This window comes from Plectropomus leopardus, chromosome 2 (genome assembly GCF_008729295.1).
Source record: "Plectropomus leopardus isolate mb chromosome 2, YSFRI_Pleo_2.0, whole genome shotgun sequence".
Lineage (NCBI taxonomy): Eukaryota > Metazoa > Chordata > Actinopteri > Perciformes > Serranidae > Plectropomus > Plectropomus leopardus.
The window spans coordinates 9,904,227-10,047,196 of record NC_056464.1 but is presented as its reverse complement, the minus strand read 5'-3'; the positions used below and the strand labels follow the sequence as shown (position 1 = coordinate 10,047,196).

The 142,970-nt window shown below is 39.6% G+C and overlaps 8 protein-coding genes across 33 annotated transcripts in view; 4 read left to right on the top strand and 4 right to left on the bottom strand.

Annotated features, from left to right (window-relative positions):
* LOC121953274 (phosphatidylinositol 5-phosphate 4-kinase type-2 gamma-like) overlaps window positions 1-4,919 on the bottom strand; it is a 9,658-nt gene extending 4,739 nt beyond the window's left edge. Inside the window, exons 1-5 of one of the 2 annotated variants that reach the window (XM_042500268.1) lie at window positions 4,651-4,919; window positions 4,462-4,559; window positions 2,660-2,756; window positions 1,932-2,081; window positions 7-153 (exon numbers count right to left, since the gene is read on the bottom strand). In XM_042500268.1, coding sequence (XP_042356202.1) covers window positions 7-153; window positions 1,932-2,081; window positions 2,660-2,756; window positions 4,462-4,559; window positions 4,651-4,800 — 642 coding nt within the window. In that variant the 5' untranslated portion in view covers window positions 4,801-4,919. Of the gene's footprint in view, window positions 1-6; window positions 154-1,931; window positions 2,082-2,659; window positions 2,757-4,461; window positions 4,560-4,646 lie in introns of both variants that reach the window. The other variant, XM_042500277.1, reaches the window with a different exon arrangement.
* Window positions 4,920-6,070: 1,151 nt separating this feature from the next.
* LOC121953284 (insulin-like growth factor-binding protein 5) lies at window positions 6,071-9,340 on the bottom strand. Its single transcript, XM_042500289.1, has 4 exons — window positions 8,834-9,340; window positions 7,803-7,831; window positions 7,593-7,712; window positions 6,071-7,512 (listed from the first exon to the last, which is right to left on the bottom strand). Exons 1-4 carry the CDS (start codon window positions 9,138-9,140, stop codon window positions 7,411-7,413), a joined length of 558 nt encoding a protein of 185 aa, XP_042356223.1. The 5' UTR covers window positions 9,141-9,340; the 3' UTR covers window positions 6,071-7,410.
* Window positions 9,341-11,216: 1,876 nt separating this feature from the next.
* LOC121953259 (SPRY domain-containing protein 3-like) lies at window positions 11,217-30,793 on the top strand. Of its 2 annotated transcripts, none has more exons than XM_042500249.1 (11): window positions 11,217-11,320; window positions 12,797-12,943; window positions 13,117-13,192; window positions 20,583-20,707; window positions 21,125-21,257; window positions 21,393-21,581; window positions 24,892-25,041; window positions 28,438-28,495; window positions 29,139-29,258; window positions 29,353-29,474; window positions 29,804-30,793. In XM_042500249.1, exons 2-11 carry the CDS (start codon window positions 12,816-12,818, stop codon window positions 29,936-29,938), a joined length of 1,236 nt encoding a protein of 411 aa, XP_042356183.1. In that variant the 5' UTR covers window positions 11,217-11,320; window positions 12,797-12,815; the 3' UTR covers window positions 29,939-30,793. The 2 variants fall into 2 exon arrangements, with proteins under 2 accessions (XP_042356183.1, XP_042356191.1); XM_042500257.1 differs by lacking the exon at window positions 11,217-11,320 and adding an exon at window positions 11,331-11,474.
* Window positions 30,794-35,205: 4,412 nt separating this feature from the next.
* Window positions 35,206-51,855, bottom strand: LOC121953246 (LIM domain and actin-binding protein 1-like). 2 transcript variants are annotated; one of them, XM_042500230.1, is made up of 10 exons: window positions 51,774-51,855; window positions 47,979-48,118; window positions 47,112-47,157; window positions 42,722-43,120; window positions 39,653-39,707; window positions 39,267-39,364; window positions 37,921-37,999; window positions 37,745-37,776; window positions 37,502-37,635; window positions 35,206-37,352 (listed from the first exon to the last, which is right to left on the bottom strand). In XM_042500230.1, exons 2-10 carry the CDS (start codon window positions 48,095-48,097, stop codon window positions 36,287-36,289), a joined length of 2,028 nt encoding a protein of 675 aa, XP_042356164.1. In that variant the 5' UTR covers window positions 48,098-48,118; window positions 51,774-51,855; the 3' UTR covers window positions 35,206-36,286. The 2 variants fall into 2 exon arrangements, with proteins under 2 accessions (XP_042356164.1, XP_042356172.1); XM_042500238.1 differs by lacking the exons at window positions 47,112-47,157; window positions 47,979-48,118; window positions 51,774-51,855 and adding an exon at window positions 43,973-44,165.
* Window positions 51,856-54,529: 2,674 nt separating this feature from the next.
* Window positions 54,530-79,417, top strand: znf740a (zinc finger protein 740a). Of its 20 annotated transcripts, none has more exons than XM_042500059.1 (21): window positions 54,531-54,936; window positions 57,657-57,819; window positions 58,024-58,206; window positions 58,758-58,904; window positions 59,547-59,667; window positions 59,919-60,002; window positions 62,304-62,387; window positions 64,204-64,287; window positions 64,792-64,875; window positions 65,306-65,389; window positions 65,782-65,865; window positions 66,591-66,674; window positions 68,398-68,481; window positions 68,860-68,943; window positions 69,325-69,408; window positions 69,851-69,934; window positions 70,721-70,804; window positions 71,264-71,347; window positions 73,538-73,621; window positions 74,048-74,166; window positions 75,910-79,417. In XM_042500059.1, exons 2-21 carry the CDS (start codon window positions 57,775-57,777, stop codon window positions 76,081-76,083), a joined length of 1,965 nt encoding a protein of 654 aa, XP_042355993.1. In that variant the 5' UTR covers window positions 54,531-54,936; window positions 57,657-57,774; the 3' UTR covers window positions 76,084-79,417. The 20 variants fall into 20 exon arrangements, with proteins under 20 accessions (XP_042356081.1, XP_042355993.1, XP_042356007.1 ...); XM_042500073.1 differs by having other exon boundaries at window positions 54,532-54,936; window positions 58,758-58,874; XM_042500065.1 differs by lacking the exon at window positions 54,531-54,936 and adding an exon at window positions 54,959-55,280.
* A 542-nt stretch (window positions 79,418-79,959) lies between these two features.
* smug1 (single-strand-selective monofunctional uracil-DNA glycosylase 1) lies at window positions 79,960-83,824 on the top strand. The gene is made up of 2 exons (XM_042497166.1): window positions 79,960-80,436; window positions 82,814-83,824. The coding sequence occupies exons 1-2, from the start codon at window positions 80,104-80,106 to the stop codon at window positions 83,342-83,344; spliced, it is 864 nt and encodes a 287-aa protein (XP_042353100.1). The 5' UTR covers window positions 79,960-80,103; the 3' UTR covers window positions 83,345-83,824.
* A 1,253-nt stretch (window positions 83,825-85,077) lies between these two features.
* On the top strand, window positions 85,078-96,547 carry LOC121953094 (calcium-binding and coiled-coil domain-containing protein 1-like). Of its 2 annotated transcripts, XM_042500040.1 has the most exons (14): window positions 85,078-85,165; window positions 85,761-85,909; window positions 86,048-86,150; window positions 87,709-87,911; window positions 88,016-88,228; window positions 88,383-88,531; window positions 88,618-88,687; window positions 89,449-89,703; window positions 89,779-89,904; window positions 90,217-90,312; window positions 94,113-94,200; window positions 94,292-94,461; window positions 95,420-95,490; window positions 95,894-96,547. In XM_042500040.1, the coding sequence occupies exons 2-14, from the start codon at window positions 85,778-85,780 to the stop codon at window positions 95,919-95,921; spliced, it is 1,704 nt and encodes a 567-aa protein (XP_042355974.1). In that variant the 5' UTR covers window positions 85,078-85,165; window positions 85,761-85,777; the 3' UTR covers window positions 95,922-96,547. The 2 variants fall into 2 exon arrangements, with proteins under 2 accessions (XP_042355974.1, XP_042355983.1); XM_042500049.1 differs by lacking the exon at window positions 90,217-90,312.
* Window positions 96,548-96,766: 219 nt separating this feature from the next.
* LOC121953106 (retinoic acid receptor gamma-A-like) lies at window positions 96,767-139,864 on the bottom strand. Of its 3 annotated transcripts, none has more exons than XM_042500055.1 (9): window positions 139,736-139,864; window positions 125,965-126,359; window positions 104,322-104,470; window positions 103,095-103,236; window positions 102,835-102,998; window positions 102,527-102,703; window positions 102,113-102,317; window positions 101,868-102,026; window positions 96,767-99,871 (listed from the first exon to the last, which is right to left on the bottom strand). In XM_042500055.1, exons 2-9 carry the CDS (start codon window positions 126,134-126,136, stop codon window positions 99,552-99,554), a joined length of 1,488 nt encoding a protein of 495 aa, XP_042355989.1. In that variant the 5' UTR covers window positions 126,137-126,359; window positions 139,736-139,864; the 3' UTR covers window positions 96,767-99,551. The 3 variants fall into 3 exon arrangements, with proteins under 3 accessions (XP_042355989.1, XP_042355991.1, XP_042355992.1); XM_042500057.1 differs by lacking the exon at window positions 139,736-139,864 and adding an exon at window positions 126,504-126,544; XM_042500058.1 differs by lacking the exons at window positions 125,965-126,359; window positions 139,736-139,864 and adding an exon at window positions 117,827-118,317.
* Window positions 139,865-142,970: the final 3,106 nt, after the last annotated feature.

Genomic DNA, 142,970 nt, shown 5'->3' with positions numbered 1-142,970 from the left:
ATTTACCTTGAGGTCATATTTCCTGTGTACGTGCAGTCTGTGGCTGAACATGTTCCTCATAACTAACAGGTAGGTGTCCTCGCTCTCCACAGTGACTCTGTACATGGCCAGGAACTGAGGGAGCAGCGTGCTGCCGTGGCAGGTGACGATGTGCTAGAAGAGAACAGCAGTGAATACACAATAAATGTTTGCAAAAATTAAGGACACAAAAACTCGGTGGTCTGTAGCAGTGCATACATTATGTAGCATAATGGAGGAGTGCTTGGGGGTAATGTGCCTGTGTTTGTTTGTTATTGTGGAAACACGAGAGCGATGTGAGACCAAGCAGCAACCTCCAGGGCTGAAAAACGAAGCCAATGAGAAAGTGCCAACAACTGCAGTTCCTCTACTGGCCACTTGAGGCTGGTTCCATAAGTGAGTTAGTTCCCATAGACCTCCATGTTAAAATGCCCAACTTTACAGCAGAAATAAGGATGTTTACAGCATGACAACAAAAAGTGTCAGTCTCTATACAGTTTATCTAATTTCCTCCTTTTGTGACTTTTTGCATAACTTATCCTTTTAAATTTGATTCATGCTTAAAGGCATAAATAGTCAATGCCAGTTTGCATTCAAACATTTTTATAGACATACACATTTTAACATGTGACATGCTTTCCGGTTAGTACTGTACTTCTACTACCAGGGTTGTGCAGGGGTGTCTTGCCTACTAGAGCTACAATAATTAACTGATTAGTTGTCAGCTATTAAATTAGTAAAGCCGAGCTAAAACGAAATGAAAAATGATTAATCATTCGAGTAGTTCTTCAAGAAAAAAAAAAGTAAAAATTCTATGATTCCTGCTACTTGAATGTGAATATTTTCTGGTTTCTTTGCTCGACTAAGACAGTCAAATGACTTTATTTGGATTGTAGACAAAACAAGAATTTTAAAGGATGTCATCGTGGGCTTTTGGAACATTTTTCACAAATGTCTGACATTTTACAGATGAAGCAACTAATCGATTAATCAAGAAAATAATCACAGACACAATAAAAATAAAAAAGGTTGCAGCCCTATTGCATACTGCCAATGATTAGAATGAGACAGGTATCTTTTACCTATCTGTCCATTGTTGAGTCATGTATGCTGGAGACCAACAGCTCAGAATAAAGTTTGTCGTTTCATAGATCTAAGTGTGTGGAAATATTTTCTATCAGCATGTCACAATAGGCAAAGCAGTGTAAATAATAAAATGAATGACGGCTGAATTCCATTTAGCCGCATCAGTTTCAGGTTCGTGGTATTGTGCATGTTAGCTCACTGTGTCACTGTAATCGCTTACTGAACAGAACTGAGCCATCACTAATATTTTTAAATGTACTTCCTTTTCACAAGTCAAAACATTTGCTGTGAAAAGGTCTGTTCGCAGAAATGTACATCAACCCGGTACAAAAGCAAAATTCCAGTACTGTGTTTAATCTGCCAAGCTGAATATATTTAGAGAGAGTGCATCTTCAATCTACTTTCCCATTGTCTGTTTTCATAAATGTCTGAAAGACTCATGATGCTGCCTCTTTTGCTTTACATTAAATATCTTTATAAAATCAAATTTAAATGTAAAAAGAAGTGCTCTGGCTGTGTATCATCACTTATAGAAGAAAGTCTCTCTCTGCTTCAAATTCACTCATCCTTTAGCTTTGATGTTGTGAAAACCTTTGCCATGGCAACCAGGGTTATCAGAGAAAGAGCACATTCTCTCCTGGTATACAAAAGACGTAGGATAAAATGCGTGGAAAATATATAACTGATGAAATGTGTCCTTAGATTTTACTGACTGGGGTTAATCGCAAACTAGAAAACCGATTAAATAAAATGAGGTTTTGCTCACTGTGAAGGGACATTTTAGCCCCATCCACACAAGTAAGCTCTCCACCCTGTGTCCGTCCTACCTGGTGATACTCAGAGAGGATGTTGTGCATCTCCTCCACCTCCTCACTGGAGATTTCTTTTACTACCAAAGTGCGGTCGTATGATGTCAGCAGCAGGCCCACGCTGTGCCCCTCCTCGTGTTTTAGTAGGGGACTGCGGGCCAGAGACACCTGTTGGTGAGAGAGAGGATGACATCTGTGAGGAGTGGCAACATGTGACATCAGCTGTCCAACACATCAGTGATACCTTTTATATACATACACCGGTGTACTGTTTTAGAAATGTTTTCATTCAATTCATCATGCAAAAAGATGTGAACTTCTGAAATATAAGATTTGTTTTATTATGCTAGAACACAAAAAAAGCATTTTTGCACTGATGCGCATGATGTTTGAAGACATTTTCTGCTTGTAGATGTGCAGAAATTAAACTTTCATCAGCACAGACTTTAAAGTGCACATACAGTTCACCTCACCTAGTAATTGTGTGCTAAGCAAATGTGCACTGAGCAGAGCAGCTGATGACTCTGTCTGCCACCTGCCACATGCAAATATCACACAAAGCAATGCAAATTCAGATGGGAGCAGCTCCATATATGCAGAGCAGTGTCTGGTTTTTAAGAAAAGAAAAAAACGCAATCTTGGAGGCTTTGCGTTTGTGAACGTCTGTGTCTCTGTTTTTCACCTTGTTAGGTATCTTGCTTTTGTCCATGTCTCATTTTGACAAAATTGTGTGTTATTGATCATACCTGGTAATCCTGGTCTTCGATTCCAAAACGCTCTCGCAGGTTTCTAAACACCTGCGGACAGTAGTCTTTGAACTTGAACTGTCCTGGAAGATTCTCTCTGAGGAACAAAGACATTTTAATTATTAATACATGAAGTAAGAACAATGCAGCTTGATGTGCCGCAGCATTCCTCCCACAGCATCTATTGCCAGCTGTGCTTATTTAGGAGCTACACAGGAGCTACTAATGCTTCATTAAATAAATCTGAAAATATATTTATTCCTATAGCTTTTTCTTACAGCACAAGTATATTATTTCTGTACTTAAAAGCAACAAGTTTAAATAATTTGATAAAGAAATTTTTTTTTACATAATTTAAATGGGTGCTGTTTTGTGCAGCTATTTCTACACTGATAAGCCCTTTCAAAATAAATTCAATCCAATCAGAGATAGCAAAATCACTACAAAAATGGGCAAAACAACCGCTAGACACATTAGGATCAAAAAGGAACAAAATCATCTAAAAGTGTCACTCCCCAACCCCAAAAAAACAACACAGATTTGAAAAAAGAAAAAAGACAGAGTACCCCAAAGAGGCACAAAATGATCACAAGAGACACAAAATTACCAAAAAGAGAACAAAACAACCAAAAAATGACATAAAATGACAAAAAAAAGCGACAAAAGACGCTTAATGACAACAAAGTGATGCAAAACAAGGAGACACAAAATGGCAAAAAAGCCACAAAATTACCTGAAAAAGGCACATAACCTCAAAAAGTTGCTTGATGACAACAGATATGCGAGAAGACAGTAAGGAGACACAAAATGGCCAAAAAAGACACCTAAAACAGGCCCAAAATGGCCAAAAAAAGACACAAAATTATCTCAAAGAAACACAAAACCCCAAAAATATGCTTAATGACAATAAAGAGACAACAATAACAGCAAAAAAGAGGCAAATCTACCACAAAGCATATCTGTACCCAGGGACCCATCGTCTGTCTGCTGTTTTTTTAATTGTCCAAATTGACAGATGTATCATTGGTTATGTTCAGACTATCTGACTGAATTTCTCTTCAGCATCCTTCTTTTTCAGCTGAGTATTTTTTCACCTCGGGCAGCATGAAAAGCACTTGAGTTAATCTCACCAAGGTAACAGCACTTTTTAGCTTGAAAAACATATTTTATTGTTCTTCCCACCTCTGTTTATAAGTCTTTACATGACCTGGATTCCTGGATGGATTAAAGGATTATTGAAAGCCACTCAAGTTTTCGAGACTCCATCGGTATAGAAAGTGAACTTCAGGTCAGACGGAGTGTATGGCACCATCTTTCATGAATAGTTATTTTAAAATAGGCTTTGTCTTCGTCTGACTGATGCTTACCCTCTGCGAGCGCCGAAACATCTTCTGATGAATTCATCAGTTTAAGCTTTTGTCTGTCTTGTTTGTAATAAACTAATCAGTGTCCTTGTGTTACACAACCACTCAAACAACTGCCTCTCTAACCCTGGTTTCTTTCTTTTACATCACCTTGACAATATTGCATTCTGCACACAATCACCCAGACAAGCTAAATTACTATTTCTTTCATCTTTCTTAGCCAGTTATTGTAAGTGGTGCTGGCTTTAGCCCTGGTAATGTTAAAGGTATTGTTAGTAAAGAAAAGCATTGTTATTCTCTAAAAGGGGGGCTGCAGCTCCTGATAAGCACAGGCAGGCAAATAAATCACAAGAGCCACAAAAATCTGTGCGAAAGGCAGGAAACAGCAGGCTGAAGGTTCCTACAATGAGGCGGACAGAGTTGAGTGGAGCACAGTACTTGTTGAAGAGGTGGTTGCTGACTTTGATCTTGGTGCTGGCTTTGAAGTCGTCTGGGAGCAGCATGACAGGTACAGGCACCTGGCTCAGGTCGTTAATCTGCGCACGATCAGTGGGTGAACAGTTAATAAACATGATCACACACAGATATAAACTTACAATTGTGCCAGTGTGCAGCCCACGCACCTACCGAGTGATTGACACCCCACATCAGCACGCTCAGCACGGGGTCACTGGCTCGGAAAACCTTCACCTTCTGCTGCACGAAGTGTTTCTTCTTGGTTTTCCTTTTGGGCGCCAGAGTGCTCAGAGGGTTGGAGGTGGCACCGGGAGAAGACATCGCTAGTCCCCGCGGATCTCAGTGTGTGTGAGTGTCAGCAGGGTTTCACTTGTCATCTGTGGCGCCCCGTCTATGTAAAGTAGTCTGGAGTCCGCCTGTTACAGTCCTCTGCAGCAGCAACCTGCTGGCTGCCGCTGTGAACCGACTTAACACCTCCTGGTCCAGAGAGACTTCAGTCAGAGCAACAACAATGAAATCACACACCGACGACCTCCTGACAAAATATCCAGTAGGGGAGACCGGGGGCAAATGTGACCATTTTTTAGTTTTGATGTTATTACTCAAAAACCCCTTGAACTAGGGATAATAGCAGTTAATCGGTGGTCTATTGATAAGTCGTCAAGAATTTAATCGAACGTGAAATTTAATTGATTAATTCCTATTCCTATGAAATGCTGTCAAAATGTGTTGCTGTGAGCTTTGACTGAGGATAAAACAAGTTTGGTTTAAGATAAGCAAAGTTTTTATGTTTTTTTTAAAATAATGAATCAATTAATTGATCGTGAATTTTACAGATTAACCGATAAAGGAAAGTGCTTACAGCTTGCAACCCTATTTTGAACTACTTTGTTTCTATTTTGCTGTAGTTGTTAACAGTCATCAAATGTCATTACAAGCAATGTAGGCTATTGACTGAAACACTAGAAGTCAAATGTCACATCTGCTCCCACATGCAATGACGATTGTCAGCACCAAATTAATACAGAGTGTTGGGAGGGTTACTTTGGAAATGTAATAGGTTACAGATTATGAGTTGCTGTGTTTAAAAAGTTATACAACTATTTTAATTACTTTATCAAAGTAATGTAACATAATGTATTACATTTAATTACTTTTTGATTACTTTTCTGACAAATGTTTTAATCATAATTCAACTTATTTAAAAGCTGAAAAGACCAAAAAAACAAGTGCATAAGTGTTCAAATTTGTCTCAACAGCTTTGCTGACATGCATTGTCCAAAAATACACCAAAAGAAGGCATCCCTACATGGCAAAAAAATGTAAAGCAAATGTTTTATTCAACATATAAGCTTTTTACTAAAAAGATTTTTTTTCTGATGTAACCCCATTTTATTCACCAACATTTTGATTAGTAACTGTAATGTAATTACATATATTTGTTCAGTAACTGTAACTGATTACGATTACATTTATTTTGAAATTTAACTACTGTAATGAGTTACTCCCCAGCACTGTTAGTTACCTTTATATAAATACCATGGGCAACAATCAACTTTAAGAATATAGATACAGTTAAAACAATTTCATATCAGTTTAACAATTAATTCCACTTTAATAAAAACGGTTTAATTAATTACATTTTTATACAAATACAAAAACATAACTTTGACAAGTATGAGACCTCAGTTAGTCTGTTGGCAGGCAGAGAGGGATCACCACAGAGCGTGTGCAGTGTTATAGTTGCTTGTTTATGATTGGTTCAATATGAGATATCAAAAATACCCCTTGTTTAAAATGTGTAAAAAATAAATGGCTGCTCCAACAAGGTTTTGAATCTTTCAACCCTACCGAGTTTCAGTAGGCGACTATTACAACAAAAGATATTTCTTTTAAATATGTTTATTTTCAGCCAATATGGCGATATTAAGACCTTTCCCAGTCCAGTCAAAAAGAAATGACACAAAGTTGAAGGTATCTTCAAATTTGTAAAGGAGCTTGGGGCTCTATTCGTGATGTTTTAAGCACTAGATGATTTACTTTAGATAGATTTATTTCTTGGGCAAAGTAATTTTTATTAAAAAAGAAAAAAATTAACAAAAGGTTCTTTAAAGACATGAAACCAACAAAGCATCCACAGCAAGTCTTTCATGGGCGTTTTTGAAATACTGCCCATCAGTGTCAGTTTTAACCTTTTCTTAAACGCACCTCCTCTCATTGTTCTTCATGAATGCTCAAACAGAAAATCATAATAATAATGCCCTCATGTTATTCTGCATTATAAATTCAGGTTTTTCCAAACAATACCATGGGTGTCTGCCCTTATAGGCAAGCGCTCATAAATCACTTATTCAAATGAATAGTAACATAAATAATAATATCATATTTAAAATAACATAAATAAGATTGCATCTAGAGATTATGTACAGAAATTACAATAATATAATTACAGTGGTTTCAAAGTGAAAACAGAAAATACATGTATAAATATGATACAATGATCCAATTATAATGTTCCTGAAAAGTGGTTAATGGCATGAAATATGAATTAATGATTAGAATGAATAATGGTTTCAACATGTAATTTAAATGTTGAAACACAAAGAGGAACAACTTGAGTATGTGGTCCAAACTGTAAGTTCACTCTCTGCAACTTACAATGTGACTCTTGTCGGGATAATTTAACATGTCGATATAAATTTGATATAGTCTAAATCCTCTATAAGTAGACGTGAAAGTCATGTCTAATCAATACAACATGTTCAGTAGAGGGCGCAAGGAGACAAAGTTGCACCTGATTTGGAAACAGCTTTTCATTGGTGGCTGGAGAATGAAATGTGAGACTGTGCTGAGCTCCTTTAGACTCTGTGTGGTGTTCCTTCATCTTCATCTCGTATCGGTAATGAAGCTTCAGTCCAGGCTTCACGCATTTTAACAATTCAGGCCGCCCGTTTGTTTAGTGTTTGAGACTGGCATGCCATTCCTATCCACACACCAGCATTTGCCACGCCGCTTTCCTCGAGAAGACCAACACTGAACAGCAAAAAACATGACATCTTTGCAGCTGGAAACACAACCACATGTATAAAGTCTTTCATAATTTGCAAACTCACCTGCTTCTTTCTAAAGAAACCACGTTTGTCACAGTTGGGCATGTAGATATCATGATGCGACTTAAATAAATGAGCATCAAGACCTTTGATAAGGGTGGTTAGCAGTTTACGACACGGCGCCTGTAGGGAGAGTTAGACAGATGCATGTGAGCGCCTGATTGAGTATACTTCATGAACTGTCTCTCAGATAAACAGGATTTTTTTTATTACCTCATCTGGATCCTCAGTGGTTGCAGGGTCTGGGATCACACACAGAAAAAGACATTAAGCATTGATCACTTGTAACTCTGTGAATACATGTTTAAATGAAACATTCATTTCATTTTAATGTGAGGTCGACTCCAATTATTCAGTTTTTATGAACTCCTTGAATACTGTAACACACTTTTAGGTAACTAACGGCACTTATGATACTAAAAGCTCTAATAGACATAGTAAAACCCATCCTGTAAAGAAAATCAATGGTTTTATGCTGCCGCCACTGAGTCATAAAAACTTTTTTTATGCAACCCACTGTAATATTGCACTTCATCTCCTGTTTTTATGTAACAGCTTTTCCGGGACTGAGCAACCGGGACATGGAGAGAGAAACTCATTTTGTACAAAAAAAAGTGTGTTTCCTCTTGACTATTACACACACGATCATATTACAGGAAGATCGATTGACTGCTTATTGGATGATTAAATGTGAGAAAGTCATTGTCAAAAACTAGCAAATAGATCAGCAAATGGTGAGTGCAGAAAAGCTATGTACCATTAACAGAGGCGTAGATGGGTTTTTTTGGGGGCGGGGGGAACATCCCCCTCAAAATCTACAAAAATGCATACGTGCCTCTAAATAAATAGAGTCATTTTTGACAAAGTTGGATACATTTTACTCCATAAAATGACGCAGAAAATACACAAATTACAAAAACTTAATTGCCCACAAATGTGCAAATTTGTCTTCAGTTTCATCATAAGACATACCTTCGGAAAATAAAAACATGAAATAGCAACAACAGCAATATATTCCATGTAAAAAGTACAAAAATAGGTCTCAGTGATACACATTCAAGCAGATATAATTGACAGTAAATAAATATTCATGTAGAACTATCATGCCGTGAGTAACAATTCATCAGAATGCAGGAAATTAAGCGTCTGACATTTAAAAAATGTCTTGCTGAGGACTCCGAAACCCTCCGTTTCATATGCGTCACCCTCACCTATTTCATCCTCCTCCACAGTGTGAACCTTACCTTCAGTGTGGACAGTTTCAGTGGGGCTGATGCTGTTGGTGTTATTGCAGACCCCCCTGCCTTCCAGCAGGGCTCGCAGGGGCCTGGGTTCATCCTCTGGAGGAGCACAACGCAGACCATTGGCGCAGCTCAGAGTGTACACCCCACATGGTTCTCCAACAGCCAGAGTGGTGGCATTGAAATCTACAGCCGGCTGACTCGGTGTGATTTTTGATATGGTGGTATATCCTCTTGAAGCTGTGGTCAGTGGGCTTGACAGAGCCGGCTGCAGGAGGAGCAGCACCAAGGTGTTTAAATATAGAAGCATCTCACACTTAAAGTCCACTAATAAATGATAACAGTCCAGTTTTCTTCTAACTGACTTGTTGATGGAGGACTTCTGATCCCTCTTTTGCACTATAATTTAATTCCACTGACTGCAGTTTGCCTGTGTGTCGAAGGTGGATGGTAATTCCCTCAAGCCAAGATGATGATAATGAGGCTGTCAGACACCACTGGCAGCAGCTTTTAAAGAGCCGAAACCAGAGGGGAAAGGTATGGGAGGGTACGTGATGGAGAATGTTACTTTTCCTTCTCATTTCCACACAGCTGAGCACACCCCGTTTTCCCTTGTCTGTGACACACACACACACACACGCACGCACGTATGCTCATACCATTTGTTGTCTGTCATCTTGCAGGAAAGTAATGTGTTTCTACAGCGGCATAAATCACAAGTGATTGCCGTGTATGCTACTCCATTGCTCTGTCTTTTCCCCAACCAGAGGGTCGTTTGTTTACAGAGGTGACGCTTTCACAGAACCCACCAATCACAGCACAGAAGATGAGAAATTCACTGTAAAAACCATGAAAAAGAAACATCAATTTGAATTTGTTATCTAGAATTTATGACCACAAGTAGGTGAAAGCTTACCTAACCAGCTTAAGGAAAACCGCAAAATAAAAGCATCAGCATTGATTGCAAGTGCATTTACTGTAGTTTTACAGTAGGGTAGTTGTAATTTACTTCAAATTGACTTCACTATACTAATCTACTTCTCTATACTAATCTTCTATCCTTACACACAAAACATATAGACTCCACCTTAACCAACAACATTAAAATGTTATTTTTACAGTAAATGCCTCCATAATCTGGCAATTTTGAAACTACTATATGCAGTTCATGGTGATTATTTTGAGAAGACAAAACAGTACTCTGAGGATTATTTAAAATCCACTCTAATTCCATGAAAAAACTTGAATTAAAAAGTATAAATAAACTCATTGGCCTTTTAAAGTACTCAGAATAATGCAAGTGCTGTGAAAGCAATATCCAATTACAATAAGAGGACAAGACGTACTTAGTTAATTCCCCCTTTTCATCATGTTCTTGACATTGTTATGACTTCTTTAAATAGCAACCAACACCAAACAAACACTTTGTTCACAGAGCGTGTGTAGTGTCTGTATAACTGCAGGGCTGAAGATTCAGAGGACATGACCGACACTGAGAGGCTGAAGGAGTGCCACTCAAGGTTGGATGACTAAGACATTAATAGCCACGAGCGAAAAGTCCCACCCTGCAAATTCCACTGTCTGTGAGTCACAAACACATTAAATTAAAAGACACGATCACAAAACATGTTTTCTAATACCCAGATCAGTTCATCTCAAATACAAATATAATATAGTTAAAAATCTAGGCCAATAAAAAGGGATACAAAAGGAGGAATAAAGAAATACCTAACTTCAATATCACTTCAGAAGATATTAGACATTGGATTTTTTTAATGTTTTAAAAATCAGTCCTGTCTGCGTATTGATGTTTAATATAACAGTTTCTTAAATCAGTTTCTATAGTCCCACAGTGATTTTTTTTTTTTTTTTTATCAGCGTAACAACAAAAGATTATGCTTTGATATAAGAAAATAAAGAAGAAATGAAAATGAAAGGGCCACATTTCATCACTGAAGATTTTTGGTAAAGTACCAAACAGTCCTGCCCTTCTTTTCTTTATACTTCTTACAGATTTTTACTCAAAGGCAAATATGTTCAAAAGGATATCCTCATTATTTGACTAAAAAGCAACACTTTGGCTACTTTGTGATTCTTGCCAATCTGGCAGCTGGCAAGTTATAAGGAGGCTTCTTCCAGATTGTTACAAAATATATAGAGAGAGCCTATATATATTCCTCTTGAGCAAATATTTTATCGACAAGCTTTCTTGCAAGGTCTTTTTTCAGGTTTTATGACATGTCGAAATGTGAACTCCTCAGGTAAAACTTATGTTAACCACCAACTGTAAAACCACAGTCACATCATGAAGACTACGACACAGACGCACGGCAGCGCACTGGTTAATGACCACACGCTGAATTTATCCTGTGATGTGATTGGTCGAGGGGCGGGACTTCCGACGGCGCAGGTTGGACATAAAGTGACAGACTTCACCTCCTTAAAATTGGAAGAAAAAGCGAAGGACGACGCGTTACAAGTTTTAAAACAGTAAGGAACCGACGTGAGACAAAAGGGCTTTGAGTCATTTGTGTATAAGCTGAGATATAGTGATGTTTATCAGACATTATTAGCCATAATGTCGTAACGCTGAAAGCAGCTAGCCGGCCAACCGAGTCCTGCCTGTAGTTTGGGAAATACGATGGTACGTTTAGGGGAGGCTCGTAAAAGGGATAATTAGAGAACTTAACACGCAATAAATAATAATATGAGGTGATAGCTCGCATATGTGTTTACTTATCAAATATAAATCCGATTTGATAGCCTATTAGCTATTTCATTCAGTCGTGATTGGGCAGATAACTATGTTTTCATCATCACTTTTAGCCTATCATTTCCTGGAACCGAAAACTTTTGAGCCAACGCAACTAACCCCTGCGTCAGTCTGTGTAATACTACTCTGGGTTTCCGCACTGTACTGTAATGATTCACCACTTAGTCAGCGAAATAAAAATCCCCTTACTAAAATACTTGAATATGAAAATTATGAATATGAAACGATCAACAAAACCTTACTGTGAAAAGATGCGTTCACTGTGATTTCATACTCTGACAGAGGAAAATAATTGATTAAATGCATCAGTGTTGAGCTGTTTGACTAATTAATAGTTGATGGACAGATAAAATAATCCGTTTTAATATTTAAGTATTTGTATAGAATATTTACTCTTTTTTTTTAATTAAATATACATGAGAAATTGAATTTTTTACAATATGGGACCTTTAAAAACGTCATTTTTTCCATGTTTTAATTTGTGATTGGGATTTTTTTATGACATTTCATAGACTAAACGATTGGCTGATTGATGTACAATGAAAATAATCATTACTTGCAGTCCGACACCAGTGAAACAGTTAAAATTTTGGCATTTGCAGTATTTCAGTAAGCAAAAGACCAGAGACACATCACTGAGTCAGTGTCTTTTATTCACATGCATTAACAAAAGAGCCAGTCTATACTTGAGTCATCCGGAGTTCACATGGAGTGTAAAAACACCCATTGGACACACCTGACCATCGAAGGGCAAACACAAATAGGGGACTCACGCTGATGCCTGTTGGCAGTGTACAATCACTGTCCAGGCCTTTGCATGTCTCTGGAATGTGGGACTGAACGTAAATGGAAAAACACAAACGCACCAACTCCTCACAGGAAGGGTTTGGCCTGAGGATCAAAGCCAGGTCCTGCTCGTTGTCAGGAAACAGTGTTAATCATGTTGTGGTCAAAGACGTGTGCTGTGGTTTTAAGGAGGACCTGCGCTGTTCTTTTTAAAGTGTCCCTTTTATCCAACAGCTTTTATAGCTATAACAGCATTTGTTTAAATACTTCAGTCGATGTTAAACACACACAAATTCAATAGAGAAAATTGTCCATAGATAACTATCCATTGTTAGTTTGCCTGTTTTTATGATAACATATGCTAAAGGAGAGATAAAAACTTTGTGATTTGTTTCCCTGTGTCCCAGATTGTAATGATTGTGAGACATGGACGACATAAACCTTCATTATCGCTTTCTGAACTGGAGGAGGCGAATTCGAGAAATTCGTGAGGTGCGAGCGGTGAGATACCGGGAGCGGCTGAAAAGGATGCTGAGAGATGGAGACATACTCAGGTAACTGTGATGAGCAGTGTCACCGTGAGTCTGGAGGCACAGAGTTGTCATGCAGCTTAGTCCCTCATTTTAGGCTACAGCTCTGCTGAATCAGTATCCCACTGTGCTTGCATTTGGCAGAAATGATGATTGTAGTAGTATTCATTTATTTTTCTTTCTGTGTCTTTTTGAAGGTATCATGGGAATTCAGATGAAGTTGGCTGTTTTGTGGCGGCGAGGCCATTGTCAAGGAGAAACCGCTATTTTGAAGTAAGAGTTGTTTACTTCCTTTCAAACTATGACTATGAATACAACAGAGGAGTGACAATTTTCGGGAAATGATATGTTCACACTCATCATTTAGTCAAGTCAAGTTTATTTATTTAGTACATTTCATACGTGTGTAAACTCAATGTGCTTCAAATAAAAAACAAATACAATAGTCATACATACATGACAAAAAATACGGAAGATAAAAACATGTAAGATAAAAAGGTTTTACAATGAAACACAAATAAGATAAGTGGTTACTAAAACTTGTATGATAACAGTCATGATTCAAAAATTAATGTTTTAGTGATTTGTTTTTATATGTAAATCTGACTTACTTTTATGACACCAATTCTTTACCATGTGTCCTCCTTACAAGTCTCAGTGTGCTGATGAACCCAACTTAACTCTAACCAGAACTGGGGTATTTATGTTCCACAGCTTCATTGTTGATAAACTGTCAGCGTGATATCATTTTGTACATCTATGGTTGGTTATCATTAGAAAAAATTACAATATCACTAGTAATACCAGTACCCCTAAACTGATTGCGATACCAATAGACTACTGATTTCAGTAACAATAATGTGAATGAAGTGGCGTGTATTGTAGCCATACTTTCAGATGTTTTGGTGGCATCTGGGCATGCTCATCTGCCAACTTTGTCACGTACACTGCTTGACTTCACCACTTCACACACTCTATGGGTTGTAGCTGCTGCGGGAGTGCGAGCTCTGTGCCGGGGACAGTTGTCCACCTGGCTGCATAAGTGACAAAGTGACAGGGATAACTGTTGGCATCTCACAGCTAACATTATCTAACTGTTATTAAGAGGTTTAACAACAGAGTTCAGCTGTTTTGGTGTTGGTGTGAGTTTGTTGAGGCTCTGTGTTGGATGTTAGCTGCTGCTGTGTCGTGTGCCATGAAGAGAGCGGCACAGGAGATGGCAGCAACAGAAAGTTTGCTGATCAGGTGGAGAATGCAGGTATCATTTGACTGGATACGTTTCAATAACACTTGGTATGTAGGTAAAAAAGGTATTCATTACTGATACCCAGCTCTTGTCTCAACTGTCTTTTGTTTTATCTCTTGATGGTAAATGGACTGCATGCTTCTCTAGTCATAGCAACCACTTGAAGCTCTTTACAACATAAGCGTTATTCACCCATTCACACATATTCATACACTAATGGCAGAGGCTACCATACAAGGTGCCACCTGCTCATTAGATGAAAATTTCCACACACTTGCCCAAGGACACTTCAACATGTAGACTGCAAGGGAGAGGGATTGAACCACTAATCTTTCCATTGGTAGACAACCGCTCTAACCTCTGAGCCAGAGCCCCAAAACAGCCCAGTCTCTCAGAATTGCTTCATCATGAGTCATATTATTCCAAATGAAGATAGTGTAAGCGGTACATAGTAAAAGTAAACATATATATATGTATTAAAGTGTTTCTACATACTCATTTGAAAAGGGGTTTTGAGTTTGTTCACATTGGAATTTGTTCAATATTTAATATAATCAAGGATACAGATCTGCATACAGATTAATTGTTTATTATAGTATTGATGGACACTTATTGTCCCACAATGCACTACACAGTAGAAATGCAGGAGCTCCTCTGGGCTGGAAATGACTAAAGCAATTTAAGACCACAAGACATTGTTTTTCCTGTACCTGTGGTTTCAGCTCAGATACATTTCAGACAACAACAAATAAAGTTTTAGTATTTGGCAAAACATTCTGCAGTCTATTTGAAACTGTCAGCAGGGATCCACATCTTGTTTCATTTCCTGTGAGTAGAAAGTAATAAAGTATGCTCATTTTTGTACACTAACTGTCAAAACACAGCACTGTTAAGATAAGTTTATAGTGTTAACTTTATAGCATTAGTATTTATTATGGATTTAGGACATAGCCTTGTTCTGTGTTGATGAGAGTAGCCTTGACAGGCCGGTATTTGATTTCTTGCCTTCATCTCGCTGAGTCATACCGAAGAAGAAATCATGACACTTCCTGGGAGCAGCACTTTTATGAGAAACAAAGCTCTTTTGGTGTGGAAATACATTTGTTGAATTATTTGGCAGCTCTTTCTACATTGTGTGCCGGGGCTGGGACTACAGTGAATACTGAGGCTAATGCTGATTCTTTAAGTCATAGGTGCCAAAATCATTTACACCAAAGTCAGAGGCAGTGTCAGCAATTAAATCCCGGCCCCAGCATAACGAAATAGCAACTATCATTTTTCAGATTAAAACAGATTGCATGCCGTACATCTCTTCTTGAACAAGTTCAATTAGGATTGAGAAAAAAATGTTTTTGTGTCTTTTGTTCCCATCATTTTTATTCTTATATTATTCTTATTCCTTTGTGACTGAGAGGAGACAACAATATATCTTTGGATCAGAGGAGAAACCAGGTAGAAAGAGCTTTAGTCTTACATAAACTCAGTAAATGTAGTCGCTGGGGTCACACACATTTCCTGCAGTTTTTTTAATGTAAAAAAATCATGCCGTTAACATTGATTCACTTCATGCATAAGGTTTTTTTTTTACCCCCCACCCCCTCATAGTTTTTCTGTGCCTTTTAAGCCTTTCATGCAAGCATGGAACATATGTTGTTTACTATGATAATAAAGGCTGATTTTAAACTTGAAAAACTAATAATGGAATTTTCAGAATGAGTCCTTGAATTCATGCAGAGGTAGACAAAAGCAGGTTTCACATCTCTAGCCAGCAATCGTTAATTTTGACGGCAGAAATTATAGCTGTTTTTATCAGCTGTTGCCAGCTAGCTTATTAAGACAATGTTACCTCCGTGAGTTGTTTGACATTTTTATGAATGTTTTTTAGCTGTCTTGTTTCAAAACAAAAAATATGCACTTGATGGCTACTTGCATGAACTTGAGCTACACCGATCAGCCAAAACATTCAACCACTGACAGGTGAAGTGAGTAACATCGATCATCTCCTTACAGTACAATGTTCTGCTAAGAAATCTCAGGTCCTGGCATTCATGTGGATGCCACCTGACGCTCTCCACAAAACCAAACACCATTTCAGACCAAGTACCCCTCCCTCATGGCTACATACTCCCCAATGGCAAAAGTTTTTATCACCCTGACGGCTGCTCAACTATTGTTTTTCTGATAAGTTTTATTTTATTGAGTTATTTGATGCTGTAAAAAGGGGATTTGATGACATGACTGACAGCTTTGTGTGCCAATCAGTGCACTTGCTTGCCCAGTGTATGGGAGGGATCTCAATACAGCAGGATGTCACCAGGATATTTTGGTTTTACTTTTGCACAGCGGGTAACAGATTCATTCAGTTGTTATTTAGTCACGATGGATGAGTGAGAGCAAGCCCTTATTTACACTGACGTCGAGAAAAATACATCACACAACAAGAAGAGTAATAAAATCATCTAACCAGTTAAAAGCAGTTAAAATAGTGCACTTTAATGGGGCTGTGTTGTGCATTTTTATGTACAGTATATGGCGCCACCATGAAAACTGCCAAGGAACGGCCGGAGGAATGTGACAAAGAGCTCAAGGTTTCAGCCTGACCTCCAAATCCCCAGATCCCAATACAATCTTGGGGCATTCCAGTACGCTAAAGGTTTCCCCAGTCCATGGTGGGACCCCCCTTGGATTAGACTTGGCTGGGGATTAGAGTTGCGAGTGTTTGGGTGGAGCATGTCAGTGGGATCCACATGCCACGACCAAAAGTTTACCAGCAGAGCGTTGCATTGTGACAAGATGATCAATGTTATTCACTCGGTGTAAATTGCCAGCAACAATTCTCAGGCTGACTGCAGGAAAATCTGTTTTTTTTTTTTGTTTTTTTTCTTTCAAATCAGATTTTTAAGACAGACTGTCCCCACTGTTATTTGCAAGTGATGTGGCAACGACAGCTGTTGGAAACTATGTAGCTACGCTGGCGATGTGGCTTTTTTTTTTTTTTTTTTTTTCATAAAGAAGCATGTGAAATGGAGGTCTATCATTTTGCTCAAACAAGCACATTTGAAAGCTGATTGTTTGGAGGTGCCTGCAAAGTACCTGCAGACAATTTATTTTGGTGTCTGTGGGCTGATAATCTGAACAAGGCTTTAGTTGCTGCTAGGGGGCTAAAATGTACAATAGCGTGCTGTTGACACCAAGTGAGTCACATTCTTCGTCTGTAAACAGCTTCAACTAGCAAACAGTAGGAAGGCTTTATACAGTGCGACATACTCTAACACTGAATTTAAAGCTGCTGCATACAGACAGTATATAAAAGTTTTAGTTGTGCTTTTCATTTGATGGGTTTACCAGCTGGATCTGATACAAGGGCTTTCCTTTTTTGCCCTGACACTCTGGTTTCATAAAACCAAAGTCTCAGCTCATTGCAGATCACGTGGTGGTTTGTTTATTTCACGGTTCTCGGTAGTCTAGACACTGTAGTGCACAAACATCCCAGGACAGTGACTGTTCCTCAGAAGCAACCTTGTTGAAACTTGCCTAACACACACACATCCTGCCTCGGTCTGACGTGTAGTGAAACAGTAACTAACCTTCTCAACCTTTATACATGCATGTGCTTTGTCCCTGTGACTCACTTTGTGGGAGTCACGTAGGAGGAGGGTGGAAAGCATTTGCGTAAATGGGCATATGAGCTGATAAATGCTAGTAAAGTGGATCCTGATTGTAGATCTGATGGCAGATTTTAGGGTTCATCTGCATGTTTAAAACTGACCCAGAGAAAAGGGACGTATTACTTCTCACTCTCGGGAGGCCAGTGAGGTCATGGGAAAGAAGTTAAAAGTTTCCTCTCCTCCTTGTCCTGGATTTGCCAGCAGTGCTCCGATTGCAGTGCGTCCATGTAGGGCTCCCTGGGGATGATGTCATAATGTCAGTATTCAGTTATGATAACAATGCTAAAGGCCAGCTCTTTACTTAAGGCTTTTCGCTTTGAACCAACACGCACTTTTGTACAAAGAGATGCTCTATAGTTTCAGGTTGGTTTGGAAATTTGATGAAGTGAAAAGAGAAGCAGAGCCAACCCAAAAGCAGAATGTAATGGCATGTAGAAAGCCAGAAGGAGCAGGAACAGAAAGCTTTTCTGGCAAATAAATCTACAGCATTCAAGTGGGCATTCTCAAACTTTCATGTCACCTTGTGTGATTTTCCAACCATACAATCTGTTAAAACTAGGAGGCAGACGAACATCCATTTTGACTGAAATGCTTCAACAGCTATTGGAAGGATTGCAGTGAAATTTAATAAAGACATCGATGATCTGCAGAGAATTAATCCCTCTGACTGTGGTGATCCCCGACAGCAGAAGCAGCACCGGCAACAAAAATGTTTATGACTAAATCGCTGCATCCATAATCCTATGCTATGCACTATACATACTCCGCTTGTGTACTACAACATTCTTTTTTTTGTAAATTAACAGTATTATGTATCTTTTTGGATGCACTGAGCTGTAATTACCATGTCACTTCCTGAGAGCTCCCTTGCTGGTTGGAGATTCGCAACCATAGTAACCAGTGCTAACTTTAGCTCTACTGGTCACTTAAAAATAGTTGTAAAACTATACTACAACTAGCAAAGTTAAATCTGACACTTCTGATATACGTACACTTAATTTGAAGTGGTATCGACGTTAAAGAGCCGTCTTGGTTGCTGTCAGTTATGAACGTTGTCTTCTACTGCACTGCATACAGTGCTCCAGGTATGGCGTTTTTCTGTTGACCAGTGCGGAAGTTAGCATCGCCCTGCTCCCTTCGTCAAAAAGCCAATGGGATTTTCCCATTGGGTTTGGGATTATTGCAGAGAATAAGCTCTGTGGCAACCACATGTTTATGATACTTACACATTTTGTTGAGCAAGATAATCTTCACAAATGAAAACCACTTTGAGGATTTTTGAGGCCCAAATCCAATCACCAGAAATAAAAAGGTAACGTTAATGGCTATAAAAGGAACAACACCACAGTCATTTAACATAACATCTCTACCACAAAAAGGCTGTTTTCTTTCATGTGTGCATGTATGTGCGTGCGTGTGTGTGTGTGTGTGTGTGTGTGTGTGTGTGTGTTTATGTGGTCATGCACTTGTATCTTATTAATTTTATCGTATTATTTTTTATCTGTTTTGTTGATTTTATTATTTTTTAAAGTTTTAAAGTCTCTATTGAGGGATATTTATGCTGGCATGGCATCCAGTGTTTGCATTTTGTAATATTTCATTGGAAATAGTATGCAGTTAACATATTTTTGGTCTCATGTTGTGTTTTTCTCTGTTTTAGCATACTAAACAGCCTGTTACTTTGGAATTTTGGACATAGCTAATATCTGCAGAACTAATGGCATTCCCTTCTGCCTCAGTTTAGTAGTAGTTTTAGTTGTATAAACAGGATTACCCTGCTTGCTATTTTAAGACTGTAAGTGTACATAAAGTGTACAAATTTATGTGACTTATCACCCATGAATAACAGCATCCACCAAAAGGAAAGAAAATCTGATATAAAAAAACACAAAAAAGACATCTGTGTTCTTCACCCCTTCACCCTCACTCCCCCGCTCTCATACTTGTCCTCTCTTCCTCTGCCTCAACAAAATTTGTTTGGCATCTGCACAATATAAAAGCCTCCCGCACACTATGCGTAATGAGTTGCTCATGACACGTTGCTCCGGATGTTGAAACAGCTTCTTTTGAATTCAAGGTTGACATCCCAAAAATATCAACCCTGTGTTTTAGAAAAAAGTAAATTACTCATCATATTATTTAGAAGAAGTTACGTCTTGGTGCTCTTATCTCTGAATATCAGGTTCTTGCCAAAAAGGAAGCCCTTTCATTGAAATAAAGTAAATTTGGTGGCATTGTACTGTTTCAAAGGCCCAGTGTGTAGGGTTTAGGGGGATATTTTGGCAGAAATGGAATACAATGATCATGACAATGTTTTCGAAAATGTATAGTTGTGTGAAACTAAGAATTGGTGTGATTTTGTTACCTTAGAAGGAGCCATTTATATCTAGATTCAGAGTCGGTCCTCTTGCACAAATTGAGCCATGTTGTTTCTACAGCAGCCCAGAATGGACAAACAAAACACTGACCCTCGACTGGGCTATTCGTTTGCATTCACATATAGTTATCCCACACACTTGGCACAGAAGATGCAGTTGGTTGCAATCTGCATCCTCACCAGTGGATGCCACTAAATCCAACCTACTAGACCTTTAACAGATCCCAAAGATAATCACTTTTCTTATTTGGGGTCGCTAAAAAAGAAGAAAAGAAGATATATGTTTATATTTATATATTTATATATATATATGTATGCACTGATGCTTCCTGTCTTGTTTCTCAGTGATAATTCAGCCTGTGGTGTTTGCAGGTGACCATTATCGATACAGGAGTGAGAGGAATGATTGCTGTTGGTTTGGTACCTCAGCTCTACAAGCTGGACCATCAGCCGGGCTGGCTCCCGAATTCTGTGGCTTTTCATGCCGATGATGGCAAGTATGTGTTAATGCTGTTTTTTGTTTCATATACTGTAGAATAAACATGCTCTTAATGATGCATGGAGATGCAGCAGAATAATGGATGATATAATGTTATATACACACAAGCTAAGAGAACTCTTAAACAGTGTTATTCAAGTGATTCAACCTGCTTTGCTTGTTTTCACCCCCCCCCCCCCCCCCCACCCCCGTCCATGCTGGCCATTAAGATTTTGATTTTTTATATTACTTCGACTTACCTAGAGGGAGATAACACAAATGAGCTGTTGATTATGTACCATTTTCCCTTCATTTTCTGTTACTGGAAGCATTTTCTGAGTGACTGTTTTTCCGTGAAACATCTGCAAAATCTGAGGATGATGAGCCCAAATGATTAGCCATCCAACCCCCCTCCCCCCTTCTTGTCTCCCCACAGGCTGTATAATGGAAACACTGTCGGACAGCAGTTTGGTCCAAAATGCTGCAGAGGTGACAGAATCGGCTGTGGAGTATCTCTGGACTCGGAGGATGGACAGCTAACTGTATTTTTTACCAAGAATGGCAAAGAAGTGAGCTCTCTGTCACAGTCATATTACTTCAACTGAGACAGAATTTTTCAACCGATACAACTTAAGTCATGAATGTATTCAGAACTCCCAGCTACCTTTCTCCATAAACAGTTCTGCTTCTGAATATGTGTCTAGGTCGGCAGTGTGGAAATCCCAGCGTCTCCTGAGGCTCTCTATCCCGCTGTGGGAATGCACTCCTTAGGGGAAGAAGTGCTGCTGGACCTGAACGCCGAATGGGGGATGGAGGAGGATGATGGACAGATGATTGTTGATAGTCATGAAGAGGACTGGGGCCGTCTCCATGACGTCAAGGTGACCGGCACGGTGAGTCCTGTTGGTGAGAGATAGCTGATCGAAAAAACGGACCAGTTCTTCTGTGTGAGCAGGTCTGCCAGTCAGGCACATTAAATGTAGCATTAAAAAGTGACAGCTTGTCTCCCTGGTAAAGGTTCATGCTGTGTAATGAATGGCTGGTATCAGTGGATGGATGAAGCAGAGGGAGAATAAGTGAACACCAGATTATTGGTCTGGAATACATCAGAAAGCTTTAATTATTTTAAGGTTGGCTGCTAACTGCTGTTTGAAGCTCAACTCTGTAACCACAGTTTAAAGGCCGTACATCATTTGTTTGTCACTCCATCATTGAAAGTACATTAAAATACTCTTTTTTATATATTATATACATTTATTCTTTAACATGTTTTTCCAACATAAAATTAAAAAGCTAATAAAAAAGGTAATAATAATAACCATCACTGTTAGTGCTAGGTTGAATGTTGAAAGAGAGGTGTGCACCAAAATAACTAGCAGTAGCGCAGATATTCAGCTATGCATGTTTGGGCCTCAGTCCCATCAAAACTGACGAATATTAGACATATCAGAATGGTAAGTTAGTAATAGTAAGCAAGTGTAGTTAGCAGCTTTCATTTGTTTATGCTGAGCATGTAGGCCTAATGGCAGTGGCTGAAACAGCATTAATGGTTGTGAAACATACAATAATATCTATTATGATGTGACAGTGAGTCCATATTGTCACATTATCATTACATATTTATATAGCGGAGGTCCATCCAAAGTTTGCAGAAAGATATGTGTACTCTGTCATGCTGAGATTTTTATATTACAACCAGTTTGAAAATCTGGAGGTTTGGATTAAGAAAAGTGATCTTACCAGATCTTTGTGGCCTCTTTCACATCTCTGCATATTAGCTGCTACTAGCACAACACACCTGAATTCCCAATTGTTGGTAGAGTTGCATTGTGGGTAATATAGGTTTTTGAGGAAGAAGAATAAATGGAATAAAAACAGCTGTTCTGATTCCATCTATTTTTTAATACGTCGAGTGACTAAATTTGATTAGTTTGTGAAGGTCCCCAACCCCAACAGTGTAAACTAGACAACAGTATCAGTGACCCAATACAGGACTGGTGGATCTTTGTCAAATCCAAAAGTTAAAAAATCCATGTTGAAGATCAATAAAGCAAAGTGCAAATGTTTAGATTGCAAGCTCAAATCCAAATCTGAGATAGTCAATATTAGCTTCTGCTAAATAGTACACCTGATAAGAAGAGAATGATATTTTCTCCAAAGCACCCATTGACCTCCTCTCTCCCTTTGTTTGGGACTCCACCCCTCCCTGTGATGGCAGGGCTGCAGTGTTTGTGTCTGACTCAGGCGTTGATACGCACAAATCCAAACAGAAAAAGAGTAGGAGGGAAGAGCAGCAAAATAGCCTTCGGGCAGTACCTTCATGCCACCCGCACATTTAATTACCCTTTATTTCTTTCTATTACAAATTTGGCCCCATCCTGTGTGATGGCAGGGCCCGCAAACCGCTGTCTGATCCCCCTGCAGCTTGTCGGTTACACATGTGCACGTCTTAACTGTACAAGAGAGCTGTCAGGACTCGGCAAACAAAACATGTTATTAACAAAGCAAGAGTGTTGCTTTTCTGCTGGGTTTCGAAGCCTGTGAGGGAAAGCGCTGTGTGCTTTGACATTTTTATTGTTGTTTTATTGTAAGTTTCTTGGATTACAGGTTTGTGCTTTCCAATTATTAGGTGTTCTGGTTTCTGGCTGTCTTCATTTATTTGCATAAACACGAGAGCGGCTGTTTACCTCTTAGAGGTTGTGCTTGCGTACTGCCAGAAATGGAAGAGAAGGAAGTGTATTAGACAACATAAGAGTGAACTGATCGTCTGACTGCTCTGATGACATTTGGGGAAATCACTGTGGCACTGTACTCCGCTTCAGTGGTGTTGACGTCCTCTGCTGCATGGAATAAACACTTATGTATCTCTGTTGTCGTAGCTTTGCTTTTAGTACGGCGTGGGGATGACAAATCCAAATCCTGCCCCGTTTTCCCAGCAAAGAAGGGACTGCATGACGTTGCGACCTAGTTTCTCACCTCATCATCTAACATCTCTAATAGGATAATGTGTGAATAAAACATGCTCTTCGTCTCATCTTATTCAACTCCTGTCTCCATCAACCTGAGAGGGAAGCAGCAGCCGTGCTGGTGCAACATCAGACATGCCATCACTAGCAGTGAAATGCAGTGTACAGTTTTGGGCTGATCCCAGAGTCTTTGAGTCATTTTTAATACTTTGAGTAAACCCCTCCAGTTTTTTTGGCATGCCTAAACATACAGCAGGTTTAACATTGTGCTTGAATAACACTAGGCACTTTTTTTATTTTCTGATCTAAATAATAAAAAGACTCGAACGATTGTGACATTTAAATCTAAAAGCATGTTTTTAAATTTGCATGGAATAGCAAATACAAAAAAGTAACTCTTGTCACATGGTTTGAACTGTTTCAGAAAAAAAACAAAATGACTACATAACACATTATGTAGGTTAGTGGAACAGATAAGAAGCCACCTTGGAACTGGGGCACAACTTTGACTTTCTATATGGGACAGAGACACTGCTTAAAGGGACAGTTCACTCCTGCCTCCTCTCCAATATAAGGAAACCAGAAAGCATTTGGCTTGTGGGTGCACCAAAAAAATGCATTTGAAAAACTCAGCAGCGATGTCTCTTTCCAGAAATCCTGATCCACTTACGCAAGATAATCCACAGACCTTGTTGTGACCAGTTTCATGTTTCTGTCTACCAAACTACACCTGTCAACCTTATTAGATGCATTAAATGACGCATTAAATAAGTGATAACTGGATTTTTCTTTTTGCCTTTTCACTCGTGTTTGGTTCAGCACCTGCTCCGAGTTTGGAATGGATGTGTGTGCATACTTTTGCTTCTGTTTTATTGCTAATTAATTAAACTTTTTGAGACTAAAATTGTGCTGAATGCTGATATTATCCTTTCACAAATTTGTTGTGGATAATGCTTGATATATGTAGTAACAATAGCTGTAGCCAGAAAGTTTCCATTTACACATCCAACGCTACCTGGAGCATGAGCATTTATTTGGAGTCATGTCTTTGGTCACCCCGTACATTTACACACAGTATTTACTCTGTTTTTAGCTCTGTTTGTCTCACTCAAGTCCTGAGAGAAATATCTGTCTCTTCACCTGCTAGCTAGATGCTCCACTGTGTTCACCACTTAGCTAGCTGTTAGCGCTGGTTATGCTGCGGGGCGGGTAACTATGTCTGTGTTTTTCTCCACAGCTGCTGGAGTACGTGGGTAAAGGGAAGAGCATCGTGGACGTGGGCTTGGCTCAGGCCCGTCGGCCTCTCAACACACGCTTCCACTACTATGAACTGGAGATCACAGATGCTGGAGAGAAGTGTTACATCGCCCTGGGGCTGGCACGCAGGGTAGGAGCCTCCTCCTTGTAGCCATCACCATAATGATCACTTGTCATTATCACTGACACCCCACGTTACTTACCGTACGCACACTGCGGTTATCTGTCGGTAAAGAAAACTTCTCCCCGCTCTCTCACCCCTCGTCATCACTCTCCCTCACTGCTCTCACTGTTTCCAGTCTGAGTGATGGATGACCGAAAGAGGAAAAGCTAACAACAGAATAAATATTGTCTCATTTTACCCCCACATCTGGTTTTCCATAGAAAGCAGGTTGTTCCGTTTATATGCTAATCCGCCATGTCAACTAAAGCACTGGAATGGAGTTTGTGAAAGGTTAGTTATGAGATAAGATGAGAGCGTCTGATTGTTTTGTCTCTGTTTCTTGTAGCTCCTGCTTCATTATACTCCACACATTCAGTCACCGTACACAAGATGAGATTTATAAAAAGAATTAAAAGCATTCGGGAGTCCCTCAGGCTGAACAATTTATGGTTGATATCCTAATTAGTTAGGCGGTGTTAAATCACAACGATGACAGCAAGGGATGATCCATATTTTGGAAATAAGACTTGTTGAGTGATTACACATCAGAGATGCAGCTGCTTCTGGCCTGACATGAAACTCTCATGATCTCATGCATATCCTGTTTAATACAAATAAAACCGCGCACTGATGGCTGAGGGTGCAGTCATGGTGACATTTTAACGACAGATATGAAGTGAAGTGTGGCTCGCACACTGCTGTTCTCCGCTGGGACTCTAACTTACTGGATGCTAATTGATTGAGCATCACTCTTGTTAATCACGCTGCTGTTTTGCCAGCTGTGATGGAGCCTGGGAGGTGGTTGCGCTCACCCTCGACACTGAGCTCCCCCTGACTCCTCTGCTGTTAGTTACCGTGTGTGGGCACAACGCACCCTCGGGTCAGGCGGCGTGGAGAATAGAGCTCTGTCATTTCGCTGATTGTTTTCCAGGAATTGTTTTTCTCGATGCGTCTGCGGTTTTGCTGGAGAATTATAAATCCATCAAACGGTCATTCCTGAGGTTTTGTTTCACACACGCCCCCACACCCCTCACCTTCAACGTCATCTCCTGCAAGATGCACCAGTCTGCTGATGGGAACCATTACTGCAAAACAGAGGTGGCTCAGAATAACACATGCTTAACAGTAACTAGTTGCTCAGTGGTTGTTTATATTGAATGAAGAAGCGATTGTTATGGTGCACTCTTTTTCTTCTTTGTTGCTTCAGGGGGAAAAGTTTTATTGTCTCTGTTTTCAGTGATTTTCCTTCAGGCTTATCTTTTCTTGCTTAATCTGCAAATCTCACCCGTTGCAGTGCCCATCATCACATCAGGGACCTGCTTACAGGGGGCTGAAAAGGTTACTTAGACTTAACACTTTTTTATGTCTTTTCTTTTTTATTTCAAGAAAACCCAATTCAAGAATCCGTCACTGCACAGAAAGTTGCCGTATTCTAGAGGTGTCACACTGCTTGACGAAAAATTATGTTAATGTTGCAGAAAGAACAATTACAATGCCCAAAGCTAGATACAAGATGTGTGAAGCTGTATGTGAAGAAACAAATACTTGTAAATTAGGAGAACATTATATTGTGGGTTTTACATAAGACTTGATCTAATTTTGAAAGAGACCTGGCCTTTAGCTACAAATTCACTTCACTAAACTTCTCAATTAACTGCATTATTTAAGTGATCAATAAGCTGTGTTCCGAATTGCATACTTTTTCTTTTTACTTTTACTGCTGCGCCACCGCACACAGTCGGTACATACTACTTCATCCTAATACTGCACCTTTAACTTTGACCATCTCGCTCAGGCATGTCTAAAGTCCAGCCCGGGGGTCAGTCGCGGACCGTGGACAAATTTTAATTTGGTTCACCCGGTTAATCAAGCAAGATCACTTTGCATTTTTGCACACATTATGATGGCAGGGCTGTCATACATTTTGTAGACATGCACCAAGTACGACTTACACAAGCGAAACTATGTGTTTTCATGAACAGTTTTTACCTGAAGCAGACGGTTCCTGCTGGTTAGCAGACAAGGCTAGAGCAAGAAAGCATTAAATTACGCGAGGACCGCCGCTTTCAGGAGGGGTGGAACGTCGAAGCATTTGCGTATTTCTCATATATATATTTATTTTCTTTTTCATTTGAACCCCTTTGATGCAGGAAACAGCTGCCACTAAGTATTTTCAGATTCTCTACTCTGGCCCCTATTCAAAAAAAGTTTTGACGCCTCTTCTTTTGCCTCTATATTCATTACCTCAGAGATAAAACAAAACGCCGATTGCCGAGCTTGCAGATGATGGAGGCCAATCGGGAGAGCTCTGCTGCTCTTTGCAATGTTTGAAGTGTTAACTCTTAAATCATAACTGCATACCTTGTAGATTCTAATATGAAGTAGTAAATCAACAATAAAATTACATATACTGTATGTCTGCTGTCATTTTTATTTTGGTAGTTATGCCCTTTTGCTGGTGGTTAGCTCTATGGTTGTTTTGTTCACTTAAACAATGAATATTCTTATTTTTACCATTTCACTGGTCACCAGTCATGTTAATGCGCTGTCATCCATCATTGCAGCGTCTGACTGCGGTCAATAAGCTGTCAAGCTCTCATCTGTTGGCGGCTCAGTTGAAACCACATATCTTCCTCTGTGCAGAGGATTTTGGGTTGGAATAGTCAGAAGCATGCTGGCTGGCCAACTGCAAAATCTGACTGGACGCAGCGGAACATCCTGGTATTTTTGGCATACTGTATTTGACATGCTATGTACTGGGACAAACTTTAAAGAAAAAATCTTCCATACTAAATAGTATGGTAGTATGGGTATCGGGACACAAAATAACCCATAGATGATTTTTGCCGCTTGTCAAATCTGTATGAATTGTAACCCGAAATTTAATTACATGGAACTTCTTAAGATAATGTGCAGGAATACTTACTTACCCGTCCTTATTGAAATATCCCTTTGAAAACATTTACTGACTGATTCCGTCACCTCACGTGTGTGAGATGGCAGCTGGTCTGGCGTTATCTCACACTAAAGTTTTCTTGTCTTTTCCGCACCTGTCTGAGATCATCCATCAACTTAGATTCCTAACCTCCTAACCTGTCAGTCTAAACACTGACATTTTTGGATGCCAAAGGCTGCAAACAGTGTTTTCAATGCTGAGCATGGGGCAAAACCTTTGCTTGTGTGTTTTGTTTTTTTTTTTTTTTTTTTTTTTAATTTCAGTCAGTTTGCTCCTTTCAAGACAGAAAAAAGCAAGAAAATTCTCCCAAACTTCTATCAATGAAAAAAGAAATAGACAGAGACACTGCTCAGACTTGTTGATGTGCCACTGAATCAGAAGATGTCATTTTCTCTTTTGTCCCACAGGACTATCCCAAAAACAGACATCCAGGCTGGAGCAGAGGGTCTATAGCCTACCATGCAGGTGAGTGTTGGCTGCATGCTGCATGATGATCTGTTTCCTCTGCAGTCAGATTAAAGCCATATTGCACCTCTGCATCCATTATGGGCAGTGTCAGTTTCTTCTACTCTGTTTTATATGTATTTTTACACATTTATTGTGTCGCCAGCAATCACATTTGTAATAGCACCACATGGTCACATGTTTCTGGCAATGACAGAAAGTATACATGTCTTTGTAATAAATTATTATTGATAGCCAGTTTTAATAAGAATGAAACATTTTCAAGGTTATTAATGATTTTTCCCCAGCTGTAAACAGCCAAAGCAGTACATTGCTGAAAATAGCTCACAATAAACTCAGGAGTATTATTGCATATGTTCATCCCTGTCTCTTGCGTGGGTTTCCTCTGGTTGCTCTGGTTTCCTCCCACAGTCCAAATTATGCAGGTCAGGCGAACTGGGAACTCTAAATTGCTGGTAGGAGTGAGTGGGAATTGTCTGTCTATACAGTCTGGGTGTTGATGAGCAGGAGCAGCGATGGAGGAGCAAACAAAAAGATTTGTATGAGTGTTGGCGAAGGCAGATGCTGTCTGGTGTCTTGATCGTATCACTCTCTCGTGCATGCCACGTGAAACACTCATTGGTGACCCGGCTGTTCTTTCTAGATGATGGAAAGTTGTTCCAGGGCAGCGGGGTCGGAGACGCGTTTGGACCCCGCTGTTTTGAAGGGGACATTATGGGCTGCGGGATCATGTTTCCACGCGACTACAGCCTGGATGGTGGAGGTGAATATCTTCACATTGTTTCCAAATTTCTGTGCGTCATCATGTAAAACCTCTAATCATCTTACTTTTTATTTCTGTGTCCGGTTTCTTTTAGATGACACAGACGACTGGGACTTCGATGTGCTTCCCAAACCCAGCGAGGTTCAGAATGACTTATATGCGAATAATGAAGAGGAGGAGGAAGAGGGAGAAGATTTGGAGGGGAGGAAGGTCACGGTGAGATGCTCGGGGTCGGGATTCTTAAAGGGGCACTATATGATTAGTAGAGCATATCTGTGTCAGACTCTCAACATGGAGGTGGCTGAGCCAGCAGCTAGTAGCTAAAAATGTTAACAGCATGAACTGTGCTAACAACAGCAACAGTGCTTACAGAGCTAACAGTACCCACGTTTAGATTGCCTGACTTGATTTCTCCAATATATCTTTAAATAGCTAGTGGTCGTTTCGTGGCTATAATAAGGTGCTGAATCTCCAATTGAGCTCCTTTAAAACTGTAAGAGGAAATATTCATATCATCTCTCTGCTGTCTCCTTGGGTTTGAACAGGTGTTCTTCACCAGAAATGGAAAGGTGGTGGGCCGGAGGGAGGTGGCCTTACCTGTGGGAGGCTTGTACCCCACGATTGGCATGATGAGCACTGGGGAGAAGGTCAGAGTGGACCTGCACCCCCTCAGCGGCTGAGCAGAGAGGAGGGAAAACTGAGGGGAGAAATCTGAGCACGGACAAGTCAATGAACCCTGGTACATCTGTGGAGATCGGGCAATGCACAATACCTCCACATCAACAGGCTCCAAGATGTTACCTGAAAGTCACTCCAGTGTGGAGGGTGACTGTGGCTCCCTCATGCTGTAAGAATCATAACAATGCATGTTAATAGGACATGCACGCTACAAAGAAGTGCTTTTATAATTAAATGGTTTTACAGAAGATTGTTAAACCAGATGTTTGTACAGGTTTCATCACACAAAGTAAAGTTTATAAAATAACATTTAAAAATGCCAAAAAAGCAAGGGTCTCACCAGAATAATGAATGTAAAAATCCAATCGGAGCAGACCCCAGCATACAACAGGACAGCAATCGTATCCAGTTTGTCAGCAGATATGCAGCTCCACTCTCACAGCCTGCAGCAACACCGTGCTCATTACCGGAGGTCGGCTGTGTTTCCTCCTGTCGATGGTGTGTTACTGACACTCAGTGGACAGAGTGAGTCTGCAAAATAATGCTCAGAAAGTCTTCCAAAAAAAAAAAAAAAAAGGTGTGCACTAACTGAATAGAAAGTTTACTCTGTGAAGCCAAGTTGGTAAAATTAGCTGTTTTACGAGCGTGGTTCTGCACAAGTACGAGTGCTTGTTCTGACATGGAGTCATTACAGCATGTTTTGTGGCAACTGTGCAAGCCACGTGTATGAGGAATTACTAGATAAATCAACTATGACAATTTGCTGAAATTAAAACCAAACCATTACACTTTTTGATGTTAGAATAAGCCGTTATTAACCCTTTAAAGCCTGGAGTGACGTCACTTTTCTTGTGCTGCTTTCAGATGCCTTTCACAAGTATTTAAAGCTTTGAACCCTGGTGCAATTTCTATAAAAAAACATGGGAAAAAGGCAATGAGCAACTTGGTGAGAGATGTTGCACAAACCTCAAGAAGCTAGTAGAATGATATTTTAGAAAAAGAAGAAGAAGCTAGACTAGAGAAACAAGAACAAAACTATATTTATAATTATCAAAATAACATTTTTAAAATTATGGTAAAAGTCATTCTATTTCTTGAAGCACCTTTTCCAAGTCTTTGTTGCCTTTTGCCCCTTTTCTTTTCTTTTTATTGCAAATTTTCAGGTAATTTTCTTGCTCTTTGTGCTGATTTTTTTCCTAATTTCTGGGTCATTTCTTCATAAGTTGTTTTTCTTCTTTCCATTTTTTTTGTTGACAAAAATCAAGCCAGTTTGCTCAGGTTTCAAAGGGTTAAAGCAAAATTCCATATTAAAGGGACAGTCCACCCAAAAATCAAAGATACACATTTGTCATCTTACCTGAAGTGCTATTTATCAAACTAGATTGTTTTGGTGTGAGTTGCCGAGTGTTTGAGATATCAGTCGTAGAGATGTCTGCCTTCTCTCCAATATAATTGAAGTAGATGGCACTCTGCTTGTGGTGCTCAAAGCACCAAAAAATACATTTGAAAAACTTAACAGCAATGTCTCTTTGAAGAAATCATGACTCAAGATGATCCACAGAACTTGTTTTGAGCATTTTCATGTGGGAACTGTTGAATCACAACCACCAACTGTATCACTGCGCAAAAGGAAGTATGCATCTTCTCATGAACAAGAGACTGGTGCTCGTGACAGCGCAGTATTCATGGCATCCTCCGCAGCTAAGCTGTGACGTTAGCTCTCTGGTTTGTGCAGGGTGCGGGGCAGATGTCAGCTTGAAGTCCTCTGTGATGTGGTTGCAGGTGTAGTTCTGTAGAAAGAAAAAGGTTTCTAGATGGAACTGATGATTTTTGATTTGGGGGTGAAGTGTCCCTTAATGTTAGGTTTTTCAGTCAACATTAGCTATTGTCCTTTTTTAATCATGTATGAATGTAACCTAATTGTAGACACATAATAGACAAGATGTACTGTCATTAAAAAATCATGCAGGTCATAATCACTCCAAAGTCTTTGAGAGAAACACTCGTGTCTGAAAGATGTTTGTTAAACCAAAATCATGTCAGAAGAAGAAAATGAAGCCATACTGTAACTAATACTTGCTGCTTTCAGGTATATTTGATAATCAAAATTAAATAGCATGTCTTTTCTATGGTTATTTTTGTGATTTTGCCGTATGTTAAGGTCAACCATCGATTGCCACAAACCTGTAATGCATTTTATGTGTTTTTTGGGGGGTTTGGTCACAAATGTAGTTGTTGTTTTGTAAATGAATCAATCTCTTTGACACTGAAGCCTGTTAAAGATGATTTTGACTGTTTCCGTCCTGACTCTTATGTCAGTGATTGAGGACTGTTTTCGCTTTGTGACGCCAAATTTCCAAACACACCTAATTTTTTACAAAAATTGTAGCAATAAAGGTGCTGCTTCTTGTATCAGTTCACACTTATAACAGGTATCTCTGTAGATTACTGTGCTACAAGTTGTGAATTATTCATAAAAATATAACAATAGGCTGTTAATTGTAAGTGCAACTTTTTTGAGGATTGGGGAACCTACTGTATATTATTTTCTTTCCTTTTTAAAAAAGCCTGACATTAACAGATATAAGAACTTCCTCAGGCTTCACAGCCAGAATGTTTTTAAATTTTTGACCTCATGAGCGAAGTGCCTGTGTGAAAAGGTCCTGTTTGGATGTTGGTCCCTAAAAAACCTCCTCCAGCACCTCTTCTTAAAGGTTCCACATGTGTATGAACTCTGCAGGTCGCTGAAAACATCTAGAAACACATAAGGATTAATTGCGTCCATGAAGTGTCCCCCTGGTCAGAAAAACATGTTAAAGACTGGTGTTCATGTGAACCCTCAACTGCTGCTAATTATGTGCCGAGGAAACACTGTGCACATCATAATATCAGCCTGTACTGTAGACAGAGTGTACTCATATTTCACTGTCATTGTCCACTTTAATGTTTATGATCATCTTAGTTCAGAGGAGCCAATAATGATCTTCTGCTGCTGTTGGCCGTCTTTTAATATTTAGCCCGTCTTTGTCTTTTCTGTAATGAATCATGAATGAAGTCTCTCTAACTCCAGCCCTTATCGTGTACATCTGGTCATGTATGTTTTTATTTCATCTTGTCTCTTTTCACTTAAAGCATCGGGTAAACATGCCAAAATTCATGCTAAAAATAAAGCATATTTACACCCTGTTTTTTTTTTTTTTTTGGTTGTGTCAAGTTTAATAGGAATAATGTTTAATAAAATACAGACAAAACTTTCAATTCCTAAATTATGTATGTAGAATGAATATTCTTCTCGCAGTTGTCTTGTAGTACTGAAGTCAAATGAAAAGAAATACAATCTAAAGGGTTAAACTGTTTATAATTCATATAATGTGTTAAAAGAATTCCAAAAGAGGTAATATATAAGAGGAAGAAAATATAATTTATGGCGTTATTTGGACTTTTTAATGTTACACACACTTTATGTCAACATTTTGAATGTCTTAAAACTATTAAAACTTCAGTACTTACAACGGTGGTACTTGAAGCTCAACAGTATATGCGGCATAATATTAACAGGGCTAGAAATTGTGACGCCTTCAAATTACATTGTGCATATTAGAAAACCTTCCAAAGCGATGTCTCAAGAAGACAATCGTGTTTAAATCGAGCTTTTTCTTTGGCTTAGTTGTCATCATGGTTGTCTCTTCTTAAATGGATTAAGAAAGGTGTTATTCTGACTGTAGCCTGCAAATTTAGAAATATGAGTTGATTAAAAACAGTTGTCTTCTGTGAAAAAGTGCACTCATAAGGAAGCTGATTGTTCTATGATTAAAGTTGTCAGAAGTCCAATTATTGGGGCAGATATTTGGCATTTTGCTCATTATCTTCTTTGGCATTTTACTTCAATAATCAGATAAAATTATTAATCAAAAATTGCAAAGACAGTGTCAGTGTGGGAGGAATTTTTACCTTCTAAAACCTCCGGCAGCTATTTTATTAATTCATTTTTATTTAAATTTTCCCTTGACTACAAAAAAAAGTTGGTGGGAACTTGTTGTATGTGATGTTGAACGTTTCAGTTTTGATTAAACGTTTGTTAAAGTTGTTTAAACAAAGTTTTGTGTCGGAGTTTGTTATATTCCAAATTTTAAATATTGACAGAAAGATTTTCATGTTTATTGTAAATGCATATTGATTCCTAATATTGGTTACTGGTCTCATTAACTACTAATATTCAACCCCTAATCACAAGCTTTCCCCTAAAAAGGTGCACAACAGATCGCCCTGCCTGGGAAGGACACGCCCCCCTCAGGTGGAATCACTTCAGCCTAATCAGAGGCATTAAATGCTGCCTTCCTCGCTTTGTTCTTCCTTTTTCACCTCGACCATGCTGTGTGCGTCATGTTCGTCAAATTCCTTATTTGACATGTGTTTTACTTAATTCAGGACATTCCATATGGCTCCTGCCCTTCAGGAGCAGCTGCAACAACGATTATCAATTTCAGCCCCACAGCTCTGCAGCTTTGGCAGCACCTGGGAGAGAGAAATAAAGCTTAAGATGCTCTGAGGGTCGTAGGCAGCCAGCCTGTACCTGCAGCCGTCCTGCATACTGGCCTGGAGGAGGCGGAGAGGATCCTAAATTCAAAACCTCTTACGTCTCCTCAAACGTTGCAGATCTGGACTCTATCATTCCAAATCTGCACTTGATGGGGTGGCGTGATCACTAACAAAACACTGGTGTGATTACTTCCTCAGGCTGTGTATGCAAACAGCCAGTTTTTGAGAAGAAGCCCTGGCGGCACGCTCAAATCCAGCCGGACCACTTCTGGGCAAGCTTTATCTGGCACAAGAAGTCCCCATCTGGGGATCAGAAGGCCCCTGCCTGGGAAGGACACGACCCCCTCAGGTGGAACCACTTCGGCCTAATCAGAAGCATTAAACTTTAATTAACATTAAATATTCCTCCTTCCTCTTTTTCACCTCGGCCATGCTGTGTTGCCTTCTGTAAGCTGAATTCCTCGTTTGATGTGTTTTACTTTGTTTACCTAACAATGCAAACTATTTTTATGATGTTATATTAATACTTTTTTTCTCTCTCTGCAGAGCAAAGACCACACACGAAAAAGCACAAAAAAAACCCAAATGAAAATAAAAATAAAATTGCTCTGCTTTTGAACTTGGATTCCTGTCTCCTCTATGGTTCTCCAACACACGTGAGACTCTGATGAGCATATACTAGATTCATTTGTTTACCCAAGATAAAGTCAAAATAAACTTTAAAAAAAAATGTGCTTATTCATAATCTTTAATTGTTCTTTAATAACAGTTCAGACTGTAATGTCCAATGTGTCATTATACAAATTATTAAAAAATATTCTGCAGTGCAAACATATATTCCACGGCACATTTTAAAATATAAAGTGTTTTGCATACCATATAAAGTGGATCATATTTTGAAAATGTTAAAAGACATCCAGAAGGCCCAGGGAGATGATATGTTAAATATAATTAAAGACTGGGATCAGGCAGATTTACCAAACCAGAGGGCCCCCTGCAGGACAATGTTAAGCTTTACCAGCCTGTCTGTCTGTATATTCACGTGCTGGGAGAAGGTAAAGCTCTATAAAGCAAAGCAATGGATTACATATATCTATCTATAGTATTTCAATATTTCCAGTCATTTTAAACCCTCTGATGGTCCAATGAGAGGAGATATTATAAAAAGTCAGCTGGACATGTTGGAGCAGCTGGAGGTTTCCTTAAACTTAATCGAGAACATTCTCATTTGGTTTGTTTTTCTTTTTCCAGCAATTAACAATTAAATTGTGGCAATATGTAAAAACACGAACAACATAATGCAAGACATTCACTCTCCAAAAAAATCTTAAAAATGCAGTACTGGTGTGTGCTTTTTTTGGTGGAAGATATTTTGGTATTTTCTGCATTCAAAAATGCACATAATGACTGCTTTGCTCAACGCGCTGCCTGTCATTAAAAAGCACTTCAAGTGCAGCGTAGAGTGTAATAGTTTTCGGACACGGTACCTGCAAATAATACGGTGCATATAATTATCGAGATGATGTAAATTAACAGAGGCCCACCTTCCAGTTTAATCAGGACTCATATAAAAGCTCGGTTTGATTCTTTTACAGTATATAATTAAAAAGTTAAAAAAAATTATTTGTACTTTAACAATTAAAGGCAGTTGTTGCAATATAAATGCACTCTCACACAACTATTCCACTGTTTTTTGCATCTCTGCTATACCACTATCAAATCTGGCAAAGCTACATTTGTGATCTACATATAAACTGAGAAAACAAGTGTTATATGGTGGATGGGTGTGATAGTAAGACTGAAACATGTTTCTATGAGTCAGAGTCCTCCTCGTCATAGTAGCGGTTCCTCTTGATTATATCCTCTGCGCTCAGCTCCTCGGCATCACTTCCCTCTTTGTCCTCCTCCCAGAAGCCCACATCCTGGGAGCCGCGGTTCTGTTTTGGCTGTAAAGGTGGAGAGGGGGACGGTGAAATATCCGGAGAGACGCTTCTATGAGAGCCTTCGTCTACAGCCATCTTCTCTGCTGCTGCTGCTTTTTCTTTCTGCTCTTGTTGGACTTTTTCTTCCTGTGGCTTGGTCTCCACCTCCTCTGAGACGGCCTCACCTTTCACGTCTTCGCTTGGTATTTGAAGCATTTCTTTCTTTTCCTGTTGTTTCACCGGCTGACGCTCTGGCTTATTTTCCTTGGGTGCTTCTTCAGATGAGTGTTTTTCCTCGAATGATGCTCTCCATTCCAGGAGGGATTTGAGCGGGCGACGAGGCTCCCGGGGTCCCAGAGCGGTTGTTGGGTTTGGTTTAGCTGCGATCGTAAAAGGCCGACTGCGCTCCTTTAAAGAAGAGCTCCTCCTCAGGCTCTTCAGTTCGGCCCGGTCTGAGCTCTGGAAGGATGCTGGCGCCTCGTCCTCTGGGGGCCACTTGGCTCTCCAGGGTCGGCCAGAGGAAACTCCCTCTGTGACTGGACTGAGTGCTTCTGTCCCAGAGTGGCGCTCGCCAGCCGGGGGAGGCCAGGCGACCCTCAGCCTGCGTTTCTCTGCTGGTTTCTCTGCAGACTTCTCATCAGACCTGGCTTTTGTCTGCACACGTGTCTCCAGTAAGGCGGTGAGGTCTGTAACTTTAACCTGCGAGGATGTTTCCACAGCTGGGCTCTCCTCTTTGTCTGAGATGCTCTCAGCTGGATGCGTCAGCACTGCTGGTCCCTCTTTTTCCTTTGGCGTCACCGGCTCCTCGCCTTCTTCTCCATCAGCTCGGGGCTCCCAGAGCTCTTTGTGAGGACGGTGGCCGAAGCCCTCGTCGTAGTTTCCTTTGGCTTTAAACAGCTGGCTGAAATGGGGCTTGCAGTAGACGTTACCATGCAGAGAGGCGTAGTTCCCAAGACTACAAATAAAAAGTAGCAAAAATAGTATTTTGTAAATGTCCCTTTTTTGTGATTCTTAAAGTCAGCCACTGAGGAGGCTTTTCAAAATATAATTCGGATCAAAAGACATGATGAAACTCCGGGAAATATGCGACAGTGCCAGACTAACCTGAGCTTTGTGCTGCAGTGAACACAGCGGAAGCAACTTTTGTGGTAGACATGCTGAAGAGCAACCAGCCTCTCCAGCGGGTACACCGTCTTCAGACAAGCGATGCACGTCTCCCTCACCGGTGGGCTGAACTTCTAAACACACAATGACAGTATTATAGATTCATAATCATCAAGGGGTGAAATGAGATCTTTCTTTTGAAGCTTCATGCGCGTCTCCTGCTTGTTACGATGAATGACTCACCTTTGATGCTTTGGGTTGCTCGCTGCTCTCCCCTGAAACAGACAAAACACACAAAAAAGACAGAAAGAGCAGTCAAACCGAGATGTATCTCATTCTGGGTGCAAAAGTTGTTTGGGTAATACTTAATTAAGCACATTAACGTGGACCATGTCCTTGGAGTGACCACTAAGACTCACCATTGCACTCAGGTGCAGGACTGTGTTTCTGATTTAATGGTGCAGATGTTTTTGCAGCAGACACCTCTGGAACTAGACCCTGCAAGTAACACAAACGGAAAGAAAAGAGGGGAAAAAACTCGTCAACTGGCTGTTACATAATGAACTAGAGCCCTATTTCTAGTATTTGTAGGAAGGAAGGAATAAAAACAAGCAACATAGCAAACAATGTACACACAGTAACTTTAGTGGCTAAATTGGTGGAGGAAGACGTAAATCACTGATACACAATGTTGCCTCCGTTGCTTCTACATGTATACTTTACTTTTGGTTCCTTGAAATCTGGTTCATGAGAATTGACTTATTTCAGACCATTTCTTTTAGTCTAAAGGTGTCCAGTGTATTAATTTTTTCAGTTCAAACTCCATTAAACTGTTAAATACTGTGATGACCATTGAGTCCATCAATCTACCTCTGTGTGATTTATTTTAAATCATTTGTTTATTTACTTTTTTGCAACTATCACGTGGTAATTATTAGGATTTTTTTTAACTTTCCATTAACTTAGAGAAGTCACATTTCCCAATAATACACAAGATATAGTTATCTAAAAATCAAACTTAACTGACGTGTGGAAAAACAATCAATCAAAACTGGCTATTTGTTTGAAACTTGCAATTAAAATTGTATTATTTATGACTATTGGTTTTCAAAAACGTCTGTAGCAATTGTTTTTAATATTTATACTATTCAACATATTATTTATAAAACCCACTGGGAACCAGTACTCCTTTACTCTACACACCTTGTGGCACTCATCAGTCAACACACCTGTCTGCAATCTAGCCTGCGACCTACAAGAGAGCCAGCTCGACAGTCATACCCTGCCAGATTGTGGCCGTACATTGCCTGACATGTCCAGCTTTATTCAGATCTTGTCCATTTTTTCCTTTCTTGCCAGTTTTTTTTTTTTGCTAAGCCATCCTGTCCTGTCCAGCTGAAAAAAGCCCTCAAGAACACAGATCAGCCCTCACCTCAGCCAGTCATGTTGTTAATCACTCACCTGCACACTTTACTTATTGTAATAAAAGAACTCTTTTTTTCCCTAACATCCGTTTTGTCTGTCTGCTTTTGGGTCCTTAGTCCCAAGTGTGACAGGTTTTGAATATTTTCACAAAAGTTAAATACATTTGAGAAAATATATATGTGTGTGTGTGTGTGTGTGTGTGTGTGTGTGTGCGTGTGCGCACGCGTGAGTAAGTGTGTGTGTGTGTGTGTGTGTGTGTGTGTGTGTGTGTATATATATATATGTATATATATGTCTATAGCTATATGTTTTGATTTCAGCTTCCGCTACATGAACTCACAGAGCGAGTGGTGCCTTGTTTCAAAACAGCTGCCTGGTACTTGGCCATCTTCTCCCTCATGGATGTGGACTCCAGCACTCTGTCAGGCACGGACGAACCTAAAGCAGCAGAGATAATCCAACTTGATGCTTTAACTGTACTCTGCATTCAACACATGATTACTGTGGCTGTTTTTTTTACTAAATGTTTGCTCTTTAGTGTGAAAGTATTATTCATGATCTACTTATGGCACACACTATTGTGTTCCCTGCTTGTAATTTATTAGTTATTTATTAGGTAAAGTTTTGGAGATGATAATTTAATTGTGTGTAATGCATCACTGAAATACACAGAACCTCAGTTAATTATTCAAAGGGCTGAGTGTATTTGTGTGTGTTTGTCTTTACCTCCATGTTGGTCCATGTCCTCTGATGAAGTACTGTGACGGGTTGTCCTGCCACCCTGCATGAGTAAAATGATTGGTGGAATCAGAGGTCCGGTTTACAAAACTGATGCTATTTAGTACTTGTAAATGCACCGACCACCTTAAAACACCAATCCACTGGCATTTATGTTTCTTTATCTAAGAGGAGTTTTTTTCAGACCACTATATTACTACTATGTGGTGGCCATAAAGTATTTTTTGTGATGCTAGAAAGTGGACCTACTTTTGTAAAACCTCAGCGAGCTATTTTTTCTTTTTTTTTCTTTTGACTTGACTTTATAAAAAAAAGCTGAATAAACATTTGCTTTAGGCATTTAAACAAAGTTTTAAGTTGGAGTTTGTTATATTCCAAATTCTAAATGTTGACAGGGAGATTTTCATTTTCACTGTGAATGCAGATCAGTTCCAAATATTGGTTATCGGGGTCATTAACTACTCGTAATAGGTATTGAAAAAAACAATATCATATATATATATTATATATAAGTCATCAGGACCAGTGTAAAAGCATCCCACACAGGTCAGCACTGTGTTGAGGAGCATGGGCAGAACCAAATACCTCTGTGTAAAACAGCACCAAACCCCCAGGTTTTCAAATTAACTTTAAACATCTTCCGTGTTTCAGGCATTTTCCAGAGTTTTCTTGACAGATGTGCTGCTTAAGAGACACTGTAACTCCATATTCTACCATTACTATTTCCCTGTATGAAGCACAATGACAGTAAGGGCTTTCTTCTTGTGATCCCATGAAGACCTCTGACAAGGTGTTATAAGAAGCCGTTTGGGAACATACTTTCAAAACTAAACCAAACTTTAGGGTCCATTTCAATGACACTTAATTTATTTAATTCAATTTATTTTAAATAAAATGACACTTTATTTCACTAAAGACAAAACAGGTCAAGTACCACAGTAACCAGTTATTACCATTGGCTAGTTTGACCTCTGTTTTCAGTGGAAAAAAATATCAGGTATCTGCATGAACAAACTCCAACATGCCTCTGACCTGCAGTCTAAAGGACCAAAACTATTCCACTACACTTTACTAAAAGAATGAGCTGTGTGTGTGTGTGTGTGTGTGTGTGTGTGTGTGTGTGTGTGTGTGTGTGTGTGAGTGCCCACGTGTCACCAACACAAATGAGTAAACCAGACAGTTTCTCTCTCAGCAGTTATCCTGTGGAAAAGCGTTTTGGCCAATTAAAACAGCTCATTCCTTCAGGCTGCTTCACTGTGGAGTCCTGTTGTGCCACATATCTTCCTCAGTCGCGTAAATACGAACACCAACTGCATTGTACAACAACACTCAAAAGCTTCAGCCAGAAGACGGCATTGGTGCACTTGAAGAACGTGTGTTCACTAAAAAAGAATTTCAACACTCTTGAGCCAGTATTGACAGAGTAAATGCTATAAAACGCTCCTATTCTAACTTGCAAATGTTCACCAGTAACTTTCACACTTCGTCTTTCCAAGCATTTTTAAAAGACTACAACCTCCCGAGCTGCCGGAGATGCAAAAGTGACAAGAATGCAAGTTAAGTAAAATGTGACAGACAAGAGTTTGAATTTTGTTCCTTTTCACTTGATTATCAACATGAATTCATCCAGTGGTGTATTGCCTACTGCACAAACAGCAACCCACACAATATGACATAAAAAACCAAAATCTGCAACTGAAGCCCGGGATTGTTGGTTATCCAGAATACACACTGAGGCAAATGGAAAGTGAGATAAAGGCAGTTGCCTCCTCAGAGGTGATCCTCTGAAGAAAGACACAGCCCTGGGTTAGGAATGTCCCTGCATTCCTCTGTTATGGAAGGTGAAGAGTGGAGTGCTTGTTGTTTTGGGCCGAGAGGGAGAAAGACGCGCGGGGGGCGGGCAGGAGCAAAATCCAGGTCGGACAAAACAACTTAGAAAATACAGGCAACAGCAGGAAGAATACAAGAAACAACACTAAATATAAAGAATATGACAAACTTACACAGTTACGCACAGCACCGGGTATTACGGTCAAAGAAAAAAGAGCCTGGCTTTAACTGATATTGCTGGATGAAAAAAACATTGTTCTATCAGTCTCTTTTACATATGTAAACTAATTACTCAGATGCACAATAGAAATAACGCAGCTAATTACCGTGTTCTGTTCAGTTTAATATCAGTTACTTTTGATTTGCTGTGAGGCGGGATAATTAGTGCATAAAAAGCCTTGTAAATTAGGATCTGAGTGGTTAAGAGTTCCTTCAAAGACGCTAATTAAATCAGCTTCAGGTTATGCAACATAAAGTTAACCACATGTGAGAAACAGTCGGCCCTTTTTTTCCGCTTAAGAGGGGATCAGAAAATTCGTTTTACAGGGCTGACCAACATCAGTAGAGCGAATCTCAGCCATCCACACTGTGGTTACAGTTAATGCCTGAAACATGGCCAGTAGATGCACAGCTGTCAAAACTGGCAAAAAGAAGAGACTTAGAACCTCATTCGCAAAGCATTCATGCAAACAAACATGGTATTTAACAAATATCTCAATTAATGGTGAATACATGCATGGACTGACAACCTTAGTGCCAGCTCTGTGGGGGCTGAAATTGTGTAATTATTCATGTATCAAGGGGTTGTCTTTCTATTTTTAATACAGTGACTACATTTACATGCAGACTAATATTCCGTTATTACTGCAAATATTCTGCATTTGACTCTTGTCATGTAAACGCCATATTGAGTTTGATTATTTCGAATTACGTCTTTTACCAAATTAAGTATTTTCTGATTAAGATGTGAGATCTTTCTTTATCATTATTCGGACTATAGGAGCATTTTTGGACATATAAAACACAAAGGTGCTAAAATCGGGGGTTATTTTGGATATGAATGCAATATTAATTGTCATTTGTCAAGTAAACAGCTTAGTGGGAACAAGTCTTTTCTGGGAATAAGGGCAAAAACTGGAATATTTAATGCATGTAAACTTATTCATTATCTCAAATGTATCAAAATAAGAAGCCTCAAGAAGCAGTAAATGATCTGTGTGAAGCTACCTTGCTCATGGTGTCCTCTCCCCTCTCAAACTTCATCTTCAGGTTGTTCAGGGGCACTCGGGGTTTTTCATAAGAGGCACAGGGGCTGGTTGGAACTTGCTCTTCAAGCATTTCAGGTCTCGCTCTCTGCTCCTCACCTTTGGATGCGTCTGGAGCTGTTGCTGGCTGCGTGACACAGTTGACTGTAAGTTGACTTCCCTGAGAGGTGGGCAGGCCGGGGCTCTTTAGTGGAGGACAGGGCTCGGTGATAGAAGTAGACCTGGACAGAGATGGAGGCCTGCAGCGAGAGCTGGACTGGCTGGCCGGTGGGACGGAGGAAGGCTTGTCCTGTTGCTCCCAGCGCTTCTTTAGAGCACTCAGGTTGCCAGAGCGCAGGGAGGCTGACACACTCTCAGAGGACTGTGAGGAAGACGAGATTAAAAGATGAAAATGACTTTCCAGACACTGCAAATCGAAAGCATTTTAGTCTTCTTCCTGTCATTTTCTGCAGGCTGAAAGTATTTCCATTTGGCAACAAACATACACAATACTTTACAGACAGCTTAAAGCCCGATTCAGCACGATGGAATAAAGGAAATGCCAGACTCTGAGCTGGGCTTCACTGACAGATTAGACGAACAGCTGTTCAAAGTTGGTCCAGGAAGTAGATGTTTTGCTGCAGCCGCTGAGGGCAGCGATTGGCTCAAGATAAAGTTAACAGGGCCGAGCGTGCAGGCAGAGGAGAGCTCTGTTCACCACTCAGTCATTCGTGACAATAAAACACGCTGAGCAGCAGGCAGCACAACAGCACAACAGGAGGAACACTACTGCTGTGTGACCTCCGGGAACTTCCTTAATTATAAAAGAGGAATGACACGTTGAAGAAAGAGGATGCGGACGTGTGGATAAATCACGCTCATATAAGTAAACCGATCAACTAATAAATCTGGTAAAACACTGTGAGCTTTTGTAGGCAAGCCTCCAAGCTAAGGTCAGCTCAGTAGGAAACATTAAAACACCATTATACTATGAAACCCACAATTCCTTAAAAAAAACAAGCTTAACTTAAAGATGATTGAAGATGACAAACAAAAAAAAAGTCCACAAAAGACTTAATTATCTTTGCTTACTACATCAAACTAAATGTGATACACATCAATAAATAAATTAAAATTACAAATAAGAAATAAAAGAAAGAAGAACATAGGAATAAAGAACTGAACAAATGGGAAAAGAAACAAGAGTGCAAAAAAAAAAAAAAAAAAGACGCACAATTACTGTCTTTGTGAGGCAAGTCCAGGGTGAGCGGAGAGAACTGGACAGTGACAAGATTGTTCCCGGGTTTTTTTTGTTTTTTTTAAGCAAAAAGACAAAAGAAGAAACCTCTGTGAATTCGATGAAGTACCCATAAAAATAAATTTGACAGAAAATAAAAACAGAGTCCTGTGGATGGTCCGTCTCTACAGGTCAGTGTGCTGAGAGACAGAGCTCTCCCAGATGTTAGCGGCTACACAAAATCTGCTCGTAAGAGTTAGTCCAGCCCCTTTAACACCAGCAGAGTGAATGAGAGAGAGAGAGAGAGAGAATACCCAGGAAACCAGAGCAGGAAATGATACATTCAGGGAAAAGTTAACTCTTTGTTCGCTGTGTCGGCTCGGACATTTTTCCGCTCAAACTATTTCTGATTAAATAGCACTCTAAAAAATGTGTCAACATAGCACTTATTTTCACAGACTGGAAAAAATGTTTAAGCAAAAGCAAAAGAATTCCAAAAAACCGTAAATATACACAAAGATGGAGCAGAAATGGGACAGAGAAAGAACAAAAGCCGTTCAAAAAAAGCATCACGTGAAAGCTGGAATGAGTCACAATAGAGTTTTCTAAAAAAAATTTAACACTGTGTCTCTTCTGGCAGCACCAGATGACACACAACAACAAGCAAAACACTTCATGTGCAATTTATCTGAGGAGGCCATAGAGTTCTCAGCTTTTAAAGTATTAGCTTCAAATGTTATATTAACTCTATGACTGACTAAATTTAGGAGTGTTTTAGCTTAACGCAATTTAAAATCCATGCAGCTGCATCCTGTATACACTGGAGATGACACTGACTTGATTACTGGAAGTGTTAAAACAGGTCTATTAGCAAAAATGAGACAATGCACACTGTAAAGGTGTGAATGCTCCTCTACAATATTACTCAAGAATACATATGCCTTCATTTTTCAAACATATTCCTTTGTGAACAAACCAGATCCTGGAAAGAAAGACCAATGTACCAAACCCATCTCTTCCTTTTTTAATGATTCATTGATAATTACTGATAATTACAGGGGTGTGAAACAAATTTTAGTTCATGGGCTGCATACCGCCCAATTTGATTTCAAGTGGGTAAGACCAGTAAAACTATTGCATAATAACCGAATTAATTGCAACACCGCCAAATGTTTCCCTTTTCTTTAATATTAGTACAAGTTCATTCTGAAAACATTCATCCTTTTACAAAACAGATGACTAACAGCCTGAGATGTCTTAAGAAAAATGAGATTTTGACATGTCTCGGTTTTTCCACATTTAGTCAGTGTGCTGTTGCATTTTTCCATACATTTCCCCTCCTGTGTAGTAATGCTGACATCACCACAATATATTTAAGTGGAAGCTATTGGGCAAGCAAGGTCAAATTATCCGCAACATTATGTATGTTTTGGCAGTGCTTCAGCAATGTCATTTCAAGATACAAGATTCTTCAGCACCAAAACAGCTGAATGACAACATTTTGCATCATATTTAATTACTTTAAATATGACCACAATAAGTATGTTTATAGAGAACTGTATTCTGGTCAGGGTGAAAGCATTTGAAGCAGCATTTTACATGAAACAGGCTGAGGTTTAACTTCCTGACCTTCACTAATTCATCAATATTTGGTGTGTTGAGTCATCTAGTGGGCCTTTTCGTGGTCCAGTTCTGACTCACACACTTGGAGTTGGAAGACAGTTATTAGTTCCACTGTCTGAGGTCCAGCAAGTTTTGAGACTCCATGTGGACCAATTTAAAGAGCGTCAAGCTTGTGTGCAGAGTGCAGGAGAAGCATCTCCCCAATGCACTCACAAAAAAAATATATGTGGTGGTAACTATCCCTAACACCAATTAGGGATATAAGAAGACAGGAGTGAATGATGCGGATGAAACAAAATTCTCAGATTCTTATCACAATTATTTTTTGTATTTTTCCGGGAATCTGTTGAATAATTTGGATCTGTAATTTACAGTATAACCACAGATGCCCCATACAAGTTTGAAGATGTTCAAAAACTCCACAATAATCAATAGTAACAGTGAAAAGCAGCAAATCTTCGCATTTGAGAAGCTGAGGCCAAAACAATGTTTCATATTTTTTAAAACATTTTTTTTGTATCAATGTAATTAATCTATTTGGACATCCTTGTTGTTTGAAACCCCCCTCCCCCCATCTCCCCCTCACACACACACACACACACACCCACAGACAGACAGATGGTCTTTTGCGCTGCTCATTCAAACCTGAGTTATCCTCAAATATTTAAGCTAGACTCCCAAATGCCTGTAACAGTGGCATCAGCTCATATCCAAACATACCAATGGTTCCTGAAAATGATTAGAATCTATGATGAATCCCACAAAAATGTTAATCAAAGATGAACCTGAACTTGGCAGAAATTTGCCTTCAGAGCATCTTTTAAGGTCTGTTCTTTGAGCGCTTCATGAAAATAAGTAACACAGGAAAGCTTCTCTCACATGTAGTGCATTCATATCACGTTTCTACTGAAATAAAAAAAACAAGGCAATCTTGTTTTTGTCACATCATTAAACAAATACTATAGAAGCTTAAAAGCTCTTAAAGAAGCTGGCTCACTCACACACACACACACACACACACACACACACACATACACACACACACACACACACACAAACTGGTACACAATGGTCACATTTCATACAGTAAATCCAAGGCGACATTACCTTATATTTCTGCATGGTATTAGCCGATCAGTTACTCATTTAAGCTCAGTCCTGCTTTGTTTATGAGTCTTTCACACTGACAAAGCAGCTAACCTACAGTTGGAGCCACAAAGAGCATTTCAAGGGGATTACATTGAAGTGGGATTATGGGTTTGATAGCCTGCCCATCGCAACAAGTGGCCAATGAGAGGTCGGGCAAGACAAGACATTTGGCCCAGACGGGGTGTTGGCATGGTGAGTGTGTGTGTGCGCTCAGTAATTAGTTTAGCACCACAAGCAGAGCAAATGAAGCAAAACATGCAGCACACACACACACTTCATTTACTCACGTGAGTTGCTAGGAGAGCCTTATCAAAATGCTGCAAACAAAACGTGTCATAGATTTAGATTTTTTATGTGCACTTACTCCTTTTTTCTTCTCTGAATTTGCCTCTTCAGCAGCTCTCTGGTACCTGAGAGAGACAGAGACAACACTGACCTCTGGTGATGCAAAACAAAAACACAGACTTTCTGGGGGTCGAGGTGCTTCTTCAGTCAAGAATCTTGTAAGATGTTAATAAAATGTACACTGTGAAAAGAACAAACTTTTAGAATTTTTTACATTTTAGTTTGTTGGATTATATTTTAGATATGGTTCCGATGTAATTTTTGTTATAATTCTTAAGAAGTATGTTTTATCTTTAAACATGCACTGTATAGTACAAAAAAATAACCTATTAAATACTGAGAGGTCATTTTTTTAATACAATATTATCTTAGTCAAAAATGGGTTATTGACTGTTTTCTGGCTGCAGAAATAAAATGAGGGAGAAATATATTTCTAGTAACATTATTATGTTGTATATAACATCGTCCACCCCAAAGTTCTTAAGTGTCCAGTGTGTCACATTGTTCTCGTCAGTCCTGTTCAACACTTTGTGGTGAGACAGACTCGAACACACAGCTCAGGTGGGAAAGTATTGGAGCGCGCAGTTTATTTTCAGATGATATAACATTAGAGATCGCATTTATTTTTCACAGGAGGCATTCCTGCCTGAACACAGAGTTCACTTTCCCTGAGGAAGTGTTAATATCAAGCTCTGTGTGTTGTTGGACACACAGCGCTACCAGGTAGAGTGTTCTCAGTGCACTGTGGCAATTTATTTAACCTAAAGATAACGTGCTGATTTTTTTTCCCCCTTTATTTGGTCGACTGGCTTAAGAGTAGGTAGGATTTCAGTCAACCAAGTTCTTCTTTGGTTGATTACAGCCCTGAAAACCAGGTGTTACTCACTTGGAGAAGCGTTCAGCAAGGGCATTGTTTCTGCCTCGTCCACTGAGTGACAGCTCCTTTGCAGTGACCCGTAAGGACTGCGCCGCCCAGGACCGACGATTGAATGGACCACTCTCCATCTCTGGCAGCTATCTCAATACCTGAAATACAAACACAACCACCATTAGCCATGTTCAGTGCTAAAATATTTCCCAAACCTTATTGCAGTAAACTAAACTTCAGGCATTCTGTTAACTATCACCTAATGCCAAATCTGATACTTGATTTGATTTAAAAACCAGCTTGAAAAATTCTAGCTTCTTGTAGCCAGATAATAAAATATTGTTCTCCATCCTCTTGTCTGCAGTTGTTCACTAGTCTACACTTCATCTGAGATCTACAAGCTGTGTTCTTCGGGCAAGTGAGACCACCATACTGACACTACTGCATGGCAAAAGTATTTCGACGTGTACAGACTCCTCAGAGGGTCGGTGCCAGAGTCTAGAGTCAGATCTATCTGCTGACTGAGATCACTCATCTGCAAGTTTGTAACATGCTCTCCATCACTTTACCTCTAAACATCCCCACTGCCTGACACACATACCAAAGGGTGCTTGTCCATAATATGTGAGCATATAGTTATGCATGCAAACAAACACGTCCACAAGTTCAAACTTGCACTCCAGCTCGTGCTGCATGACTGCAAGATGGAGACACAAGAGTGTGAGCATGTTATCATTACGAGGGGACAACTCGCCATGGGCAACGTTCATAAAAGACCATAACCACACTGCACGGCACACAGTCTTTTTCTGACTTCACTCCAACAAACCCACATTTAAATGCAGACGGATGATGAGCCTTTGATGCAGCGTCTGCGTCTGGAGAGACATTTTAATGTTAGATCATGAATCTCCCTTTCAGTGCTCAGACAGTGTATTATAACCATGTGTTTAAATCACCACTGTGCATAGCTGATAGACTCCATAACCATTTCTCTTACTATGTGGGCCTTTTCACTCAGGTGCACCTATTATATCACCACTCAGATGCAAAGCGATACGGGTGACAAGTAGTGTGAGGACTTTGGACTGAGCTCAATTGCAACATAGCCCTGATTAAAAAAACAAAGAAGAAGAAAGTCAAACACATCTACATTTCTGACTGTATTACCTGTATGATAGAGTTACTCATTTAGATAAATACAATACGTGATTGTATATATTACATATTAATAATCTGTAATTATATATAATCAAATGCAATTACATTAACTTACTGTCAGGCTAGTGTTTGCGTTTTCAGATGAGCAGAGGCAAAATTTAGTTAGACACAGCACAATCATATGAAGGCATGAATGAATTACTAAACAGGCCTAGGGGCCCAAAGTGTAAGGGGACCCCACTGACCTTCACCTGCCAAATGTCCCTCAAAGAGACATGTACTGACTACAAAGATACTCAAAATGACGACAAAGAGACACAAAAATGACCAAAGACACACAACAACCATAAAGAGACACCAAAATGACCACAGAGACACAAAGCAACTACAAAGAGACATAAAAACATACACAAAGAGACTCAAAATGACAACAAAGAGACACAAAAATGACCAGAGACAAAAAGGACCACAAAGAGACACCAAACAACTACAGAGATGCAAAGCAACTGCAAAGAAACTTAATGACTACAAAAAGACACAGCGCAGCTACAGAGAGACACAAAACCACAGGTGTGTAATGATAACAGAGATATGCAAAACAACAACAATAAGAGCCTAAACAACTTTAAAGTCTGTGTTTTGCTCCTATGAGGTGGTGGGGCCTTCTGCATGTCTGAGCCCAGGGGCTCATTACCTCATAATCCGCCCATGTATAAAGGCTGGGCCACTGCTCAAGTACTTCTATTAGGTTTCTCACATGTGAATAGCTTGGGGTTGTTTACTGTTGCTACAGGTTTTTGAGGCCTGATGGGCAAGTAAGTTTACCTTGTAGTTGTGCTGTGTATGGTTACTATCAAATGGGTATCTGGGTTTAAGCACAAAAACGTTTCACTTGATGGCCATGCTGAAATCATTAGCTAACTTCTCCATTCTACTCTGTTATTCATTTTGCAGAATATCAAGACAACATGCACTGGACGACAGGCTGGTCTGTCACAAGGATAACACGGGTGTACTGGGCTCAGAGTCACCAGTCTACCTCTTTTGCATATCCTTAAACTGTTGAAAGAAGCCGAAGCAACCGAAGAAAAACAGGGAGAACATATGAACTTCCTGCAAAAATGAGAACCAAATTCAAGTTCTTCTGACTCATTTATAAGTGCTCACTCATGAAAAAATAGCAGAGCCGAACAGAGCTGTCAGCTGAAAATCAATACCGGTGCACAGCAGGAAATGTTTGTGATTTAAATAAAGAATAGGGCGGGGTCATAGCGTGTTTTTCCTGTATTTGAAAACAATCTCAATGCTTTATATTCTGACTTTCTTTTGTTTTACCTGGTTTGGAAAGCATAAGAGTAATTATCTTGACAGTACTGATTAACAAAACAATATCATAATAATATAATATTATAAATAAAACAGACAACCTTCAGTTGTTGTGATGTGTAGGTCACATCAAACAGAAACTGCACATCAGTTTCTGCACATCAAACAGAAACAAACAGAAACTGCACACGCCATTATTTGTAAGTAAGAGACATTTAAAAATACATATATACCACAGGTGCAAAAACCTTTTCAAGTCCGACAGATAATGGATAGAATTACATTTATCTATAATTGGTTAATCTGAGTTTTAATAGTGGAACTTCTTCCAGGTTAGACATGGGATTCACAGGTAGAGTTTGCAGGATTATTCATGACAATTTTACCTGTTTTATTTGTCAATAGTTAAATTTAATCTTTTATAAATTGCCGTGGTAACTTCACATTACACACAGTATTTTTTTGCTTCACCACCACACCTTCTGGCACAATGAATTGAAACTTTGGGAGAGAGAACATTAACTAAATCGTTATTACTCAGAGGTAACAAAGGGAACAACATGTAAACAATCGTGGCCCTGTTTCAGCCTGGGAGCCTTAAAACCATGACACTATGAGATATGAGCTTTTGAAATGTGATCATGTAAACACCAGCCTTTACCTCCATCTCCATTGCTTGTTATCAGTGAAAGGTGGATACTGTGACCTTTAACCTTCACTTTAAACCAAGTTCCTCTTGACAACAAGTAACCACAACACCGTCAGATACAGTATGAGTCATGGCTAAGGAGGAGCCCGCATTGCTTAAGACATGAATGACCTCAGAGGCGATTCTTATTCAAAACTAAAAGCAAAAAAATCTGTTGTTTATGTGGAAACAATTGAGCTAAAGAATCAGCACTGGGGCGACAAAATGAACAGACATTACTTCTGTTGAAGATCAGCTGCCGTGCTCACAGACATGTCATTTGATTAATTTTAGGTGTGTGACACTGTAAGCGCGTGAAGACCGTTTATGGCGTAAAAAGCAAAACTCTATACAGTAAATGTAACCTCATAGCTATATAGTTTTACCTTGTCTAAATTGTTTTTAGACTAAGGACTAAATTGACAAGCTTAAACGATAGCACAGACTTAGCAGCTGGACTGGTTAGTCCTATGAGAGCAGGACAAAGTACTACAAGTGCACGTGCGTTATTTTCAAAATATCAACGCCTCAAAGGCTCGTTTTACTTTTCAAAATACACACATTTCGCACTTTCACAGCAGCCCTAATTCGATTTATTTACGTCTATTTTCACGTCCTTGCTTCGAGTTTTGTCTTACCTGTGCGAACTTCCGTTGAGTCGCTCTTTTTGTGAAACCTTAAGACACCTGACACTCGCCGACGCCTCTGCGTCACCGCCCGGTGTGCGCAGGCAGAGGTGGAGTGTACCGAAAGGTGTCATGGGAGTGGAAGAGCTGGGTCATGTGATTTTATGCGCCAATGACTTTAGGTATTACGTTACCCTACCTGGAAGATTTTTGTGTGTGTGTGTGTGTGTGTGTGTGTGTGTGTGTGTGTGTGTGTGTGTGGGCGCGCGCGCGCGCGCGGGGGCTCGTGGTGCTCTTGCATACCACCCACCCGAATTCCTGAGAACAGGCAATACTCTTTCATTTTTCAAGCAGGCAGAAAGCAACGAGGGAAAGCAAGCAGACACACTGAACAACTCAGGGTTCTTCAACAGAACAGAGCAGAATTGATTCCTCCTGAGACTGCCGATGTAGTGATGTAGACAGTGACAGCCTGGTTGAACACTGCACTTAAATTAAAGGATTATAAAGTGCTAAATTTCATAATAATAAGATCAAACACAAATAACTCAAGATCCAAAATGAGCAATGAAAGGCTGAGTTCTGGAATCAGACAAAGTCCATTTACATGTACATGAGTAACTCTTAGTGACCAGGTTTTTGAGGTATCCCGTTTATGTTTATGAGCATGTAAACACCATATTCCATCTATGAGAAACCAAAATATGCTTGCTGGGGCACTCTGAAAGAAACTGGGATGTATATGGGCATTTCTCTGTGCCCATCTAAACACCATATCCCAAATATGCTCATAACCAGGATAAGCCTCACAGGTTATTCATGTACATGTAACTACACAATGTTCATATCAAAAAGGATTACTACACTGAATCTTATGTAAAATACATTTACAGAGAGAGAGAAGAGGTCCCTTTGTGCTCACTTAATTAAGAGCCAGTACTTTCCCACTGGCAACTAGGGTGAACAGATAAATGTATTACTGAACAGTGTTTATGGGGGGGGGGCTGAATTTCATATTGTGTTCCATAGCCTCATGTACAGTGACTTGAGGAATCGTTCTTTTGAAAATAATCAGTTAAGAAATCCCAATTTGTTTGGGGTTATCTGGCTCTTTAATGACGACTTTTTTTTATCTAAAATGCATGAAATCTAATATAGAGAGCATTGTCTCTATAATGATATGACATTTTTTAGATGGAAATGTAATGCTTTGAAATGTTTTCCTTTTGAGTTTGTGGAATTGTATGTTATGACTGGTCATGTGGCCATCCCAGATATTGCTGTCCAGAGTCTTGTAAGCCCATAAGGACTCCATTTGAGGCAGGACACTCAAACAAAAATCAAATCAGTTGTACCAATAATGGCAAACATAATTAACTTTATCTACATAGCACCTTTCATTAAGAAAATGTAGCTCAAAGTGCTTTAGAAAAACAAAAATCAGCAAATAATCAATACATTCAAAAAGAAAGCTCTGACTCAGAATTTTTGATGCTGTTAAAACAAAAGTGATAATGTAGAAACAAGTGTTATACTGTTTAACAATAGGCTTCATTTCTCCCATATACTTGCAGAACAATAGAACAATTCAAACACTACCTTTGTCAGATCATGCATTATTCATTGAAAATGTGCATGATGCATCAGATGTTTGCATTTCATTTGCCTTCTAAATATTGTAAGGCCAGTGGGATGGTGTAGTGAAATGGGAGGTCATGGCTTTAATGCAAAGGACTCTACTGAGGCCAAGAAGTTAGGTCAGTAGAAGAGTGGTTTAAGAGTTAGTTTTCCATGTTCAAGGTATCATTGTTAACTTCCAGCCAACCAAAGGAGCTCATCTGTCTAGTTTTCTAGGTAAACACATAGTAACACATAAAGTTGTTTATTATTATAATAATATTATAATAATATTATTAATTAACACACAGGAACACATATTTAATTTTAGTTTAAAAATCATCAGTCATTTTAAAATATATATATATATATATAAAGTAAATGTGTCCACATCACTAAGACTTTTGATTTTAGTTAGTTTGTTTGTTTTCTCCTATTGCTCCTAAAATTATGCTGAAATGCAAAAAACACAAAATCATTTACAGTCATTTTCAGTTGCTCAGCAGCAGTGTTTTTACTATTTTAAACAATGTCACAATGTCATATTAAGTCTCACAAAGGATTTATTGAAGGAGTCAAGGATGTATTACTGTCATTATACAATACAGGATTGCAAACTGAATGTAGCCGTTGTGCTAAAATTAAAAAAAAAAATGCATAAAGATATATTAAAATTTTTAAATCAGAATAGAACAAGACCCTATTGAGTGTTTACTCTATAACTTCTCGAGCTTCTCGATGACATTTCCGTAGTATGGGTGAGAAGAGCTAACTAAGGACATTATTGAAGCAATAATTAGCCTAATCACACAAATGAAGAATACTCACGTTATAGAAACATCAAGGCCTAAAGCCAAAGGGGGAAAACAAACAAAGTTGCTCAATACTTAATTAATGAACAAATTAAGAACGATTTTGTGTATTTTTTTGGTTTTGGGCTGACATAAAACTCAACAACGCACAGAAAAAGAGAAATGAGTAAAGTGCACAATAAAGTCACTTAAAACCAATTAATACTGACACAATTGATGGTGACGTCACTGGTGGCAGCTTGGGAGGAGCTATCGCATAATAATAATTAACCTTTAAAGATTAAAAGATTCCTCGATAATAACGGTCATATTTTGATAATTATTGTCATTAATTTGGCACTTCAGACAGATGGGGCAAAGGGGCAGCGGACTGAGCCCCTAAAGTGCCACAGTGTGTCTGCGCGTCCCTGTTTTCTGTCATTTTAGTGTCCACTCCTTCCTTTTCATCTGCGTCTTTTCAGTCGTCGTCTGTATCTGCTACAAACGGAGATAGGCCAGCCACAGCAGGCTACAACAAAAACAGGCGTCATATCTTCACAACAATATAAAAAAAATGGATTAACAAACATATTTTATCCACACTTTGAACGCTCTCTGTTCTCGGGGAGTTTGCAGAAGAAGATGACCCTTTTCTGTTCGCTTGAGGAGGCTTTGCTGCTGTGTGGGGGAGTGGGTTACATCCTGTGGCGTTTCCTGTGTTTGTAAACTAGACGGTCTTGGAAACGTCGGGCGAGTGAAGCTGAAAGGTAGATAAATATCTCTTCATTTTTCTTCGATGCTCGGTGAATTTTGACTGTGCATTAGATTGTCTGCTACTTCGTGTGTAAGCAGTCGTGCTCGGAGATGGCGGTAAAGGGATTTACCTAATATTACAGCGTCAATGTTGGCCATTGCTAGTTCGCTAACAAACGTTAGCTTAATCATCGGGAGGGGGAGGCACTCGCAACGACGGCCATCACGAATGTCTTTATCTCTCAATCTTAAACCAGTTGAGCTTGTGTAAGATAGGATTGTTATGGGAAAAATATTCATTGGTCCAGTCTGCAGGAATGATACTCTCGTAAGGCTACTGAATCCAACCGATGACCAGGTGGGCTAAAAAAAAAAGCTCGATTACTAATATTTCAGTGGGCGAGGGCGCCAGCGAGCAGCTAGCTGCTGGCTAGCTGATGTTAGCCAGCTTGTTCAACATCAGCAAAACCAACGTTAGCTTTGGGTGGTGGTGCGAAGGCCAGCTCAATCAGTGCTGTGTATTTTAAAAGCAACAGTATGTTGTCACGTTTCCTCTGCTGGCAACTAACACGACAGCAGTCAATGAAATACAACTGTACGAAGTGGCCTTCAAGTCTTTTAATTAGCGTTAGCCAGTGTTAGCGCTACGCTAGCTGTCTGTGGCGAAAGCACTGTAGCGTTTCAGTATGAGTTTGCCTCCGTCTGGCTGTCGTTTAACTACATGATGGTACATGAGTGTAACAGTTAACTTGTGCCACGGTTAAAGAAAAAAAGATTAGTGTTACTTTGAGTAAAGTAACGGCCTGCTTATCACGGTTGTTAAACCCTATGGCAAAATGTACGTTATAATGTAACGTCTTAAGGGTAATGTAACCAGATCACCAGTGGTATACATATATGTATATTAAATCTATCTTTTGCTCCTTTGAATTCCAATTTCCTTTCCATAGTAAATGTAGAACTACAACAATCACTCAACATTCATATCTAAAAGGTTTTCTTGCTACATATATATATGTATATATGGGGAAAAGGGCTCTTTTTTTTATTTTTATGAAAACAACATAAACAATCTCACAGCAGCTTATTAATTAGCTCACAATGTTTTGCAATAATTTATTGTATGCTGTTTTTATTCTTGTGACTTAAATGTTATGTCCTTGTCCTTCATAAACCATAACATTATTACAGTCCGAATAAAATAGATGTGATTTGAATCACATAATTTTTTATGTTGGTGGTGTGATTGGATGTGTGTTATGATGAGGCAGAGAATGGCAGCTTATATGAACCCACTTTTTAACAGCAACATAGCTTAGTAGTAATAGTGTGTCAATGTCAGTCTAACAATTTGAGTGTTTCTTCTGATTGTGCACAGCTCATTGTGTAACAGTACTTTAATTGTTGTTTATATGTTTTTGAATTTTATGGTATTTTAGGTAGGTTTGTCCAATCTTAACAAATTATAAACATGGTGTATTTCAGAATAATGCATTGGTTAAATATTTTGACGTGCTAGAAGATGTCAGTGGAAGACAGTTAGTTGTCTCATCAGTCATAATCAAAAAATATACTATTCTGTAGTTTGTCTGGCTATAGATGTTATTCCCTTTTCCTGAATTTCTGTGCAGCCCTCTCCTCCCGTCACGTTTCAGCTCGTTTCCCTCATGTCATACGAAGTGCAAACTAACCTAATATATGAATTCATTTATATCAAAAACATCCAGCTGTGCTTTGTGGTTGCATTGTCAGCATGCAGTTTAGTGCCATAAGGTGGTGGTGGGGGATTTTTCCTTTTAATGATAAGTCTTTGGTGTCTGTAATTGCTTCTAAATCCGAAAAATAATTGTGCGTTTGGTGCCACTTTTTAATTTACTGAAAGCAATGTTTGTTTGTGCTTCCATCTGCTTCAGTGGTCATGTATACAGCATGAGAGGTGTATAACTAAACTGCAGAAGTGATGCAGCAGAATATTATCACGGTGAAAATAATTTCATACAGGTCAAAGATTTGTCTTACAAGAGGAAGTGTTTAAGTGTAGCATAGTGTCAGGTTGGCGTGTTGATGTCTACAGTGGCATAATTTGAGAATGTCAGGCGAATATCACAGCTCAGGTTGACTATAAATTACTCTGCAGTTTATTGTGATAAACATCAGCCAGACAGACAATTTTCCATCCATAACTATATATATATATATATTTTTTTTTTTAATTGTTATTGGAAGAAAGTCCTTCTGTGATTGTGGTTTCTATTCAAAATAAAATTATGTGTGTCCCCCTGCAGCAGAATAGACAGGATGTTCAGTTGCACTTCAACTGCAACTTGTTTATTGGCAAATTATTTTATTGTCTGGAATCAAATAATTTTGGAAGTCTTTCAGTTGCTTGCTTACAATGATCAACTAGGGTAGCTAGTTAAATATAGTTAAATATACAGTGTGATAAATCACACAATGGTCACAACTATTAAACTCTGTTTATGGTCTCATTTTGTAATGGCACGTATATTGACCAATTTCTCTGAACAAGAACAAAAAACGAGCAAAATCTACCAAAATAGTTATTTGTACAAATGACAAATATTTCTGTGTGTACTATTTTCTGACATTTAAATGCCATGAGGGAAAATGACCGTCCTTACTGGAGTTAATGGAATATGTAACGATAAGACAGCGAGTGATGCTGTTGTCATTTAATGCTTGTCTGTTTCATCCACATCCTCCTCTTCCTCAGTTTTAATGCTAGATGAGTGAGGTGGGTGTGGCTTCCCACCAGCCCGACCATCCTGACTGACGGATCTCTGGATGACCTTGTCCCCACCCCTGTCCCTGCGCTCACATACACCACAGCAATGTCACATCTGCCCAGCAGCTCAGTCCGCGACCATATGAAATGGGTTTGTTTTGAGAACACCAAAGTGGTTACAAATAACTTTCCTTGCAGTCTTGTGTCACTCAGGATGTTGTCGTTGATGAATAGCTTGGCAAATGCCATGTGACTGGCTATATTGTCTTAGATGCAGATACTTTCAAATTGCAGACCGTTTTTAAATGTTTGATGTAGTCGGTAAATTGTTGCTCTTAATTCTTTTTCTCCGCAGGCGGGGCTGCTTGGCTGCGAGGCTGTCCTCTCCAGCATGGCCCTGATGCAGGCCAGCTCCATGGCTGCTCCGCCCAAAAAAATGATGGCTCCACTTGGTCATGGACCACCGCAGAGAGAGGGACCTGACCGTGCTCCCCAGAGCCATATGATCCTCCCATCTGGAATGAGCTGTCCACCTCTGGTTAGCACCCACTTGGGAATTGTAGAGTGGAAATGTGGCTGTTATATGCTATGCTCTTAATATTGTGCAAGCATTGCCTTTACAACATTGAAATTTGAGTGTGGGAGGATTTACAGTCTAAATTCAGTCATGATGATTTGTTCTTATTAGTGAGTAAACTTAAAAACTAGATAATGACTTTATGTCATACATGCTTTTCATGATGGAAAAACATAATGAAGAAATCATTACCAGGTTACACACGAGGGCAAATAGTTGCAGTATTAAAAGCTCCACATATTCCATCTGCCTTTTACCTCCACAAACACCAGTTTTCTTGTGTATGAAAACTAAAAAAAAATAAATCAGGAATTATTCAGACAGTTTTAAAATTATGTGTTGCAATGCAAACCCACACTATTGTATGCTGGCGTTTCTAGTTGGCAGTAGCAAAAATGCACATAATAGACGCTTTATCACTTTATTTTAGTCATGTTCACATATTCTCTTTTTAGTTTTAAAGGTTACAGATCTGATATCAGGAAATAATTGACCTTTTCTGTGCTCTGTAGCTCATCCGGAAGGAAGGTGAATTCCAAGCTCCCCGCCTGCTGGATGAGAAGGACATGAGGGCCAACGAGGACATGCAGCAGAAAAAAAAGAACAGGAAATCAGTAACGCCCTGCAAAGTGAGAGAACAAGAAGGAAGGGGAGGGAAGGTCAGTGGCTGTGGTGGCTAACTAGGGAAGGGTCTCTGCGGCGCATTTTTTAAATTTCTCCTCAGACGCGTAGTCAGCCGCGTGCACACATTTTTGAGCAAAAAGCATTTAACTTTATTCAAGTGCGCCTCACTTGGAGCTTTCGTGTGTGCACATTTTGTTTGTGTGGGGGTGGGGGGAGGAGTTCAGGGAAGATGTGGAGGGGGTGGAGGATCTCGAGAGAGGAAAGAGGGGGAGGGGAGCAGAGTGAAGCGGAGCACAATAACTGCAGTTGTGTGCATAACAGGGGGAGCAGTAACATGAGGGCATTAGGCCATTGGAAGGGATTCTGGGCTATTTGTCAGTTATAATGTTAATTAAACGTTGTTTAAAAAGAAACAAGAAAAAAAATTCCGTGTGTTGCTCGATTCATACGAAGGATAAGTTGGGTTTTTAGAAAAGATTAAAAATACACATGAAAAACTAGGGTTTTATGGGCCTTAAACTTTGTTAAATTTCGCAGCAGTGTTAGACACATCAAGTTCTGACCAGTTGTGGGTTGGGCATGTCAAATTGTACTATTTTTGTTTGTATTATTAGTGCATTGTTAAACTGGTACATGAAACAAATGCTGAACCGTTATGTTCTTACTGTCCTCATTAGGGCACAGGTGGAGATGAGAATGGTCCGTCATCCAAAGTGCAGAAAAACTTTATTTGTGATCACTGTTACGGAGCATTTAGGAGCGGATACCACCTGAAGAGACATATTCTCATTCACACAGGTATGTTTGGAACAACTTGAGTTATCAGTTAAGCCAAAACAGCTTTTTATGCCTGATAACATGAATCATTTGTTGAAAGAGGCCCTGAAAGCTTGAGTTGGAATGAATCTAGGAGTGTGCAGCAACTGTAAGGTTTTGCAATGGCCTGCTTTTAAAAAAAAAAACAACCTTGTTTGGTAATAGTTTTTGCCTCACAGCTAATTGGTGGTATCTGTGGGGACTTTGACTAAAACTGGTGCTCTTCGGTTTAGGGGAGAAGCCGTATGCTTGTGCCGTATGTGACATGAGGTTTATTCAGCGTTACCACCTGGAGAGACACAGCCTCATTCACACGGGTATGCGTCCTTTAACCGTACCCATATTACATAAATCAGACTACATCTGTAGTCTGTCACTTGAATCACTGGACAGATGCGCAGGGTTCATTTTGTCTGTGGACAGTAATTTCCAACAAAGCCGCCCCTCAAAGTCTGTTCCCCTCCAAAATATAAAGCACAGCATTTGACTCATAAATATTGGTTCCCCAACACCAGGAAAAATGAAAGAAGGCAACATAATACAGTGCGGTCCAATAGTCCTGAGTCCACTATTAAAAACTGTTGTTTTAACATTTATGTTCAAATTAATGTGTTTTCTTTCCCCCTTTTTTTGGATGGTCATCACTTAATAATCATAATAACTATAATCAAGGCTTTTATTTGAAATGGCATCAGTTGTAGAGATGTTGACAGGATTTGAGAATCCATGTTATTTTAGAGTCACATTACACATTTTCTCCTAAATGCCAAATGGGGTTGAGTACTGGTGTCTGTTAAAAGTCTTATTGCAAATTCAAACTTTGATTCGTCTGTCAAAAAAACAATAACTTTACTCCCGTCTCCATATGTGGATACTTTGGCATTGTTTAGCTCGACTTGTTTTGTTGTCAAATTGTTTAAACGAGTCAACTCATAGGTTCTCTGTTCATTTGAATTTATTTTTGTTCATGCAAATGCTGTTGGGTCCTGCAGAGACATCAGCTTGATACACTGGTCCTCATGTGGTGTAGTCACACTAAAGAGTAACTACACCCGGGCTAACGCCAGGGTTCCCACAGTCATGGAAAACCAGGGAAAGTCATGGAATTTTCCGATCACATATCCGCGCCTGGAAAAGTCACAGAATCAGTAAAAATCATTTAAAGTTTTTGGAAAAGTCATGGAGTTCTATAGTGTGTAATGTAACATAATAGCAGATTTATTTTCTGAAGCTGTCGACATAACGTTGCTCTTATATGCAGCGATTTTTTTGCCTAGACGTATGTTTCCTCATTTTCTCCCTGCGTTCCGTCTCTCCATCATGTATGCCAGCTAGCTGAAATTATTTGTGAATAGAGTTTGAATCTTGTTTAAAAAACAGTGGGCAAGTGAGGCAAGAAAAATAATGTATTATGAAAAGTCATGGACGAGTTTGAAATTTTGCCCATGAAAATGTGTGGTAACCCTGTAATATGTGTGTTCAGCCACTCTAGCAGTTGCTGCATGCTCTGTAAACAACTTGTGCAGTTCAGCACTCTTGCACTATTGGGCAATGCTAGATCACAACTGGTTGTGGTCACAGCGGACCACATCTGACCACCCACGCTGTTCGCCCATCCGACAAACTCTTCTGTCGAAGCATACTGGCCGCTTTATTCTTAAAGTCTGCCATGTCTCGGTTTGGATGATTTGACCAAAGAAAATCCCTACAGTGTGCAGTTTCTCTCAGTTTAGAAGCAGATTCCTTTCTTTCTCCTCAAGAGAACCACTTTGCTCCACAATATTGGTTTCTAAACAAAAATCAGTGTTCACAGACAAGCTGAATGTACTTAAAAGTAGCATCACATAGATGAATTTTCTTATTTTATGGTATTCTAAATATGTAACACTAATTCTGCTACTATTTGAATGTTCAGGTATTTGTTAGATTTATGTGCATTTCTTACATTTCAAAATATTAATGTACATCAGTGCTTAGACTCTCCCAAAATAACTGGAAAAAATATATATATTTAAAATATTTTTTCAAAATGATGACAACGAACAGCTCCGTGAACAAGACTTTTTGATAGTGGACTTGAAAGTGGACTCAAACTTGTGGACCCCAGTGTATGTTTATGAAAGCCTCAAAGCACAGGCCGCAAAAAAACATGCAAGATTTATATATTTATGTTTTACTCATTTTGGTATGTTATTATGACTTTGTCAGTGAAAATAACTGCATGGACATCAAAGGACTATGTTCTTAATTGTTTTATATAAAATGAAAATTGAGGACTTGAAGTTAAAAACATGTCAATATTTGCGTTGCACCCTTTCACACAAAATTCTTTGTTTTTCATTGTTTAAGAAGTATGCCCTGTGGGTAAGTCAACCTCCAACCTAATTGTTTTTCAAGTCAGTGACAACTGCCCAAGTATTCACCAAAAGAAATGCATCAATAATAGTAAACGAAGTAATAGTAAACTTCAAATTTTTACTAAGCAGTTGCTCTTCGTGGCAACACTGCATCTGTTCTTTCTGTTTTCCACATAATCAGTTTTGTGATTTTCTTTTCGCATTTTCTTTGGCTTATTTATCAGATTGAATAGCTAATAATTTTATGCTCTGTGTGTGTAGGGGTGAAGCCGTACGCTTGTTCCATGTGTGACATGAGGTTTTTCCAGCGTTACCACCTGGAGAGACACAGACTCACTCATACGGGTATGCGTCCTTTTACCGTACCCAGTTCAAGTTAAGAAACTTTACTCAATCAGGTAGTCTTATTGAGATCAATATTTTTTATTCAAGAGAGGCGTGAAAAAACAATACACACAGTCTGAATGACCATGCAACCACAGACATACATGCAAAAATGCAGTTCAAAACCAACCTTTTTGGAGTTGATTTTAAATAAATTCTGTAAAAATCCATCAGTAACCTTCTTTATGTTGGGCTGAATGTTAGCAGGTTTGAACAGTTCTGTAGTATAAAATTTTGCATATCTAAAAAAGGAGTTTTAATTTCCCCATATAAAGGGGTCCTAATAATAAGGGTCAAAGTGGACTTAGAGTATTATCACTTGTATGCTGAAATATAAATAAAACTAAATAAAACAGCAACAATGATATAGAAAAAGTAAGACACATACATTATTATAATCTTACACAAAAGCCGTACAATAACCAAGCATATATTTTTTTTCAGTTTAATGAACAAACAGTTGAATTACTATAGGGTTAAATTAACACCTCCCTCACACAGAAGGCTTTTTTACTGATAATGTCCAATGATTGGTCATTTATTGTAATGCACTGTAATGTTTGTTTTGATATTACATAAACACCTGACACAAACTAAAAAATAGCTCCTGTGGACCCCTCAAAGTGGATTATCCCTCTTGTACCATTGCTGCTCAGAAAAATTTACAAAAATGATATTTTCCCATCTACATTGGAGGATGTTGTTGCTGGTGCTGTATCGAGCTGAAGAGATGAAGCCGGCTGATGGCTAACCTAAATTGTGTCCATAATATTGTGTAATGCACATTTTGTGTATACTGTCACGATTGAACTGAGATGCAGTAGTTGGTAATATTAATGGATGAGTGTGACACAGCGTCACAGCCGCAGCGTAAATGATGGGGTGATTGGTCACGATGCATTAAGTACATGAATTTACACTTTTTCAGGAGAGTACCTCACACAGGTGTTTGAAGATTCTGGTTGTGCATGGATTTAGTAGAAAATTCAAATTTGCAAACGAATTATTGATTACGTCAAATTAGTGTAGCAGTTTATGTTAATGCCCTCCCAAACTGATCCAACCATATTGAAGGAGCTGATTAACTTAGGCCATGGTATATTACGGGAACAGTCCTTTGATGTCCACACCTATTTTACGCGCAGATTAACGGCTGCACGGCTCATGTGTCTTCGCTGTAACGGTTGCACAGTTGCAGACGCTTCTGCTGTAAGTGTACGGCGGAGATCAGATTGGTAGCTTTTGAAAGTTGAGGCAGATCATCACTTTGGAGTGTAAGAAAACAAGCACACTCGTAACACTTCAGAGTAATACACACTGTCAATCCACCAGAAATGGAATTAATGTGCGCTACATAGATGTTAAACCAATTACGACTTGCAGTAAGAAACAGATATACTTACCACAACGCTTAAACATGTCATCAACACCTGCAGTAGTTAGCGGTGGAGAAGTGTGCTGACGTCTCTGCTTCAGCTGGCCAGTGTGATCGCCGTCGTAGACGTTTCTTCGCCATCTTGCTGCCCATTTGTATGTCCTGTTTAAAACGTGCTTGGCTTATATGCTGTTGCTGCTTCTGTTTCATGATGTACTCCAGATTATTTGAAAAATGCTGCCCGTAACAGAGGACACTTGGCTAATTAGAAACAAAACAAATCACCAATTCGCATGAAGCTTGATTGGAATGTTTAATGTCTGCCAGGTGCTAGTGATTTACTGCCTGTGAATGATGCTCAAGGAACGTCTTAGCTAATATGTTGATACTTTGTGTACGTAGGGGTGAAGCCGTACGCTTGCTCCATGTGTGACATGAGGTTCTTCCAACGTTACCATCTGGCAAGACACAGCCTCACTCATACTGGTATGCGTCCGCTTACCCTAGCTTGTTAGGTGGTGGTGTTGCCTTAACTTTTCAACTCAAAGCAGTGAGATTCAGGGTGTATAAAAATGACTACCAGTTTTAATTTTCACTTAATAGGAAACATGAAGATGTATCCAGACATGTATTAGGGTTGTAAAATATAAACGCCTACTATTTTCACCTCCTGATGTTAATACATGCAAACGTAGTGGAGCACCTAAATGTACACGACTTCAGCTTTTCCCCTGCGAAATGCTCTACTTTGTTCTGCACAATAATTCATCCATTTCTCCTATTATTTAACTATATATATATATATCTTCAGGTTTTTTGTTTGTTTGAAATGACTCATGGTCATATTGCACATAACCATGTATTGCAAAACAAGCCTTTTTTCTCAGGCCGATGGTAGAAGCAAAGAAGAGTCATTCTAAGGGAAGAGTTGATGGTTATGTGTTTTTTTTCTGTTTCTAGCATATATTTACATACTTTTTATGTGTGTAGGGGTGAAGCCATACGCTTGCTCCATGTGTGACATGAGATTTTTCCAACGCTACCACTTGGCAAGACACAGCCTCACTCACACGGGTATGGGTTTACCCTTCTTTGCTGCATCAGAGCCCAATTACCCAATTTACTGAATTTCATCTGTCCTTTGTTTATAGAATGACTTAACTCTCCACTTTAGGGCTGTATTTTGGAAGCATTTCTCTAGTTAACTTTAGTGGTACTTCACCGCAGTGCCTGTAAATTACACTTTTGAATTGTGTTAAGTCTTTTTTTTTTTTTTTTTAATTTGCACTGCATGTCAGAGTTGAAAAGCTGCACTGTTTAGCAAAATGACATTTTCATTGAGGTCCCTTTTTGAAGCATGTTGATAGATTAGGAAATGTTAGCGTTTAACTCTTGCATCATTCTGGTGCCACTACTGCTGGCATGTCTGGATACATAATGGAAGTGAGTGTGTCCTGTTCAGTTTTTTTGTGTTTTTACAAAATATTTTGCTCTGTGTGTGCAGGGGTGAAGCCATATGCTTGCTCCATGTGTGACATGAGATTTTTCCAGAGATACCACCTGGCAAGACACACTCTCACCCATACGGGTATAAGTTTTATTTATCCCTCTCACCTGACAGCATCAGGGGTTGTAGATGTTTGGCCCTTGTGTGTAGGCATCACCAATCTGTGAGCACACTTTGACTCAAAAAAAATTCTTAATTTGTACTACTTTGTCCCATATTCTTGATTGTGAAAGGTTAATGTTTAAGCACTGGTAGATGTTTTTCTTATCTTTACTGTTATACTCATTGTGTTTGCTAAACTGCTCTCAGGGTTGACTCATTTTCTATCTTGTTTATTAAGAGATTAGTTGGCCATAAAAAATATGAGACTTTGTATTGTCATAACACTGGCTAGTGTTTGTAAAAATGACATTTCATTTGTGTACATAGTTCATAAGAACACTTTTCTAAAGTTTGGTACTGTATGCGTTTAGGGGTGAAGCCATACGCTTGCTCCATGTGTGACATGAGGTTCTTCCAGCGTTACCATTTGGCAAGACACAGCCTCACTCATACTGGTATGCTTGAATTATTTGTTCCCCTTTCACTATGAAACCTTTCATATAAACAACATTTTTTAATTTATTATTCCCTCTATATACAATACAATAATAATACCATTGTTGGTACATTAATTTCCCCTTCTAAACAAATGTTTAATAGAATTTTTAGGCTTTGTTGGAAAACTGTCCACTGAAAAAGTGACTCTTCCTGTCAGTTACTTTGTTTTATGATTAACACTGTAATGGTACTATTGCATGTGTATTGTTGAGCATTATATTACATATCCAATGAAAGGCACATTACACTAAAAAGGATTGAAAACGCAGGCATCAGTGATCTTAAATGCTATGTATTACAGGAATTTATCAGGCAAATGAAAGTTTGGCCTGACTAAATAGTGAAATGGTGCATCTTGGACATTTAGTAACACCAAAAAGCTTCAACTTGAACTTCACATGTTTTTCACCACCATCAACAGTTTTTTTGCAGGATGACTGAATATTACTCAAGCTGATCCAAATTCGTCAGCCCTGTTTCCTTGAAAACTGATGATGCACCTTAACTCTTGATGTCTGCAGGTTCTTTACTCTTTTTTGGTGTAATGTCTCTGACAGAATTTTGTCTGTAATAAAGCATGTTATAGTAAACAACCTGAAAGGATATCCATATCTTAATGTCTAGTATTCATGAAGATCATCAGCGCGTTGAAATGCGTCTAACATTCTTGTGCTCTGTTTAGGGGTGAAGCCGTATGCTTGTACCATGTGTGACATGCGGTTTATACAACGTTACCAACTGGAGAGACACAGTCTTACTCATACGGGTATGTCCTCATTTTCTTTAACCCTGACTCTTGTCTTTCCTTGACTTTGGTCGTGCATGCGCCCCTCATTAATGTTTACATGGCTGCTTCAAACTCGAGTTTGTATTGCTTTCTGTCACTTTATTGGCAAGTGCTAATGTTTCATGTGGCATCTGTGAGGAGCTTTATAAGCACCTGCATAACAAAAACTCTTCCCATACTTTGTATATCAAATGACATGATGACCGTGAAGCAAAAAACACTGTATGGTTTGTAGTTTTATTTGGTTTTTTTAGGCTTTTATCTAAATCAGCAGTAACTAGAAATTCAACATGATACAGTATGGGCTACACATCGAGCCCAATAGCTGGATTTTTCTTGTGAAAAAGAAAAGACCTTGACATTTATCGACTTTGGAGCACAAACATGGCTCTTAATTTTGTTGCTTCCATGTTTCCAAAAAGCTGATTCTCGTAAATATATAAAATGCATATTGGCTGACAAGAACATATGAAAATATTTCATAGGAACTTTAATGTCAAAACGGCTAATATCTGTGGCTTTCAGACTTTAAGACATCTCTGCACACTAAGATTTCTTATCTCTATTGTGATACACATTAAAATTGTGATTGAAGTCAAATGGAGAAGGATGATTTTTAGGCCATTCCTTATCTGAAAATATCATATTCACATTAATAATACACAGTCAAGTTCAAACTGTGTCTAAAAACTGATGCCCAAATTTTAAAAAATGTTGCTGTTAGGGAAACACACTGTGTGGGTGCTCAGTTGATGTGAATGAGATGCAAAATGGCACTTAATATTTCATATTTATTTATAATAGATCATATTTAAGCTAAAAATTCACAGTAAGTTTTTTTTTTCTCCTGTTGAAATGAAAATTCAACGACGACTGCTCACACAGCTAAATCATTGTGTCATTTCACATTCAAAGTAATGGTGAGGAAATAACATATAATCCTCTGTTATGAATAGTTTCAATGTCTGTCATATTTGAAAATAGGTTTTATGTAATAATATATTCTCTTTTGTCAGCCTGCTTTTATACAGTTTTTATATTTGAAGATAGAGCAGAGTCAGTGCTTTATTTTTGCTTAAATAAGCTATTTTTCTATGGTGGTTTTAGGAGCAGTTGCTGTTTATTACACCAATATTCTAGTTAAATTCTAAATGTTGCTCTGCAAATAAATGTCTAATCTTAATGTGTTGTGCATAGTTGTTTTCCAACTGCCTAAAATAGTCCAACCTCTGCGATCAGCGTTACAAAAATTTGAGTATGATTCCAGAAATCTGTATGAGGTGTGTTGAAATTATATAATAAGAAGCACCTATTGGCATTGTGAGAAAAACCTGCTATTAACTTAGTTTGAATATGCCCACTTCAGACTTTGGTTTCGCCTCAATTTATCATCTGGTCATGTCACAGTTTTTGTAGGGTTTGTAAATTACTGAACTTCGCTTTCTACACAGAATATTTTCATTTCCCCCAATTTTTCTCACTTAAATTTTGGCCTCAGGCGTTTAGCAGTTACAATTGAACTTAAATCAGATGTGAAAGTCCAATTGGAATAGCCAATTTTTGAAGCATGCTGGAATTTCCAGCGTAAAACAAAGCGCTGATAAGTGCAACCGAACTTTACTAAGCAATTAGTAAAGTTTAACGTCGATCATTTTTGGCAGTTGACTGTTTTATGCTAAAGTTGGTACTTTGTGTGCATTAGGGGTGAAGCCGTACGCTTGCACCATGTGTGACAAGAGGTTTTTTCAGCGCTACCACCTGGCGAGACACAGCCTCACTCATATGGGTATGCGTCAGCCAATCTTAACCCAGTCACAAGATTAGGATGCTGCAACACTTGTATGCTTGATCTAGTCTTACACAGCATATCTGTATTTATACACAAATGATTCAAGTTTGATATCAAATAGATGAAATCATCATCTAATGTATTGTGTAAGTGGATTTTTAGATCCCCTCTGGAAACTCTTGTAATTTAAAACAATTATTATATCATATTGTACTTTTTTTGTAAGTAATCTTAGGGAATGACATTGGTTATTAACCACCGATATCAATTTAGTCCAGATTGGTACTCTTAACTTAAAAAATAGGAGTACAGATTTATTATATTTACCCCGGTGGCAGAGACACACAAATAATTCTGTTGATGCTCTGCGTTTAGGTGTGAAACCTTATGCTTGCACCATGTGTGACATGAAGTTTTTTCAGCGTTACCACCTGGCGAGACACAGCCTCACTCATACGGGTATGGGTCCGTGCACCGTGCCCATGACATTCACTCTTATAAATCTGTGTGCACATTTAATGTTGTTAGTTCACTTCAGACATATGCCTGTTACATTCAAGGGAAATGTCAATATGAAGTATGAAGTTTTAAGGGTTTTCTAGTCTGTTTATGTTGGACATTATCAGTTGAGCTGGATGACCGCAAGACGTTATTTTGTTTTGTTTTTTGTTTGTTGAACTGCAACACTACGAAATTGATAATATGGAGAGAAATATTTGTGTTTTTGCATGAATTGGCAATTGTGTGGTTAATAACCAATAGCGAATATATAATAATTCCTGAATTTAAAAAAAATGGAAAGTGAGGCAAAGTAATATAATATTGCTACTTTGCATTTAGGTGTGAAACCTTATGCTTGCACCATGTGTGACAAGAGGTTTTTTCAGCGCTACCACCTGGCGAGACACAGCCTCACTCATATGGGTATGCGTCCGCCCACCTTACCCATGTCACTGAGATCAGATTGTAATAACATCATGTTGGATACAGAGTGATCTACGATAGTTACCACTACTCTCTGAAACAAGTTCTTGATCAAGCCTACCCTACATTATGTGTATAAATGCAACATTAAAGCAAGTCTTAATGTATAAAGAAATAGAGGACTGCAACATCATCAGCTCATGTGATGTGTTAAGTTGTGGATTTGAGAATTGGTTCACACAGTTTGATGCATTTCTTATTGGATTTGGAGGAAAAAAACAACAATTCATTTCTTTAAAAGGTCATTTCCAAAGCTATTGAGAAAAAAAAGTGGTTAACAACCCATCAATTCTGAGTAGTACATTAAGTATGTTGCTTATTGATGGATTGTGAACACAAAAGAAGTACGTCTGAAAATAATACCTTAATGCTCTGCGTTTAGGTGTGAAACCTTTTGCTTGTACCATGTGTGACATGAGGTTTGTTCAGCGTTACCACCTGGCGAGACACAGCCTCACTCATACGGGTATGCGTCAATGCACCTGCCCTTCTCACATTTTGTAGGCAATTATTACAGTCTTTACTGTGCTAATATCAGCAGCACTTACAATTTCTACACAGATGTCTTATTTAAGAGGTAGCCTGACTATAAGCTGTGTGTAAAACATTCAAGTAAACTGTTTGCGTTAAATTTATGTTACCTTTACTCTAAGTAGGTTTACTTACGATGATAGTTATCAGTGCCCTCTAGAACATAAAGCACCTTTTTAATGAGAATTAACTTTAAAGTAAGTAGAGGCCATCAATGCTGACATATTGGCCCCATCCTGTGCTTTTAAAACATTTTTTGTCACCATTTTCAGAAAATGATCTTACTTCATCAGCTCTTCTTTAATAGACATGTTTAATAGTGGTAAACGCTCAGTTGTTTTAAATGAATGTTGGGGTTATGTGTTAAGTCTGAAATGTGCTTTTAAAGACACTGTAAAAGCAAAATACTCCATTCATTATTGCATGATTTAAGCCGACTTTAGTCATAGGCTATTAACATGAGGTACACAAAAGTAAGGTCATTGATTGCAGTGCTCCCTGACTGTAATTTAAATTATTTAGAATAAATTTGGATAACAAAAACATTTTGATTGTTGATATAGTGAAAACAGTCAGTTGTGTAGTTTTCTTTGCTGGAAACATTAGACATTGTTTTTGCATGAATTGGCAATTGTGTGGTTAATAACCAATAGCATAGGTATTTATTCATAAAGAATGGTAATTGAGGTAAAGTAATATGATATTGCTACTTTGCGTTTAGGTGTGAAACCTTATGCTTGCACCATGTGTGACAAGAGGTTTTTTCAGCGCTACCACCTGGCAAGACACAGCCTCACTCATATGGGTATGCGTCCGCCCACCTTACCCATGTCACTGAGATCTGACTGCACTTAACATTATCTTAAACAATGAAGTCAGCTGTCTCAGAAAATGATTATTATTGTTCTGTAAAAGTAACTAGTTGTACATTTTTCTTGATCAAAGCTATCCTGCATTATGTTCTCAACAGTTTAAAAAGCACCTACATGTAAATAAATACAGGGCTGTAACATCATCAGCTCATGTGATGTGTTAAGTTGTGGATCTGAAATTTGATCGACACAGTTTTTACGTATTCTTAATTGGATTTAGAGAGAAAAAAAAGCAACATACATTAATTTTAGAAAAAATTTCACATAGCATGTCAAAAGTGGTTAACAACCCATCAATTGTAAATAAATGTTTAAAGCTAAGCACTGATTGATGGATTGTGAAACAGAAATTAAAAAGTTCTGAAAATAATGTATTGATGCTCTGCGTTTAGGTGTGAAACCTTTTGCTTGTACCATGTGTGACATGAGGTTTGTTCAGCGTTACCACCTGGCGAGACACAGCCTCACTCATACGGGTATGGGTCCGTGCACCTGCCCTTCTCACTTAATATAAATCACCATTTACTCTTTATGGAGCTCATTTGAGGGAAACTTTGTGTGGCTACATTATAGTCAGAGCATATGTTTATTGCTAGGTGCTCAGGTCAGTTGCTGTTAGTAAAACATGAAGTATTTACGCTTACATTTCCTATACTTGAAATTAGGTTAAAAAAAATTAGCAAAAAAAAAGAATATTGCCCTCCAGAATTGTTGGCAGATAGTGTGAATCTCTTGTGTTATATGATCCCAGTTAAGCTAGATTTGTTATCTTGGTAAGAATATTGCATATTAATGCAGTAGGTACAGGTGTTAATGTAATCTGTTTACCATGACTACATTCTTAAGGAATATTCTTAACTTGGCAAGTTGATTTGTCACCTAACTAACTAAATCTGCAAAAGCCACAAATGGTAGCCAGTGTTTCCCACAGAACTGGAGTGAATGTGTAGTGGTAGCTCATTTGAATGCATGTGTGTCCCCTCATATCATTCAGTGTCCCCTCTCTAAATTCTGGTGGTTTTGTGGGTCTGTGAATGCAGCTCAGGCGGAGCTCTCCATGAGTTCTTTTTTTTCCTCAGCAACAGTTTGTGACATGCCGGGTAGGATAATTGATCTCTCAATCCATTCAGATCAGATCAATGGAGCAGCGGCTGCAAGTGAATGCAAACTTTGAGACCCAGCAGAATAAGTACATTTTCACTTTAAATGTGTCTTGATGCTCTGCTGCTCCATCTGTGCCAAGAGTAGGCTCTACGCTCCGAGAGTGTGGTGCAGTGCGTAACTGCGTGGTATGCAGCAGGTGTGTTAATTGTGATAAATGAATGAAAATGAATAAATGAATGTGTGGGAAACCCTGGTAGTAATAGCTAGCTAGTCTTCCCTGACACCTGTCCATGGTGCTGCCTCCCTTGACCTTGGTCATGGCATGTCTACCGACAAGCCTGCCTAGCTTATTTGCATATTGAGATCCCATCACATTTCGGGGGCATTTGAAACTACAAGGTCACATGTTAGTACCAGGTGTAAATAGGGCCCACATGCTGTAGAGGTAGCACGTGTCTGTCTGCCTCTTTGCCCTCTAGTTTTTATTTCTCTTCTGTTGTAATTCCACCTGCCAGTGTTGAGGTGAGTTGTTGATTTTTGGTTATTTTTACTATGCATACCAGTAATACTGGAGGGCAATTCCCAGAAATATAATGTTCATTTAAAGGACTGATAATGGTGCCTTTTAGTTTGGGTTTAATTTGAACAATTCTGACTCCAATTCCACACTGAGTTCTCGTTTTTAGGTCGTACTTGCAGTTCTTGGCATAACGCAAGAGAGTAAATGATCAAAAATATGTTGAAAAAAACAAAACAGCCTTCCAGCACATTTACGCTCTGATTTCATAATTTATCAAAAATATTTTGTGATAGATATTCTTTTTGTTTGTTTAAGGGGGGGGGGGGGGGTCATGTCTTTTATGTCTCTTGCCTCACACACAGAAGTGCAAAAGCTCTAAATGTTGCTTCCAGACATCAATTAGCATAACTGAAAAGCATGAAACTAATCCATCTGAAAGAGTTATTCATTTTTTTTTTTGCAGATCAACACAGAAGTCCAAAATAAGACATATTCTACCATGACTACTCTTATTTTGCTTTTTTTTTGGTGTGGCATACAACTGCATCATAATAAAAGTCTTGTAGTATTTTTTAAAAGCAAACAATGTCTCTAGGAAACATAATATCCAGCATTAATTCAACTCGAAACTCAAACTGTGAAATAATTATTGCTAATTATTTATTAATGTCTTTTTGGAGTAAATACAGGCGTGACAGATGGAATGTAAGAGGATGCTGTAAAAGTTGTCGTTGCAGCGTCAAGTCAGGACGTTACTGATGTTCATTCAGACACAAAAATGTAATGACAGACACAGGTGACACATCATGGTGTTTTTGCTTTGAAACCAGACGTTTTGAACTCTATTTTATTCAATCTTATGGTCTTAGTTGCATGTCTGAACATTTCAACATTTTGTATCAAAGGAAATGCACATAACATACAACGAAATGATAAGCTATTATTTCTGTCAGTGTTTTAGCTCTAGTGCTAGCTTGAGCCTGAAAGTTGTATTTCTTGCATTTGTGGGTGGTAGGGCTAATATATTGCTCTGTGTGTGTAGGGGTGAAGCCGTATGCTTGTTCCATGTGTGACATGAGGTTTATTCAGCGTAACCACCTGGAGAGACACAGCCTCACTCATACGGGTATGCGTCCTTTTACCGTACCCTTATTACTGAGAAAGGCTCTGGCGCTTCCAACAGAACGAGGTCACAACAAACTCGAGTTTGGATTGTCAAGTCATTTGATGGGATGTTGAACCAGCCTCAAAAATACTTTCCCCACCTTTTGGGGCCACTATGTTGCGTAGATCTGGGCCATGAAAACAAGAAATTCCACTCTGATGTACACATAATGAGTTGATGACGAGGCCTTTTTAGAATATCAATTTTCAGATGCTGAAACTACACTGTTTGAACTTTACTGTTAGGGCAATTGTTTTCCAACTTTTTCTAAGTGTTGGGAATATAGTTTTGCAAATAAAGACTAGTAAGTGAAAATTTTGCACGCTCTTTTGTTGGTACGAGACGCCAAAATTGATTCATTGACTGTGTATTTGTGTGCTCTTTCAGGAGAGAAGCCATTTGCTTGTGACATGTGTGATATGAGGTTTATCCAGCGCTACCACCTTGAGAGACACAAGCGTGTCCATAGCGGGGAGAAGCCTTACCAGTGTGAACGGTGCCAGCAGGTATGCACAAGCAGAAACAAAGCAAAGTGACACCAGTGTTATACTTACGCTTTTAATGTATTGTAAAGTGGAAAAAGACACGTTTTTTGCCTTGACGCTTCACAGTAAATGCTGATTCTACAGTGTGATGGCTGTAAAATAATAAGAGTTGTTCCATGTAAATGACACATGATCTTATGCGAAAATGAAGGCTTCATTTACGGCACAAAGGAGATGCTTCTGCGATTGTACTACCAAAAAAAGGAAGAGGATTGCAGTTTTGTTTTCCCCCATAGCCAATGTCCATAGTTAAGTTTCTGACTCACCAAGAGAACTGGTACATGACAAAAATCCACTTTCTACTGGTCAAAATAAAGGTAGCAAGCAGGAGACCGGTCGCTGTTAATAGTTGTTTATTTTGATCGTGCATATTTTCAAAATGTATGCTTATTGGGTATGACTTAAATGTTAAATTATCAGGGCTGTCGAACAATCAGTTTTTTAAATTGCGATTAATCGCAGAACTTCAATAGTCATTTGTGATTAATTACATTTTTTAATTTTAAAATCCATTATTTTGCAATTCAAAACAGTTTTGAAGTCCATATTGACAAGGTAAGGCAGTTCTTACCAGATAATCTTGATTAGGAATCAAGCACAAATTGGGCATCTCTGTAAGGGGGAGACTCACTGGAACCCTTTCACTCAGATATCTAGAGGTCAGAGGTCAAGAGACTCCTGTGAAATGGTCATACTGTATTTCTATTGCCAAAATTTAGCCTAAGTTTGGAGCACTATCAGCCCCCTTCCTCAGAAACTAGACAAGATATGGTTGGTACCACTGGATTCCTCAGGTCCTCTGGTTTCATATAATAGCAGTATTATCTATCTTTAGCGGCCTCTTAAAGTCGAGAGGGTCGGCCAGAGATTAGTTCAATTCAAAATAAATAACATTATGCACGGACCTTAATTGCATCGCGATTGATGTGTTAACACTGACAGCCCTACTAATTATTTTAAAATGTTGTAGTAAAACAACTTGAAAATGATCACAGAGGTACTTGGGGACCTGTTAAACCAGAACATTATGAGGTTTTCTGATAACAACTTGAACAAAAATGGAATTTTTAGAATCTGCCCATGTAGCCCGATTAAATGGGCTATAGTTACAATTTTAGCATCAAATAATTAAAATGCTCTCCCGTTTTAAACAATCTTTATGGCCATTTCAGTATCGATTACTGGGTTTACAAGCTGCACTTAGACGGCAACCCCGAGCTTTGCAGTACAAAGCAACGTTGATTCCAGAGTTTACAAAGTGCACCTGAATACAACATGAAGTCCCTGTTGCAGTGTGTCAAATTTGTCTCACACACACACACAGACAGACAGCAGAGGACAGAAGCAGTGTGACCGTAAATGACAGCAAATAAACGCTTAAAGGTGTATTTTAACATTCATATTTGAAACCCAGATGTAAGTGGAACTATGTGCGAGCCTCTGAGGGAAACTGAAAACGATCTTGTTGTCTCTGCAACAGCGGTGCCAACAATACCACCACTTAAAAAACGCTAGATGGGGGGAAAATTGTCTGTTTCCACTTTAAATTCATTATTAGTTTCACAGTCGATGTTTGTAATGTTAAATATGAGGACTGATTTCTTGATATCTTGAAAATGTTTGTTGTTTCCGGGTCTTTATCCCCTCCTCCCTAACCACCACATTTACATGAATAACTAACTGTCCGCTTTGTGTGTTTTGAAGAACTTTTCACGGACAGACCGGCTGTTGCGGCATCGGCGGTTGTGCCAGGGTCGCGGCGTAGCCAAAGTAGAGAACCAGCCATGCTGCGAACCCCGCCCATACCCCCAAGAACCCCCCCCCGCGCCCCCAACCTGGAGTCCCCTGCACCCCCCTCCGGGCCGACTGGCGGTCTGACATTCCATCTTCCCTACATCCACAACACCGCCAGAGACGGGACAAGCCACAGGGTTTCTTCTTCTCAGCTCTGTGCTGAGTGACGCCACACTCTAGCACAGACTGATGTCGCAGCTCCAGTCCTGGGATTACTAATGACAGAGGGACGTTTGTGTTTTTTGTTTTGTTGACTTTTTACTGTGTTTCCTTTTCTTCCCCGTTTTTTTAAAGACGAGACTTTTCTGTGATGAACAGTGGTCCTGTTTTGTACTTAATCTATTTGATTTTTGCAACAAAAAAAAAGAAAAAAAGTTTTTATCGTTGTTCAAATATATCTGCATTTCGTGGTACTCGGGAAGGGCTGTGGGAATTGTTTATCCTGACGTGTTTGCAACAAAATGGGATGAAGTGGTGAGGGAAAAAAATATTTGAGCTTCTTTATAGTTGTCCTCACGTGGCCCGTTCTGACTCCGAAAGGTTGTCACTTAGGTCCTAATTAATAAAACTGAACTTTTCTTCCATGTAAAGCAAGGAAACCACTCTGACATCTCACGTAGACCAGATCTCTCCTGCCAGTGTCACTCACATAGTGCTAAGCATTAAGACATCTCCCTGAAAGCATTATCTGGTCTAAAAATAATTTGAACAATAGGATTTCCTTGACTTTATCAGCATAAGAAGTTCAGTTTTAATAATTACTTTGTGTAAATAACTGAAAATGTTTATTATCATTTCACTATAGGACTTGAGTGGGGATTTTTTTTTGTGTGCACAAAATGGGCTAAAAAGCAAGTGATGATTAGAAATTGGCTCAAATACGGTCCTCTGCCACTGTCACGGTGAAATCTTTAAGAAACCTGCGTAAATTTGTGTGTTCATTTTAAAAAACAAAAGCATATATATAAAACAGTGCTTCATAACTGTAAACCAGGACTTCCGAGAAGTGGATGGGGCCGCCTGCAGTTGACGGGCTCAGTGTCAGGCACGGTCGGGTCACGGGAGAATCACCTGTGTACCTCATGTTCTGCGTGACATGCGGATGACTCAGGAAAAGGCACGGGATGACCGCCTTAGCACGTCATCCGACCGCACTCACCGAGAGTCAAGTCGGGCCGTATCTATTCAGTACAAGTGCAGAGATCTCCAGTGTGAAACAGAAGCTGTGCTCGCTCCGTCTGTGGATTCTGGTCTAAACTAGCACAGGCTGGCCACTCCCACTCCCATTATGTTGTTTGTACAGATAACTCTCATTGTGAGATTTAGCGGGGGTATACAAAATCTTGTGGCCTTAGTGTGTTTTCTTTATTTTTCATTTGCCTTTTTTTCTCAGCTGTTTATTATTGTGGATCAGATGTATTTACTAAGACGAGACAGCCTTTCATCATCATGGTATGTTTTTTATTTTTATCCTAACGCTGTCATGGTTACAGAATGTTAATGGTTTCAGTGGCGCTAAAACGGACTGTGCTCTCCTGTCGAGAGAGCTCGTCTTTTGATGATGATGATGATGAATATTTTGGCTCATTGTTACTGATAACGGTGTAACCCAGTATGTAATCCTTACGGAGCTCCTGGGAGTTTGACGGTCCTTGTGAGAAGTCGGTAGTGCTAAATTGTTTCCCACTGCAGTGCTTTGGCTGGTCGCGTGCCATAGCCGAATCAACACCTGCTTGACTCCACCACACACTAACAATTGCCTTTTTTTATCCAAAATATGTGGTTGGTGTGTAATAATGGATGTCTGTCATGTCATTGGGTTTAGCCTTAAGTAAGTGCGGATACACAAGTAATCATTGTAGTACTAAATAATACTGTAACAAACAATTTCTTTTACCTTTGATGAACTTTGATCATACTGTGGGGAAGTCGTTGGCGGGCAGAAAAAAGGGAGCCAGGTGATCAGGGCCGCTTTGCTGCAAATTGGGAAAGTTTCTCAAACTTGATCCTTTCTGTGACTGGTGACTGTGTTATCCTAAGTGTAATGTCGAAGCCAGAAATGAACCTGAACATAACATGTACATATGAGGACATCGAAACTTGTCTTTGATACCAGAGCGACTAACAGAAAGGTTGGTTTTAGGCGTTTTATTTGGATCTGTTTGGAGAACTGTTTTGTTTTTGGGTTTTTTTGGTTTTTTTTTAATTTAAAGGTCCAGATAAGTGAATATGGAGGTGGAATGCCGGAGTGGATAATCTTATTTCTGATTTCAAGGATGAAAAAATGTTTTGATACATTAAGAAGCAGATTACTGAGTTAAGTGGTGTTTTAACAAAAGTATTATTGGGAGGATTTCTTTTAAATGGTCCATTGTTGTCAAAGCAAAGTTGTCTAACAGTTAAAGATGGAATTCAGTTTTAAGTGTTTTTTGGTACGGTTAAGGAAAACCCAGTGGCAGGAAAGCGGCCAAGTTTGAGAAATTCATTAACAACTCCGAATCTGCAGAAGGGACACTGCTGGTGCGAGCCCATCCTGAAATGGCTAAAGGGCAATACAGTATAAAGTTGACATCACTTGTTAATACCTTTTTGTCTTTTATTGTTTTTAGTATTATCAGTCTCATTGTTAAAATGCAATAGAATCCTTGAGTCTCAGATGATTTGTTTATAAGATTGACTTTTAATTTGTCTCAGACAGATCCGAGGATTTATTTGTCTGAGAATTCACATTTTGATGATTGTTTCAAGGACCTTTTTTTATTCTGATGAAATTGTAAACACTGGACTGACAGGGGGGGGGGGGGGGGTGCAAAAAGACAGATGGATATTTTTTTTCCTTCAGACTGTACTAGATTTTAGGTTTTAGACAAAGCCTATTTCTCCTCAACTTGACACAGAAGGTGGACAGAACAATTTGGATCAGTACAGTTGAGAGCCCAGTATGTTCGGTAATTTTGACATTAGAGGCAGTAGTACCACAAGAAAATGTTTTCTTTCTTATACGAAGTCCCTGGTATTTGTAGTAAATTATATTGATAATGGTATTAGATGAACAACAGCATAACAGTAGCTATCACAGATTAGTTGTTTTCTTTATTAGTCTTGCATGCAGAGTTATGGTCCTCAGTTAAGATAGGATCTTGATATTGATTATTTTGTGTAGGAAAATGAGTGCATAAGAATAACTTCCTAAAAAAATGTTACAATGATTATTGTAAAATGGGCTAACTAATATGTACCCTTGTGATCCAATTAGTTTCAACTATATGAAAATCAGAGGAGAGGCTTCTTACTATTATGCTGAAATAAAAGAATTTGTAAAGGACTTTTTTTACGCTCACTGGTGTTTTATGTTTTTAATTTCACGCGGTTACAAGAGTGAGACTGTACGATAAACATAATAAAACATGAGAGTTTCTGTTTTCGTTATTACAGCCATACCCAGGGTTGGGTCAAGGAAAACCTGGAGTCATGAAATTTCACAATCGTGGTTCCTGTGAATCCTTAAAAAATCTCAGAAAGCATTGAATTCATTCATCTTAAAATATTAACTTTAAAATGACAGTTTACAGAGTGCTTTGACTAACAAAGCAAAGCAGAGGCAGTAAACCCTACAGTTAATAAAACATGTGAAGTTAGTCAATAATGCTGAACAAAGGCCAGACAAGAGTTAAGGTAGAATAAAACAGAGGCGGAAATTAGAGGCGGAAACACAATAAAATAAAGTTCCCCCATAACTTGAATAATTAATATTGATAGTTTTTTTTTTCCTTTAACATTGATTACTGAAAAATTGGTCTTTCAGTTCAAGTGGCATTAAAATTGTCCTCTGATAAATAAAGTACAGTCCCTTAGTGAGTCCCTTTTCTTGGCTGTAATGACACCAAAGCTCCTGTAGAGGGCAGCAGCCGCTTTGACTGCGGTCACATAAACTCAAAGGAAGACGCAGAGGAAGTAATCCCACTTTGTTTTTAATCACATCTACCCACCAAGCCTTCAGCGCAGTAAGTTACCGTAAATGTCTAAATCTTAGGGGAAGCTGTGGCGTAGCGTTATAGCTACGTTTTCATGTGACAAACCGGCGCCGGTTAAATACGTGTTAAAATGTTGGGTGACGGTTCATCAGCGAACAGCAGCGGAGAGCTCGCTGGTGGAGATGAGGAGAGGGAGCTGCCTTTGTCTGAAACACAGGAGCAGAGTTTGACACCGGCACCGGAGCTCAACTCGACCCCCTCCTCCAGGTTTCTGCAGGTTGAGCTGGAGCTGAATGTCCACCTCCGGCGGCTGTCCTTCAGTGAGCCGGTCCAGTACATCTACAACCCGCTGGAGTACGCCTGGGACACGCACCGCTGCTACGTGCAGAGGTACTGCCGGGGCGGACAGAGGGTCCTGTTTTTAGGGATGAATCCAGGACCTTTCGGCATGGCTCAGACTGGGGTGAGCACAGCATTTCTACATGTGTAATACAGGCATGCTGCACAGGAGCGTGGGTAGTTAAAGCACAGTGGTGTGAATGCGGAAGCTCACATCAGTCAGCCGTGTTTGCAGCCAGCGCAGCCCTGCTCCTCCTCAGCTGAACAGCCGCGCACTTCCTTTTGTTCTGTTTTTTTTTTATTGTAGCATGAAGACAAACAGTGACGAATGTGTTTTAGCATATGCATTTAAAAGCCCATTGAAACCTGAAATTGGCTCGATTTTTCTTCCCCAAAAGCGTGGAAAGTAGGCAATGAGCAGCTTAATAAAATGACCAAAAAAATAGCAAGAAATTAGTAAAAAAAAAAAAAAAAAAAGTTACAAGAAAATTACCCGAAATTAGCCAAACAATTCCTGAAAAGGTGCTTAAAATAAAATAAAGATAATAAACAAAAACAATCATTTCTGATATTATAATACTTATATACTTTTTACAATAATAAAAATAATCTAATCTAAAAATTTGTATAGAACTCTCATACAAGAAATGCAGCTCAATGTGCTTCAGCACAAAGAAATTACAAGTGCTTCACATCAAAAGACAAAGAAGACTAAAGAAGAAACCCCCGCGTAAAAATCAAATAAGATCAGAGCAGAATACATCGAATGCATCTTCACATGGATAAAACAAACTTGTTATTACTAGGAAAAGCAAGATAAAAAATAAGGATAAAAAGTAGAATACACAGAATGCATAACTAGATAATAGATAATTAATTAGATGGAAAATAAAACCCACTGAGATAACATTAAATAATAAAGCCTCTTGTCACCTTTTACAAATTTTATGCAACTGGCAAGACATTTCATGCTAAGTTGCTTATTACCTTTCTTCCCATGTTTTTGAAAGAAATCACACACATTTGCTCGATATCTCAAAGGTTTAAATGGCTGGGAAAGGCATAAGAAAACTGATGACAATCCAGGTTTTAAAGTGTTAAAATCAAGGATTGTAGTACCATTTAAGCAAAGTAGGTCTCTAATCATTGTGTGTCCGTTTGTTTATAATGTGATTTATTGCAATCCTGTATGGAAATATGCAGCATTAAATGAAATAAAGGGTTAAATGTCCAGTGTGTAGGATTTAGTACATATTGGCAGAAATGGAATATAATCTAATAAGTATGTTATCGTTTATGCATGATCACTGGAAAAAAACAATAGCTGTGCTTTCATTACCTTAGAATGAGAATTATATCTACACAGGGAGCGGGTCCTCGTCAGTGGAGTCCGCCATGATGCTACAGTAGCCCAGAATGGACAAACCAAACGCTGACTCTAAGATTAGATAGGGCCATTCACCCTATCTAACGTGGATAGATCGTGACGTATGTCGCAAATCATGTGAATGAGACTCATTTATACACTTTATTGGTGTCTGAGAGCTAACCGGCTGCTGTAGATCAGAGTAGATTGTGCTGCATATCCATGCAAAAATATGGATTTGTTTTGTTTATTTGTTTTCCTAGAATTACTCATCTATTTTTAATTCCTGTAATGTTTAATTATTATCCTTATTTTATCTAGTGATTTCTTATTTTAAGCATATATAAGACATTTGATTTGATGACCAAAGGTGAAATTTTAACATGAAAAAAGTTCAATAAAATATTAATGGGACAAAGAAAAAAAAAGTTGGGCCACGTGCATTTTCCTGTCGGCCTGCCTAGTTATCAGCCCCTCTAGAGCGAGCTGCGTCACAAAATACTTTTGTAACAAAAAATTGCTTTGTTTAGTTTTTATTCTGGTTTAAATCACAGGGTTTTGTTTTGGAGAGGCTGCCAGTGAAAACCTCTTAAACTCATTGGATCTGAAATTAATAGAGAGGAAATATGAGCTTGCATTAGCATATACAGGGCTAGCAGCCTGTCTGTGAGGAGCCGAGCAGCGTTAGAAAAACACAGATTTGTAATGTGAAACTGCTCAGTTCAATGTCTTAATTGGTTTCAGTCACCTACGTTTGTTTTGGAAAGGAGATGAGAATAATTCGGCTCCCGGTAAAAACCTCCTGGACAATGTTAGCTGGGAGTTCAGGCATGGCACACGGGGAGTTGGTTGCAATTTGAAATCCTCACCAGTAGATGACAGTAATCCTCCACATTGCTCCTGTAGGGCAGGCAGATCCTGCATTATTATCTATAGGGTTCTGTGTTAAATATGTGCCATGTTCCTACACAACATGAATTTGCATACTATATCACTCATTGACCTAATCTTAGCTATACTTTCCCAGTTTTCCTCATGTTGGTGAGCTTGATACGTGTAATAGAAAATCCAGACTTGTTTAAATCGATGTCATTATTTGCGGTAACTGAATCTTTTGTCTGTGATGTGTTTACAGGTCCCCTTCGGTGAAATCAGGTCAGTCGTTGACTGGCTGAGGATCACAGGAGAGGTTGGTCACCCTGAGAACGAGCATCCAAAGCGGCGGATCACAGGACTCGCCTGCACTCAGAGCGAAGTGAGCGGCGCACGTTTTTGGGGCTTCTTCAAGAAGTTGTGTGGTGAACCGGAGCTGTTCTTCCAGCACTGCTTTGTGCACAATCTGTGCCCGCTCATTTTCATCGCTGCCAGTGGGAAGAATTTAACCCCTCCTGAGCTGCCGAAAGATGAACGGGAGGCCCTCCTGGCCCTGTGTGACATTGCGCTGTGCCAAGCGGTGGAGGCGCTGGGCATCTCCATGGTGATTGGGGTTGGGAAGGTGGCAGAGCAGCGGGCGCGGAAAGCTCTGTCTGCAGCGGGTGTCAACGTGAAAGTCGAGGGCATCATGCATCCGTCACCCAGGAACCCACTAGCCAATAAGGGCTGGGAGGAAGTAGCCGAAGCCAGACTGAAAGAACTTGGTGTGTTGTCACTGCTGAAAAACGCGTGAACTTTCCTGCTCCGAAACATGTTTTTCAACAGCAACACTGATCGATGGCTCAATGTGCTGCTGAAGCACAGGCTCACATTTCTCCTCCTGGCCCAGTGTGTGTTTGAGAGAGAGCTCGTCATACACTACTGCCTTCCACATCTGCATCGCTCCAACTGTAAACACATCCAGAAACCACTTTTCCTCCCCTGTAAAGATCTGTCTGTTCATGTCGAGATGCCTTTTCTTCACAGATCAGTGCATGCAGAGCACAGCACTCTGTGCACAATTCATTACATAACACTAATCACATGTGAGGTGCTCTGAATATATTTGAAGTTTCTATCCAAAGCGTATCTCAGCTTGTTCAGTTCCTTTCAGCTTATTGCATTCATTCAACTTCTTAACACTATAGTTTTAGCTAATGTGTTAGCTAATTATGATGTGTATTAGGACATACACTGACCACTAAACATGGCAATAAAAACGGAATCAAATGAATTCAATTATACAGATTAAATATTGATCACAATATCTTTTCTTCGTGGATTGTAGAAACAAGGTCTTAAAGCCATAAAGGTGCCATTCTTAAGGAGAAAAACAACAGTTGTCACAGTGTAGCCCTCTAATAATGACATTACAGATATCAGAAATATTCTGATAGGACAAAGCTATTTGTAAATACACAGTTGTAGGTATAGTTTATGCTGGACCGCTGTACAAGACTATTCTTTTGTATTATTGTTGAAAATGTCTTTTTTTAAATCATTTATTTTGATGCTTTTTACTTGTTTAAGCACTGATTTTATCTGGGATTTGACTAAGTCTGGGATCAGTACTCTTGCTGTTTTAATAAAATTTGAATAATTAAATATTAAATATTTTTTTCCATCTGGTGCTCCAAAGAAAAAAAGGTAGAGTGATAGAGATTTCTTAGTTCTTTCAAAAATTCTTTGTGTTCTGTACAGCAATCCCTAGATAAATAAACAAACATCCATAATAACGCCAATGAAAACACCAAAAAACAAAACACCAAAAACAGGGCACCTGTTCCATATTATATAACTATTGACCACATATCATTAAAGTGCTCTATATTTTCACCACGTGAATCCCCCTAATGTCCCAAAATCACCACTCTCTTAGTGCTGAAACTTCACTGCCATCATGTGTTTGCAACTGGAGCCACATTTTTTTTAAAGTCACAGTTTAAGAGTAAGGGTCAAATTTACAGAATATTATATGTGTAATACAAATCACTAAAACATTGTAACTGCAGATGAGTTTAAAAATGATGAAAACACATGAAACTTAAATTTACTTCAGTATATCCAGACAGAGCAGTTTGCAGAAAGTGTCCACTTTATAAATAAAACACATTTTCAAGAGCTTGCATCCTATTGTGGATGTTTTTTTAGACAGTGCATTTTTTTATTTATGTCTCACTGATTCCAGGAAAATGGGTCAAGTGTTATTGAGAGAAACGCTTTGCCTTTAGCACAGTGCCCCCCTTTCCTCACCCTCCCCCCTTCGTCTGCCTCTACTGAGAATTGCGATGAGCAATAACCAGATCCTGTATCCTAAAACTACATCCTATAATGGGAGTTGAAGTCCAAAACACAGCTTTGCCTTGTGATGAGCTGTGCACTCGTGAACTGCAACTCCCATGAGTCTCCCAGCATCACTAATTTTACTTGGGGGGGGGGGTTCCACATGGTTGTGGAGATGTTGTGAAACCCTTGCACCTGACAGGATAGCTCATCACTATCTGCAGATTGATCCACAGCTTGAACCTTCATGAGGTAGCAGAAAAGACATCACAGTCATTTTCAGCAGGATAAGGTAAGAAAATATTAAAATATTAAGTGAATTCATTTTTAAACCCAAGCATGCAAATGTCAGATGTTCTCAAAATTAGTAATAGGTAGAACTGTACTTTAAAAAGTCAAATAAAAGGCAAATGTTATTTGTTAACTTGTGAATAAGAACAAGAGAGGGAAGATGCGTGTTTTGTTTTTTAATTTATTTTTCAAATTAACACATTTAAGAGTACTTATTACTTGACTGACTAACTAAATGTAAAGAACTGTTTTTTATTAAAAATTAGTAACTCTAAAATTGTTTTAATAGAATTTCTGTATATTTTTTAAATGTGAGTTCATAGGTGAACATTTAAGGATGCATCCTTACACAAGAACTATAATCACTCCTCTCAATATCGCTCTCTTTTTTCTTTTTTCTTCTTTTTTACGTTTTACTTCTTCAAGTATATATGAGCTTGTTGTTTATAAACACATTGTAGGGCCATAGGCGGCCGGTGTTATGACCATGCTGCATTCCTCAACTGACTCTGCTATCCCGTTTCATCAGCTGTTCTCCTCCAGACTGAAACTGGAGCACATTTCACTGGATCCACGTATGTTTTCTTCCTAAACAGCACCGCGTCCTATTACCATGGATAAACAGTCCACGGTGGTGTTTCGAAACGTCGGGCAACTGTACTTCCCCCAAACCAGAGTGGAGTGCCACTACAGTCTGACCTCTGAGCATCAGTGGAGCAGCAATGACTGGATAGGAATTTTTCAGGTGGATTCACTCGTTTTAGCACCATCCTCTGCACTGAAACACAAAACATTTTAGCGAGATAAGTTCTGTATCATGGCATATTGATGGAGATGCACATTTGTATGTTTTGTGGTTTAAAGTGTGTTTATCATGTCACAGGTTGGCTTTACTTCGGTGAAACAGTATTACACATACACATGGGCTCTTGTTCCTGAAGGCTACACTGAGGGTACCGATGTCAATTACTGTGCACTTTTTCAGGGTAAGAATTCATCAAAACGTGAATAAATTTGGCACATTTGATAATTCATTAGATCTCGATGTTCTAACTTTAAAAACTAACTAAACACCAGGCTGAAATGCAGGTTTTTATTTAGTGGTGATCCCAACAGGGTCCGAGAAGGTTGTACTGACGGTTACACCATCATTTTATGTGCGACAGTTACATGTAGCTAGCTGACTGTCTTGACTAACGGTAACCAGATATCATGCAGTAGCTCAATGAGGCCCCACTTCAGTCCCTTTCCCACTAAAACATCTGGCTTTTTAATGTAATGGGAAAGGTTTCAATCGACATTCACTCCGGGGTCAAATGAGTCTACAGTCGTCTCGGGTATTTATCGGCTCTAGCTCCGATCGGCATTGATGGATGGATGTGCTAATTTTAGTGTTCTTGCCCGCATGATGCAATAATGACAGGACGCCACAAAATACTGGCCATCTCCATCCAAGCAGCACTCGACTATCATTCCAAAGTTAGTCAACACCAAGTTTGAAGGAGGAGATATTAAAAAAAAGTAACCACTGTAACATTTTCACTGGCCTCCATGCTGCTTTCTGCTGTTTACTAACCTGTTTTCTGGCCTGCCTGTGAGGTCACATCTGACAAACGAGTAAAAAAAAAACAACAGAAAGGCGTAGGCCTACCCTTCTCCTGCAAAGCTGCGTACACAGCTCTGGTCTACTGGCAATCGGAAAGAAGTCTGGGCTTTCCTGTGTTTAAAAACCTGTGTATACAGGGTAATTGTGGTGGGAAAAGGCTAGTGGGGGTTAAGGGGGCTAATGTTAGCCTGGTCTGCCTCTCCCAATGGTGCAGCCCTAGTTGGTTTGAAAGTCTGGTGCACCGCTGACTACACCCATTATCACAGATGGCAGGGTGAGTGCAGATGTGTTCTCTGTCGAAATTGTAACCACATACAGTAGTGATGTCACAGTGAACTGACACATCCAGGAATGCACTGTCACAGCGCCCGACAGCCAGTTTAACCACTGGAGGTCAGACAAAAATAAGATTTTTGTCTGCAGTTAAAGGTATATCATGCAGAAGTCGGTTACTTTTTTGTAAACACACTTCTCATACAAAGTTAAAGCGAAAGCTAATCCCATTTTCACTCTCATTTCAACTCACTATGTTTGCAATTTTTCAGTGCTTTGTCCATGATTCTTGTAAAGTTGGGACTTCACCTGCAAGCTGTGCACAGGAATGTCCGAATATGGAAACATAAGAAAATACAGACAGGAGTCCATGCATTGTTTTATTAAGGAAAAATCCTGCATGTTATACCTTTACGTTGCTGCTTTGCAGTTTCTTGGAACAAAAATACTTTTGTTGTTGTTTGTCTTGAAATACATCATAAGCACCACTGTCAGTGCTGAGTTTATCCGAGTGTGGCACCTGCGGTCAAATTTAAGCCAATTTTTGTGGATCATGAAACGGTTATTAATTATTCACATTTTGATATCCTGTAATAATTTCAAATAACGAAATCATGTATAATAATAAAAAAATGTGTCCATGTACATATGTCTACTTGATACAGCATGCTACCTGCCCCGTCCCAGTGCTGTGGAGTATCAGTTTGTATATGTGAATAAGATGGGAAGGGTGTGTGCCCATAGTCGCCCCTTCACTTTCTGTGCTCCCAAGCCGTTGGAGGAGCTGGAGACTCTAAAAGAGGAACAAGATGAGGAGGACGGAGAGGAGGAGCTGCTCCTCGTCATCCCCAAGGCTCAGCTGCTGCAGGTGGGAATGAAAATAAATTAAATACAACCATTATGGCAATTTATCCATTTCATTTCATTGAATTATTTGTATATTCCTGTCCTTTTTCCCTATGTTGTGAACAGAGTCAGCTGGAGGAATGCTTAAAGAAACAAGCGCAGATGCAGCAGGCTCTGGACGCGGCAAAAGAGGAGACAGAGAATGAGAAAGAGAACAGCAGAAAAGCAAGGGTGGAGTGGGAGCATGACCGAGAGGCAATGAAGGAGGAGATCTCAGAGCTCAGGGACAACCTGAGAAACAGCTGTGAGATGCTGACGACGGTGGAGGGAAAACACAAGGTACAGACAGGTCATATTCTGGGGTAACAATCTCTTTATTACCCCCCAAAAGTTCTGAATTCCACTAATAACTAATGGCAGGTTTTTAATTTAAAAATACACCACATGGAAAAAATGTATAATCATGTTTTTTTTTTTTCCACAACACTGACAGAATGTGAAATATAGTCAGGAAAATCTGACGTCTGAACTGACTAAACTCCTGGCTGAAAAGGCTGAGAGTCAGCAGAGAATCAAAGAGCTGGAGGAGGACATCAAGGTCCTGAATGACATGGAGAGAGAGGAAAACGGGGACCTGGAGAGGCAAGTGTTTGGGATGTATGTCAGGTTTAACATTTGTTTAGCTTTATTTATTTCTGTGGGCCTAAAACTAACTTTTTGCCCCGCAGACTGAGGGACAGAATGAAGAAAATGTCTAATCAAATGAAACATGATGAAGAGAAGAGAAGGTGTCTGCAGGTAATCTTCATCCGATGTATAACACAGACAGTTGGGTCAGAGAGTGGGACAGAGGACAGTCAGCTCTGTAACACAAGAAAGCCTCTAAATCAACAATTTACTGAATGATTTTGTGTCATATTGTGTCTGTTTGAGGTCATTTTTATGTTCAATTGTAGTAGATTTTTTTGTCTCGTGGTGGTCTTTTTTTCTGTCTTTGTTGGTATTCAGTGTCTCTTTGCGGTCTTTTTGTGTCTCTTTGTCGTTGTTTTGTCTCTCTTTGTGGTTATTTTTTGTCTCGTTGTGGTCCTTTTGTGTCTCTTTGCGGCTGTTTTATGTCTGTTTGTAGTTATTTGTGTCTCGTAGTAGTCATTTTGTGTCTCTTTGTGGTCTTTTTTTGTCTCTTTGTTGTCATTTTGTCTGCAGTATTTTGCTGACTCTTTCTAGTCATTTCATGTCTCTTTGGTCTTTTTGTGTCTCTGTGGTCATTTTGTGTCTCTTTGCAGCCATTTTTGTCTCTCTGAGTAGTTTCTTTGTTTCTTTATGGTCTTTATGTGTAATTTGTAGTTATTTAAGTCTTAAGTCTTGCTGGTCTGAACGTGTTTATTTGAGTGACATTTTGCAGGTGAAGGCTAGTGGGGCCCCTGGGGCCCAAATTTGCTTTCGATTACCTTCTCATGTCTATATCAGACCATATAATATATACTGTATATAACAGCAAAAACATTTATCTCCCTTACTTCAGTTATTTGCGTTTCTGTATATCTCATGTCTTTGCGCAGGCCGACAACGAGGCTGCTCTGGTGGAGGTACGAGGGCTGCAGGAGCGCCTGGAGGCCAGCGAGCATGTGGCTGAAGGCCTGCGGAGGGAGCTGAGAGAGCTGGGCACCCGTCAGGGCCAAACCAACACCGAGCTGAATCAAGCCCGGCTGCAAGTAGCCCAGCTCACCCTGCTCCTGTCTGAGGAGAACCTGGTCCTCAGGGAGGAGCGCGCCAACTGGGCTCTAGAAAGAGAGGCTTACAAACATGTAGCAGAGGTCAGGACACAGCACAACTCATACACACCGATATGTCAATATGACTTTGTTATTAAACTTGCTTTTTTTGTGCAGTCCGATCAAAAGAAATTGCAAGAACTGAACTGTGAGATGCAGAGGACGCAGGAGTGGCTCCAGGAGGAGAGGATGGAGAGGGAGAAACTGGAGGTAGAACTTGGACGAGAGAGAGATTGCAGTCGAGTAAGTAAATCAAAGTGCAACGCAGTCACTATTATTCACCACACAAACACATTCAGCTCTAAATATAACTGTTCATGTGCCACAAATCTGCATCATCAGTTGCTCAGATTACATTTTTGGAAACCGGAGAATGATGCCAGAGTTCGGCGCAGCTCTTACTCACATACAGGCACAAATAGAAGAGCTTCCATGAACAGCGAGTAAACATTTCTCCTCGCTGTCATGTGATTGACAACAGCAGGAAAGAGGACAAGCCAGGTCAGAGGTGTTGGAGTTCAGATGGTCTGAGTATCATACTGCTGCCCCCTGTAGGTGCTGCTGAGTGATACTAAGCGAGAGCTGCAGGAGCTGAGGGCCAGTGTGAGGAAAGCCCAGAAGGAGAGAGAGGAGCAGCAGGTGGAGAAACAGGCAAGGACTACACACCAGAACACAGTATATTTGAGTTTAAAGACATATCTTAATAAGATGGGTCTTTTAGTCAAGGGTACTAATTCCACCATTTTTTTTTACAAGCCACTGTTTTTATTCATGCTATTTCTGAAGCTGTTATTACAGTATGGAACCAAAATGTGCTGACTCAGGGTGGCCGCGTCAACCAAATAAGATTTTTTTACAGTTTTTAGGCTCATACTAGTGATGAGAAAGTAACTGAGTACATTCACACATGTACTGTATTGAAGTACATTTGTTAGGTTGCTACTTTACACTATTACTCCAATACGTGTCAAAGGGAAATATTGTACTTTTTACTCTACTACATTTATTTGATGACCTAAGTCACCAGTTACGTTACAGATTAACAATAACAAATGAAATAACAAATAAATTATAATGTATTGTTGTTATTATTGTTCAAGATGAGATTTTACAGGTCCAGTGTGTAGGATTTTGTGGCATCTAGTGGTGAGGTTACATCTCGCAACCAAATAAAATTAATCCCATGTGTCAAGCAAGTAGAACAGTGGCCGATGCAAAAGCTTGAAAACTCAAATGACCCTATCTAGAGCCTGGTTTTAGTTTGTCCATTCTGGGCTACTGTAGAAAAATCATGGCAGACTTGCGGGAGAAGACCCCCTGTACTGATCCTGGGTTTTGTCTCTTATCTTGAGGACTTTGTTTTACGGTTTTCTGTCATATTTTTCCTCGTTTCATATTTTTCATTAATGTCCTCTCAGTTTTTTGTTTTATTTTGTAGGATTACTCCTTGTGTGTCATGTCTTGTTTTACTTCCTGTCTTTGTGTGTTCTCCTACCTTAGTATTTTTCTGCCCTGCCCTGATTAGTTTCACCTGTCCCTCATTAGTCCTGCGGTCCACTCAGCTGTTCCCTCGTGGGTTCCCTATGTGATTCCCGCTTAGTGTTCCTGCCTGTTTTTCCTGCATACCTGTCCTGTGTCATTTGCATCACCCTTGTGTTACCTACCCCACCCTCTTTGTGTCTCTATTGTAGCCGATCCGTGTGTTTCCCTCCTTCTGCCAGTCCCCACCTACCCCAGCTGTGTCTCCTTCCTGTCATTAGGCCTCTGTGTATATAAACTTGCTCTCTTTCCTTTGTTTTTTTTGTCAGTTTGTTGCCAGTGTTGTCTGCTCTTGCAGTGTGATTTTTGCGCCTCGTGTTTAAGGCCAGTTCTATTTTGCATTCCTGTCAGCTGGTCATAAAATTATTACTCTTCTTCAGGTTTCTATTGCCATGCTGTTGCTTTTTGCATTTGGTTTCACCTGCTTGCCATATCCTCAACATCTGCTCTGTATGTAGATATATTCAAAGGTAACGAAAACACAATTATTCTTACTTTCAGGTGAAATAAACTAATAAAAACATAATATTGTATTCCATTTCTGTCAATATATCCCCCTGAATCCTACACACTGGACCTTTAAAACTTTAATGTAATGCGATGTACACATTAATGCGTCAATAGTTATAATCCAGTAATCTAATATACATTATTCTAAAAGGGGCGGTTCTGCATAATGAGTGCTTTTGCTACTTTAAGTATATTTTGATGCAAGTACTTTTACCTTTTACTTGTTATGGAGCATTTCTACAGTGTGGTTTTACTATTTTACTTTGCCCTAATTGTTTTATATATTTAACCCTGGATCTAAATATATAGGCTATGTCTATGTTTAAAAAAAAAAGAATCAGCCTAATATCCATCCATCCATCCATTTTCTTCCGCTTATCCGGGGTCGGGTCGCGGGGGCAGCCTAAGCAGGGAAACCCAGACTTCCCTCTCCCCGGCCACTTCGTCCAGCTCTTCCCGGGGGACCCCGAGGCGTTCCCAGGCCAGCTGAGAGACGTAGTCTCTCCAGCGTGTCCTGGGTCTTCCCCGGGGCCTCCTACCGGTGGGACGTGCCCTGAACACCTCACCAGGGAGGCGTCCTGGAGGCATCCTAATTAGATGCCCAAGCCACCTCATCTGGCTCTTCTCAATGCGGAGGAGCAGCGGCTCTACTCCGAGCTCCTCCCGGATGACCGAGCTTCTCACCCTATCTCTAAGGGAGAGCCCAGCCACCCTACGGAGGAAACTCATTTCGGCCGCTTGTACCCGCGATCTTGTTCTTTCGGTCACTACCCAAAGCTCATGACCATAGGTGAGGGTAGGAACGAAGATCGACTGGTAAATCGAGAGCTTTACCTTTCGGCTCAGCTCTCTCTTCACCAAGACAGACCGGTGCAGAGTCCGCATTACTGCAGACGCTGCACCGATCCGCCTGTCGATCTCCCGTTCCATCCTTCCCTCACTCGTGAACAAAACCCCGAGGTACTTAAACTCCTCCACTTGGGGCAGGACTTCATCCCTGATCCGGAGGGGGCACGCCACCCTTTTCCGGCTGAGAACCATGGTCTCGGATTTGGAGGTGCTGATTCTCATTCCAGCCGCTTCACACTCGGCTGCGAACCGATCCAGTGAGAGCTGAAGGTCGCGGCCCGATGAAGCCAACAGGATTACATCATCTGCAAAGAGCAGAGACCCAATCCTGAGGTCACCAAACCGGACCCCCTCAACACCCTGGCTGCGCCTAGAAATTCTGTCCATAAAAGTTATGAACAGAATCGGCGACAAAGGGCAGCCCTGGCGGAGTCCAACCCTCACCGGAAACGAGTTCGACTTACTGCTGGCAATGCGGACCAAGCTCCGGCACCGGTCATACAGGGAACGGACAGCCCGTATCAGGGAGTCCGAAACCCCATATTCCCGGAGAACCCCCCACAGGACTCCCCGAGGGACACGGTCGAATGCCTTCTCCAAGTCCACAAAGCACATGTGGACTGGTTGGGCAAACTCCCAAGCACCCTCAAGGATCCTGCCAAGGGTCCAGAGCTGGTCCACAGTTCCACGACCGGGGCGAAAACCGCATTGCTCCTCCTGAATCCGGGGTTTGACTATCCGGCAGACCCTCCTCTCTAGTACCCCCGCATAGACCTTACCAGGGAGGCTGAGGAGTGTGATCCCCCTGTAGTTGGAACACACCCTCCGGTCCCCCTTCTTGAAAACAGGGACCACCACCCCAGTCTGCCAGTCCAAGGGCACTGCCCCCGATGTCCACGCAATGTTGCAGAGTCGTGTCAGCCACGACAGCCCCACAACATCCAGGGCCTTGAGGAACTCCGGGCGGACCTCGTCCACCCCCGGGGCCCTGCCAGCCTAATAATAATGATAAAAGGCCCAGATCAATAATCTATCATTCCATTCATACTTGCACTTGATGTACTTGGTTATTTCACCACTGTTATCATAAATACATATTTTTGCAACTCCAGTCTATAAATTTATAATGATAGCAAATGTTAAATATTTTTAACTCGCTACTAATTACTATTAACTACATATATTTTTGAACATAGTTATTTATCACAATTTATCACAATTCAGAATTAGTCTGGAAAGTTGGAAAAACTTTTTAAAGGGTAAATGTTCATGGAAAAGCATCACAATAGAGCTTGTTCCCAAACAAACACAAAAAAAAAAAATCCTGGGGGATGATCCTCCCAGACCCCCTTACAGAGGTCCATGCTAAGCCCTCAATGTCCTCAAATTCTAATTACAAAATGTGACTATTTCATGAACTCGACAGAGGACAATAAATTTATGGCTGTTGAAAATCACTAAAATAATGACCTAATCAATTTAGTTCTTATTCCTCCTCTTCTTCCTCTTTTTCTTTTCCTCAAATCTGTGGGTTTGAAACTGGACACCCGTAGGACCTGCTGAACCAAATCCATCAGTTAGAGCAGAGGCTGGGGATTGTGCCAGAATCTAAATCAAATGGAGAAATTTCCACATGCATTTGTGAGTAATTAAGCCTCATTGTACACAGCACTGCTATTTCACCGCTCTGTAATAAATGCCAAAATGAAGACTCTTTTCTTATTCTAAACAGCTTCTGGCTCTTCCTCTGAGGATAACGAAGAGGCTTCCTCAACTTCCCACAGATCAGTCTGTTCACCTCTTTTCCTGTCCGCTCACCTGGAACAGCCCAACAGCGCTGAGACTGTTGCTGTTGAGACGCACGTCCAAAGCAGCGAAGACACACCAACATTGGACACACAGGTGTGCATCCTATAATTCACACAGAATGCAAACAAAGTTTAGCACCACCTGCATCGGAGCCAACAGACCTGAGCGGGTGAATATTCGACTAGTTTTTCCTCATCCTGCAACTTTTTGCTCCAGTTCAATTGCTGAACACCAAAGTTTAATGCTGACAGGGGAAAAAAAAGTCATGTATTTATTCTAACAGGGTCAGGTTTAAAAGAGGAAACATGGAACAAAGACTTGAAAACTACAGTAAGGTTGTAAACTCACAGAGAGACAGTTAAAGGGTGGTCAAACAAAATAACTGCTCAGCATACAAGTATCTTAAAGGAGTACATGATCCTTACTTATTTGTTGATCAATTACTCACCCAGTGTTTAAATTGTGAAGAAAACTTTAAGTTTTCTCATATCCCTGCTGCATGGGTGAAGAATCCAAAAATGTAGGATAATTTTTAATGAATTTTGTGAGAGTTTGTAAATAGGTGTCTTTTATAAAGTTTTGCTATTGTTAAACACACATATGACTTCAATTGATTACAGTTTTCTCCATTTTTGGATTGGGATTCCTTTGAATAAAGAACTTATGACAATTACATTTTTTTAACATCTGTGAATTCAAAAAACTATATGCTATTATCTTATATCTCAAGTAATCTATTGTTAACTAAATACTATAGAGCAGGGTTACAGACTACTTCATTTTGCTACCTTTTAACCAACAGTATTGTGACGAGATGAAAAAAAGTTTATATGTAAATGCTTTCACTCATATGAGATCAGCTATATTTAAATATACAGTTCTAAGAAATGTATGAATTTATGTAAATTTTATTAAAATTAAATAGATGTTAGATTAAAAAAAACACTTATCCATGTGACTGGTTCACACACATTTACTTTGGGTGTATATATTACAAAACAACAGATAATTCTGCCGATACATCCATCTGTGCTTCTGTGTGTTCACACAGGATGTGAGGAGGCAGCGAGCTGGTGAAGGGAAGCAACCCATCCTGCCAGAACTCGTCGACCCCATCCTGAGGTGACAATCCTGGCCTTCTACCAGCCACACAGTACACACCCAGTTTCCCTCCGCCTTGACCGGAATCACCTCTCCTAAAATATTACGTGATGACTATATTCGCACTCTCCTCTCTAGCAGACTGCTTTCTGTTTTTGAATAGCTGTCGTTCCACTTACCAAGCACTTTCTTTTCTCGTGGGACGAGTCACAGGGAGCACTGGAGAGTAAAAATAGGTGCTAAGTATATCTAAAAACAAAGTAATAAAAAAGATAGAAGCAAATATCAAGTAAGCACATGTTATTCAAGCAGTACATCAGCATGAGTGTAGATATTGGCTTTATTGAACTATTTAATTGTTTTGTCTTTTTATTTTTTAACCTCAGCACTTTCTATAAAACTGACAACCTTTTTCTCTCTGCAGAGACTCAGCCGACTCCCCCATGTGGTAACAAAAAGAAGGATGGCAAGTTGCTTGTTAACCACAATAGTGCAAGTTTGCGTGGGTCATAAGGAACCCTGTGGGATTATCCTGTTTTTGTTTTGTAGCAGTTCAGGTAGAAAATGGCCTTCACAGAAGTCACGTTTGTAATGCTGTGCGTTTACCTCGTAAGTGTCTATGTTTAAGGAAAACACTGCACAATTTGTGAGTCTTAAATATTAAGAATTTTGTTTATTAGCATAGCTTATGGGCTTAACACTGTTTAAAGCGAAATAAAACTCTCCTTCAGACTTTTACATGCAGACATAAATTGTCTAAAACATTTCATTTTATCTTAGCTTCCATTTTTAGCAGTTAAAATGTGGATATGCTGTTTTGAGAAAAGTGTTGGTGTTACCATGATGAGCTTGAATTTAATGCATCTTTTTTCTGCAGAATATCAGCCCCTAACCTCTGCATGTGGGTGTGAATCCTGAAACGGTGTCAAAAGTGTGGGTGTGCGTGTTACAGACAAGTGTGAAATGTTCTGCTGCAGCTTGTTGAGCGCAGCGTTAATGTTAATTTATGACACTTTTTTGTTGATCTAAGCCTCTGTTGGAAAAATGTTCGCTCTTTAATAAACTATGATGAAAAATACATGTTGATTGATGTCTGCGTTTGTAAGTTTCCATAAAAGGTGTGTGAAGTTATGAGAAAGAAGACGACAGTTGGACGCTGGAAAGTCTGAGAACAAAAGCGCCTTTATCAAAATACAAGAAAGACAACAACAAATAACAAACAAAAAAAGCAAACAACATATTAAAAAATGAAAATGTAAAAACAAGAATCAGCCCAGTCTTTGTTTTTCTGTGTGTGTGTGTGTGTGTGTGTGTGTGTGTGTGTGTGTGTGTGTGTGAGTGTGTATGAGTGTCAGAGCTATTTTGTTAAAAGTCCAATTGAAAAAAAAAATCATGAGGCGTCTGAATCCCTGAACATGGAGACAAGTTATATAAAAATTGTGTTTATAAAAACAGACATTGGTTAATCAACAACAACAACAAGAACAAAATGTAACAGAGATAAGGAGGTTCCAGCTTCAAATGTCATTTGAGATCATGATATTTCCTCTTATCACATAATGCAAAGTGAATATATTTTACATCAATGACTTTAATAACAATTTATTCATGTAGCTTTTGTTTTTTCCTCCAAAATGTAATATCTTTGGTCTTTTTATTTCATTTTTCATACTAGCTGACATACAGAGCTGAGGCCTTTGTGACCTCTTCCATGGCTTGTTTATTGCACCAGCTCAAATTCAAGACAGAAACAATTGAACAGATAGATAATGAAGAAAAAACAAAAACATTTTGTTATAAAACATTGTGGTTATGTGATGCAGAAACATTTAAATACATATCAACATGGTATGTAGTTGGTTGATGGTGTGCAAAATATTGACTATGTATGTTGTGTGTGTCTGTGTGTGTGTGTGTGTGTGTGTGTGTGTGTGTGTTAAGAAGATAAACAAAGTGAGGATTAACACTGAAGATACTCAATTCATTGTGATGTTTCCATCCTATAGCTCAAATGATGTTAAAAAAATGTTCCAAAAAAAACCAAAACATTACCCATAAACATTATTATGGCATCTGTGTTGATTATTTAATATTAAAATCAACTTCTGTGTGCTTGATCACTTTACATTTAGTACTAAGGACCTTTTTAACTTATATATGTGGTCACTGCTTCAAAGTTGCTGGTGTGTAGTTGCCACTGTGGTCTTTTTTCTGCTTATATTTACGTCTCTTTACCTGCTTCAGTGTCTCCATATATTAATATCAGAAACATGCAGTCCTCTATTCCAGAAATCATACACTAGCTTCAACTTTTTATCCCTCGTATCAACAAACTACATTAAGAAATACATTGCAGGTGTACTGCAGTGTCTCATGTAGGACAACATGCTGATGGAGAAACTTTTCCCTTAAGGAGTTCACAAAGACTCGCATTGTCTCTTTAATTACAAAGATAATGACGAAAAATGAAAAACAAATTATAAGTATTTATTTTACAAAATCCATGTATTGCATCACTCATTAGATACAGCACACATGAACACACATCATTTGTATCGCCCTGCGCTTCAGCAGACCTGTCACCCTATGAAAAGCGTTCGTTTTAATTATGTTGGACGGTTGCAACACTCGGTTAATTGATCGTGTGATTCTTGGTCAGCTTGCATAAATGTCGTAATGTCCAACGGAGATCTTTGGGTGATTTGATTTTTAAAAAACACAAAAACATTTCGTTTTTTGCCCCAGCACCTTGGTTAGATATTAAAAGTTGGACTTCTGCATAAATGCTCACTTTGGATTATGATAGTAATGACAGAAACATCTCTACAACATCACTCTGTGTATTGATAAATGCTCTCAGTTACACACATGCACACACACATACACACCTGAGGTTTTCTGTAAAGTAAACTGCTTTTATGTAATTATGTCTGTTTGGATGATTCTTTGTTTAAAAAAAAAAGGAAAATATTATGGCTTATGTGTACCTGGCTGCTGCACTAAGAGGCTGTACAACATGGTCAAAAGCTTACATTTTTAATAATCCATACTGGTATGAGAAGATTATTTGTTGAAGATGGGGGCGTTATGTCGGAACATTCACACCAGCAGATATCTTAAAATACTGTATTGACAGGTGAGATGTGGCCCTGACAGAGTCAACCTGAGATTGCGTGATGACATTAAATCTACCCTGCAGATTTTTTAGTCTAAGTATTTTTTCAAAATGATTGTGAGTGTTTTTGTCCAGAGGTGGAGATATGCTGCTGCATTATTTGTTAGCGTCTTACAAGCACCAGACTTTTCAGAAATTTTAGTCTTCCTCTTATTCTCTTTGGGTAGAAATTTTTCATACCAGATGCTTGTCACACTGTGAGTTTGAGTCCTGCTCTCTCATTGCTATTGCATTTTCACTGTGCCCAATGAAGCAGAAATGTGTAAAATTGAAGACAAGCATTAAAAAAAAAAATCACACATGTCCAGTCAAATGTGAGCAGGACTGAGTGAAAAAATATACAAAAAGCAACACAGAGTCCCACAAACAGGCATAAAGACAGAACAGAAATGTGTACATGCTTAGAAAAACCATACAATAAAAAAATAAGTCGCATATCTCTGAATAGTAATAAAAAGAATTCTGAGAAGACATTTGCGGCAAACGGACACCACATAGAGTTCTGTTGTTGCAATGTATTTTTTTTTACCATCAATTTTATACAAAGCATAGCCCTTATAGATAGCGGAGGAGTGCATTTTCTTCTGTCCACCACCTCTTATCCCTCTTTGGGTGGACAGAACACTTTTGAAATATCTTTTAGACAGTCTCGTTTTGGCACAGTGATTTTTCATTTCGCTCTCCTCAACCTACTGACGTTTAGTGCTTTAGCTTCTCCCACTCATTGCTTCCTATGCTGAATTTAACACATTTTTCCTTTCAGTCAACATGCACAGTCTATGTGAATATGTGCTGTATGCAACACTGTTGTTGTGTAAGAGCCGAATAATGTGAGGTCTCTAGGAGGAGATGCTGCTGGGCGAGGGCTCAGTGATCTGAAAGTGGAAGCAGCAGCATCGTGTCTCTCTCACTGCGTTTTCCCAGGCACACCTTTCTTTTGCACGCCTGCTGCTGCCTCCCCCCATGGCTCCCCATCACTGTCAGCCCCTCGCTCTTTCTCCTCATCCCAGTAGTCGTCTTCTTCCTCCTCCTCTTCCTCCTCAACGGCTGACTCATCCGTCGCCTTCTCCTCTTGTTTGATGGCTTGAATTGCAGGGGGAGCAGCTGTGGCGCTGTCTACTGAGTCACTGCTGTCCTCGAAGGCCTCGGGGTTCTCCAGCATCTCCCTGATCAACGGAGGCATGGGGCCTGGGATCTCTGTCTTCAGTGTGATGGCTCTCTCTGCACCTACAGGCGCACAAACATACACACACGTGCATAGTTATCGAACAGGTAGTGTATAAAATAAGTAAAAGCCTATCACACAATGTTTCACTTTTTTTAGAATCACTAACTGATTCATTTCTTCCCATTTGACGAAATCAAATGCCTCTTGGTGCTTTCATATGCAGATGATGGTATAATCTCTCTGAAAGAACATTTTTCATGCATGATTCTTAGGATTCAGTTACATAAATTGATATTTATTTCTCAACAATCAACTCAAATATTTCATGCTTAATTTTGGAATGAAACGCAGGCAGTGCAACTATGCCAAGGTCTGTGGCGCGAGTGAGCGAGAGTGAAACCCTAGCAAAAAGGCATTATTATTTTAACAAAAACATATAATTTATAAGAAAAACCCAATCCCTTAGTTTTTGACTTCCATTAAATATATAGACCCTCAAATATGCAAACCTATCTCTATTATGGTATGAAAAAACTACTAACCAACTTCAGCAAAGTTATATGCTTATTCTACATATACTAAAAAAAAAATCAACAAACTATTAAAAACCATTCAGTCAAATGATCATTTTCTTTATTTGATCACGTGACAAGTCGATGACACTTCCGGCTATGTAAAGCGCAAAATCTGTCAACAGCAGAGACAAGCTGCCCAGCAAGCACTCAGGCCATTCAAACACATAGCGGTTGCAAGAAAAGACTGGAAGAAGCGAAATTAACAGGAAGAGAAAGTTTTATCGCGCCCTAAATTAGATTCTTAAAAAAAAAGTCGCCAGCTCACGGACAAACCCCCCTCGTCGCCGTGTGTGTCAACAAACATGTAGCAGGTAAGCTAACGTTAGCAGCAAGCTAGATAACAACGCTCTAAATAATTGTAACATTTGGCTTTTATATTAGATGTACATTTTAAGACAAGGCATACGTGTATTATGTGGGCTAAGTTTTAGGCTGCTAATAAATAAATGTCTCTGCCAGTGGATAGCCAGCTTATGATTTATTATGGAAAGCTAACTACTTGTAATAGCCTAGCAGATGCTAGCTGTTTCTAGCATTAGATAACCGTCATATTTAAATATTTCCGGTTGCAGGTCTAACCAGTCAGAGAAAACCACTCAAATAGGTGAGTACAAGTGCTTTTTTTTAAGGGGATTTGGGGTATGTGTTGGGCTGCCGTGCCCCTGTTTCAAAGATTATTATTTTGGAGTCAGGTGGACCCGGAGCACCTGTGTCATTGTGTGTTTGTTTTTTTGTGGGTAAACTGTGTGTGTGCTGCTGTAGCTGGCCCTTTTTTGGGAAATGTTTGTTGATAATTATTGCAGCTCTCTTGTATCTTATTTACTAAAATTTCTTGACTTTTTGTGGAGGAGTGCTGTTGTTGATGGTTGATGTACTAAAAAGGCCCCAAAAAATCAGTGAAATGTTCAGCTGCTGTGCTCTCAGCTGCTTGTTGTGATGTTTGTGAACTTTGTCACTGAACTATCAATGCTTCTGATCACTTTCTCTTTGACCTCTGTGCTCTGCAAATACAGTAGCCGAGGTAACACATTCCCACTGTAAAATCCAACACATGGTTGGCACTGTACATATACGCCTAATTTTGTGTGTGTGTGTGTGTGTGTGAGAGAGAGAGAGAGAGAGAGAGAGAGAAAGTGTGTGCATATGTGTGTCTTCATGTTTATCTTTTTTAATCGTCAATTACTCATCTTCCATATAGGACTTAAACTTGTTTGAACTTTGACACTAGGACAAATATGATATTTTTTGGTTACGGTTGTTTTGGTACTGACCTTAAAACAATGTTAAATTGTTGTTTTGAGGCATTCCTTTGTCTATTTTTTTTTTTTTTAATCCTATCTAAATCTGGCTGCATATTTGATGCAAACTTAAGTATTTTACCATTTTTGATCCTCAGTACTGTTGACACATTTTGGAAAAGTATTATGGTTTGTCACCCAGACCTAATTCTAATCTGTGGAATAGTAAAACCTCAGCTGACCTTTGGTGCTGATTCCTCGGAGGTCTGTGACTTTCATCAGCATGCGGGGAAACATGTGAGGCTTGTTTGGGCGTCTGCGGCGGGTGTAGATCTTCAGAGCCTCTAGCAATGGCTCCTGCAGCTTGTCTACCTTTTGTGGCTCCTCCAGATCCATACGGTCTTAAACAATAAGAAAAAAAGAGTGGATAGGTAAAGAAATGGTAGAAGAGCTGGCAAAATGATAGGGAATTGCAAAACAACCATACCTCCGCAGATGAGGCAGATGGCACTGAGTAGACCCGTCTCAGTGTCGTCCATTTCCAAAGGCAGCAGCTGACCAGCAAAGGCAAACACCAGGTCTGTGAGCGGGCCAAAGCCAGCATTGTGCATCTGAGTCCTGTTTAATGTCAGGCCATCTGAGAAGGTCATTGTGTCCTGTTCTGGTGTGTAGCGAGTGCATATCCTCAGCATCTAAAAAGGAAAGAGTCACAAAATAAAACAGAAAAAGTGGGCAGTTAGTACAATGAGGATGAAATTAAATTAAAAAAAAAAAAACGACTGGGAGCTGTGCTGAATCATTTGTCTTTTGTAGAGACAAGTTAAGCAGAAATGAGAAAGCGTTAGGAAGGTGGAGGGGGGCTGGTTAAAAAGGAGGGGTAATAGGAGCATGTGGTTGGTACCAGGATGTCGAGACATGCAGATTTGAGGAGGGTGATCTGGTCAGCGATGGTGAGCGTAGTGAAGCCTGGTAACCGCTTGGCAAACTCCACAATCTTTATAATGCACTTAGTGGACAGCTCACTGAACTTATCCCACAGGCCCAAGTCCAGCTGTACTCTGTGGTCAGCACTTGAATTCTGGGAGAGAGAAAGAGGGACACTTTTGTCTGTGTGGCTGTGCAGAGTCCATATAGTGTTTGTCCGCCTGGCAAAGCGGTGAGCTTGAGTGGAGTGTTTAGGGCTGGATTGTGCATTAAAAACAAACTCACTGTGGTGTATTTTCCTAGTTGGCACAGAGATGGAAAGGTCTCTTGGTGGGCTTTGCTGACTTTGTTAACCAGCTCCTCCAGTTCTCCACTCAGCTCATAGTTCTCTGGCAGCACCACCTCCTCCTTTACATCCTTCTTCTTTTTGTTCCTGTCATTACGCACCGCTACAGCCAAACACAGGCACATGGTTACAAACATAAAAAGCCTTTTCTCTCCATTAGCTTATAGCAAAATGACAGAAGGCCATATTTTCTTCTCACCTTCTTTGGACATGCCAACCTCAAAGCACTTCTGTAGCCGACAGTACTGGCAGCGGTTGCGGGTCACTTTGTTGATCTGACAGTTCTTGTCTCTGTGGCAGGTATACACCATGTTCTTTTGGATACTGCGCCGAAAGAAACCCTGTAATGAAAGAAAATCTCTTGTACACTGCTTCATGACAGGAAAAAAATGCTCTCGTTTAACCTCAGAGAATTGTTTTTGAGTGGCTTTAGGGACGCCAGTGTTAGGTGTTCGGTCTGTTGATCCATTGATCCAGAATAGAGGCACCATAGAGCTCATCAGCCTATTGGTGTGCATTATGTATAAATGTAGGTGTGGTTTTATCTTTTCAAACATTTAACCTGCCGAAGATCCAAGCGCGATTGAAACGTTGTCTGAAATAAGCTTGTGTGGCATGGATTAAGTGTGTGTGTTTGCTGTGATGATGTTGCAGGTCCATTCTGAATGGAAAACATGAAAACATGTCACGTTTATAAAAAAAAAAAAAACACTCATTATTTTGAATTTGAGGCACTGGGCTTTTATTTTGAAGTGCAGTTTCCTGCTGTTTAGCAACTATTTTATTGCCATGTGAGTATTAATAAGCCTATAAACACATTGTGCCTTTGCAGAATTTTTATGTCACTGATCTTGAAGCATTGACATGCAGTTTTTGGTTTCAGTTAAAACTGAATATGTGGTAATTTATCTTATGTGTGGACATGGAACTAATGACTAAGGAGAAATCTAGACCCTGTGATTGGACCATTTGGGAACCAATGATATAATACAGCTTTCAACTTACATTGTCAGTGGAGCATCTCCAGACTAAACACTTGATAACATCATACTTCAGATTTAGCACTCTGGTTTTTGAATTTGGGATAGTTATTCTTGTTAACTAATGTTTTTTGGACCGTCTTAGAGCATGGGCATAACATGTATGTATTTTGAAAATGGGCGTAGTGCCCCGTTAACAACAGCTTTCTTCAATTTAAATGCAGTGATCATTTGCTTCTCGCTATCAGCATGATGTTCAGCTTAGCTACATTGATAATGTGCAGTATGAGTAAGGATACACTAGAGGGCAGCGTGACAAAAGCAAACATTACAGCGAAGCAGACATCTGTGAGGCTCCAGCTGAGCATCAGCTTCTCCCTGCGTCTTTTCTGTGTTCACTTCATGCATCTCCTGTAAACTCTTCAGGTGTCTCTGGCTTCATTTACCTTGCAGCCCTCACAGGAGCTCACTCCGTAGTGATAACCAGATGACTTGTCCTGGCACACAAAGCAAGGCTTGTAGACCCGAGGAGGAGGAGGAGGTGAAGGGGAGCTGGGCACCATCTCCTCCGAGCTGGTGCTCTGAGTCTCCACAGCTGCAGAAGGAAAGAAAAAAAAAAGAAACTCTTATTATATCACAACATCTTGTTTACATAAGTCCTTAAAGTCTTTGAAACTATGATGAAAGCTAATAGGACTGATTAAGAGAGAGTGGTCAACAAACAACCCCCAACCCCATGCAGGCCACCCCTCGGAGCCAGAAGGCAAGCTCAAAGGCAGACATTTTTAAGAGAAAAGGGAGGGAGAGTGGGGGACACTGCTGATTGACAGGGACTTAAAAGAGACACAATTAGCTGATGGCCAGATGGCCCTGCTGATAAAATGCTGATTGGCAGCTGAGATTTGATTGGCTTCTCCATTTACTGGGTAGTGGGGGGAGCAGCATACCTCTGTTGACTTTTTGACTGACATTTGAGTTTTTGCATCTGTGTTTGTGTGCACGCGCAAGCGCACACATGCGGAAGCTAGCATTTTTATTTGAAAGGCTGTCCAACCAGACCTGCCGTTATACCTCCAGCCCCATGTGAACAAACAGAGGCGGGATGTTTATGAGACTCGGCTGTCTCCCCTCTGTTGTTTCTCGCTTAAGAAAATGGCACACTGTATAACACCATTTGTCGGCCACAGGCGCAAGTCGCTCAGCTGCCGCTAATGAAAACGTTTGACGCAAACAATGTAAAGCAGACGCAGAGACAAGAACGTCTAGCTGATGAAAACAGTGGTTCCCAATTGGTCCACCCATAGAGTCCACATTTCTCCTTTTCTTATCAGTTCAGGGTCCACAAATCCATAAAATACCACACACTCAATTTTATTTCACAAAATTTCAAACACCATGTTGGCTTAGAACACAAATAAATAAAACATATTGCGAGAATAAACAGAAATGGCACTTCAAAACAAAAGCTCTGTGCCAAAGATTCACTGCACTTCAACATAAAGTGTGTTTTTTTTATGAACTTGACACATTCATGAATCACTCGTGGTCCATGATACATTTCTGGACCACGACCCACCAGTTAGGAACCACCGGACTAAAACTTTTAATTCTTAAAGCATAAAAAGGGCAAAACCTGCCTGGTACACATTTGAAGGTGATGACTAAAGAACAACCAGATTCCTGCGAACATGCCTTTCAACTTTCACCTTCAGTCACCCCAACTTCACCTCCCTCTGCCCATTCCCACCCCCACTCCCTTGTTTCCTGGCCCTAAATTCCTCAGTGCAGGCTGGACGGGGTTTAATAGTTGCCCAGGCTCATAAGCGGCCCTATAAAGGTTGTGTCTGGGATGGGAAGGAGGCCCCCGGCCAGGCTGACGGCCTCTTTATTGGGATCCAGTCACCTTGGGCAGCTATTCACATCAACAGCTCCATCCTTGAATCCCTTCCTAGTAAAAATAAAGAATCTGGGGTCAAAAACCCCAAAGTCACAGCCCCTCCTGTCACCTTCAATGGATAGCACAGGACTGAACCAAATGTGGCCCCCACCCCACCGCAGCAACCCCAACCTGAACCCACAGCCTGTCATTAACAAGAGTGGTAAGGTTTCAAAAAACAGAGAGGCAAAGGCACAAAGGAATAATCTAATAAAAACACAGAGGGCAAAATGAAATGAGAAAGAAAGGGAAAGAAGGAGGTGAGTCCGAGGACAGAAACTTCCCAGTGGCCGAGAGGTTAAATAAAATCTTGACCATTTAACTTTGACCTTGACTGAAGAAGGCCATTACTAACTACATGACCAGCAGCTTGCTTTAAAGTTCAGAAATGCGTTGAAATATAACTGGAAATTCAATGAATCATTAGTGACTTCATCCCGTGTATCTGAGCAGCACTTCATCAAACAATAAATCACTATTATTCAATGTATACATATTAAAAGAAAGTCAAAATAAAACCTTGTTTCTCACTAAAAATGTAGATATATTTTAGATTGACCCTCACAGATGGACTTGTTTGACACATGGTATGTAGCCTAAATGTGCAAATCTATAATAGAAGAGTGCATATTTATCACTGAGACTGTTTCTAGTGACATAAATCTGAAATGGGAATACAAAACACACCACACCATTGGACGCTAACTTTGACATCACGTGTGAACGCATTTTTACATTTCAGTTGTTTTCAAGTCCCTAAGTGGGTCTAAGCAATATTACAATCATTTAAAATATTATCAACACTCTGTAATACAAAAACATTGACATGTTGTAGCAACATGACATTAAATAGTTCCCTCTATTTCCCACATTTAAATTATCGCAAACAACTGGCAGTCTGGCTGTGCAGCCTGTGTTCAGCTGTCTGTACTCGACGCTTATGTCTTACTTTTGCTTTATAATACATGTATTTTTCCCAGCTGGTGCGTTTCATAATAGTGTTATTAAATAATCAGAGATGGAGATGTGTGCACTGTGTGACAGAAAGAATTTAAATTTTGATATGAGGTAAAAATGGTTTGTAACATTGTGGTTGCAAACAAAAAAAAAAAAAAAAATCAGTTAGATCAACAAAGCTTCTTCTAGTGAATATGGCGAATGTTTCCTAGTTGCTAACTTTTTGTGACCAGTTATTTATCACAATTTCAGGATGTACAACCCAGAGGAAAGGAATATTAAAATAGGATCTCTTCTTAATAAAGCTTATTTCCCCTTGGCATAACTGGCTAAATATAACATCAATATGAGTTTTGACCATTTTTTCATATTTCTTAAATTTAGCTCCTAGTAAATAGCCTTCCTCTTCCTTCCTCTAGCCTTCGTCTCTGCTACATCAAGATCTTAAAATCAACTTTTTCCTCTCTCTTAATTCGTCTGAAATAATCCGCTCTTGAGATAACATTTAGATCCAAAAGAAAACTTAATAGCTTATAAATGATCCTGCACAATTCTAGAAATGTGTCGCAGTCATCTAATTCAAGTCTCAACTCTGTGTATTTTATTTGTTTTCAGACTTGTTGTTGCACAGTAAAAAGAACTGCTGGTGATTTATTTTTTGCCCCTAATTTCTCCTAATGAGGAGATTAGAAGAAACTGATAAGAACTGAGTCCAAATTAGAAGATCATTTATATCTGATAAAATAAAGAAAAGACTGTTAGAGCAGCAACATTTTCCTCTGGGAGGAGACGTACACACAGACAGTTATTTTTCAACAGCAAAAAAAAAAGGCCCAACAGCCCATACAATCAGTAGTGATGATAAAAAGACCATTGTGGATTTTTTCCTCGCTTTTCTTTTCCTTTTTTTCTGCTGTGTGATCCAAGGCTTCGAGAATGCACTGAGCCCCTGGCTTCCAGTTTCTTGCTTGTGAGGATTTCCTGCTTGTTGTTTTTTTCGTCTACTGTGATATTTCGGTTAATATGATTGAGTTTTTTACTAGGTCTATGTAAACAATTTGAAGGCTGCTTCTCCAGGAAAGTGTGACATTTCCGACATTTTAAAGAACCAAATCATTTTTGGATTAGGTCAGAAAGCAACTGGCAGTTAAATGAATTTAGAAAATAAATTTCAGCTGTAGCCCTGATGGTGTAATTAATGGTTTATTGAACTGAATATACTTTATTCTGAACATATAATACAATGTATTTGTAAAGAACAAACAAAAATACTAGTAAACATATATAACAGCATTATCTTGTCAAATAAAAAAACAGATTATCAGATTGCCATTTCTGCCTATTTCATACATTTTTCCTAAAAATGCTGTAAATAACAAGCACTGTTCTCCAACAATGCGAGCTGGAATTATTCAGCGTATCACGTTTCACACACGTTTATGAGTAAACAAAGAGCTGCTTGTTAGGCAGGAGGTAAATACTATTATGTATTCAGTTAGAGGAGCATTAGAGCCCAGGTGAGGGAGGTGGAGCTGAATGAGTGGCACTGTAACGCGATCACTGTTTTCTGTTTATATAGTAACACTGACAATGTAAAAGTGGCCCTGAGAGAACAAGTGGAAAAATAGCTCCCATTGAAACAGAGACGCTGCATCTGGCGCCAGGAGAGAGGTAGTGACTGACACCGTCTGAGGGTGGTGAGAGCGGGTGAGGAGGGACGTGACTCCCAGAAACATGACGGAGGGAGACAGGGTGAGAGACACTGGAGCTGAAGGCGGCGCGAGGGAGAGGGAGAGGGAGGGGGAACTTTACCTGGCGTGGAGAAAGAAAGAGAGGAGCCAAAAACTGTCAAGCAGCTGTCATCACCCTGAACTGAGCTCAGCCTCAGAGTCTCGGCTTGAAAAAAATACCTCTCTCTTCTTAACCTACAACTCACCCCTTAGCGTGTCACAACATCAATCAGCACAGGGCTATTGGACGCAGAACAGACAAGGTGACTCGTGTGTGAATCAGCCTCATCAGCTAGCTGGATTAATCTTCTATGTAAAGCTTCACTTCCAACCAAAACTATTAATAAAACCTGTCACAGAACAAATAGATGGTGGAAAACTAGGGTGTTTTTCCACTGCACGATAGCGTTTCTTATCATCATTTTTGCTTGATCTACTCATTTTTCTGTGTCTCTCCCACCTCCCTCCTCTCCCGTTTACTCAGTGTTTGTTGTCAGATCAACACATCCCTGTTTAGACAACAGAAGCCCCCCTGAAAGCAGACACCTTCCTTATCAGCTCTGATGCCTGAGAGCCTTAAAGGGATAGTTCAGATTTTTGGAAGTGGGGTTGTATGGGATACTTTTGCATAGTAGGTGTATTGTATACAGTAGATTTCAGTCAGCACACCCCCAGTTTGGAGAGGCAGGCTGGAGTGGGAAATGGAGGCTAAGAAATGACCTGCTATGAATGGGGGCCAGCAGCAAAACTTATTTTAGCCTCCTAAAAAAGTCCCATCTTTAAAAAATGATATGTTGTGTGCTATATTGAGAGTATTGTCATTACTTTACATGTAAAAGCCTGTTGCTATTGAAAAGCCATTACCGGCTTCACTTCCCCCTCTATGTTCTCACCAATGCCACCAGACTCTTTTTAGAAAAAGAGTCATTTTAGCTGACTTAGCAAATGAGCAGCTGGTCTACAGCTGCCTTAATCAGTTAGATAGTTTGTGTTATTGTGTGACTTTGGTGAATCTGAGCTAACCCTGTTAAACACCAAAGTTACAAAATAACACAAACAAAATAACTGATTAAAGCAGTGGTAGACCAGCATCCCCTGTGTTAAGTGGTGTTAAATCACTGTCTTTCTCTGTGGAGTCTGGCTTTGAAAAGGGCGATGAAAAAGCTTCATTTTTCAGTTAGAACCTTTATCTGAAATGAAGGTTAAGCAGGGAAAATACTCTCAATATAGCATACACTTAAACTGATATATATATTTTTTTTTAGATGGGACTTTTTGAGGGGATGAAAATACATTTTGTTACTGTCCCATCCACAGCAGTACATTGCTCAGCTTCCATGTCAGACTCCGGGCTGCTTCTCCAAACTGGGGGCATGCTGAGCAATGAGTACCCCATACAACCCCACTTAAAAAAAAATCAGTCCTTAGTAGTTTACTAACCCTGTATTACAAATATATAAGAATCTATTTAAAATTAGGTAACATGAACATGAACAGCTGAAGCTCTCAACACATGCTGTTTCCCAAATCCATTCTGTGTACTACTTCTATACAATGCATACTATTTTTTATATGATATTCTGTTTGTGCTGTTGCTATACAAGAAATGCACACAGTCAACCATTTCATACTAACAAGAAATGATATAATGTGCCAACAGACTTCAGTGAGACAGAGCTGATCTGTCATACTGCATTAACGAGTGCGTGTGAAGGAAAGCGCTGTGATTGACACTGCGTGTCATCGAGCAGCAGCTCTTTAAATCCTGCAGTACACTGAGCACACGCACAGAGTGAGCTGGTGGTTTGTTTTACACTGTTTTTCTTTTCATTCTTCTTAGAGTGGCTGTGTGGTCGACACAGTGTGACATATGGCCTATACGGCCCGCAGCCTGGCTCAGCCTGCCAACATCGTACATCTCATTGAACTAGACTTTGGCCTGGGGGTCTCCAAAGAGGAGTGGAGGATAATGCCATAAGGACTGTGGCACTATTACAAAGCTATAAAGATTTTATTTGTACTTGTTTGATTTTTTGAGCCAAACCAGAAATATGAGAGATACTTTCTTGACTAAGATAACTGTAAAAACATGGTACAGACTCAGCAGAGGAACAGTTTTAACACATATTTTTTTCGCCCTGTGTCCTAAAGAGATTAATCTAGATGGCAAATTCAGTTTTTACATAACCTCTCCCCTCACAAAATGTTCAGCAGCATACTGTGGAATGTTCGTGCACATGTGAATTTGTGTGTGTGTGTGTGTGTGTGTGTGTGTGTGTGTGTGGTGTGGGGGGGGGGGCTGTTACATGGGGCCACAGGTCAGCTGGACTGTGTAAAGGGTTTTCAGTGTGACTTTGAGTGCGACAACACTCACAGAAACTGTGCACGGACAGAGGAGGAAAACAATCTAAGTGAATTTTTAAGGACAACATTAACTCTTTGAAACCTGAGCAAACTAGCTTGACTTAGATTAGCAAAGAAAGAAGACATGGCCCAAATAAATTAATAAAAAGTAAAGGAAAATTACCAAAAAAATTAGTACAAAAAAATCCCATCACACACACATAAAAGAAAGTAAAAAACGACAACAAAGAAATAACCTTTGAAAAAGCGCTTAAATATTCTAATATGTTAGATAATTTCAAATAATTAATTATGATAATTCAAAAAAAGTTTTATCCTAGTTTTTGTTTTTCTCCCTACTTTTAAAAAAATAATTTCCTAAATCTGCAAATTTCTCACAATTTGTGGAACACTTCTTGTCTATTTGCTCATTGCCTTTTCTCCCATATTTTTTTAAAGAAATAAACCATTTTGCTCAGAATTCAAATGTTTAAATACTTGTAAAAGGCGTCTGAAAGCAGCATATGAAAAGTGATGTCGCTCCAGGTTTTAAAGGGTTAATGCAACCTATGCATTTAATTCTGATTACATGACGCCGTCTGTACTTTTCATTACAAAATGCATGTGTCATGCTTAGAATGACTGTACTCTGTTGTAATTCATGAGCAGATAAACAGTGTGTGGGGGGGGGGGGGGCACAACCTCAAATATGCTGAGCGAGTAATTACCACGACAGCAGGGAGGAGATGGGGGAGATCTGAGTGACAATCCCTTTCATCAGCTGTTCTAAGTTCAATACCAGCGTCCCCTCCCCGTCCCCTGCCCCCCCCCCCCCCCCAGCTCAACCCTCACTAATAACCCTCTTCCCCCCTCTGTCCTCTCCTGCCTTCCTGCCCTGGCAGGAGGAGGAGTCCTTCCTGTCATTGGCAGCGCCTCTTAAAGAAAAGGCTGTGAAAACCAGGCTACTGTCCAGGAGATGGCTCCATAAAAAAACAGCAGCACCACACACGTAAAAAAAAAAAAAAAAAAAAAAATAGCAGGCACACACAGACAACGGCTGCACACACACACACACACACACACACATTCGCACAAGTTCACTCACAAAACCTGAAATCCTGGACATATCCTCAAATAGTTTCAGGTGCATTGGAGAAATTTGGGGCAAAAGAGTATAAAAGAAATCCTCAGGAAGTCACAGTTCACACACACTTGCGCTTGACAATGTGTAATTCAAGGCGAGGTTTAGGACAAAACCTGGAAAACAGCATTCATGCAATATTTTGTTGTTTTTTTCATGGTCACAGAGTTGGGCTTTGTCTACAGAGTGTGGGGTGAGGGGTGAGTTTACGGGACAGGTTGTTAAATCTGGGTTTGTCCCTCCCATTCATCATCATACATACAATAAAGCCTTTCTTTTTTACAACAGTCAATAAAACCAGCTCTCTATTTTTGCCCTTTTTTGATATTGCAGAGTCTCCCAACTCCATACTGGGGCGCTTGAATGCAACACTGGGAACCAATATGGCTTCTCAAACACATCTTATGCCGACAAATTTGTAGTAAATTAGTAAAAAGTACAAAAAAATGCCATAAAATTAGTTTATAAAAAAATGGAAAAAATTAAAATGAAACTAAAAAACGAGGAAATGACCTGGGAAAACTGCTTGAAACTTTATAATTGTAACATAATTTTAAATATATAATTATCCTGGTTTGAAATGGTTAACCCTGTACTTCAGTGTTTAGCCTAATAACGGTGCAGTTACCTGGTTTCAGTGTTGAAAGTCTTTTAAAATATGTCCGCTCAACCACATTTTTGCAGCTAGTGTAGACATTTAGCACACTGTAGGATATTTGACAAATAGTTTAGAACGCATATGAGATGTACTAATGATTCAGAGTCATCACTGGCCAAAATTAATGTAGTGTGGTGGAGACATGGCAGAAAGCTGTGACACCACAATCAGAGACGAGTTGGAGCATGACCCACTGAACCTCACAAGATGGTGAGTCCACCTATCAGCATCCCGGGATTGAATTTGCTCCTGTGGTTTTATACATATACTGTTATTGCGGAAATATGCTTTTGCTGAACATTGCTTTCACCAGGCATGAGTCCACATTAGAGCTACTGATACGCCTCGGTATTTGTGATGTGTGCATTCCCAAAAGATGAGTCTGTAGGCGGTCAGAGGCCTAGGTGAATGAGAAAGAATGGTGAGACTTTGTCCTTTTTTTGTGAATTTACAAAGCACACAAGTGCAAATTCTCTAACTTGCAGGGTTGGTTGTAACCTGAAACCTTCTTTCTTTCTGACCACCTCACCACTCCACTGTTTGTGTGTTAAAAATCTGCTTTGCTTTGGCCTTTGTTCATTTTGTCACTTCTCTGGCACACTCTGTGTCAAAACACCAAATTAGATCACACTAATGTGGAAACATACACAGTTGTGGTTTCAAATTTCCAATTTCCATATTTAAAAAAAACCCCAAAAAATCTCAATCTGATTATCAAGTTATTTCAGGTAAATTCATGGATAGCACTCTGATCAGGGTTGCTAAAACATTGTGGGTTTTTTTTTTTTAAATTTACCACTATTGGCTTACAGTCTGTGTATAAGCAACATGCAAAATACTTTTTCAGTGACAACCTTTTCTTAATTTTTCTTCATTATTTTATGTGTCCTGTGTCATCTGTTCTTTTATATGTACTTTTTATCGCTTTTTGTGTGTTATTTCTGTTGACATTTGCTAAGTGTGACTTTGTTTTTTATTATTTCCTGATTTTTTTATGCATCCTTGTGTCCTTTTGAAATAATTTCTCATTAGTAGTGCTTTATTATCATATTATTATTATTTTAATATAAGTTATTTCTGTTGACATTTGCTAAGTGTGACTTTGTTTTTTATTATTTCCTGATTTTTTTTATGCATCCTTGTGTCCTTTTGAAATAATTTCTCATTAGTAGTACTTTATTTATTATCATATTATTATTATTTAATATAAGTTAAAGGTTTAAGATCCATTGTTATTGTCTTGTCTTACAGCTACAAGAACCTCTGCTTTTCCAAAAACATATTATACACTGACTGAACTTGACTTTTCAGGTTCACAGAGGTTGTTTAGGCTTCACAGTGTAATTTCTTTCTCACCAGCATTGAGAAAGTGACAGTGTTGAGGAAAGACAGCCCAGAGGCATTAAGAGTACAAGAGCACAGGCCAGTAATTCATGACCCAGTGACACAGATTAGCTCTTTTTATTAACGACTGTGTGCAGGTACAGCCAAAAATAATCATCCGAGTCCCTTACGGTCCAAGAAATACAACATGCAGACACCCACTAAAACTGCTACTAAGTCTTATCTCATAAATCCGTGCATATCTTTGGCCTTCATGTGCTACTGGCAGTAACAGCGTCCTCATACTGTCATCATTTGCAGCTGCTGTCCAATGAGCTGATATGATGGTTGAGGAACATTGTTTAACTAGCTTTGAAGAACCCATTTATAGAGAAGAGGCTGCCACAGGAAAAAGGAGATTATCAGTAAATGAAGAGGAGAGCGTTTCCCCTCAAGGCCTGAAACACCAAGACACAAAGAGTTACGGGGGGGTAGTTTAATCCCAAATCCAACTTCATTCCTCCACTCTTCATTCAGCCCTCATCTCTTTGAGCTGCCCGTGCCTCTACACTCCGCCTAATCTCTTAATTGACCCTATTGTAATTGTAATTGAATCATTAAAAAGCTCTCGGTTGCACAACACAAGGCGTGTAAACTGAGCCAAGTGTGAGCAAAGAACACACACACACACACACACACACACACACACACACACATATTAGTGCTCGGAGGAACACACACATGCTGATACACACTTAAGGGAAAGGAAGATCAAGTGGGGGGGGGGGGGGGGGGGGGGGGGGGGGGGGGGGGTCTTCAAAAGAGGAAAAAAACAAATGTCACACAGAGGAGAACACCCCCTACACACACACACACACACACACACACACACACACACACACACACACACACACACACACACACACACACACCCACACACTCCGCACAAGAGGCAGTGACAGAGAGAGGGGACAGACTTTGGCATGTCCCCGCTCCCTTTAATGTCTTCTGACGTTGAAACAAAGGAAGGCAGAGAGGTGCTGAACTGCTTCACATAAAAAAAATAAAAAACAGGAAAAGATGACCACCTCCAAACATGCGTACACACACACACACACACACACACACACACACACACACACACATACGCATACACACACACAGGAGAGAAAGCTCATGTCAAAAAGACACAGAGGCCATGCTCTCAAGAATTTATATCTGCAGTGTCCAACAGCGTGTGATCACTGAGAGCAACACAGAGAAGGCAAACTTTTAGTAAATGTCCAACGAGGGCTTTTGACGTATAATGTGGACTTTCTTGTAATAATGAGAAAAGTCTATATGTTTAGATTTACTCTTCGAAAAAAGGTTTTAATGTCAAAGTGTCAGTGGGAACTGAAGAATGCTGGTGAAGTAGGTTTTATTGCTCAAGATTTTCATGATAATATTGTCTATTTTTTGAAATTATTTGTACAACCTCCATTAAAATTGGCTACCAGCAATTGTAAGTCAAAGTATGCCAGCAATGCCTACCGTTCAATCAGAAGAGAAAAATGAGGCAGCTGTGTCAAAGTTTTAAGTGGGGCAGATTGATGAAACTTACAATTATGTGATCGATTTATTCATCAATTGATGATTTGGTCTGTAAAATTTATAAAAAATTGCTCTAATTTAACTGTGATGTTTTCAGACATCTTTTGTTTCAACCCACAGTCCAAAACATGTTCATTTTCAGGGATTCATTGTCAGCGAGGTAAAACAGAGGAAAGGAGAGGAGAGTTTGAAAACAGCAGTTAGTCAGTCATAAAAAGTAGTTGCCACTCTTTGTCTGTTGACTGACTAAACAATTAATTTACTAATCCTTTCAGCTCTAGTCATAAGCAGTTCATTGGGATTTACAGTCCACCAACCCAGCCTCAGAGAGATTAGTTGAGTTCAAATCTATGCTGGCATGTTCAATAAAGAAATAAAGCGTCAGAGGTGAAACCTTTTTGTGTGTTATTTTCAATGAATTATCTCAGGTTACTCAATGGGGCTGAATCCCCCTTTAAACCCCTCTGTTCAGTCAGTGAACATTTTTTTAGTCAATGCAGAGACCTGAACCTCCAACCTTTTAGCTAAAAAGAAAAGAAACAAAACCAAATTTTATATAAAGAAACGCTGATTAATGAACATTTGTGGACGTTTGTCTGTCAGGCTGGCATCTGGCGAAGCTCCTTAGCGAGTTGAAACAGGCCCTGCTGTGGTGTTTGTCATCCCGACTGCTCATCCATCATCATTAGCAGGACGGAGGACCTGACAGTGCTCGATGCACTGGTATCTAAATAATTACTGAAGATAAATAGACTCAAGGTGCTCAGTGGGGACATCCCACAGCGGAGAAGATATTTCAGACAGAAATATTGTTTCGCACAGCTCGGTGACACATAAGAATAGACTTCAGCAAGTCTGTTTCTAGAGATAAACAGAGTCAATGTTTGATTTTCTGAAGCCACAAAGCTTAGTGAAATCAGTGAGTCTGAAAGTGGACTCCATGACGTTAACAAAAGGTTTGCTTATTATTTTGTCAGGTAGAGGGTTTTTTTTGCACAATTATCTTTGCAGGGTTTGTCTGTGTGACTGCTCCTGTGTAACACTGGATCTTAATCCTGCCTGATGCAATCTGTGCCTTGTCTACTCAGGTCTTTTGAAGGGGTTGTGTTGGGAAACAGCTTATATGTCAAGTGATTCATACTTTATCTTTTAACACTTGAAAACTTGAACAAACTGGCCTGGTCTCTTTCAAAAACATGGGAGGATGGCAAAGAGCAACAAAAGAAGAAATTACACAACAATTAGCAGGACATGACTAAAAAAGTACGAGAAAATTACCTTGTACTAGAATAAGAAAATAAAATGTTAAAAACAAAACAAAACAAAAAATGAACAAATTGTACCTGAGAAATATAATAATTCTAAATTAAATTATCTATAGAAATAGTTTCCCCCCTAGATTGGATCTTTGTCCCCTAGACATTTTTCTTTAGCTTTATACAAATAATTTACTAATTTTACTCCATTGTAAAACATTTTTTTTGCAAAGCTGTTCATTGTCTTTTTTGACAATGTTAGTGAAATAAATCACACCAATTTGATCAAAGTCTAAATGTTTAAATACTTGTGAAAGACATCTGAAAGCAGCACAAGGAAAGCAATGTTGCTCCAGGTTTCAAAGGGTTAACTGACATCTCATTCTATTCATCATCTTTTCCTCTGAGGAATATTGACAAAATGAATTCTAGCTTTTATTAACTCCTTTTAATAGCACAAATGCCAACACAAATAAACACTAAAGTAAAAGATGGAGAAGTTAATCGGTCCATTCATATCCGTCTTTATGCTTTGCAATCTGTTTCTCACTAGCTGTGGTTCTGTGTGTGCGAGGTTATTGGCCAAATCACAACCATGTGATTTCAAGGCCCATTTGCCTTCAATCTGTCAGTGCTGTTTCTGTTTGGACGTTGTTGTTTTCTGGACATGTCGCCGGGTCAGGTCCCCGAATTGTTTAAAAGAGCTGTCAATCATGTGAAGTCATTCATAAAGAAAACAAACACGATGATGTATAAATACGCACTCCCCAGCTCACTCACTCACTCTCACAAAGCACGCTGAGCGCATAAACAAACACAAAGCAGGGTGAGAATGGGTACATAGAATCGAAAGGAATCTGACTCTTCCTGTGGAGAGAGCTCTATGAAAACAAAACCAGGACTCTGATAAGCAGACACACACACACACACACACACACGCACACACACACACACACACACACACACACACGCAGTTGCTCTGTTCCAGTCTGATGGACAGGATGGAGTACTCACACTGAATGCTGCTGGTCCCGGCCCAGGCAAAAGGGTCCAGGCCGGAGAAGTAAGGGGTGGCCTTGCCGAGCATGCAGGAGCCCTGTCCGGACACATCAAACAGGGGCCGCGGGGCCAGCCCCAGAGCCTCCATGCAGTCAAACATGCCCCTCTCAAATCACCGCAACTTCAGCCTTTTGTTCTGCAGCCAAGCTGAGAGAAAGTGGCTGTAAAAACCGTAAAAGCTTCCTGTGCCTGAGAGTAACTCAATGCCCTGCTTGGTCCAGGTGTTCCCTGTCTCTCTGTGTCTCTTGTTGCCCCCCTGACTGTCTCTTCCAAACTAAGTCCTCTGTCTGGACAAAATCTCTTCTTGCTCACCCTATTTCTGCTCTACAACCTAAACTTCTCCGACAGATCACTTGCCTGTCTGCCTGTTTGACTGCTGTAACTTATCTGAGCTCCCCTCTTGCCGGCTCTCTGGGCCTCTCACACTCCACCACAGGCTCAGCCAAATATCTGCATGCTCTCTGAGCACAGAAGAAGGAGGTGGGGTCCAGGAAGAAGGAGAGGGAGGGACGCAGTGCCTGAGGGGGTGTGCACAAGCTTTCTGATTGGCCACGCACCAAAGTTTCTCTCCTTCCCCCTTTTCTCCTTCAAGTTTTCCAACTCGCCTCTTCATATTTCATATTCTGCAAATGAAAACAAACACTCCTCACCTCCAACTCCCTCCTCCCTTGACTCTTTCTTCTTTTTTTTTCTTTTTGTTTTGGCATTAATTCCCTTTTTGTTTCGCCACAGCAGGGAACACTGCCTCGCTTGCAAACAGCACAGCTCTGCCACCTTTAGCAAAATACTCAGTTTGGGGAAGAACTGAAGTTGCAGAGAGAGAAGCAATTTAGTGAGAGTGTCATTTGCTAAACTTCCAAACTTTAACTGTAAATGGATGTGGTTACAGTACAGTACAGTAGGACTAAAGTGTCTACAGGAACACACCTGCTCACACTCAGTCCCTGTAATTTCCCTTAAACTGATAGCCCATATATTGTGTTGCATTTATGATTTATATTTAGCCTATTATTATTTGCATAAACACGAGGAAATATAATGACAAAACTGAAAGTTGACAAAGAAACCTATCAAATCCAACAAGAAAGAGATGATAATGCTTTATTTTCAATTTTCATGATCCCTAATAATTTCTTGAAAGTTTTTCAGAAAAACAACATGTGATCATGTAATTGTACTTGTATAGAAAACAGGCAAAGTTCTGTGTCATTTCTTAGATGTCAGTTAATGGTTTTGAGCTAATAAGCGGCTGTTGACTAGGATGTTCTTTAAAACAACCTTACACTTTAAACCCAAATCAGTGTGAATCAATTACTCATTTATTATAGGAAAGTCCATGCTATATATATGTTGAATTGCATACATGTATGTGGGCACATTTCTGTCAATTTCTAATTCAAGATTCAGCCTGTCGGATTTAGGGGCAACTTAGACAAAAACTGTATAATATTCATAACAATGTTTTTATTAGTTTAAAACTACCTGAAGCTAAAAATCTTTGTGTTTTTTTATGTATGCCATACTTGTATTTTACTTGAGTATTTCCATTTTATGCTAAATTATACTTATCTTCCACTACATTTTGGAGGCAAATGTTGAACTTTCTACTCCACTTAGTGTATTTTAGAAATTTAGTTATGTTGGCAATTTAGATTATTAATACAAAATATAAGTCAGTTGACATATAATGATATATTATTATGGATTAAATTACCTAGCAGTATATAAAGTAATTTAAATTAGCTCCCCTGTATTTCTTTAACGTGCTCGGCATACAAAAGAAGTTTGCTTTGGTTGCAGTGTTGTAACTTCATCTCTAGATGCCACACAGTCCGACACACTGGTGCCAGCTGAATACTGTCTGTATATCAGTGCCCAATGACATAGATATTTTCAGGAAGTTATAAGACATTAATATTACGGGTCTGCAATTTGGAAACTGCAGACCCGTATGATAAAGTGTTACAATGCTGAAAATGGATGAATTACAAGACAAGGACAAGTGTGCCTAAAGGTGGACTCCAAACTGACCCCTAATTGTACTCATTAATGACTATTTCATATTTGAGATCAAATGTATGACCTATTCCAGTAATATTTTACTTCTGATCTGTTTCCATCCACACACCATTCCTTCTTTTTCTTTCTCAATTGTCATCCATCTCAGTGTCTCTCTTATTTATCTCTCAAAGCTTCCCTTTCTTTCCATTCGGTCCTGGCGTGTGCGGATATCTAATTCAATTCCTTCAATTCAGCTAGAAAATGGATTCAGTTATCTTCCCTCCTGGAGCTTATTGGATAGTTCAGTCACATACTGAAGAGGGACTCTGCTGCAGGCGAACCACACTGGCCCTGAGTCTGGATAGTTTGTATACGAGACAGCCTCACCCTCCTCCCTCTCCTCCTCCCTTTCCTTCCCTCGTTCAAGAGGGATGAACTCTGGAAGAAACCCCCACTGGGGCTCTAACACCCCCCTTCACACATACGCACACACACACTGACTTCCCAAATTGTCCTGCCCGTGGCTCCGTACGCTTCATACTACCCTTGTGTGTTACAATTCTCTATTTTCTTTGTTTTTCTCCCATTGTTTGTTTGTTTGTGTATATTTCTCCCAACCCCCTGAATCCATTTCTTTATTTTTTTATTTATTGTTTGGAAGATAACAGCATGCAGCCTCTCTGCTGTTTTTCCCTTAACTTTTTTATTTATCTTAAAAGTACTTTTTTACTTATCCCCCACCCCAATTCTTGGTTTCAGTGAGGGGAGTTCTACCTGTCTTTCACCACCATGGCTGGGCGGCGCACACACACACACACACACACACACACACACACACACAAACACACACACACACACACACACACACACACACACACACACACACTACAATGACACACTGCAGGGAGCAGAGCAGCACAGTATCAGCCTGCTGAGCTCTCTCCACACCTTGAGACAATTACCCTCCCTGCCTCACAGCACCCTGCCCCCTGTTGCTGCTTTGAGCAAAGAGACACACAAACACAGGCCGAATGTGAAGAAGAAAGAAAAAAGTTGTCTCACTTTCTTTCACTTTTAACCTGACATAAACTCCCGCTATTTCAGTTGCAGCTCTCCGAGTTTCTCACACACATACACGCAATTTGTAAGAGGAGCGAGTCATATTACAACTATTCAAAATCAAGTTCTCCGGCTATTCATCCTGTCGTCATGTCTGACACAAACACACACAGCCGAACAATGGCCTCTCTCTCTCTCTCTGTCTCTGTCTCTTTCCCCACCAGCAGCTCCTCCGCCTCGGCCGCAGATATTTGCTCAAAGTCTCACTGCGGTCATCAGCAAGCGCACAAATATAGTCACAAAGTTGAGGCAGGGATCGCGAGACTGCTGGTTTGTGATATTCATGGGTGTTGGAATGTGCAGCCTACAGAGTGGCAGTGGAAATGTGTGTGTGTGTGTGTGTGTGTGTGTGTGTGTGTGTGTGTGTTTGTGTGTGTGTGTGTGTGTGTGTGTGTGTGTTCAGACGCATGGACAATTATGTGTGTATGTGCTTAAACAGAGTGCCTGTGATGAAAGACACAAAGAAAAACACACAAGTCTTGCTCTGTGCCTTTAGGTTCAAGTTACTAATATCTCACACACACACACACACACACACACACACACACACACACACACACACACACTCTCAAAACACAGCAAAGAACAAGATGTGACTAGTACAGAAATTACGAAAGGACATTGTGTTCATTGTGGAAAAATACACTTCTTTTCCTCGGGATCGCACTGAGATTTCTTTCTTTCAGTAATTAAACAAGGATTTTGATTTAGACAGATTTCTGATCCTGATGTGATGAAAAAAGACAAAAAATACACAGTTCCAAATATTTACTTGAAATCCAGAGATGGTATCACGTATTTACAACAGTTCCAGGAAGAACTGGGCAGAAGAGCTGAAACCAAAAAGAGTTTCTTGTGTGCTCCGATTCTTATTGCCAGTTCCCACTGCTCTTAAAGAGGAGAGAACTTAGTTTATGATTGAACACACAGCAGAGAGCTTTTGATGTGGATATCCGCTAATTTCAAGTCCAGGGATGTTTTGAGTTTCATCTCATTAAGGAGCAAAGTCCAGTCTTCCACTCACACTGATTAGGACCTGGTTTGAATTAATTGGCAAATCCCACTTAAGCTATTGTAATTTTGTGTAATTTTGTTCACTTTGCACTAATGAGAAATAAGTTATTCATTGTAGCATCACTTGATGATAAAGAATGGGCTCATTATTTGTAAGATTTGTCTTCCTCATTCGAAATAATCAGCACTGAAAACCCTCGCTGGCTAACCGCCACAGCAAACTATCAGTTTACACATCTGGATGTCTGCACAGTTAATAAAATCATTTCTTAAAATCTAGCTGATGGATAAATGTGTCAACTCCTTTCCCACATTATGATTAAGATTTAAGATTGCGAGCCATTCCCCACCAGCGGACGCAGTCCAGCTCCTGAATTTCAGGTTTGTCCTGCTGAGCTGTCCAGATGATCTCATCCAATATGGAAAGGTCTTTGGGAATTTCTCTTTTAGCAGGTTGGACTGATGCACAAGTGAGGAACTAATAGTTGTCAATGTCAGCAGGCACTCCAGACCGATCAACAAGGACTTTATTGTATGTGCCTTTTAGATACACCAGCATACGACTAGGACTTCCTGTAAGACGAGATCTTGTATCTCAATTGGACCTTCCTGGCTACATAAAGGATAAAAGAAAATGTGGCAGTGAAGGTGAACTCTTGCAGCCAGACTAAAGACAAATGATGTGTCACAACAAAGGAGGTCCTGCCCTCCAGGTAGTAATGCCGCGTTTCTAAACGGACTGCTCTCATGCACTGTTTGTACGTATACCAATGAAAAGTAGTGCACCAAAATTTGTATATATATATATGTATATTTGTATTCATTAGCTGCAATTACATGAGCAGTGAGCTGATGGAAGTAAAGAAGGAAGTAGCATGAAGAGCAAGAGTCCATGTAAGGGTGGTGGATGGGTCAAACAAACACAGGACTTTCCCCCGGGAGACCGTTGTTCAGGACTGTGTCAAACCAACTGTTATTGTTGGTTCGACACGTTAGTTATTGTACATCCCCACATTGTTTCAACTTAACATAACTTGACGTAAAGTATGTAACGTGAAAATGCCATTTGTGGGGCACTAATTGTTAGATGGCATAAGAGCTGTTGTAAGAGTTGTATTAGTAAATGTTGTTCTAAAGCCTACACCACTGCCAAGCATTCCTGTTTTGAGGTTGAATAACTCCTCATTGCTGGATTTAAGGTGACTAATGACCTGCTAGCATCTCAAAACAGCACATAACCCAATTTCATTAGGGAGGTGTCCATTAACCCTCAAATTGTGCAAAGTGAAACTGCAAATATAAAATGGCAACACGTCAGTTTAACAAAAACTCCCATGTATTGCAAAAACGTTTTTACACTCGCATGAGGTGGTATTTCGGGCAATATCAAAAAGCCACATTTTGTAAAGCTGCAACAAACATTTTTTACGCTGACTGACTGACTGGTGTTAAATTAATTGGTGTTGTTGCACAGGCTACAATATTAGAAATGTGCACTATGTGTTAATTAACTTGGTTTCAAAACTTTTTTACTGCGCCTTTGATCTGTTTTGACAATGATGAAATACCACTCTATTTATATTGGATTGGTTCATTTACATGTTTGTGTCACCCACATTTCCAGCTTTCCTTCTGTTTGTGAAGTATCACACACCAGTATAGCACACACACACACACACACACACACACACACACATACAAAGCTATGCTCAACATACAATTACCAAACCAATTTATACAAGGCAAAAAAAAAAAAGTGACACATCACAGAATTCAACTGTGGACTGAAGCTATGTGATCTAACTAATGTTTCTTTGTAATGTCATCTCTACAAGCAAAAGAAATCACGTGGTTTTATCACAATTCTTCCTTGTCGGCCTTCACTGTCAACTATCCAATATAGTTAAAATAGCATAGATAACTACGGTGAGATAATCTGTATGTACCTGACAGCTCTCTTTTTGTCACATGTGACCACCCATGTTGTCATCAATCCTGACTGACATAATGCGGTCTCTCATATCTCTCTCTCTCTGTGTATGTGTATTAATGTCCCAGAGGCAACATGTCAAAGATGTAATGACATTGTGAGAGCTGCAAGCCCGGCTATACAGCCTGAGTCTCCAGATAAACAGATATCAGCAGCTCACTGAGCACATCATCTACGTACGCACGATGAGGCACACAAACGCTGATTGACAGAAGAGTTCAGCAGGTATTTCTATAACAGATGTCAGTTTTACAGGATGAGAGATATACTGCGTTTAATATGGACACTGCACTAGTGTACTGATCATAGGGATTCATTTGGATACAAGCATTCCACTTGATTTGGCACAACTTTATCATACATACAGTGGTCAAATATAGTCAACAAAATGAACTGGAGGATGGAAGCATTCATATAAATAAGCAAATGATTTCAAGTTGCAGGTATTTGCATTTATATTTTCTGAAATTACAGGATTTTTTTTTTAAAAAAGGAAATATAAAGCACGCTAAAAGGAGGAATTGTTGACAAAAGCTTATTTTAAAAAGAAACATTTTTACGATTAAATGAGGAAATTTACACAGATCGATACTTGCTGATCCTCCCTCTCAGTATAGATGTTGAATGTTTCCAGTATTGTTTTTGAGAGAGGAGAGCAAACAAGCCAAATATTGTTATTTACATTTGCAAAAAATATTAATTATATATTGTATATGCTGCCTGCATGCCACTTTTGAAGCCTTTGGAGGGTTTTCAGCGATTCCCCTTCACAGCCCTTGCACATTATGTATTGCATCTTTTTTTAAATACATTTTTATATATGGAAAGAAAGAAAAAAAGAGAATTCATAGCAACCCTAACTGTACACAAGTTGAAGTTGCTACAACCATAGCATGACAGGGAACTAACAGTAATTATATGAATGCAGTTTCATGTTAAATAATGTTGTGATCCTGTAATATCAAGAAACAACACAAAGAGAAGAGAAAGAAAGGGAAGAACACAAAGACATAAGTTCAGACTTAATAAAGGAGAAAGTGCCCTTCACTCTTCAAATCAACTTTTTTGGTCCGTCTCTGTCACTGTGAAGTGCAACAGCACCCCCTGTGACCCAAAAGTATACCTGTACAAACACACTGCTGTTTTTGAAATGAGAAACTGTCATGTTTCTTTAATGCCATATTTCTGTCAAGCAATTGCATGTGTTTCTGTTCTAATAAGTGATTTGAAGGATTTAAATTCTATTCAAAGCAGAAACTACACCAGGAAGCATTTTATATTTGCTATTTTTTCCAGCCTTGCCCTCTCTGCCATCCGCCTGGTTTACCACATGGAAAAACTCTTCTGTTTTTCCTTCTCCTCTCCTCTCCTCTCCTCTCCTCTCCTCTCCTCTTCAACTCGATCCGATCCGATCCGATCCGATCCGATCCGATGATTTTGAGCCTTATCCTAATCTAAATTTGCCCTGAAGACAAAAATTTTGAAGCCTTGCTGTGTTACGCAAAACAAGACTTGTCGGGACATGGGTATTAGGCACACTATCATCTCCCATGCGAGTACGTGGGATGAGGATTTCTTGATTGAACCTTGGCCCAGTTTGAACCCTCTTGATGATACTGCACATTTTAACACATTTTCTTCAGCAGTTTGAATGAAGATGAATGTGACACTGTGGCTTTGAGCTCTTGGTCTGAGTACGATGAGATTCTTTCAGTCGGGAGAATCTGTGCACGTTCTTGTGGGTTGATGTTAGTTCATGTAAGATAAGATGGTGACATTTGGTCACACAAGTCATTTGTAAACTATTCTTGAAATTTCTGTGTTTTTATGAAATGCACCCAATGGAAAGTCTTTCTTGAAACACATATCTTTCAGAGCAACACACTCTGTTGCAGGGATGTAACACAAATCTCCATAGCTGTTTGAGTAGGTTGTGTAAATGAATAATATATATTTTTGTATTACTCACATAATGCAGCCATCTCTTTGGGAAGGTCTGCCCCGAACCGGCCGAACAGGTGGCTACTGGCCAGCAGGTCGAAGGGGGAGTGGCTCCGCATGGAGTTAAAGGTGAACGGGTACATGGCACGAGGGAACCCGGTCATGTGACGCACTTGGTGCTCCCTGTTGGTTGCCATCATGAAAAGTGCTGCTGCTGTTTTGGGTGACTTTTCTCTGTTGTTTCCTCTTCCTGCGGCGTCTTCGTCAGGGGCCTGCGGTGAGTTTGAAGTGGGCTGCTGCCATCCAGCCCCTCTCAGGCGCTGGCTGCTCTGTCGTCAGGCCGAAGGGGGGTTGAGAGGGATGCTGTTGAGGGTGAAACAGAAACCTGTAGCCACTTGACCAAGACCTGACAAGATCCAGACTCTGTAGAAAAGAAGGATAGTTAAGGAGGGGCGGTTAGACACTGAGACTAAACTCTGACCTATAGAGCACAGTGGCTTAAAAACTCACCTAAAGTCAAATCAGTAACAATAAATCAAATAAAAATATCACTGAGACAATCGATACCTCAAAAGCAAACTCCAGACAAGGGACAAAAATGAAGACGAAGAGCAAAAACAGAGCGCTGAAGAAACAGCAACACTTCTCTCATGCTTTTTGTCTGTCTTCAAAGTAGTGCAATGATTTCAGGCAATGCCATATGATTTCAATCAGCAGCAGTGTATTATAAAGGGTCTCTCTGTTCCCTCTGCCAGCCTGACTGTAGCCAGCCTGCTCGAGAACAGCCAGCCACAACATGGGTACAATTAACCCTTTACAACAACACACACACATGACCTGCTCATTCTCACTGTACCCCACACCATATACCCTCTGTGCCCTCCGTACAAACCGCTGAGAGTTTGTGATGATCACGATGTCTCACTATTTTCTGTCCCTCAGGACTCTTGAAGTGTCTCTGTGACCCTGTCAATAAGTGAAATGAGGGCAGCCCTCTCCTCTTGTTTCTCTGTGACTCTCTCTCATCCCCTTTAGTGATTTCATGAGTGGGTGGAGCTTGACTCTCTGTGGTGGAGCTGTGGTAAATACAGCCCGGCCAAAGAATGTCTTGTTGTTTTGGGCCTGCTTCGGCTTGGGAATCAAACACCCAGGGTGGGTGAGAGACACAGGGAGAGAATTATGGATTTACAAATGTCCCTCATCGCACTACTATGAAGAAACAACGATTCAGCAGAAATACAGGTTGAAAAAAAATGTTTTGAGAGGAACTGTCAGTCTTTTGAAATAGCATTTGTTGACAAATACCTGCCCCTGTCTCTCATTTATGCTAATAGACTCAGGTGCACAAATACAGGGACAGTATACGTACAGTCAGTTACACAGAGACCTGTCAATTAAAGCGCTGCTGCAAAGCGGCGCTCTTTACCTGTGAAGTAAACTGCTCCACATGTGGAGGTAAAAAGACTGGCCAGAGCAGAGCTCCTTTACAGAGCAGACACATGCAAACATATACATGCAGACACACAACCAAAACAATACCTCTTTAATTTAACAGGTTCCACAGGTTCAGTCTTAAAGGGTCAGTTCACTCAAATGACCTCTTGTGTTCATGTGGTATCTAGCCATGCAGATTCTGGTTTTATTTGTTCATGCTTGGAGATATGTATTTCTCAAACTCCTGTGACCAACCCAACACAATGGAGATGAATAAAAGTTCAATTGTATTCACAGCATTTTTAAAAAATCAGACAGCAACATGAATTTCCAGGACCCGTATCCCAGTTACTCTAGGTCAGGGGTCGGCAACCTTTACTATCAAAAGAGCCATTTCTGGCCCAAAACAAAAAAAAAATCTGTCTGGAGCCGCAGGTAACACAACACATATAGTCAAACTAGCCTATTAATATTATTAATGGGTCTACATAAGCATTCATCAATATGTTTTACCACTATTTATTATTTTTTGTTACATTAACTTTGCAGTGTTGGTGGTAAAAATTAAAATATCTATCCATGCACTGTTATTATTATCTCTATGCACTAATAACTTCTCCACTTTCCTCTGAGACTTCTCCTATCTTGGATTTGGAATCCATAGCTAGTCAGACCTTTTTGATCCAGGACCGCCTACCATTTTTGAAATTTTGCAAAATTTAGCTGAAAAGGCACCAGGGCCACAGAAATATGATGCATATTTTAGTTAATGAAATACATTTTCATATTCTGTGTACAGGCTACATGTTTTTGCAATTGAAAAATTGATTGAAAACTTTAAAAAAAATAATTGCAATTCATTTCCATATAATTTTTAGTCAGAGACACAGGAGCCACTTGAGAGGGGCTAAAGAGCCGCATGTGGCTCTAGAGCCTCAGGTTGCCTACCCCTGCTCTAGGTAATCCACAGACCTCTCTGTCAGCAAACCTCTTCAGTAAAAAGTGGTGCTGTAGTACTGGAGGTTGGTCTTGGTCTCGAAACCACTCTCAAGACCTTTTTTTTTTTTTATTTACTTACTTGGTTTCAATCTCAGACAAAAAAGTTTTTTATTTTATTTCAATATGAGTCAAGATCACAACTGTGGGAATATCTCTAAATTGCGTGCGCACAAAAGAAGTGTTGAATAAAGATGGTTACGATGATTTTAGCTCCTCTGTGTTTGTATTTGTTTAGTTATAGAAAACAAATTGCCTTAGGATTATTTTATCATGGTACACACACACATATATATACAGCATGGCAATAAAAGAAGAGAATTAAGACAAATCTTCAGTGGTTTTCTGTGGGTGTTTTTATGGGAAAGAAGATCTTTCAGATCAGTTTGAGTGCCTTTGGTTTGCAACATTTTCTCATAAGTGTGTAATGCAGTGTGGGATTCACACTGGTCTGATTGTGGTCTTGACTTGTTCGCAATCCCTCAAAGTCATGGTCTTGTCTCAGTTGTCAGTACGTTCTAGTCTTGTTTCTGACTTGGTCTCGGTTCAGGTGGTCTTTACTATAGGACTAGTAGAAAGTAGTTCAAGTGTTTACAACCATTTACCTCTATTGTATTAGGTATACATCTCAAAACCTGGACAAAAATATCCCAAACTGTTTTGAATGGCCCAATACCACTTGTGGTATGCTGTGATTGCTCTGATGAAAACAGGCTTTATTTTGAAATGTGGCTACACCTTATTAAAAAATTCTAATCATAACAGTGTGCTCCAGACTTTATCACTCTGCATCCAAAGACAATGTTTCTGGTTTATAACATTTGAGTGAACTAACCCTTTAAGTACTTGCCTCTTGCAGTCATAGACTGTATGTTGCACACCCTTCTCAATCTAGGATGACAAATCATTGCCGCTTGACGTGCAGTATCGATAGAAAAGAAATCCTTTAGCTTGTAAGTAAGTGTTGTTCTCAGGGAACATCACGCAGTTTTTGTATGTTCATCAAGCACTGATGTCACTCACATGACTTATTTATGTCACATTACGCAATATGACATACTTACTTCTACCCAAAACATGACCTTTCTAAACCTAACCACGTAGTTTTGTTGCTTAAACCTAACGGCAACTGTTTCACATACAATGTGTCTCAGCTGTGCGTCACATAGATATGCTAAAGGGTGCCCTCTGTGTTGCTATGAGACACCAATGAGCGTGATAAAGTGTCTGTATTTGACAGCGTGGGAATAAGGGCCCTTTGCCTGTTCATATGTTTCATGTCTATTGTAAGTGGCTCACTTTTTATGGTATTCTTACCCATGTGCAAATTAATTACGCACACATAAGGAGACAATTTTTCTTTTGATATCAGGATATTTTTGAGTATCAGCAAAATATATACACTCCAATAGCTGGTTTATTAGGTACCCCTATGCTAATGTTAATGCATCCTAATACAACAGCGATGCAATAAATCCTTCATGAAAATTCAGTTGTTCAGCTTTTTGAAACTGTTTTATAGAGGTTTTGATTCGACTCAGAGGCTGCAGTTTGTGGTGCAGTAGAGTTGTATTGCATCACCCTGAGGGGTGTTTCTAATATTTAGTCTACCCTCACTGATATAAATGGGTTGGATAAAACAATTAGACTTATAATCAGGCGTCTGTGCTTCTTTTGTTGGTGTAAAGTTCTTCTGCCTTTTTTGTTATTATGGCAGCAATTTCTTCCCACATACACACATTACACATTCACACACACACACACAGCCCTGAAGTCAATGTAGTGAGTGTTGTTTTTAAAGTCATATTTCCCTTATTGACATATTTTCTGTAGCTGCTTGGCTCTGCTGCGGTTTTTCTTCACTGTGAGGGCCAGTCAGGGAGAGTCCCTGCAACTATTTTCACAAAGAACTTTTGTATTTGAGGATCCGAAAATGTCAAACACAGGTTGGACAAAGTGTGTGGTGATTAAAAAAACTGATTACATACATGGTGTGGAATGGTCACATTTTGCAAAACATATGCGTGCACATGCCTCTCTGAGAGCCGAACACAGAAACATACAAGCACGGACATGCAGGCTGCAGACGTGAACGTACACAGATGTTCTGTGACTTTAATCATGTTCATGGGCGAGTAATCAGTGGAAAACACACTGCGTTCACACATGCTGAAGCACCATTGAAAGCTGCAATTGACCTTGAAGAATGGAGGAGTAAATATAGGACGGAGGATCTCTCCCCACATGCAGGCTTCGGAGTCGTTCGACTTCACTCTTTAACCAATCAAAGACCAAAATCACCAGTATGAAAGCCAGATGTATAAAAGGATCGGGATGAAGAAAAAATAAAGTGTCGAAAGCTGAAAAAAGGGATGGAAAAAGATAGAGGGAAACAGAGGAAAAGAAAGGGAGGGGAAGAACATAGGAGGGAGTTTCAAGCATCTGGCAGGCCATGTGTAAGACATGAACAGTCCTATTAATTAGAGCCATACTGGAAACTGGATTAATAAGAGAAAGAGCAAACTGTGGTAAAGCAGCATGGGAGGAGAGAGGAAAAAAAAACAAAAATGGGCTGAGCAGTTGCAAAAAACATAAAAATAAAGCAACGCTTTTATTTCCACTAATAAACTATGAAATAATGTGCGCCTGAGCCAAGGAATGGTTTCTTTCTCTCTAATGAGTAACGCACCCCCGCCCCCTCGCGCTCCCTCCAGGGGGAATACACCTTGGGCAAGGCAACAAAAGCAGTGCTGTGTCTCCGGGCCTCCAGGCCTCAATGCTGCTTTTATGAGACCTGGCTGGGTCAGGTCAGACTGGGTCACCTGGTCCTGGTCCTGCTGACACACCAACACACACAACTGATGCTCCATTTTCCCAGACGATGGGGATTAAAAACAGCTTCAGTGTAAAAACGCTGGGGCTTTCCACCTCTCTGTCTTTTCCAACAAGCCACTGGATACCCTCAACATTGTTTGTTTCACACAACTTCCATCAAACTTTTAGGAGCGACCTCATTATGTTCAGCGCATTGATGCAACAGTTGTAAACATCTTTCAGCTGTAAATGGTTCAATTGAAAAAAGCATTTTTTAATAACATGTTTCAAGTGCTTATTAGGAGCATCATCTGGACCTAGTTACCCTGGGTGTATAGTGACTAAACTTTATGGTTTTTCCATGCCAAATCAGCTTGAGGTTATAGTTATGAAACTACACACACACTCACACACACACACACAGAAGGTCGTTACTGAGAGTCTGTCCACACTAAGTCATTTACATGTGAAAACGACCTGGGACCAGCATAAATTTGCAACATGCAAGTGGTGCAATATCAATTTTAACTTTGACAGCATCCAGTATACTTGCAACCCTCTGCATGCGACAGGCCTAAAAAGGCTCACAATTTGTGGGCAACAATCTTTTGTGAAAGGTGACACTGCTACTGTTGTAAGCAGCACTTGAAAGATTGCTATGGGCAGACAGCAAAACTCTCAGAGCCAACATCAGGCTGTACCGAAAAGTGCCGTTCATAATGTTAACGTTTAAATTATGAATAAGCATTTGAATGCTGTGTAGCTTTTGCATGTCTATTCAGGCTGTGTACTGTTCATGCATATCCTACAAAAAGTAATGCACCAAAATTGCCACATCTCTGAGGTATTTGGGAAGGCTGTGATCACGTGACCAATGCGCCGGATAGAGTAAATAAGAAAGCGGCCCCTAGCGGTCCAGTTCGGAGGCAGGTTGGGGCGGTGGATGTGTCGAAAAACAGAGGACTTTCCCCAGGAGACCGGTATTCAGAATCGTATGAACTTTAAATTATTTTAAGGTATGTCCTCACCACATTTCTTTTCCTAAATCAAAGTTCCTTTACATTAATTGCATAACTTAACGTTTAGGACGAAGTACAGCCAGTGGCAGACAGGGCAAGATTAAACAATTATTTATACATCAGGTAACAGTATCCAATTGAAAGAAATAATAGCTCCTAGTTTCCTGATCTGTTATGACTGTTTGCACAGGCTTCACAATAGCAGGAACAAAAACAGCTGTATTGCTTGGGTACTCTTGCAAGCTGTTCTCATGCACTGTTGGTATATATAGCTACGAAAAGTAATGCGCCAGAATTACTATATAACTAACGTAATCATGAGCCAGTAATTTATTTATAACCCATCTAATCGGGAAGGCTGCAATGATGTGACCAATGGGCCGACATGAGTAAAGAAGTAAGAAAAGAAAAAGTAGTGCATGTACAGAGGCAGGTTGGGGTGATGGATGGGTTACAAAACACAGGACTTTTTCCAGGAGGCAGGTGTTTGTGTCCCATGTGAAACCGAGGGAACTTTAAGTCATTTTAAGGGAGGTTGTCACTGTGTTTCTTTTCCTTAACCTAACCAAAGTAACATGACTTGTCTAAACCTAACCCATATACCTTTATGTTAAGTATGTAGCTTTATGTTAGTACATGACGTCATTCATGGGGCAGTAATTACATCACTGCAGCAAGGACATTGCCTTTGTACATGGGGCAGCTGCTCCACCAGGTGAGCCACTGGTCATCCTGGCCAGCGGTACTTCTACATGTCAGCATGCATCAACCCATTTTGTCCTTTCTTAACTCTTTAAATACTCTGAGAATCGAGTCTTTGCATGATTCAGTGTTTATCCCTCCTTATTTCTACTGGCATCACTTGTTTCTGTCTTACCCCGAACAGTCTCTTGGTCACCAGAACAAGTGTTGTTTAGATGTGGCGATTGGCTACCCATGTGGTTTAAGGCATCTTGTTTGTCTCTGCTAACAGCTGAATCTGAGAATCAATTAACATTTGGGTGTATGGAAAGATTATCGATACGAACAGTTCTTGGTGGAAATGTCATCGTCTTGACTTGACAGTAAGCCATGTTTAGGGTTTTTAACTATGTTTTAAACTGATTCCATCTTCATTTTTGTGGTTCCGTTTTTCTGATTGGTTACCATCAGGGGACTAAATATAAAGGGACTAAAGGTAAATATTTATGTGCTTATACTGTTAATGTTTCTATTAAACAGAAACAATGTCAGTTATACAACTCCAAACTAGTACCAGAGGGTATAAACGCTCTGATCCACATCACATAATGATGTCCTTTATTTTCATGTTGATGATTAGTCCTCAGTGTTGGCATATCTGATTGATGATGTTTTTCTATCCTTAAAAGAGCGGTCACCCCATTGAGAGTGTGAACGCTGGAGACAAAATAGAAACTTTTTGTCTGAAAATAAACATAACTTTTGGACTGAGAAGGAACTAAAAAGTTGCCTGTCGGTAAATAGAGAGTAAAAAAAAAAAGTTGATTTTTTTCTATTTAGTCATCTTTCTGTTTTCAAACTTCCAGTGTGTGGGTTTAATCCAGAGCGATGTGAGTCAGCAGGAAAATAGGCGGGTATTCAATGCTAAAGTGCCACAGACTTTGTATTTTGTAGTTGCTCTTTTGTTTTGTTGGTTGTGTTATCTTATGCTGTTCTTTTGTGATTGTGAGCTTGGTTTAAACTGCTATTCTTGCTCTTTTATTCTGAAATCTATTGTTGAGCAAACAGTCAAACTTTGTTAGACACTTTGGACTTGCACAACAGAAAAAGTAGATGCGTTTGTCCAGTTTGTGGGTGTATCTATGGAGACATTAGAGCGGCATGGTAGGAAGGAAATCAAGAGGAAAAACTTAAATACAGTCCCTGCATTTAAAAACCACACAGTTTCAGTAGAGAGTGAAGAGTAAACTAAAAGGCTAAGAGTCTGAGTGGATGTAAAAACTCCCCCAAAACAGCCAAATGCAAGGAAAAACATGACTTCAGCAGGACAATTAGCTGTAAACCATAAAACCACAATAAAATCTGACTTATTCTGAGAGTATGCAGCCAGGGATGATCTGCGCTCAACGCACAGAGTAGAAAAAGCACATACTGACACACAGAAACCATTACAGAGGGGAAAAAACACAGGCACCATCACCCACAAACAACATAATGAGATTTTCCAACAAATGACCGTACTATATTTTATGTCAAACTGACATGTAAAAATGTCTTTTGAGGAACACAAATATTGCAGGGCCGTAAACCATTGGTGTCTGACAGCCATCTTAAACCCACAAAATGTTTCTGGCTGTGGCAAACACATATTTTCATTTTATGCAAGCCATTATGTTGTTAGCTTCGTCAAGAATGTACACACATATGTATATATTAGGCCTCAAAATAACATTTGATATCCGTCTTCCTACTATTATTACTCAGAGACATCTTTCAGAATGATAGCCAGACATTAATTTTATGAAAATGATTTCCAATAAACAGGATCTGTACTCCCTCGTCGGGTTTATAGAGGCTGTAAAAAACTACGTTTGATGTTTGAGGGTGACAAAGTTCATAATCTATTTGGTTCCTTTCCTCAAGGGCAATAGTTCCACATTTTTGGAAATATATTATTTTGCTTTCTTACTGAGAGTTAGAGGAGATTAATTCCTCTCTTCTATGTCTGAGCACAGTATTCTCATCTAACTTTTGTACTTCTTTCCCACCAAAATAAGCCGTTACAAGTATGCAATAGAGTGTCTTCTCATTGCCAGTAGACCAGATCTGTATACACAACTCTGAAGTGGACCAGTATGCCTTTCTGTTTTTTGGTTTGTTTGATTTTTGGTTTGTCATGTTCAATGTCATGGACAGACCACAAAACAGGTTAGTAAACAGTAGAAAGCATCATGGAGAACAGTGAAAAAGTTACCTTTTTTTATACCTCTTGCTTTTCCAGACTCTTTTTAAAACTCTGCGTGGACTAAATTTTGAACAATGTTCCACCTGGGCGGAGATGGACAGTACTTTCTAAAAGCTCATCATTGCATCGTGCTGGCAAAATGGCCAAAATTAGTGCGTTGTATTTCCATCTCTGTTGATTGGAGCCAATCAGAGCTGTAACCTTTCCTATTAAATAGCATATTAAAGCCAGATGTAAGTGGCTGTTTGTGGGTTTTTTGTCCAGTGGGAAAGGGGTTTTCGTAAGACAACTGATAAACATGTTTTCAGAAAATCCTCCTTTAAATTCACTCCTGAACTTGGATCTACAAATGAGTCTTCAATCCACAGCACGTGTAGTAAAACATATGTCTCCAAGTTACAGTGTTTGAGCCATTTCCTGCAGCCCCTAAAAATTTCCATTTTTTTTTCAAGCACTTGAATGCATCACTAGAGCTGGCATCTCACAATCCTCTCATTAACGGCAGGTGCGCTGAATTAGGAGTGAAGTCGCCAAGAGGATACACTTTTCAACCACATTGTGTTTAGTTAGATCTCAGTTTTATTGTTTGATAAATTAATTTCATTGATTTAAACTTTGTTTTTTGTAAAGGCATGTTTATTTTTGATGAATGTTTGTTTGGGATTTTTTATTTCGTTTTGCTGCGACAATCAGGCCAATGAATTTCTCCTCATCCAGCAACTCTCCTTATATACTGCAAATCAACTGACACATAAAACATCCTGGATCATCAAACAAACAATGAGTACAAGCAAATACAGCCAGCTGTTCAAGTCTGTATGGTGTCTGTGCGCGGCTCTTTTTGAATGAGTGACTTTCAGAGAAGTAAAAGATTTTAGTAGATTTTAGTAGGCCTATTATGAAACAACTTAAAAATTAAAAAGCAGAGGATGGAATAGCAAGGGTCATTTTCAGCTTTATAAATAAATCCAAGTTTCCGGTTAATTTTGTACAGTACATGCTTATTGTTTTCATGAGTTTTGTGTTTTCTATTTATGTGGTTTGTTATTAAAAGAGTCTGACATCTAGAATAGTGCTCTATAAGTAAAATGTATTTAAAGCTGAAACGATTAATGACTAGCCATTGACAAAAGAATTAAAGGATAACAATTTTGATTAAGGATTTATCATTTACTGCATTTTTACTCAACCCTTTGAAACCTGGACAACGTCACTTTCCTTGTGCTGCTTACAGACAACTTTCACAAGTATTTAAACCTTTGAACCCTGAGCAAATTGGTGTGATTTCTTTCAGAAACATTAGAGAAAGGCAATCAGCAGCTTGGTTATAACTGTTTCACAAATTAGTAGATGCAGAAAAGCTATGGGAAAATGTCTGCATATGGAAAAAAAGAAAAAGTAAAAGAAAAACTATATACTATATACTTGTCATAGTTACATATTTTAAGTTATGTTACAAAATGTTAATATAGTTTATTTTATGTTTTTAATTTTAATTTTGAAAACACTTTTTCCACATCATTTCCATGTTTGCTTTTTTTTAAACTTCATTTTACTTTGTTGTTTTGTTGTTGTTGTTTTAAACTTTTTTTCAGGTGATTTTCTTGCATTTTTTTCTAGTTTCTAGCAAATTTTTGGGTCATTTCTTGTTTCATTGCTCACTTGGTCCCATGTTTGAGAGAAATCAAGCCAATGTGCTCAGGTTTCAAAGGGTTAAAACTGCCGAACAGTCACTGGTTCTAAATTCTTAATGTGTATGTTTGCAGTTTTTAAAAAAAATACTCTTCAGTAATAGTTAACTGTTTTTTGGTTTTTGCTTGGACAAAACTGGCAATTTGACGAAGTCGGTTTGAGCTCTGTGAAATATATACCAAACAATGCTTCAATTAATGTAGAAATTAGAAATTATTCTGACTGTTAACCTGGATCAGTTGTAACCTTAACAACAACTTTGCTTCCTTGGGTTCCTTGGGATATTCACACCGTACTGAAGTACATGATCGAGCTCCAAAAATCATCCATGCATCTTCTCTCAGTAGAAAACGATCAGCGAGTCACCATAGGCGCTCTCCACCTCGTTCATTCTTTACTGTCACCTGACTCTCGACTAACTTCACTTTACTTTTGTAAGTTTGTTATTTAACTGTCCGACATACTTGGAATAACACAGTGTGAATTGGTGGTTACTGCTAATGGGGATGATTTTGATGATAGTAATGCTTCATAAAACACACAATGTTGTCATTATGTGGAGCCAACCCTGTGGGCTGCCGGGGGTCTCCAGGTCGGAGCCGGGGTCAGCCCCTGTCGCTCCAGGCTCAGCAGCGGGCCATGGGTCAGGCCTAATTGAAGCATTTGGTAGGCAGCTTTTCATTTAGTATTAAAGTAAAACTTGTTTCTAAAGACTGCTGAACCCCCCACCGCGTATGTCTCACAAACACTCCAAATCTGTGTATTGCTGTTGCTCCGCACAGAGGATTAGATGTGTGTTTAAAGGGACTTGTGGCCTGTGCTGAAGAGCAGCCCCGGGGCCTCGATTAAACACACTGAGAAGCTCTTTGAGACACATTCAGCCTCAGATTTTTGTGAAAAAGTGCAGCGAAAGCATTAATGAATGTTACAAGTGATTTCCAAATCTCTGAAGCCAATTGGGCACGTCAAGCCGAACCGCAGCCAGTGCATGGTTCTCAGAATAACTGTGCGGACGATATTCTGCAGAACAAGAAAACATTTGTGTCTTCTGCTCTCAAAAACAAGTAGCAAATGCTTGCTCCTTTGTCTTGGAAGCTCCAAGTTTCCATTTATGTTGAGCAGGCTGAGAACAACCCTGTACAAAATCAAACTCAGCTGACATGCACCAGCAAAGATGGATTTTAATTATGTATATATATATATATATATATATATATATATATGGAATTAAGAGGAGAGAGAAGTCAGTGAGACTGTGAGAAAGAAAGAGGGAGCGGAGCCAGGCAGCCTCCTCAGCCTGAGGGGCTGTCATTCTTGAAAAGTGTAGAGAACAAAGATGAGATTGCAATGCAGTTAAAGGAGTTATACCCAAACACACCCAAACCCATGCACACACACGTTTTCATCTCGAAGTTTCTTCTCCAGATGATGAAACTAAAAGAAAAAAACAAAACAAAACAAAACAAGAGCAGATGCATCCACCTTAAATGTTAGATCTTGAAAAAAGCTGAAAATAATCTGACCTGGAATCAGAGAGTTCACTCAGTCGCCGACACCGACAGAGAAAATGGCCAAGTGATGAAAAGCAGGGTAAAATCAAACCCATTCAATCAGAAGAGAAGAAGACGACAAAGAGGAGTTATATTAAGCCAGTCTGTCACTGCTCTGCAGAATCTCTAATATACTATGTTAGCGTTTCCACCCGGCTGTTTGTGCCCTGCTTATAGCCTTGTCCACCTATTCCTGTGGACGTGCTGATGAGCATTCCTGCGGACATTAAAGGAAAATTAATCTGGAATAGATTTGTCAAGAGTTTGCTACAGCGGCTCGCAACGGGGGCCTTGCATTGGAGTGCATAGGCGCAGAGTGGCATGCTCAGCAGTGTGGTGTTAGCGGACAGACGCGGAGCAGCTCGGATCAGCCGGGGGAAGAAGCACTTAGCAGATGAATAGCATCTTAATCACGACCATCAATCAAGCAATGCATGTGTATTTATACAGCACATGTCGCACAAAGGATGCTATTTGAAATGATTCACTGTATAAAAAACGGGGTCAGCAAGTGCATGCTCAATGCAAAGCAGTGATCAGACATACTGCAGACTGTCTTGTGATATCCGGAATGGCCTATTTCACTGTTTCCATCGCGCTTATGTAATTGTGTGGATGGAAACCTGTTTACATAACCTTCAGGGGGGGGGGGGGGGGGTGACTGAGTGTGTTCATACACCAGGTAGAGCAGACCCACTCAGCCATTTGTGATGTTGATGGAGTGATCCATCAAGTCTGACAGCCAGTCTGTTGGCTGGGAGCCCGCAGGCTAACGCAGCCACTTTGTCTGCTGATAGAAAATAGCCTGAGATGGTTACCAAGCTCACCTGTAGCACTCCACCGACATGCAACACTACATATTTATGTCCCTCTTTAAGGGAATTCTAGTGTCCATAACACTGTGACGAGGACCTTATAACCTTTCAGCAATAGTGAATCAGAGTTTATGACGTCCGGAATAAAACACACAGATGTGCATCCATCACCGGGACAAAACAAATGACACACACACATCTTCACAAGCATTCATCTCCTCTCGTGGAGCGACCTCGGAGCACATGCAAGTGCTGATCAGCTTTCATTCCCCTCCTTAGCTGTTTCTGTTGTTCTTTCTCCCTTCGCTCGAAATCTCTGTTCTCAATTAAAGCTGTCCTCAGGAAACTCAATCTCTCCACTGTCCCAGAAACATACACACACAAAGAGAGAAAGAGAGAGGGGGAGAGAGACAAGAGAAACACACACACACATCTCACTCATGCTCTGACATGCCTGTTTTCTCACACACACACACACACACTCACACAGCCAGCAGAAGTTATAAGGAAAAGAAGATCTTGAGAAAAAATGGGATTGAAAAGCCAAACTTACCAGATCACAGTGTTAGTGAGGGTGAGTCAGTGCAGAGCTGAGCGGGGAAGGAGCGTAGTAGTTGTGTTTGTCAGTCAGAAGTCCCTCTCACGGCGACGATAGAGCTCAGCCTGTTGCATTCCGCCTCCCTCTCCTTCTCCCGTCCCTCTCTCTCTCTCTAACACACACCCTCTCTCCCTCTCTCGCTCTCCTCCTGAAATCATTGTGTACTTTGATTCACAAACCCTGCCTTTGTCACGTGATCCAACACTTCAAATATACAGCACATTTTTTACCAGCCACAGAATGCCCGAAGGAAGAAAAAACAGGGTCCAGAAAGCTTAGGTTTCAACTTGCTGCCCACCCCCTTTCTTCCCCTCTCTCTCTCTCTCTCTTTCTTTGTCTCACAGTCTCTCTCTTTACCTCCGCTCCTTCTGCACTGTACTGTCAGTCAACGCTCTTTTGTTGGATTTTCTACTCCGCAAGTGTTTGTTTTATATTTCTAAATTTGTTCCTCCCATACTCACCATCCAAAGATAGGCCTACACACACACACACACACACACACACACACACACACACACACACACACACACACACACACGCATGCACGCACACACACTGATGAAACAGTCATTAACTCACAGACATACACAAACACGCATGCTGCACAGGGCTGCACACCTTTGGGGATATCAGTATCAGCGCTTGGCTTTCGCTCCATGTTTACAATGCCTCGACTTTGGGATGGTGGCCAGCCAATGTGGGAGTCCAGGGGGGCCTGGGGCCAATCAAGGGCCACTCAGTGTTTTATTGTGACTACATATCCCTGATGGGAAAGGAATACTCTCAGCATCAGTGCCAGTATGACTCAGGGCGGAAACAATAACTTAAAAATTGGAAATGCGAGCATCAGAACGTTATAATGTCACAAAGTAAGTAATTCAAGAAGTAAGTCAGACTGATCACATGTTAACAGCTGTGCAAATGAAACTTGTTTACAGTGACTTCAATTGCAACTACTATTAATGAACCCGTTGCAACCTGGAGCAGCTTCACTTCTCTCGTGCAGCTTTCAGATGCCTATCACAAGTGTTCGAACATTTGAACCTTAAACAAATTAGTCTTTTTTTTTCATAATAAGGGGATAAGGCAACTTGGACAGAAATGTTCCACAAACTGCAAGAAAATAGTAGATTTAGAAAACTACTTAAAAAAGTTAGGAAAAATGTCTTAACACTATATTTAAAAACTAAAATATAAAAACTATATGTTAGTTTAGTTTAGTTTAGTTTAATTAGGTTGCATAGTTATCATTTTTTGCACACTTTCCCCCTTGTTTTGTTATTGTTGTTATTATTATTAAATTGTTATTCATTTATGTATTTTTAACCAGTTTTTGCATAATTTTCATATACTTTTAACAAATTTCTTGCTAATTTTTGGTTTACTTCTTTTAGTTGTTTGCTGCCCTTTTTCAATGTTTCTTTAAAAGAAATCAAGAAACTTTTCTCAGGTTTCACAGGGTTAAACACATTGAACACATTTTATTAAAGAAGAAAACTGTGCAAAATGATATGCACTAATCAAATCCACAGTATAGATATCTTCTCTAAAAATCACACAGAGCCTGGTATATATGTTAGATGACTTCATTAAATCCCCAAAATGCAAACTGCTGTGAGCTGTTTTCCATCTTTCCTATAGCCTTAGAAGTACAAAGGGCCATTCTCTCCATTTCCGCACCTTTAAATCAGTTCAAGTGGACTTTTTTCCTCCTACAGGATTTTCCTAAGCAAATCAACACAGCAGTTCTTTTTTTCTGGTAAGGAAACATTTAATGGTGATACATTTGATCCGTGATGAGATCAAACCTGGCCAGTCGGCCCCCGAGGGGCAGAGCTACCTGCCTCTTCATGTCAGAGATAAAACTGTCTGCTACTGTCTGACTGACTGGCCTCAGCGGCGAGTCGGCTCGCTACAGTCAGTGCAGGTCACCTTCCAAAACAAAAGCTGTTTTGGATTCTAAGCTTGAATGGGTAATGCGGTTTGAAGACCTGAAATAATTGTTTTTGAGTCCTTAACATTAGTTTCATATCTATTTCGAAAAAAGGTTATTGCTTTGTTTTTATCAGCTGTCTCCCTGTAATGCCGTTTATGTACACTTAAAGGTCCAGTGTGTAGGATTAAGGAGGATATACTGGCAGATTTGAAATATAATATAAGTATGTTTTCTTTAGTTTAAATCACCTGAAAATAAGAATCATTGTGTTTTTGATTCCTGAGAATGAGCTGTTAATATCCTCATAGCGAGCGGGTCCTCGTCTACGGAGATGGCCATGTTGCATTGTCATGTTCCTACAGTAGCCCAAAACGGACAAACTGAACACTTGCTCTGGATAGGGTTATATGTGTTTCCTCGTAAGCCACCATAGTTAGTAGACCCTTTGTGATGAGAGCATCGGGGAAAAAAATTAAACATCTGCTTTATTCAGTGTTTTTATTGGTTTAAATCACCAGGTCCATCTGTCCTGGAGGAAGAGACTTCTGCGGATGCTTCGGCTACCTTTAAAAACCTCCTTAACGTCTGGATCCTCAGTTACTGGAGAAAAAAGGTGAGCACACTGCTCCTCCTAAATGATTCATATACACTTTGCCCTAAAATTACCGAAAATCGCAATAAGATCGTCATTGTTGTTGAGTACGTCTGTTTCATACAAAAAAAGTAGCAAGACACGTTTTGATTTCCATATTAATCCATTTGATTTAAACCAAACCAGACAATACAGTGGTTACAATGGCCTTTTCTTTATCCGTATTATAAACCAAAAGAGTTTTCATGGTCAGTGTAACTACTCAAAAAACTTTAAATGTGCCCCAAACTGTTTAATCTCTCAGCTGCTGCTGCTACAATCAATTTCAAACACTGTCCTTCGTATACCATTACTTTCTAATGTAACAAGTTGAAACATCAAATGTAATATGAGTGTTATGTAGATTATATTTCTGTTGACTATTGGTCGTAAAAACAAAAGTCATAAAAAATTCAAAGAAGCCCTCAGTCATATGCTAGATACTTATATGACACCCAGTCACCAAAACTTGAAGAAGCCCTGATCTCAACATTTTTTTCCAAAATGATCTACAGTAACATTGTCAGTTTAACTGATTCTCTCAAGTCATCCTTTGGGGGGGAGGGGGGGGGGGGGGGGGTTTGTAGGTTGAAAATGGCCTCGCCATGTTAAATAGGTGATTA

Excerpts from the sequence above, each read along its gene's own strand:
- LOC121953284 (XM_042500289.1), bottom strand. The coding sequence starts at position 9,140 with ATGCTTCTATATTTAAACACCTTGGTGCTGCTCCTCCTGCAGCCGGCT. Across the intron at positions 7,832-8,833 it reads TGAAACTGTCCACACTGAAG|ACCCTGCAACCACTGAGGAT; the intron begins GTAAGGTTCACA and ends GTGTGATCCCAG. Across the intron at positions 7,713-7,802 it reads CCACTGAGGATCCAGATGAG|GCGCCGTGTCGTAAACTGCT; the intron begins GTAATAAAAAAA and ends CTCTCCCTACAG.
- LOC121953106 (XM_042500055.1), bottom strand. The coding sequence starts at position 126,136 with ATGATGGCAACCAACAGGGAGCACCAAGTGCGTCACATGACCGGGTTC. Across the intron at positions 102,027-102,112 it reads CATCTGCCTCATCTGCGGAG|ACCGTATGGATCTGGAGGAG; the intron begins GTATGGTTGTTT and ends TTATTGTTTAAG. Across the intron at positions 99,872-101,867 it reads CCGAGGAATCAGCACCAAAG|GTGCAGAGAGAGCCATCACA; the intron begins GTCAGCTGAGGT and ends GTGCGCCTGTAG.
- LOC121953094 (XM_042500040.1), top strand. The coding sequence starts at position 85,778 with ATGGATAAACAGTCCACGGTGGTGTTTCGAAACGTCGGGCAACTGTAC. Across the intron at positions 85,910-86,047 it reads ACTGGATAGGAATTTTTCAG|GTTGGCTTTACTTCGGTGAA; the intron begins GTGGATTCACTC and ends ATCATGTCACAG. Across the intron at positions 87,912-88,015 it reads CCAAGGCTCAGCTGCTGCAG|AGTCAGCTGGAGGAATGCTT; the intron begins GTGGGAATGAAA and ends TGTTGTGAACAG.
- LOC121953246 (XM_042500230.1), bottom strand. The coding sequence starts at position 48,097 with ATGGAGAGTGGTCCATTCAATCGTCGGTCCTGGGCGGCGCAGTCCTTA. Across the intron at positions 43,121-47,111 it reads ATTCAGAGAAGAAAAAAGGA|TCCTCTGAGAGTGTGTCAGC; the intron begins GTAAGTGCACAT and ends TCTTCCTCACAG. Across the intron at positions 39,365-39,652 it reads GGACATGGACCAACATGGAG|GTTCGTCCGTGCCTGACAGA; the intron begins GTAAAGACAAAC and ends CTGCTGCTTTAG.
- LOC121953259 (XM_042500249.1), top strand. The coding sequence starts at position 12,816 with ATGGACGACATAAACCTTCATTATCGCTTTCTGAACTGGAGGAGGCGA. Across the intron at positions 21,258-21,392 it reads TTACCAAGAATGGCAAAGAA|GTCGGCAGTGTGGAAATCCC; the intron begins GTGAGCTCTCTG and ends ATATGTGTCTAG. Across the intron at positions 29,475-29,803 it reads TGGAGGGGAGGAAGGTCACG|GTGTTCTTCACCAGAAATGG; the intron begins GTGAGATGCTCG and ends GGGTTTGAACAG.
- smug1 (XM_042497166.1), top strand. The coding sequence starts at position 80,104 with ATGTTGGGTGACGGTTCATCAGCGAACAGCAGCGGAGAGCTCGCTGGT. Across the intron at positions 80,437-82,813 it reads TCGGCATGGCTCAGACTGGG|GTCCCCTTCGGTGAAATCAG; the intron begins GTGAGCACAGCA and ends ATGTGTTTACAG.
- znf740a (XM_042500059.1), top strand. The coding sequence starts at position 57,775 with ATGTCACATCTGCCCAGCAGCTCAGTCCGCGACCATATGAAATGG. Across the intron at positions 58,207-58,757 it reads GAATGAGCTGTCCACCTCTG|CTCATCCGGAAGGAAGGTGA; the intron begins GTTAGCACCCAC and ends TGTGCTCTGTAG. Across the intron at positions 66,675-68,397 it reads ACACAGTCTTACTCATACGG|GGGTGAAGCCGTACGCTTGC; the intron begins GTATGTCCTCAT and ends TGTGTGCATTAG.